The sequence below is a fragment of the Magnolia sinica genome, chromosome 13 (genome assembly GCF_029962835.1).
Source record: "Magnolia sinica isolate HGM2019 chromosome 13, MsV1, whole genome shotgun sequence".
Classification (NCBI taxonomy): domain Eukaryota; kingdom Viridiplantae; phylum Streptophyta; class Magnoliopsida; order Magnoliales; family Magnoliaceae; genus Magnolia; species Magnolia sinica.
Window position 1 is genome coordinate 34,064,747 of NC_080585.1, and position 144,179 is coordinate 34,208,925.

General features: G+C 38.8%; 3 protein-coding genes and 1 non-coding gene across 12 annotated transcripts in view; 2 read left to right on the top strand and 2 right to left on the bottom strand.

Moving 5' to 3' along the window:
• Positions 1-1,779: 1,779 nt before the first annotated feature.
• LOC131223529 (glycine-rich RNA-binding protein RZ1C-like) lies at positions 1,780-15,740 on the bottom strand. Of its 6 annotated transcripts, none has more exons than XM_058218968.1 (3): positions 15,596-15,740; positions 15,274-15,396; positions 1,780-2,738 (listed from the first exon to the last, which is right to left on the bottom strand). In XM_058218968.1, the coding sequence occupies exons 2-3, from the start codon at positions 15,382-15,384 to the stop codon at positions 1,959-1,961; spliced, it is 891 nt and encodes a 296-aa protein (XP_058074951.1). In that variant the 5' UTR covers positions 15,385-15,396; positions 15,596-15,740; the 3' UTR covers positions 1,780-1,958. The 6 variants fall into 6 exon arrangements, with proteins under 6 accessions (XP_058074951.1, XP_058074952.1, XP_058074950.1 ...); XM_058218969.1 differs by having other exon boundaries at positions 1,780-2,729; positions 15,531-15,683; XM_058218967.1 differs by having other exon boundaries at positions 15,531-15,682.
• Positions 15,741-28,859: 13,119 nt separating this feature from the next.
• LOC131224421 (U2 spliceosomal RNA) lies at positions 28,860-29,051 on the bottom strand. Its single transcript, XR_009160907.1, has one exon. It is a non-coding gene; the product is annotated as a U2 spliceosomal RNA (small nuclear RNA).
• Positions 29,052-48,882: 19,831 nt separating this feature from the next.
• LOC131223531 (mRNA export factor GLE1) lies at positions 48,883-116,196 on the top strand. Of its 4 annotated transcripts, none has more exons than XM_058218973.1 (17): positions 48,900-49,020; positions 51,416-51,480; positions 51,776-51,893; positions 52,021-52,188; positions 52,454-52,612; positions 55,358-55,481; positions 64,711-64,859; positions 67,960-68,125; positions 71,482-71,710; positions 87,282-87,391; positions 89,736-89,806; positions 90,858-90,939; positions 100,993-101,070; positions 112,146-112,229; positions 113,409-113,540; positions 114,924-115,046; positions 115,830-116,196. In XM_058218973.1, coding segments are annotated over exons 3-17 (1,893 nt in total). In that variant the 5' UTR covers positions 48,900-49,020; positions 51,416-51,480; positions 51,776-51,891; the 3' UTR covers positions 116,046-116,196. The 4 variants fall into 4 exon arrangements, with proteins under 4 accessions (XP_058074957.1, XP_058074959.1, XP_058074956.1 ...); XM_058218975.1 differs by having other exon boundaries at positions 48,901-49,020; positions 52,484-52,612; XM_058218974.1 differs by lacking the exon at positions 51,416-51,480 and having other exon boundaries at positions 48,883-49,020.
• A 20,411-nt stretch (positions 116,197-136,607) lies between these two features.
• Positions 136,608-144,179, top strand: part of LOC131223532 (polyadenylate-binding protein 7) — a 10,767-nt gene continuing 3,195 nt past the window's right edge. Inside the window, exons 1-8 of the mRNA XM_058218977.1 lie at positions 136,608-137,064; positions 138,033-138,151; positions 138,312-138,505; positions 140,973-141,232; positions 141,342-141,448; positions 141,554-141,743; positions 141,836-142,131; positions 142,229-142,369. Of these exons, the coding sequence (XP_058074960.1) occupies positions 136,857-137,064; positions 138,033-138,151; positions 138,312-138,505; positions 140,973-141,232; positions 141,342-141,448; positions 141,554-141,743; positions 141,836-142,131; positions 142,229-142,369 (1,515 nt within the window). The 5' untranslated portion in view covers positions 136,608-136,856. The remainder of the gene's footprint in view (positions 137,065-138,032; positions 138,152-138,311; positions 138,506-140,972; positions 141,233-141,341; positions 141,449-141,553; positions 141,744-141,835; positions 142,132-142,228; positions 142,370-144,179) is intronic.

Here is a 144,179-nt window from a genome sequence, read left to right on the forward strand (position 1 = left end):
AACTTAAGGTTGCAGAAAAGACAATCTCTACTCCTAAGGTATTGCAGCAGGAGCCACTGGGAAATAGTTGTAAACTAAAATATGCTCGAAAAGAAAGATAAATAAAAGATAACTTGATGTGTTTGGCATAGGGCTCCGAGCTCTTCTTTAATTGCTCCTTTTATAAATTGTCAAGGCAGTGAAGCAACTAGCTAGGGTTTTCTTGTAGCTTTTGAATCCTTCGTGCAATCATCGTCGTTCTATATACGAGAATCCCTTCGATTGCTACAGATTTGGTGACTTGGATTGCTAAGCATGACTCCGATTAGATTCGAACGCCTAACTTTTCAGATATGGACCATTGCAAGGTGTTTGTGGTCCATTAGGTACCAGGCCTACATCTGTCGAGATCCATTTGATCAGAACAACCAGATCTAAGGCTAGATCCATATCAATCTTGACCGCTAGCACCTTTGATGACATTCTACAGAATGGATTTGACCAGAGGTCACCAAGAGGTGTCAGATAGACTGGCTGAGGCCTCCTCTAACATTTGACTAGAGGTCACCAAGAGGTGTCAGATAGACTGGCTGAGGCCTCCTCTAACATTTTCACCATTCACTGCGGGGTGATTTCAGATGCTTGGAACAATGAATAGATAGGACCAGCCAATGAATAGATAGGACCAGCCAGCGCCGCCCCAAAGGTTGTTGATTGAGATACAGCTCTAAAGGAACCTGAATATTCTCTACCTTTTCGTATCTTCGAACTATTAGGCAGACTGGATCTTGTCTTCTCATCCAACTCTCCCATTGCCCTCATCCCAATTAATGGACGGCTTTGGATTATCCAATAAGAATCTCTCCCTCAAGTTAGATTAAGACCCAAACCAAGTTGGCACGGACGAGACTGCTACCGTTCTTCTGAACATTTTTTGGGGAACTCTCCCATTTTGGAAGGACTGCAAGATACGGCCTTTCCGGGGATATCATCGATAGATTTGTGATAGATCCATTCTTCAACGGGGCTTTTATAAGCATACCTGATGCATCGCCTTACAAATTAGTAGTACTTTGATTGTTACCAGGTGACCTACACGGATTCATACTTTCAGAAAAGTGCACAAGGGTTTGTGTCACCGCATTAATAGCGGAATACATAATACTAAAGGGAAACTAACTGAAGATCTCTTTACGTGCGAGTACATTTCCATTATGCACTACACACAGTGGTGCAAGTACATTTTGTGCTCTAAAGACAGTGGATTCGGGCGGATTAGGTACATCCATATTTTTCATTGCGGCGTGGCCCACCTAAATTCAGAGCAGTTAGATTTTGGCCAGGGCATGCTCACGCTGCAGCACCCAGTGGAGGATGCATTTGTAACAAGCACAATGAGAGTCCTGCAACAGATTTCGGTAAACACGGTGAACAGGCTGCCTCACAACCCAGTGAGATACTTTCCCTTGATTGGGATGGGAAGGGATCACTATGAACATAGCCGTGGTCCGAAAATTGGATGGTCCAGCACCAGGTGAGCCACCTGCACAACACATTAGGACAAGAAAGACCATCAGTCAAATTCAACCACCAGATGAGCAAGCTATGCTACCATGGGTCTTTTTCGTTAAGAGCATGTTAGGCACTACCCCCCATCCAATGAATAACAAGGGTACCACAACACACGAACACCATGTTAGCAGGTGGAGCAGGGCCCATCTCCATTGAGTCTGTTTTGCACCCATGACCACATCGTCCCTGTCAACAAGGATAGGAGAACCATTCCACAGAAACAGAGAGTGAAAATTGCAACCATCTATCCCCACTAACAACATAATTCTAGTGTTTGAGAAGTGAAAATTGCAACCATCTATCCCCACTAACAACATAATTCTAGTGTTCGAAATGGAAACTCAAAAGAAGATAGCCTAAATGGTCATTAACATTTCCAACAGTCCTGACAAAACCAGCCATCATCCTCAATAGCGTTCGTACGAAGACGGGCGTCCTCCCCTGCTGGGGCGGTCATAGGGCCCTGGCCTCTCCCTGAAGCTACCCCCATCATAACGTGCAGGCCCACCACTACCACCATACCTGTCCCCACCACCTCTTGGGCCCCCTTCCCTGTCATAACCCCTGTCCTTACCATATCCATTCTGAGGGTACCGGTCTGATGGTCCATACCGGTCACCACCACCCTGAAAGCGGTCCCCACCAGGTGGGTACCTATCACCAGCATAACGATCTCGGCCCCCGTACCCTCTGTCGCGGTTGTCAACTCGGTCTCTATCTCCATAGCGACCACCATCATACCGATCATCCGTGTAGCGATCACTGCCATAGCGGTCTCCTCCAAAGCGATCCCCTCCAAAGCGGTCCCCACCACGGCTGCCGCCACCAAACCTAGAGCGAGATGGGAATCTGCCCCCGCTGCCACCGCCGCCGCCACCAGAAGAAGGGCATTCTCGGGCCCAATGTCCTGGGCGGCCACACTTGAAGCACTCAGTGCGCCCTCCTGACCGATCTCGATCTCCTCCGCTGCTACCATAGCTCCCCCGCCCTCCTGTTGAGAAACCCCCACTGTATCCATAGCCGTGATCGTCCGAGCCATGCTTTGGCTGGGCCCTGTTCACCGAGATCATCCGACCTCCCAGCTCCCTGCCGTGCATATCACTGATGGCATTTTCCATTGCCCGTTGATCTGCAAAGGTCACAAATCCAAAACCACGAGGGCGGCCTGTGTCCCTTTCCTGCATAATCTACACAAGTAAAGGTATTAAGAAGAAAGTTTAAAAAAATAAAAACCCAATTCAATTCAACATCCAACCAGAGTCTTCATTCGACTCGACTCGGTATTTAATTGAGGATCTTTGGTTTTTGTTGGTTACATCCATGCTTGATTTTTTCAATAAATCTTTGTTATTCATCAACAAATATACTTAAAATACTCGGATTGAAATGAAAAATCAGCTGATGGTGAACTATCATCGTTTCGATTTCATAAAGGACCATAGATTGTGCTCTCAAATTGTTTCAATTTCATAAAGGAACATAGGTTGGACTCTTTAAGAACATGCATATTTTTATCAACAAAATAGTTATAACCACTAAACAGGGTGACACAGTTGGAATCGACCAACTCAGCAAGCTAACTCAATGAGTCTCATTGAGATTCTGTCAAATCAGACACATGGCGAGTCTCCAAGAGACTACGCTCAAAACAATGCTGTCTCGAGTTGACTTGTCTAAGTCTTGAGTCTAGTAAGTTATAAAACTATGGTTAAGAAAAGGTTTTTTTTTTTAAACAACATGGATGATGAAGCAAAAATAATAATAATAATAATACTCTATTGATCATTCAAATGACAATGAAACAATGAATCAAAAAATGTATGATTCATGCGCTGATATCAGTTGCTTGTTTCGACATTCTCCAGCTGGTGCGATTTACTACAGAGGACTTACATGATCCTTGACCTGTGGGTACAGTATACTTAGTTTTCAGCTTGTACAAGTGGGACCCATGGTTTAGTAATCAAGAACATTGCTCAGTAGGGCTGACCTTAGATGTGACATACCCCAAAAACCTCCCAAATTGGAAGTCCTCGCCTATTATCTCAAGCCTTTTCTGTTGAATATGGACCATCGTTGTATTTCACTTCTCAACAATCCATTTTAAGGCCACAAATTGAACCATGGAACCACTTGACTGAAAACCCAACCCCCGAGTTTCACTATTGCTGCTACAACCATACAGGAGGGCTCTATAGGCCACTGTAGCAGAAAAGAAAAGGTTGGATGAACATAGAGAAAGAAGAAATAACAAAAGAGCAGTGCATCACATGCTTTTCCACCAAAATAATTTTTTGCTTTGATACCCAATTTATTACATTAATCAGTTCTGCTGTTTGTTACCCCAAACCATATCTTTTGGGTATATCTAAGACGAGAACTTGGAAAGCTCAATGTTGACACAGCATTATCCAATTGAACTGCGGGCACGGCCCATACTGATAAGGGAGATCTCTGGGAGTCAGAAGCAGGAATAAATTTGTACACACGGAGTTCTTTGTACTTTTCTTCTCATAATAAAATAAGCTGATTATCCATCAAAAAATAAATTAATAAAAGAACTGCAGGCTCAAGGTTTTAAGACTCCTACTCATCTTAGTTGACTCAGACATCTGACAGACTCGACCCAGTTCGAAACCTTAACACTGACTGGGCAAGTCCCAACTCCACTCAGGATCAAACCAGTCAGTCCAAGTTGCTGCATTTTTTAACCATGACACTTGTACCCACCATATTATGGGATATGGTACAAAGTGCTCTCATGACAACGAATAACATCTTGTAAATACACACTTATCGAAGCAGCAATGATGAATGAGACAGAATGGGCCTTTCACTCGAGGAGATCCACAATGAAGGCCTTCAAGGAAGGTATTCCCAGCACTTGGTAAATGCATAATCATATTGAGGCGGCTCAAAATATCTAAAGAGATCACTTTGAGCTGTAGGGAATATATTCAGTGGGCCAACAACCTCAATATGGCAAAGATCCACGTAGATCTGGAGCAATCTATATGATGAGTTGTGGCTTGTAACTAATAAACATTCCAGTTGCAAACATTCAAGCACAGCACCACATTCTTATGAATATGGAAATACTTAAATATCAGTGTTTAAGAGAGATTGCAGTATAAAAGAAAATTTTCTGTCAATCAGTGATCGAATGAAATCATATGCAAGAAGCTTGTGCACCCTAGACTAGAATGAAGTCTTCAGCTCTCATTGAAATTGAAATGTTTGATGCCATTTTGAAGAGACTTGAAGACGGAAGATCCCTCAGGTATACCAATTCTCAGAATTGTCTAATGTTCACTCACCCCAGTGATTTCAGGTGCTTCCAAAACCCATCCTTGCTGGATCATTCCTAGATTTCTACACAATGAGTGAAGTTGACCCCGCAGAGGCTGATGATTAAATCATCAGGGATACAGTAAGCAACCCCCAGAGAGCTTGATGATCAAATCATCAAGGATACAGTAAGTACAATCCAACTCCCAATCTCTATTGAAATTGGAGGGGTTTGCCCCAGAAAAACAAGGCCCATAAAGAACAGTGACATTTTGTACAATCACACTGTAATAGTATTGAATAGGCAGAGGATATAAATAACTAGTATCTGTCCAAAACTGCAATTGCAACTAACAAGGGGGATCTATGAGTAAAAACTATCATAAGACTCCTCTCTAATGGTATGGTCGTGAAGCAAGTGATTCAAAATTCCCATGTCTTACTGTACGTTCCACCTGAGCTAATCAAACTATGTTCTGCCATTCTCAATGCAAATACCCGTCTTCAACACTTGACAAATTAGCAAATAAATTGTGTTTACGAATAGTTAAGGAATATAATATAGCTTACTACTTAATTGTGTTCATGTATTTATATTAGGACATATGACCTAGTCAATGTTGTCAAAATCATTACTGTATCGTAAAGTGTAATAGGGGTTGAATCGTATCGAATCGCAAATCGTATCGTAAATCGTAAGATTTTTTCTGATATATATATATATATATAGATTAAGTAAATCAGAAAAGATTAAAAACTCATCAATCATCCATTTACCATCAAAATGTACCAAAAAAGTAATACATATCATGATATTATCAATTGAGAAAATGTATATGGTATACATATAATGATAGTAAAGGATTCTAGTGTTTTTCCTTTGTTTCCTTTTATTGTTTTTCGAAAAAAAATTGCCTTAAAAGACATACGAGAGTCCTTTAAAAATTTTATTCTTTTGTAACTTTCTTGTGTAAAATCATGTTAGAAAAAATGGCATTTGATTCCATTGTGAATAAAAAGATATCTTGATTTCCTTGTTTTGGGTTTTTGAATATCAAAATCCCCAAATCTCCTCTCTCTCAAAGGAAAAAATGAGGATATTTTTAATAGGGGAGAACCTTTTTCATATTTTATGAGAAAAATGGTACAAAGAAAAAGAAAAAATTGAATAAAAAATTTAAAAAATAATAATAATTTTTAAAGCTTTTTTGGGCCCATTTACGCAGTCCATGATTATCTTACAATTCGTACGATTCGATGCGATTATTGTATGATTCGTACAATAATCGTATGATTATTTAGGATTTTACGATTTGGGTGTACGATTTAAATCATATACCCATACGATACGATATGAATCGTACGATTTTGATAACATTGGGGCTAGTAAGTACTTCAAAATTCCAAAAACTTAAATGGGTTTCCTAAAGAGCAAAACGAGCAAGTTTTTCCACTAAGGATATCTAGTCATATGGTTCACTCTATAATAAGAAGGAATTTTCCAAAAGGAACCAAGGATTACCTGCAAAAGGAGAAATGGACCGAGTGAGATTCTTAAGAAGTTCGACAATAATCATTATGAAGTTGAAAACTGACAGGGTTATGACATCTCCACCATACTCCATGTAGCAGATCTATTTGAGTTTCATAGCAATCACGAAAAGTGGAAGACAGGACCATGAAAACAACAAAAATAATTCTGAAGAAGCATAAGGGTTCATATCAAATAAAGTAATCAGCATCTAGCTGACCAAAACATACAAGGGCCTGTTTGATTTTCCATGATGCATGTAAATTCCCGGTAAATAGGTAATTATTACTTTTTCACTTGTTTGAAAATGGGTGAGTAATTCCATCAAAAAAACCGGTCCCAAAATGTTGACTTAAATCCATGGGCCCCACCGTAATGTATATGATATATATGTGCCATCCATCTGTTTTATTAGAACATTTTAGGGCATGAGCCGAAAAATGAGGCAGATCGAATGCTCAATTGGCCCACATGAAAGGAAACAATGGCCTTAATTTGTCCACCATTGAAAGTTGGTTCTTTTATTGGGCCCACATTGAGGTTTATTCACCATCTAACCCGTTCATAGGGTCACATAGACATGGATAAGGGAAAAAACATAAATATAAGCTTGATCTAAAACTTCTAAGGGCCCCGAGAAGTTTTTAATGGTAGGCATTTGATTCTCACAATTTCGTGTGGTGTGGTCCACTTGAGCTTTGGATCTGCCTCATTTTTTGGGCTCATGCCCTAAATTCAATTGGCATAATGAATGGGCGGTGTAGATAAGCCGCAAACATTATGGTGGGCCCCACATTTATTTTGCAAATTGCTCGATTTAAGTGTTTAAAAAGTAACCTGTCAAGTCAGCATTGGGAAATATGCAGTAATTACCTTGGTAAATAATGATTACTCATTTACGAGGAAATTACAGTTGAGCCAGAAAATCAAACATGCCCTAAAGGAAGCTACTTGCACTCAGTGTTGTCGGAATCGTACAATTCACATCATATCGTATATGTGTACAATTCAAATTGTAACACCCAAATAGCAAATCTTAAATAATCGTAGAATTGCATAAATGAGCCGAAAATTCCATAAAAAATAAAATAAAATTTCCATTTTTATTCATTTTTCTTCTTTCTTTTTATCATTTGGCTTAGAAAACGTGAAAAAGGCCTTCCCCTACGCTTATTCGTTTTTTCTTCATTCTTTTTATCCATTTTTCTTCTTTTTCTTTTTACTCATTTTACAGTTAAACCACTGTACACATGATATGCATACCGTACACATGTTCTCAATTGATAATATCATGATATAATATTAGTTTTCCTGGTGTATATTGATGGGAAATGGATTGATGATGATTTTATTTTTTTTTCTGGTTTATTTGTATTTTTTCAGATGTTTTCGGTTGTTTTAAGAAATCCAAAAAACAAAAAAACACTTACAATTTCAATGCAATTCGATATGATTCGTATGATTCGACCCCTAGTACAATACGTGATACAATAACGATTTTGAACTGCTGTTTACGCTATTGATCCAATGGAAAGGTGATCATCTACAGAAAGTTCATGATTTTGAAAGAAGATCCACGTAGTTGGCAAACTGTATGAAGATTTTCATGCCAGCAACTACAGAGTACATTTTCTCCAACCTAGGGATGACTACACACAAATGGGCTTGATTGACTGGACCAAGAATCACGTGAGCCATTCCCATGATGAGAAGGAAAGGAAGAATAATGAAACTAGATTCAAAAGGAAATATAGAGGCAATAAGCCTGACAGTTAGGTACGGTATTTGACAATGCATGCCACAAGATTTCAGAATTTAACCCACAAGGATGAACACATGTTGATCACCACGATTAATGCACTGAAAAAGTAGTAACAAGTGCTAGAGTATAGGCAATACATGCCAGAGGAACAAGGTTTGGGATGAGGGGGAATTGGCCCCTTTTTTTGCTTGGGGAAATCACCAGAACTTACGCTTCTCTTCTTCTTTTTAACATGTATCCACAGATTATCAGACCATTTTTTTTATATAAGAATGTTGTTTGTCAGCTTGGCCTCCAGAAAGTCAACCAAATAGGCCAAATCGAACAGAAATTTCCAAAAATGACAGTTTAATCCTTCTTCCATTTTTTCCCCAAAATGATCCATTCTGCTTCAATTCATCAATACCACCTAAATCTTGTGTTTTGATCCCCAAAATAGCCTACATCTATCCTAAACAAAGATTCTAAGCTTCGTTAATGCTTGAAATGTAGAAAGAACAGAAAATGAAAAACAACAAAATTTTGGGAAATTTTTGAAAGGGGGACCTCTATGCCCAATACCAGCCCATGGCAACTGTATCGGCCCTGATTCGACCTATATATATCAGCCGACGAGGGCAGATACACCCCTTTGCCTTTAATTAGACTGATTCGCCCCTGTATTGCCTAATATGGTTAACCGATATAGTTACAATACGAACCATGCAAAGGAGAGCAAGACATGCTGTCCACTGAAAAGTTTTCTTATTCGGTTAATTATCCATATGATACCATATGGATGGCTTTTATAACCATGAGCAACATGCATTTGCTAGATTTGCTAACTATCGGGCCTCCAAGTAAACCCTATTGGTTATTAATAAAATAAAATGAACCAAAGATTTCCTATTAGCTACTTTCCTCCATTAAAAATTAAAATTTAAAAATAAAAAAAAATAAAAAATAAAAAAATTCCAAAGAATAAGTGGTAAAGAACCATTATCCTAGAAATTCTCTATAAACCATCAAATACAATAACTTGCGGTCTCTTATATATAAGAAACTACAATTTCATCAAAAGTACAGTTAATAAAAACTTCTAAACACCAGAAATAGAAGCCAGTTTCATCCCTAACTTAGCACCTACAAGGATACTCAAAAGAAGATAAAGGGTAACCAAAAAGTCATTCATGAAATAAATGGACTTGCTGCCTTCAAACATATAATGTCATTTAGAAATGACTAAAAAATTGCACCTGCCAACATAATTAGAAGTTCATTTCATGAGATACACAAAAAAACATTGCATAAGAGAGCACAATGGAGATGATCTGAATAAAAAATGAACTGATTATTATCATTTTTTTTACAATGGCAACTGATTCATTATCATTTTCATCAATCCATAAATATAATATGAATACAAACTTGTTATTTCTTTCTTAGTACCCATTTACACTTTTATGTCATAGAGGTGCAAAAAGGAGCAGCCTCATTTAAAAGAGAAATTACCTCTGTGAATTGAATAGGGATGTCAGATACACCAACTAAATGCATGATAGTTCATTGAAATTGGTAAGAGTTCTTACTCAAAACAGGAGCATCCATGCAAGTTCCAAATCTATTCTCCTTCTAACGGAAAAGATGACCCCTGACCTCAGTCTGACAGCATCACAAGTTCATCACAGTACCATCACAACATAACCTCCCATATTACCACAGCACAGGCACTCAAACAAATTCCAAACCCCCCCAAGTCACTTCAGATGTAAACACAGCACCACGCAAAGAAACAAATCTCATATCCCCATTGTAACTTCAGAACTCAGATATTGCTACTGTATCTCATCTCCAAATCAAATCTAGCAATCATTTCCACCATGACGTGGGTTGCCACCAGTACTTTAGTGAATCTAGGAAACAAGATATTACTGAACCATTGGTTCATGTTGACCAAGCATCCATCACATAGTAGAGGTGCGATGCATGTAGACACAGTCATCTGCCTCTTACCAGTTACCAGTTCAGTCCCTCACAGCACCAAGCAAAGAAACAAATCATGTTCTACTTCAGAACTCAGATATTAATTCTGTACCTGATCCTCAAATCAAATCTACCCACATTTCCACTCACTATGGTTGTGGGTTGCTTCCGGTACTTTGTTGAATCTAGGAAACGAGTTATTGCTGTGGTTCATGTCGAGTGAGCATCCTTCACATCATAGTGCTGCGATGTAGGTAGACACGGTCATCTGCCTCTCACCAGTTCGGTCCTTCCATTTTCCAGTATGAAAATAAAAGCTACTTAGATTAACAGTTACAGGTAGAAACACTTTAAGTTGCATGGACTAACTGCTACTGCCACCTCAACTCCCATTAGAGAAGAAAGCTAAATCAACATGTTATTGCTTTCTTCATATCCCACACAGTTCAATCTGTACGGTAACCAAAACAGATAGAAAAGGCAATCATGGTGGAAGTTTCCATGAAAGAATGTAATTTCCTTCATGGAAAATGGACAGATCACAAAAATAATTTCCTCCGCTTGATAAATCAGCTAGCAGACGAACTTGAAGACTGAATCGATATCTTCTGAAGTGCAGATCATCATTCCAAGGTAGCAAACGACATCACTGACATAAGCTTCAACACCAAGGGCAAGTTCACATGGATTCCAACAGCTAAGCAGCCAATTTGGGCAATGAGATATTGAGTTGGATTCTTCTAATGATCAAAGCCCATAGACAAAAGAAAAGATAATAACTAAACATTGCAAGAAATCTGCATTCGGACTGTGCATGCAAACTGAGTTCCACTGCTTCTGATATTGAAGTGATTAATTCTGCCTCCTCAAAAACCATTTTTGAAAAAAAGAACACCCCAGGAGCAACAAAAAACATCAGGACCAACACGGTGCAACAACGGTTCTGCTACTTGGGATCACATTTTTTTGAAATTTGAACTAAGTCAATGGCTAGAAATAAACTGAGGTAAATGGACATCAACCTTCCACTGGATGTAGGAGCATGCAATGACAAGAACTAAGATCGATTCTGCACTGAAATTGTGGCATCTGCATATTCTCATCTACTGTGATGTGACATGCAATTGCACCCATCTTACATAGACGGAGCTGGAACTCTCATAGAAATGCTCTGAAATTACTGAAACCCTTTCAGGTTGCAAACAGAAAAGGCTAAAACCCTTGCATTACTGTTGACCACAATCACTCCTGCAACAACAAGTGATCATCCCCAAAACCAAGTTCGCTGGCAACATTCAGCAATGTTAGTTTATGCTTTCTCTTACACACAAGCAGCCAGAAAAATCAAAAATCTTGGATGACCACTCGGGACCATGGCACCAGCTAAAAGGGAAGTCTTCCTTTGACAGGAACATTCACAATCACAGTATAGTGAAATTGCAAAACGAAAATAATGGGAGAAAGGCCTGCAAAATGGGAATAATGGCAGACGACGCCCAAAAAAAACAACAAATTTTCCTCAACATGGGCACCAGTTGCCCAAGAAAGTTTTCCAGGGTGCATCGAACAAAGCCTAAAGCAATTACAGCAACCTACTACAGAAGTTCCCATCTCAGATGCAGCACATACCAAGCAGGAATTTTTGCATGCGTACTGAATGCAGGAACTTCAGTTGATATCAAGAACTGGTCAGGTCAGCAGATGAAGTTTCTGGGTAACTACCGGAGTGTTGCATAGCTTTAATTGCCATTCACGATCTGAGAGTTTTCCAGTTCCTCCAATGCCAGCATATTTGTGTAAACTGTAACTGAACTTTATGCTAAACTTTCAGAACATAGGCCAGATGAAATCTCTTGAAAATAACAAACATCTGACAGGAGCCTTTTATGCATGTCATGGGAACGGGCTTATCAAAGCCACACAATATCTACCATGTGATTGGATGCAACCTAAAAAACAACTCATAAGGATGTAGCAGTGACTGAGAAGAACCCCTAGACTGAGCATCAAATGCCATTTTCACAACATTCGAATGGGAACTCCTTGACTGTGAGGGAAAGAGACAGTAAGAAACATTTTCTAATCGATTCAAATCCATGGCATCAACAAACAACTGCCTATGATCAAGTAGGAGCATTTCTTTTCCATTTCGGCCAGCAGAACTCATTTTTTTTATGTTTCAGTGGGACCTAACAGCTGATCTATAACAGACGGTCATTCCAGTTTCTAGGCACAGGAAAAATGATGTCAGCAGAAGAAAGCAAGTTCCTTCCAACAATGTCAGACAAGCAGGCTTCTAACCATTGCTGCATCCTGTTTACCCAGTGCTAACCATAGCTACAAATCATCTGATTTAGCTCTTTTCAAATTCCACCCAACTTGAAAATCTCAAGAAACAAACAACTCAACAAATGTATTCGCACAAATGAAATCGAGCTTCCACAACTCGATGCACACAATCCAACTGACATCTCTCAGAAAACCTCAGCTAAGGCATCTCAAGATATCATAACCAGCATACCGGAAAGAGAATCAAAACACAGAAAGGGCAACTGATAAGATAGTGAATCAAAAGGAAAGAAATAAACAGGACAAAGGCTATAAAGAATCATAGAATAGTCTGCTAAACTAAATCGCAGTAAGAAATATGAACAGATTAGTGTAAAAGATATAGCATATACGCAACTCAAATTTGTGAATCAAACAGTACGCGCATAAATCAACAAACAGTTCATTTCAAATTTTGGATTACTCATACATTAGTCATGTTTTACTAGATTCACATTTTAGAAGGATGCCTTTTGGAGTGGTAATTGGCTCTCGGGCAATGAGACTGCCCAAGAACAAATCTGCAAAGGATGGCCAAATGAAGCACTGATGATTTTTTGCGCTTCAAAAAAATAAAAATAAATAAAATAAATACTGATGATCTTTAGGCAACCCAATAAGACAAGATTTTTCTAGTGGCATGAGAAAAGTTTATTTTTCAACATTTTAAAAATGCTTTAGGCAATGTTATTCCTTCTATGGAGCCATGTCACATCGGAATGTTGTTTTCCTCTTTCCAGCAGAGCAATTTAATGAAGCCAGAGAGATTAGTGCACCTACTTTTGTGGTTGGTTCTCACTACCCTAATCGGACATTGCAAATGCACTCAGCAGCTAAAAAGTTTCACAAGGGAGATCTACAGCTGAATGTAGCATGAAGTGAAGCAACAATAGATTCGGGTGCAAGAGCAGAGAAGCGTTTGTTTACAAAATGTAAGCAAGTACAAACACCTACAACTACAAGGCAGGAGCGCAATTAGAAGCAGAAGCAGGACCTATTCGGAAGGATCATGCGACTAAGGGAGATCTAGTCTGAAGGCAGCCAAATCCAAGGATTAAAACCAAAAGAGCACCTTTGGCTTGCTTCATGATGTGGGGTGGGACCTAAGGATGCTTCAGCATTCAAAATAAAAATTCACAAAGCTAATAATTAGGAAACCATGAAGGGAGACTTTTACAAGCATTTTACTACGATTCCCACCCCAATCAGCCAAAAAGAATAGCAAAGATCTGATATTCTTCCTTACTATCCCAATTTAAAGTCTATTGTAGGAAAAATACAAAAATTGAGCGTATTACAAAGGATTGACATTGTTGGAGTTTCAGAACAATTTAAGGGGCCTGTTTAATAAGTGGTATTCCATGGAAAAACAAAGAAATTCATAATCATTATTTCCCAAGGTACTTTTGAGGAATGAATTTCAAGTGATTCCATTTTAAATGTAATGTTTGATTTGCAACTGGAAAAAATCCACTTCATCTCACAAGGTTCACCTTGGATTTTGTTTTTGAGAATTGTAGAAATGAAAAGGTTACATTCAGAATCCGTGGTTGCCTTTGAAAATCAAACAAAAGAAAATAATAATGAATACACTTACTATATTTTTCCATTGATTCCCACTTGTCGAACAGGTGCTAAAGTCTATTGAAGGAAAAGCACAGAGGGATCTTTGGAGTTTATTTAGGAGGTTTGATGCAGTTGAAGTTTTTCACCAGTTTAAAGTATATTTTGGGGGTGGAATGGTTTTATAGAATTTAGGCCCTGTTTGGTAGACACCTAAGCATGAGTTCATCTTATTTTAGTTAACAGTTAGGTCTCTGATACATAATTACTATTAACTAAAATGAGATTAACCATTTTTAGGCATCTACCAAACCAGGCCTTAATTTAAAATGAAGCTAATTCAGATTTATAATGGAAATAGATAGTCGGGTTTTAAATAGGGTTGCGACAAGGCCAAGCCTGGCCAAAGAATTTGTTGGTCCATCCTACGAGCTAAGGACCTGCCTCCGAACAAAGCCCAGCTCACAACCTAAGGAACTTCACCAGGGCCAAGCCAATGAACTGACCAAACACTCAGCCAAATAGTATCAAACAAGCCCGTCTTGGTCAGACCCCACTTGCCAAATGTTTAGGCGGGCTCAACCGCAGCAAGGCCAACCAGTGATTGATCTAAAACTCAGGCCAGGACCAACCCACAATCCTCAATGCTCAAGCTCAAACATCACTGAAAGCATGCCCGAGCCAGCCCAGTTAGTACAGACCCTAGTTTTAAGGTTGTTTGGGCAGTCCAAGAACAAGGGGGGTTTTTCTGTGATTTACGAATTTTGATTGTTATTTTCAAACTTTTAAGCAATTCCTATATGAGTACGTACATATTTTAGTGCAACAAGCACTACAATGCCCGAGTTCTAGTCGTGGATGAGTTCATTAAGACTCTGCTCTGTCATGTTATTTTGACATTATCCTCGCCACTTTTTCAACATCCAATGGTTGGATCTACAGAAAATTGGCCGATTACTGTGATCCAACAGTCAGCTTTGTGTCAACCAAATAAAAAAGCTTCACATTCAGAGAAATCAAAACAAGACAATCCGAAATCTTAAAACTTCCAGTTTTCTGATAAACCCTAGATCTGATCCTAAAAAATGACGATCTTAGGGTTTGCAGTTTCCTTTTCACATTCTTCTTTCACCGAAATGTTCCAAATCAACAGACAGAGATCTCCACGGAAGAATAATTTATAAAAAACGATATGTTAAGGTTTTTGTTGTTTCCTTCTCACATTCTTCTTTCACCAAAATTCTACAAATCAAAAGACAGATTTCCACAGAAGAAGTAGAAACCCTACCTGAGCCTCCAGAATCTTGCCGAAGCGGCTGAAGGCGTCTTCAAGCTGTCGATCCGTAGTATCCCACGACAAACCTCCGACGAAGATACGCATCTCTTCCTTACCAGACATCTCCAGAAAAACCTTCAACAGATGGAAAAAGAAGATGGTGATGAAAATGAAAGAGCGAAACGAATAAATAAAAGGAAGAGAAAACCCTAATACAGAAATCCCTTTCTTAAAGAAACCCTAGGGAGGAGAGGTGAGATTAGGAATACTAGAAATAGCGGACGTGCTGGATTTTTGCCGCCTCAGAAACCCTAGAGAAGGAGAGAGTGCTTACTCTCTCACATACACTGCAAACGAATCGATGAGAGCAGAGGCGCGAGGGTGAGGTTTTGTGGTGCTTTTCTCTTAACCCGGCTCGTCTAACTCGGGTTAACGAGTGTAGGGTTCGCTTTGCAGGATTCCAAGTGCGTCCGGCCACTAGGACCAACATGCTGTTGTCAGGAGCTCACTCAGCGTGGTAAGGATGGAAGCGGATGGTGCACTGAGTAAACTCCGTGGGGCCCACTGTGATTTACGTATTTTATCATTCCATCCATCCATCCAGTTTACCAGATAATTTTAGGTCATAAATATAAATATTAAGAGTATACAAACAAAAAGTGGACCACACCACATGAAATAGTGTGAATTGAATGTCTACCGTTGAAAATTTCTTGGGGGCCACAGAAGTTTTGAATCAAGCTGATATTTGTGTTTTCCCTTCATCCATGTATTTGTGATCTTATGAACAGGTTGGATGACAAATAAACACCACTGTGGACCCTAGGAATGTTTTAACGGTGGAAATCATTATTCTTACTGTTTGCTGTGTTGTGGTCCAATTGAGATTTGGATGTGCTTCAATTTTGGGATCGAGCCCTAAAATGAGCTGGAAAACGGATGGATGGCATGGATAAACCACATACATTCTTGGTGGGCCCAGTAAAGTTTACTCAGTATGATAAAAGCGGAACTAGATAGGGAAAAACACAAGCATCCAAAACTTCCGTGCCTCCGGAACGTTTTTAACGGTGGCATTTAATTCCCAATGTTTTATGTCATGTGGTCTACTTAGATCTTTGTAGTTACTTCAATTTTGGGCTCATACCGTTAAATGAGGTGGAAAAACATATCAACAACGTCGATATATATATATATATCACAGTTGGCCCCGCTGATCATCCTCAGCTCCTCCACCCGTTTATCAACACCATGCTATTGCTTGCGACCGTCCAGTGGGAAGCTAGGTGGGGCTCACCGTGATGTTTGTTGAGAAATCCACCCAAGTCATCTGTTTTCATTGGCTCATGTGAGGACATGATCCCAAGAGGAGTTTTGAGGCAAATCCAGGACTCAAGTGGACCACACCACATTAAAGAGTGAGAAGGGAAATGACTGCCGTTGAAACCCATCTCAGTACATAGTGCATGTGGTGGGTGGTGAATCAATCGAGGCCATCCACCCACTCAGCCCTATCATGGATGGATTATATTTTCCAAAATAAAACCTATCACAGGGTTCTATTCATTTTTCCCGTATTTACTCAATGAATATTTGGACTTTAACTATGGGCTGCGATGAACGTGATCAAACGGCATGGATTTGTCTACCAGGAGTTATTTTTTATACACGTTGGATGCTTGTGTGTGGGGATGGAACCAATGATCCATTCATTGCAATCCATTACTGTCGTTGTATGTGGATGCAACTGATTGATACATCATGTACTGTTAAAAGAAGTGGCTGTGGTACTCAGCTATCATTCTATGTAAGTAAATTCACAGAGTAGCAATGGAAGATCCTTAAGTTTTATCCCCATATTTAAACTATAGATTAAAAAATAATAATAATAATAATAAACATAGTATAATTATAACAATATTTTAAAATTCAAACCAATTTAAAATATGGCATGGATGATATCCAATAGGAAGATAAGGTGTTGATACATTAATATGCCCCCACAAGCTAAATGAGCATTCAACAACAGAAAGTTTGGATTGTAAAAACCAAAAGTATGCAGGACTCAACCCATTGGCGAAAATATTCGTGATCTGAGCAAAAGTATCGACAAATTGAACCGAAACATCCCCACAAGTTCAAATAAACTGGTAGTCCACTTTAACATGTTTTGTGCGGGCATGATAAATAGGATTTAATGCAAGAAACATAGCACTTATATTGTTACAAAATATAATAGGAGAATCCTTGAGATACAGAGATAAGTCACGGAAAGGCATATGAACCTAAAGTAGTTTATGAAATAAGAGAACGGTACTCAAATTTTGTGCTCAATCTTGAAATTGTGGGTAGTTTCTTAGCTTGCCAAGAAATAAGATTATCATCGAGAAAATTAATAAAATCTGATGTGAATTTGCGATTATCTTGATCGCCAACCCAATCTGCATCAAAATATATAGGCCTGAAGAGTAAGGGAACATTTTCAAGATGAAGACCATGTGTTACAACGCCTTTTGAGGAAGTAAAGTATACGCTTAACTACTAACCAATGGGTTGTTCAAGGAGCATGTATGAGTTGACACACCTTATTAACAACAAATACATTATCTGGCCTAGTGATAGTTATATATTGCAAAGTTCCCACGTACAATGCTATATATTCATGAGGATCAAAAAAGGAAATCACCATCATAGCGAGAGAGCATAGACCTAGACACCATAGGAGAGCATGTGGGTTTTGCTCCATCCATCATTGAGCGGTGCAAAAGGTCCAAGATATACTTGGACTAAGTGAGGTGTAAATCAATGGACATCTTGCGTACCTCAATACTAAGAAAATAATGGAGAGGGCCCAAATCCTTCATTGCAAAAAATCGATGAATAAAAGAAAATAAAACAAAAGGCACCACATTGTGAGTGTCAGTGACGACGATGTCATCAACATAGATAAGTAAGGTGGTTAATTCCCTTTGGCAATAGCAAATAAAAAGCGATAAATCCGCACTAGAGGCAACAAAGCCAAATCCTTGGAGATATGTTGTGAGCCGAAGATGCTACGCATGAGGAGTCTACTTGAACTCATAGAGAGTTTTATGAAGCTTACAAACATGAGTTGGGTGAGAAGGATTGATAAATCTTTAGGGTGGGTCATATACACTTCTTATACAAGAACCCCATGTAAAATGGTATTTTGTACATCATGTTGCCCGAAGGACGAATCATAATGAAAGGTAATAGAGAGACTAGCCGGATCATAGCATACTTAACCACCGGACTAAAGGTTTCATCATAATCAATTCTTGGTTGTGGATAGAAACCTTTGGGCAAAAGGCGTGCTTTGTAGCATTCGATAATGCCATCGGCATATGGTTTGACTTTTTATACCCACTTGCAACCAACGAAATTCTACCCAGGCTTGGGTGGAATCAAGGACTAGGTTCCCAACGTTGAAGAGCTTTAAATTCAAAAGCCATAGTAGCTGATCATTTATAAGATTTGACAGCGTAGTTATAATAGGTAGGCTAACTCGGGACAAAAGACACATAAAGGGCCGCGAGTAAGGATATTTGGCAGCGGCCAACACTTTCAGTTTAAAAATACCATCATTTATCCTAGTATGCATACAATGAATAGAGGTAAAGGAAGGTGGAGGGGAAGGCGGTGGCAAAAGAGGCGGTGTAGGGATGGAGGTATAGGAGTAGGGGACGTGGACGATGTAGGGGAGAAACTGGTAAAAACCACAGGAGGTGACACAGGTGGAAAGTGTGAAAAGCCGACCCAAATGTACTTGATTTGGAAACAAAATCATGATTGGATCATTTTCAAGAGGTGGAGGTTGGGCTTTGTCAGTATGCGCAAATGGAAAAGTATTCTCATCAAACACCACATGGCGAGACATGTAAAATTTATTAGTGACAGGATCAAAGCATTTACACCCTTTGTGGTTTCAACCATATCTAAGAAAAACATAAGGAGTGGTGTGAAAAGCTAGCCTACTATGCAAATATGGACAAAGATAAGGATAACAAACGTAACCAAAGTTGTGAAAAATATTTGTAATATGGTGTAATATGAAACAATTTTTCATAAGAAAAATATTGTGAAGTATGTGAGTGAGTAGCTGATTAATAAAAAAAAAAATAGGACACGGATTGTTGGTCACCATGCCACTAGTTATTGGCTAATGATCATGCTCTGTGGGCCCCACCATGATATATGCATTTCATCCACGCCACCCATCCATTTTTCCAGTTCATTTTATGCCATGAGCCCAAAATGACGCAGGTCCAAATCTTAAGTGGACCACATTAGATGAAATAGTGTTGATCGAACGTACACCATTGAAAACTTATTGGTAGAGTTGTACACGAGCAGAGTGTACTCGTTAACTCGCTCGACTTGACATGGAAAAACTCGATTTGACTCGGCTCAAAATGAGTTAGAGCTGAGTACAAGCAAATTTTTTGTGCTCGAAATCATTTCGAGCCAAGCACGAGCTTGACCCTGCTCGACTCGAGTAATACTCGACTCGGTACTCGACCAGGGGTATATATATACCCAAAAAAAAAAAACCCTAAGCTACTCACCCACCCCGCCCGTCCCTTTCCCAACACCCCTACCCTCTCTTAGCCCGTTCAAAAAAAAAAAAAAAACCCAGTGCCCTTCCTTCCCAGCGCCCCTACCCTCTCTCAGCCCATCCCTGCGCTCGTTCGGCATTCATCTGGTGCTAGTCATCCCTATCGCTCGTCTCTGCCCTGCCTGTTGCCCCTGTCCGGTGCTGCTGCTTGTCCCTTCCGCTCGTCCGGTGCCGCAGTTCATCCCTACCTTGCATGCACGGTGCCAGTTGTTCCTGCCGTAGCTCACCCGGTAAGTACCTAATACCTTCGACCTTTTTTATGTGTGTGTGTGTGTGTTTTGATTATGTATTCAATGGTACATCAGTGATCAGGACATTCTTTAGTAAGGATGTTATATCGTGTGGTGTTGATTATTTTTTATATATAAATTGTTAGTATGTGTTAGAAAATAAATAAATTTATAATTGATCTTCAAATATCGTTTGATTGAACCAATCTACAAATAAGGGTAATACCCAATCTACGACTATAGTGTTTTAAGCGGGGCCCGGTTATTCAATGAGAAACCTCAAATTAATGGGCCCACCATGATGATAAAGAATTTTAAAATAGTACAGATTTAAAACAGGAGATTGTCTTGGCGTTCTGATAGATATTAGGTCCTCTATATATATATATATATATATATATATATACACACACACACACACACACACACACACACACACACACACACACACACACACACACACATATATAATAGACTTTGGTTGTTTCATTCCTTAACTTGATTTAGTAGCAATTTCATGTCACGAGCATTTTTTACGGAATGAATTTATCACAAGCATCTGAATTTTGTAAAGGAATAGTATATGGACATAAAACTGTAGAAGACTATATGCAAGACTTGCTCCTATCTATGTTGGATTTAGACAATTGTTGAGCCCATATGATTAATAGTTAAAGTCGATGTGGGCCATTCTTTAATCGATAATAATAGATGTGACCACAAAAATGGTTTGTTTAGTCTTTGTCATTGATAGTCCAATTGGTCCAATATTAAAAATCAACACCTGGACTTATGATGCAGTCAAATGGTCCGATTTGATAGATTGATTTCATTGATATCAAAGATGAATGGTCAGATCTAACCAAAATTGAAGATCGATGTTCTATTTGGGCTGATATCAAAGATGAGTAATCTGATTGTGTTGAGATTGGAGATGAATTGTTTGATTGGACAAATATCATAGATTGGTCTGACTGGACTGATGTTCAAGCCGAATTGTTCAATCAAATGATATTTGAAGATCAATTAAAATAATAAGAAAAGACCCCCTCCTAAAAAAAATAAAAATAAATAATAAATAAATAAAATTCAATAAATTAGTAGATACATAGTCTTGTTATACTCAAGCAAAATAAGAGGAATCAATAAAAAAACTAATTTAATTTTTTTCCAAATGTTCTAGAAAATACCTATATATACAAAAAATTAAAGAAAGAAAATTCCTCAAATCTTCAACAAATCAATAGATTCATAGTTTTCTAATACTCTTCAGCATAGATATTTGTTCTCATAATATAACAACTTTTCTTGATTCTACTATTCAAGTCCCACCTAATAGTCATTTTTTCTATGTTTCTTAATTTACTTTATAAACGACAGTTTACTTGTTACTTTGTTAGTGTTGAATGCTACCATTTTAAGATGCTTTTGGTTTTTCATTTTATATTTTGTTATTAGTTAGCGAGATGATGAATGTCAATTTCAGCCTGCTATTTTGTTTGCATAGATATTAATTATTTTTACTGTTCTAGTTGTAGTATAGGATAATTAGTTGCCTATTTGAGGATTTGTATGTTGTCAGACATAGATTCAATGTGTTCTTGAATGCATAGAAATCCTCAAATTGTCCATTTTTGGACAGTTTAGGGTTAGATAGATTGTAATGTCTTCATTTATTCCAATTTAAATGCATATGCCTGTTCCGGTTTCATCTCTCCTTTTTCTCTCTGGATATATTTCATATATTTATTTTCGTCGTCAAATGTATACACTCTATGTTAATGATTGACATGAGAATCAAATACATGATTAATATATTATGGAGAGATAAGGGAAGATGCTACCGGAATTTTGGCGAGCATTTAAATTGAAAAATGAAGGCATTAGAATCTATCCAACCTCGAATGGGTGACGGATTTAGACAGTTAATTAAGTACACCCGTCTAGCGGTCTAGGTATAGCCGTATAACATATCAAGAACTTTATTTTATAGATGACTAGTCAAGATGAAAGCCCATATACCTTCGGAATGGGTGCATCAGCCACATCTTCTCTAATCATAGAGGGAGACATAGACATGTCAACTGCAAGCAAAAGAAAGAAAAAGAGATCAGCAGTGTGAGATGACTTCAAAGAAGTGACAATTAACGATGTATAGAAGATAAAGTGTAATCACTATAAAGGGTTATACAGTAAGATTCTAGGAGGATCTACCACACATCTAAACAGATATTTGAAGATGTGTCCTAAGAGACCAAGACTCCCTCTTCCCCACCAACAGTTAGTGTCATTTACGAAGTCAGAAGGAGACGACTCACAAGGTGTAGTGTCCACTCATAAGTTCGACAAAAAGAAGCTGAATGAATGATATATTAGATTAGTGATTCTGAAAGAAAAACCTTTCAAAATGATAAAAAGTAAAGGCTTTAGGGCTTTCTGTCAATTCCTTAACCCTTGAGCCGAGAATGTCTCCCGCGTCACAGTGCAAAGAGAGTGCATGAAAATGTACGCAAAAGAGAAGATGAAACTAAAAGAAGTTTTGGCTTTAGTATTCAGAATAAGTTTGATATCTGATTTATGGACGACGTCCAATTAAAGAAAATGATACATTTCATTAACTGCTCACTATGTCGATAAGGATTGGAAACTCTGCAAGAGAATTTCGAACTTTCGTGACCTTCCTCCTCCACATACTGGTTTACTTATTTTAGATTGTATCTACAGTTGTCTAGAAGGTTGGGGCATTAAGAAGAAAATTTCAGCAATAACTTTAGACAATGTTTTAGCAAATGATAGTGTCATTTTATGCTTACGTAACCAGTTTAAGGCTAAAGAAAATTTATTTTTTGAAAGAAAAATATTTCAAGTCAGATGTTGTGCCCATATTGTAAATTTGATTGTACAAGAAGGGCTAAAAGAAATTAACAACACTATAGAAAACATAAGAGAGAGTGTGAAATATATAAGGGGGTCGCCATCGAGACTGAGTGTATGAAATGACATCATCCAACGATTGAATGTGTCATCTAAAAAAACGTTGAAGTTGGATGTGTGTACACGTTGGAACTCAACCTTGAAATGTTAGATATGACAATGAAATTACAGCTTGCATTTCCTAAATATGCAGCACGTGACAGAACATATTCTTAGTTGCTGAGCACAGATGATTGAGACAAAGCAAAACAAGTTCACATATTTCTCAAAGTTTTCTACGATTGCATAAAGATTTTTTATGGGAATCAGTATCCAACTGCGAATTTGTTTCTTCTGTCTCTTTAAAAAATTAAGGATGCTCTACAGAAAAATGTCAGTGCAGGTCCAGATTTCATACGCCAGATGACAGTTGGTATGAAGACGAAATTCGATAAATACTGGGACGAATGTCATCTGTTGATGTCCTTGACAGTTGTTCTTTATCATCGTTGTAATATGGGGTTAGTTAGGTTTATTTTCATGAAGCTTTATCTTATTGAAAGAGCAGCAACAGAGACGTCCAAGGTTCGTTAAGCCCTTAAAGATTTGTACAATTCGTATGTTACTACTTTACCTACAGCAGGTGTTGAAGAAAGTAGAAATACTGATATTTTTGTACCTAGTAATCTGGATGTGCTAAATGAATACATATCATGCTTAGCACAAGAACAAATGGGAGTTAAGACTAAGGAATCAGAACTAGAAATGTACCTCAATGAGCTAATCATAGTGCAATTCGAATTTGCTGTGTTGGAATGATGGAAGATGAGGATTAGTGAATCAAAATACCCTACATTATCTATGATGACACGGGATATATTATCAATACCAATTTCAATAGTGGCATCAGAATCCACATTCAACACAGGGAGCAAGGTTGTGAACAAGTATCGAAACTCACTTTTACCAAATACAGTTGAAGCATTGATTTGTACGGAAGATTGGTTGCTCCCGATATGGGGAGGAGATGATTTTTCAATTCATTTTGGTTGAAAGTTGAATGATTTATAATATTATTTCACTTGAAATATAAAAGTGTTGGAATGTGGTTTGTAAGACTTTGAATTTTTTATATTTATTTACATATATCTGTTCATTTGCTTTTATTTTTGATACATTTATATTGCTTTATTTTGTTCTTATATCAAGTTCAAATTATTTATCAATATTCTGATTTTTTTAATTAAAAATTGAGTGTAGATATGTCGTCAATTGACCCATCGACAAACATTTAGGGCAATGCTTCCCTAGTTGAATCACTACTAAGATCTAGAAAAATAAAGATTAAGTATGGTTCGTGTGGCGCAAAGTTTGTGAACAAGACTAATCGGTTTCGGTTACACTTGTCATATCGAAGTGATGATGCAAAACTATGCCCCAATGCCCCTAAGGATGTCCAAATTCTTTTTCAAGCCTTGTTAGATTCGAAAAGAAAACCTTCCACTCCATCGAAACCTTCTGCTTATGGATCTAGTACAAGAATGACATCTACAAAAGATGCAGAGGAGGAAGCTAAATTAAAAGCTTTGGAGGAAAAACAATTCCAACTCGCCTTAAAACGCAGTATGGAAGAAGTTTATAAACTTCAGCGATATTCAAGTTAAAGAGATCGAATACGACAAACAAGAAAAAAAAGAGAGTAATAAATTCAAATTTCTCACCCGTCTCGGTGAATTTTATAAGGCATTAGGTACTACATATAATTCTTCACATAAAGAAAGTTTAAAAAATCTAGTCCAAAGTGTAAAAGAGCACGAAGGAAATATCTCTCCGCCTTCTGACTCAGAGGAAGTGAACCAATATGTATATGAAAAAATAAATAGCAGTTCCGATGGATCAGATGACAATACAGGAAGGCACTCCTCTTATGGAGGTTATTAGTTGTAAATTGTCACTTTGAACAATATAAATATGTAATTATCGAAGTTTTTTAATCATAAATTATGCATTATATATATATTTTATTGCTTTGTTCAACTTCGAATTCCAATTGACAATCGAATTAAAATTCAAATGAATCTCAATTTATAACTCGAACTCGTAACTCGATACTCGGCTTAAAAACCCTGCTCGAACTCGGCTCAAAATTCGGACTCGAACTCGTCTCAAAAACTCGGACTTAACTGGACTCAATATCTGCTCGAACTCGAACTAGCAGAGCACGAGCTGGGTATCTGAGCTTGAAGCCCTAGTCGAGCCAAGTACGAGCTGGGACTCGGGCAGTGCGAGCCGAGCACGAGCTGGGCAATACTCGGCTCGACTCAGCTCGGCTCAACTCGTGTGCAGCTCTACTTATTGGGGCTTACAAAAGTTTTGGATCAAGCTGATATTCATATTTTTCCCTTCATCTAGGTCTGTATGACTTAATTAACAGGTTGGATGCCAAATAAAATTACAGTGGGTCCTACGAGGTTTTCAATTGTGGACATTCAATCACTACTGTTTTCCCGTGATATGGTCCAGCCGATCGATCACATGGTAGCGTCACTAACCAAACTCCTGTATAAGCAAGCAAAATGTGTTAGTTTTGGATACGATGTAAATTGGTGGAGATATGTTCATATCAGTAGTGGCAATGTTGGAAATATAATTTTCCATGAAAACATTAGTGGCTTTCCATGCACCCAAGAAGTATCCCGTTTCATTTCCAGTTTCCTCATAATAACAATAGTTCTTTTATAAGGTTTTAATTAAGTATTCCATGTAATTCCAGGGACCGCGGTATTAGGCTTTCATACACCCAAAATGTTATTTTTAAATATTTTATATATGACTTCGTTGTGATTATACATCCTTAAAGCAGTTTCTCTATGGTAAATATTGGATTACAGTGTCCGAACTTTTAGACAACCTGTTGTTTATTCTCATGGTATAAAATTGATAGACAATATAAATTGACATAAATGATCCATAAGTTGCCTATGCATCTTTGCTTGAAAATACGTAATTTATTCATTTGTTTATTTTTGTTTCTCATCTATTTTTTTCTATCAATTATTTGGCATTCATCATCCAACTTGTGGTAAACTTTGTTATAGGACTATGGGCTAAAGTCTTGACTTCATAGAAGTGTTTGATGTAGTAGTAGCGATAGTTGTTGCATAAATGAGAGTTTTAGGTCTAGTTCAAATTCATGATCAAGCTAATATTTTTTGTTTTCCCTTCATTTAGGTTTGTGCGACCTTGTGAACGGATTAGATGGCAAAGAAACATCATAATGGGCCCTGGGAAGGTTTCAACGGTGGGCCTCATTGTCACCACAACTTTCTGTGGTGTGGTTCACTTGAGCTATACATAAATCTTACAGCTCAGTTATTTTTCTTTCTTAAATGTTTTTTTTTTAAATTTCATTGTCTTTTTTTTTTCCTTTCTGTTTTTGAATTATAAAATGGATGCTTGTGTTTTACATTATGGATTTTGTAGGAAAGGACTTAGTTGATGGATTTGCTAACGGATGAGAAGGTGGAAGCAACTATAAAAGAAAGAGTATAAATGAAGGTGAAGACCCGTGGTCAGGAGATTGGTCTCAGTGTGGAGAAAGGTGGAGGTACAGTATACAAAATCAAGCCAAACTTAATTGTTGATCTCTATGGAGAATATGGATCATGCCATTGACAAAATAAGTTCAAATCGAATGCTTACTAAAAGAAAAGGCTAACTTAAATGTCCCCAGTCCTTGTTACATAAGGTAGTGTGACAAATATTAATAATAATTTTCACTAGATATATAAGTATTTTAAGTTTCACATATGATATAATGATGATTTGTGATCTATGATTTGGTTATATATGGCATTGAAAGATATGAGAACAATGAAATTGCTGAGAGTTAGGAGTTGTTTTTCTATTTTTTTATAAATTTAGATGGGACGACTATCAAGTGCAACTACTCGCCCTTCAAAACAGGCTGGAAAGACAAGTAAAACTCTTAAATAAAGGAAATATCATTAACTTTTATCATTCCCTAAATATTCATAATTGAATTTATTTGTGCATCCAAACCCAACCTAATGGGTTTATATTGTTGCTTAAAACTTGCTTTTGTTACAGATGTTCCAGATAAACAAAGGGCATCGTCGAAAGCTAGGAGACTATGGTCAGCCGGTGGTCGGTTTTATATACTTTTAAACATTTTCATGAGTTATAGTTCATAAAGTAAGAGAAGTTATATGGTATTTGTTTAGTTATTGGGTGGTTTCATACACTTTTAGCTCATGTATAAGATTTTGTTAGTATTTACTGCTAGTTGTTTACTCTATTTTTCTTAGCATGGATAGTATAGATTGTTCCAATAGACCGTCCAAGTAAACAGCTCCACATGATTCAGATATGCTTTCTTGCATTTGTGTTATGATTTTGATGTGTATAGATATTCTGAGTTTTTACAATCCGTGTATTTGAATGGTCATATATGCCTTCATATTATGATTTTGATGTGTATAGATATATTAACAAGTGCAACATATTTAAAAAGCAACAAATGTAAACCTTTTTTTTTGTAGAAATTTTACCAACGGACTGCCTAAGTGAACAACTATACATGATTCAGATATGCTTTCTTGCCTTTATATTATGTTTTTGATGTGTATAAATATTTTGAGTTTTTACGATTTACGCATTTGAATAGTCATATATACCTTCATATTGTGATTTTGATGTGTATAGATATGCTATCAAGTGCAATAGATTTTTGTTGGCAGAAATTTTACCAATGGACTCCCCAAGTGAACAGCTACATGTGATTCATATATGCTTTCTTGCTTTTATATTATCATTTTGATGTGTATAGATATTTCATGCATTTTTACAATCCAGACATTCAAATGGTCATATATGGCTTCATATTATAAGTTTGATGTTTATAGATATACTATAAAGTGTTAACATATTCAAAAAAACAAATGTAAAATGTGTTTTTTGTATGGAAAATTTAATGACAAATTAAATCTGTCGCTAATTTCAGAATAAAATTTGTTGTCTAGATAGTCGTAAAATTTTAGAACAACGAACACAATCTTTTACTAATAGATTTTTTCCGGAGTTTTGCACTTTTTAAGTTTTATGACGAATATGATTCATCATTTTCTTTTTCGACGGATCAATAATGTTCGACGATATTCGTTAGGATTCCTGACAACAAAGATCGACAAACCATGCGATGGAGGTCCGTCGTTAACAGAAATTTACGACGGCCCTGGTCCGTTTTTTTTTCCTGTTTTGCCTTAGTTACCAACTCAACTAAGTACATAACTACCCAATTAAGTGTCAATCTTTCACACAATAAAAATTCAAGATATTTTTTATACACTTTATACAAGATAAAATTCTACATGCATAATAAACCATAGAATGATGAATACATCAACAGCTTGTCATAGTATTCATTATAAGATCATAAAAAGGGGTTCGTTGTGTAAAATAAACACAAAGTGGTAAGTTTTAAGAAAAAGGTCGTAAAAAGTTATGGTAAAATTTTGAACAATTCTACCAACTAAGAGATGTTTGGTAAGATTAAAAGGTCGTGGGCGAAGATAGTGTGAAAAGACATATTGGCCTATATACTAATTGAAGTTATGGCCCTTGATAAAGTGGAATGGCAGAATAAGATGTGTAGTCAGCCTGAATTAGTTGGTATAAAGCTTAGATGATGATGATGATTGTGTTGTTTAGCTATATGGCTACATCACCCATTGAATGAGGATTCCATCATAGCCATCTTACCCCTAATGCAAAAATACATTAATTAGAGTTTTTCTTAGTAGGGGTGTACAAGGCCAGTCTTATAGTGCAACACATAAGCAATGCCAGAGGGCACAACAAGCTACTATGACAGGCCCTCCCTCACAAGAAATTTATTTAATATCATATGGCCCAATGGACCATATATAAGATATTATACTAATTAGAACATATACTACACTTGATCTTAGCCAAAAGGCCAAGGAAGGCATTGATGGACTTCTCATAACTAAAGCATTCAAAGTTCACGTGAAGTACTCTTTATCATCACCCTTATTACAAGTTGACCAATCAAAAGAGGGTGTTATGCATTTTTACCCACATAAAACATTTAACATGGTTTACAACAAAGAAGATAATCATCACCTACATGAATGCACACAAAAGAAAATTGAAAAGAGCATAATAGTTGCTTGTTTCATTAAATAGGTTTTTTATGGACGAAGGGTGCCGACTCCTTAAATTTTGCAAAAGAAATCTACATTATGCATGTAAACAATACTATCGCGTGGCCTCGTGTGGCCTCGTGTGCCTCTCGCATGGCCTCGCATGGCTTGGCATGGCATCGCGTGCCCCACACATGGCCATGTGTGGCCTCGTGTGCCCCGTGTGACTCTCGCATGGCCTCGTGTGGCCATGCATGGCATTGTGTGGTGGTGAGCGCCCTTTTTTGCCCCTCATATGCTCCTCCCACAGGCGTGCCTTACAATCCAACACTCTCTCACAAGCGACTTCAACTCCAGATCGCAAATCCTATTTAACGCAATACGATAAATGCGTATATTAATTGAATAGCTATTAGGTTCAATTCGTCCAACATATTGGGGAAGCTAAGGTACCCTCATTTTATCGTGATCTCAACCGGATCACTAAGATCAGAGCGACTGAAGCGAGTCCTTACCAGTGTCCCTTGATCCGTATCCAAGTTTACCACCCATACGACAACTCCCCAATTAATGTGAGATTAACACTGGCTCGACCGATCAATAAGGACTCAAATTACACAGCCCGAACGCATAGGATTAGGCGGCCCATCGACAGGTAGAGGGCACTCATAAATGATATAAGAGTCGTCACCCAAATACAAATATGGAGAGGTCGCGACATCAGTCCAGTTTGATGTATTAGTCTCATAGCTTTCTTGATTGCTCATTGGTCACGAGGAGGCTCGTCACCCCAGCATAGGCCAACGGCTTGAATACGATGTCCTATACCACATACCCGGGTCATGAGTCTTGCAGATCGTACCACTAAGAATTATAAGTAGACTCATTCAATGGGAATGAGGGTATCTCATATTATATTTGTCATTGTCATACATTGTGAACACACATGGTCAGTTAACTTTTGGGCTAATTCGATTGACTTGGAGAACTCTGACGCAGTCGCCATTAGGTGCGAGTATCCCTCGTAGTTCAGCTACTGTCGGTTGTCCGTGTTCGACCCGAAGTCAATCGAACAAACCTAGGGTAGCCAACCCAACTCGGACCATCCTTTTAGTTTGGATGGTTAGTCAACCAACCCACTATACACTAAGCACTACATTACGTAATTATATCATATGCTCTACTACACAACCACTTAGGCATTTCATTAAACATATAAGCATTCATAAAACAACACATTCAGTTAAGCATATATTATAGAAAAAATAAATTGTTAACATGTTAGCATGCACAAATTTTTCTACAAGCATCTAATCATTACCCGAGACCCCTAAAGGGTTAATAAATGATAATATATAGATAATGGTCCGCACCTCTAAGAAATAATCTTCGATTTTAAACTCCTAAGGTTAGGGATTTGGGGAAAAATCATTAATTCTTAAAATCAAAATCAAGAAAACACCATTAATGACTAAAAATCTACTTGGGTTGCTTAATTGAAGGGTAAGATATAATTCTTGCTTCCGATTCTTGGAATGGGTGGATTTGATGGATGTTTGGTAGTAGCCAAAGGTTTGGTTGAAGTACTAACCTTACAAGCATGAAGATTTCCCTCACTCACACACACATACACACACTCCCTTCTCTTTCTCTTTTTTTCTCTTCATCTCTCTCTTTTTCTCTCTTCTCCCTCACCCAAGCTAGGGCATGCAATTTAGATGGGAGAAAGGGGTGCCTAAATGAAGGCTATTTATAGTGTCAGAATGTGCACAAATAGCCCTGGTGACTCTTTCCTTAATAAAACTACCATAGGGGAGGTTGTTCTCAACTTATAGGGCCTTCCGAGGGCCCATTGGCTTATCTACACCATGGGGCGGGTGCCCCTCGATGGGATTTACATTTTATCACAACCGGGCGGCAATCAGACGCTTCAATTAGCTGTGGGGGGTCCACTTACGATTGGCGGTCATTGATCCTTGATTGGGGCTACGGCTATACGGATATGAGCAGGGAAATATATTTAACTCGCACCTCAAGTTTGGTTGCGATCTAACGACCATAAAGCCGTAACTTCACGAAAGAGTGGATGATCTATTTCACTTAAGTTTTAGGCTTCAGCATAGGGCATTTGCATATTTCAAGCACTTGGCCTCTGACCCAAGTCGAGCAGTTCTAGGCACCATCTTCATTCGCCACCCACGATGGCATCAAGCCCAGTAAGACGAATGTCTTTCTATAGCCTCGGGTTCAGTGGTCCACTAATGAGCGGTATTGAGCTTGTTTGAATAATCGGGGCATTTTTGTAATGAATTGAGTAGGGAGATTTCTTGTTCACAATGATTAGGGTCTAGATTAACCATGTTCGTAGTGTGGCCTATTCAAAATTAGCGAAAATAACAATTCGCTCAAAATCACTCCAAACCATTGGTTCTTAGGCTAAAAGGATAATTGGGTCACTTTGGCTTGTTACTTAAGATATAACTCCTAGTTGTTTCAGCTTTTTGTAGGTTTTTATTTTGTTGTAGTTGTCTTAATTAATCAATGGTAGGTTAGTTAGATTTGGGTCATAGATGAACAAATCACAAGGCTAAACTCAATGTTTAAGTGACCAGGTGGATTCATTGGCTTCTTACGGTTAAAAAATCGAAACTGTGCGGCTCTTTTTCGGAACCACTCATGCATAGGCTCACCTCAAGCATTAAGGGTCAGTTAGTGACGACGTAAGATGGTTATAGCAAAAAAATTCAAGGGTTTTTTGAAATAAAAAATAACGAAAATCCGAGACATTATAAAAACCAACCGAAGTCTCTTCCGAGAGCCTCCGGCGAGAGAATACGTATCGGATTCTTGTGTAGGACCTTAACTCTGGAAATGAGTCTAAGTTCCAGGTTCTTGTGTAGGACATTACCTCTTGTGTAGGGCTTAAAGCTTTGGGTTCGGGAGTAGGAGCCTTAACTATTGTGTAGGCATAAATTTAGGTTCTTGTGCAGTACCTTTGCTCTTGTGTAAGGCATAAATCTTAAAGTTTTTGTGTATGGCTGTAAAGGTTAGATGTGAACCTGATTTAAAACTTCTGATAGTGAAATCTGGTACACTCTTGGGTTGAGTGCGTCCGCTAGTAGTGAAATAGCCAAGTAACTGAACCACCATATATAACTGTGTTTGGAATTATAATTTTCGCACTTGTTTAATTATGCATATGCGCTTGAATGTTTAAATTATACATGCATGATAAGATGAATGCTTAGTGATTGATAGCTAGCACATTTCACATACACATACACTATTTTGATAGACTAGTTGCTTATTTACAAATCATTTATAGTCTATGTGATTGGACCCTCTACTGGCTTGGAAGCCTTAAAGTTATATTGTCTTACTTAGTTTAATTGTTAATTAATTTAAGTTAAGCAATTGTTGTTTTTAATCGGTATAAAATTTTAATTGTTCATAATCACCCCCTAGGACATAGCCTTTATTCTCTAGCTCCGCCATACTTCCGCACTTAACGCATAGTAGTCAAAAACCACAATTTCAATATGTACTCTGAATCCACATAGCTCTTTGGACTCCTCATAGAGCTTACTCGAATCTACGAGGGATAAAAGTATACATAATTTCTAATAAATTTGAAATAAATTAATTGATGATTTAAAAAAAAAACAAACAAAATTACAACCCTTTAAATAATGAGCTTAAACCTAAAATGGAGTTCTAAACTCAAACACCCTTAAAAAAATGACTTACTATAAAGAGTAAACTTACTATTTGTAGACGTCCCCTTTCCTACTAGATTTCATGGTTTTCAACTAAAAATAGTTAGTGTCTAATTTGGCCCAAAATTATACGGTCTCCATTCCTACTAGACGGTCTCTACATTATTCTCCTAAAATTTCTAAGTCATTTTCATGTTAGGCACAACTTCTACAACTCGAAAGATTAAAAGTTATACGCGAACTAAAACTGACGATTTATAGTAAAAACAAAATTAAATGGGATTTTTGACCATCAATCTAATGGAATATTGCATATACGGCATGGGCAACCCAGCATAGCAGGGTTGGTTGGATAAAGCTAGCTTCTCCCACCCTATAATTATATATGATATGTCGAAAAGCTCATCCTGATTTACAAGATATGACTGTTTTAAAGTTTTGATTGTCTGGATCGTTTCCACCTCCATTTGGGCTTTTTTTGGTATATCTTTACCATGAAAGTATCTGCTACCCACTCTACATCACTAGTCCCAAACAAGAAACAACAACCAAATGAATCATCCAAGACTTAGTTTTCTGAGCATAAGTGCAAAGGGCAAGCCACCAAAGCACCTCAGAGAATGGTAGATAAATCGGAAGACCTCTGAGGAATCTTCAATGACAAGATTTTCAATAAAGAAGGGCTGGAATTGGACAAACAACTGCTAGATGATAGTCAACCTTGAATATAAGTCAATCTCAAAATCGGTAGAAGATTACTTTAAAAGTTTAGGGCCTGTTTGGGCAGTTGCATTGAAAAGGATTAGGTGAGATGAGATTCAAAAAACATAATCATTACCCATGGCAGGGATTGTTCTTTGTCACCATTGGATAAGCTTAATTTCATGCTTTGTTTGTAATACAGTGGTACATTGAATGGATATACTCACCATCATTTGAAACTATTAAGAATAACACACATGTGTTATATCTAAACCGTTCATTTGTTTTGTAACCTCATTTTATGTCATGGGTCTAAAAATGAGGCATATCCAAAACTTATGTGGCCCCAAAGAAGTTTTCAACAATAAGTATTCAATCCCTATTGCTTTCTATGGTGGGGTCCACTTGAGCTTTAGATATACTTAAAATTTTGGCCAATGCTCTAAAATGATCTCAAAAAATGAGTGGACGGTGTGGATATAGCCCACACATCATGGCGAGACCTACCCAACTTACTAACATTGAGTGAAATTGGCAACGGACCCAATGCGATTCCATCTAATCTACTTCCCCGCTTTTCCATCCTTCCCAAACATGGAGTGGAATTGGCACAGGATCAGATGTAATTCCATCCCACCTAATCCTTTCCAATGCAACTGGCCAAACAAGCCCTTAAACTTCCATGAAATCCTGACATGAGAAGTTGCGAGACCTCAATCTATGTCAACAAGTGTCTTTCCATACAATCACAATTGTGAAAGCTCTCTTTTTGAGTATTCATGATTTTGTGCAACTACCATTACAACACACAAGGACCGGTGGGTGATGATTTGAAAACTTTCCTTTGTTAGTCCACCATTACCCTTGAATATTCCTTTGTCATCCAACGGTCAAACCCACAAAAAAATAAAATTGTCGTCCAATATATGAAGTCTTTTCAGTAAAGAGTATTCAGTTATTGGAGAAAAATCAATGTAACAATCATATTTGTATCAATCAGACAAGACTTCACATTTCTAGTACATAGAAACATGATAGTCCGAAATTTTCTTATTGATTGTAAGCAATGTTCAAATGGTTCTTGGGATTTTTTTTGATAAACCTTATATCTGATTCAAAAGGAGAATATCTTTTATGGTTTGTAATTTCTCTTACCAAAACTTTAGAACTAAAGTTACACGGTTACACTTACGCCTGATGCGGAAACGGATTGGCTACTCCCCCTGCCACCAGCCAATGGCTGGTGGTCAGTGACTTGGTGCTCCGTGGGACCCACCATGATGTATGTGTTTCATCCATGACGTCCATCTATTTTTCTAGATCATTTTATGGTATGAAATAAAAATATAAGGTATATCCCAATCTCAAGTGGACCACATTATAGGAAACATTGTTGAATGAACGTCGACCATTAAAAACTTTTTGGGGGCCATAGAAGTTTTGGATCAATCTGATCTTTGTTTTTTTTCCTTCATCTGGGTCTATATGACCTAATCAACAGATTGGATGTCAAATAAACAGTGCAGTGGGCCTTAGGAGGATTTTAATGGTGGATATCAAATCGCTATTGTTTTCCTGTGGTGTGGTCCACCTGAGACTTATATCCCTCTCATTTTTGGTATAAAGTCTTCAAATGATCTGTAAAAATGGATGAACGAAATGAATGAAACACATACATCATGGTGGGGCCCACAGAGCACTGACCATCTGCCAAGGGGATGGTGGCAAGGGAGTATCTGCCAAGGGATTAGCCAATCGGTTTCCACCTGATGCAGGCCCAAGGCCTACCATGGGTTGACTTTGTGGACTCTTTGTTGATACTGGAGCTGAATTTCTCAAGCAGCATTCACCAATTTTAGAAGATTACAGTTGTTGGCTTTGATGATTCTCTAAGGGCGTGTATGGGCAGTGGGGATTGGAAGCGATTAGGTGGGATGTAATTGCATCTGGTCGTGTGCCACTTCCACTCCATGCTTGGGAAGAATGGAAAAGCTTTAGATGGAATTGCATTGGGTCCGTGCCAATTTCTCTCAATGTTAGCAAGTTGTATAGGTCCCACCATGATGTGTGGGCTATATACACACTGTCCACTCATTTTTCGAGATTAATTTAGAACATGGGCCAAAAAATCAGGTAAATCTAAAGCTCAAGTGGACCCCACCATAGAAAGTAACGGAGATTGAAAACTTCTTTGGGGCCACATAAGTTTTGAATCTGCCTCATTTTTAGGCCCATGCCATAAAATGAGGTTACAAAACAAATGAACGGTTTAGATATAACATGTCTGTTATTTGCAGTAATTTTAAATGATGTTGGGTATATCCATTCAATCTACCATTGTATTACCAACAAAGTATGGAATTAATCTTATCCCATGACAACAAAGGGAACAATCCCATGGCAATAATTATGTTTTTTTTTGAATCCCATCCCACGTAATCTCTCCTAATCCCACCGCCCAAACACGTCGTAAATCGTTTCAGGCGTCTATATCTACATATGCTACCGACAAGTACCGAGTCCGTAAAAAACGTTGCCATCTTTTCAGGAGAGAGACTATTTGATAATCCGACACATGGTAATAGTTGATACGCATGCACTTGGAGATTTTGAACCTTTCATATGATAACCAAAAATGAACCGTCCAATTTGCGGGAAAAACTTTAGGTGGAGACTCATACCGAATTAGTTGATCAGTTGCGGTCGCTGATAAGTGGATTTATTTAATTAACTAGGACCGTTGGATGTTTTTCATTTCAACTGTATATTCGATCTTTATACAGCGGCAGTTAGATACGTAATCAAATACGTTGGCTTTTTTTATTTTGATCCATCTAAAGTAGGGCCCGCCATTTTGACAGTTCATTTTGAATTAATGGCATGCTGTATGTAAAACGTTATATTACGCGAGTATCAAGCATCGCACTACCAGAGTATCAAAGATTTTCCCGTCAGTTTTGGCGCCAAAAAGGCAGAGCGATTCAAAATTCAAATAAAAACGTGAACCTTCACGAACAGCTCTTTTGTTCCTGCCAATGTATCACGTGTGTAGAATATCAGAGCAGTGGAAAAGCTGGTCCACACCATGAAGATCACCTTGGACCAAAATCATGCCTTACTACTCTTTGGCTGGATTATTAAAGTGCACTTTACCGTACCATCAGCGTAATATCAAACAACCAGCATTTGGTGCGCCCGTTTGATATGTCGGTTCATCTTAGAGAGGCCATGGTTAAGTCTGTACATCGAGTCGAGTCGAGGTGTGCCAAGCTCGGCCCGACTCGTCCATGTTGTACTCGAGTTTGAGCTCGAGCTCAAGCTCGACCTTGAGCTTAACATTGAAGCTTGGCTTGTTTGTTAAAGTTGACAAGTCGAGTTTGATTCGAGCTAATGATTTGAGTCGAGTCAAGTTTAATTACCTCAAGTTGAGCTTGAGCTTGTTCAAAAGTTAACTTATTAAATTTTTGATTAAAAAATACAAATTAAATGTCTCATATGCCACCATTACTAAGACATAAACATCTAGATACTATGAGTATCATACCACAAAACCACATTTTGTCCTCAACAATCAACATCAATTCGAAAGAGTTAAAATATATCAAAAATTATAAATCCGTTTATGAAAATTTTTAAAGCTTACCTTCTTTCAAGCATTCTAGTCCACGTCTTCAATTCCATTGTCCTTTTCATACTCTTCAACATCGAAATTGCCACCGCCTCAAATTGTATGCAACCAATCTTACGTACATATCAGTGCTTCAACTGTATTTGAGGCGAGTAAGCTTCGATACTTGCTAACTACCCTGCTCCCGGTGCTAAAAGCTGATTCTGATGCCACAGTAGAATTTAGATTTTATAAAATGTCTCGTACCATCAATGAAAGTCTAAGGTATGTACGAGCTCGAGACTTCCATCATTACAAAACGTCAAAATCATTATCTTGTAGCCTTATAACCGACTCCTTTAGATAATTCTCCATTTTGGATTCAATTTTCTATGTCTTTGTTTCTTCTTCATTTAAAAAAGACATAAAGTCACGAAGTCGCTTGCCCTCAGTAGAAGAATTATCCGCGGTTTGAGAAGTACTTATTGCACTTGATGTTTCGGCCGGATTATCAACATATGAAGCAAACAACTTTTCAATTACAACATTAATAATGACAGTCTCCGCTGAAACTCTTTCGGAACTGGAATAAAGCGATATGAAAGTAAATATGACCATTGCCATCTTGTATCATGGATCCAGGACAACTGCAGTGGCCATTAACAAGTGGTATTCAGACCAATACTTATCAAATTCAACTGCATTCTTATAGTCATTGCTTTAAAAAATTCTGAACCATCAGCGGCACACTTTTTTAGCGCATTCATAATGAAAATAATTTTATGAAGAAATTGATTTGTCGTAGGATACTTATTTCTTGAAAAAAATTTCGTGCAATCGTAAAAAACTTTGAGAAACCGATGAACATCTTCAGCTTTATTCCAGTCTTTTTCACTTGGCACATATGCGTACATTTTATCATGCGCTGCAAGTTTAGGGAATGCAACTTTAAATTGTAAAGTCATATCCAACATTTCATAAGTGGAATTCCAGCGAGTGCAGACATCTAACTTCAACTGTTGTTTAAATTTCAAATCCAAATGTTAGATTATATCATTCCATATACTCAGTCTTGAAGATGACCCCTTTGTATATTTAACACTATCTCGTATGTTGGCAATTGTTGAATCAATTGCCTTTGGCCCTTCTTGTACAATTAAGTTGAGTATGTGAGCATAACATCTAACTTAGAATATTTTACCTTCGAAGAATAAATTTTCGACAATCTTGAACTGAGTACGTAAGAAAGAAACCAAAGTAAGTAATTGAATAAATTTTCTTTTCAATACCCCACTCAACAAGACAGTTGTAAATGCAATCAGACAGTACCACACTGATATGAGGAGGAAGAATGTGGAGAAAGTTTAAAATCCTCTTTTGTAATTTTCAATCTGCATTAACGAAGTGTGCGGTCAATGACATATATCTCTTTCTCTGATTCGAGGTCATTCACATATTCGAAGTCAAACTTATTTTAGATACAAATGCCATGATAGCTTTCAAGTTAGCTTTTTCAACCGCATACATCTTCATGCACTCTTTTTTTACAGTAATGCGAGAGTCCTTCTCACGTCTGGGATTTAGAAATTTACAAAATCTCATGAAAACCTTGCTTTCTACCATGCTGAATGACTTCTAATTGACTATCATCAACCTTGCAAACCATTCATTCAGTTTATCCGGATCATACTTATACGTTAAGAGTGCGGCTTTAGAGTCGTCATCTTCAGAAACGGTAAATGAAAGCAGTTGCTGGATTTTACCCTTCAATGTTCTTGGTCTCTTCACACATTTATCAAGATACCTCTGATAGTTAGTTGTAGAAGAACCAGAATGCTTGCCATAAAGAGTTTTACAAAATTTGCATCTAATATTAACTGAACTATCTAGTTGCGTGATTTCATCAAAACATTCTTATATCGCCGATCTTTTTTTTCCCTTTTACAAAACCTTAAGCTGTTTGAACTTTGTTTTCTAATTTTTCTTCATCCATAACAAAAGGAAATGTTATCGACGCACCAAGACCAGGAATACTTAAGTTTTCTTCAATAGTCATATAAAAATTAAAAGATAACAAATGTAGGGTAAGATCGAGGCTTTTATAGGTTGAAGTAATCAGTTAACCACATTTATATGTATATATAAATATATAATTCAAATAATATCGGGCCCCTCCATAAACTGTGAGACACAAGTGTCTTAAATAGTCCCCTAATAAATAAATCCACCGGGATACATACGTATACATAACTACAAATTGTCCATAATTGTCTCAAAATTTGTTTACTAATTGTCTCTAAATATCTTATTCTTACTTGTCTTTATCTAGATGTGCTAATTGTCTCTATTCCATTCGATAACATACCATGCACTGACCCCATACAATTTATATACAAGCGAAAATTTCAACAACACCTCCCTATATTTTACAGATATGTGTAAAATTCAATACTAATTAGTAGTCACACCACATGTAATCCATTACACATGTGGTAAAAACCAACTAGTAAAGAACCACATATCCGAAGAAAATATAGGGAAACATTACCAAAATTTTAACTACATGTAAATTGAATGATGACAACCTAAGTACATGGTATGGTACCGAACTGTCCAAAATGGGATAATTTAGGAATCCATAAAGAACAAGTATTTTCAGTGGAATGATTGTACTTATTCAATATAAATTCTTAAACCGGAGGGGGGGTATATTGTTAAACGGCTAAATAGCCTAAATATTAATCAACAACATCAGATGACAAATAATCACAAGCATCAATTTGACAATATGTAAAGAACAATTATCAAAATATATAAGAAACAATTTATCAATACAACTACAAATCTACAAGAAAAAAATTTAAGAAAAAATAAAAAGATAATGCATATGATTATTAACCATTTAACTTACAATATTTTAGTTAAGTTACAACATTTTAGTAGGAAAGTTAAGTCCATACAAGTACAAGTACAACTACTACTCTACAAGTTTATAAAATTACAACTAAAAAACTTAATACATCAAATTTAATTTTCCTACTCTACATCAGATCCATAATTTTCGTTATTCAAGTTCGGGCTGGTGGTACTGTCCTCTCCAATATGATTATTAACCTCCCCTAAATTAGAAGGTGGGGAGACTGTTTTACCATGCTCTTGTACAGATTCAACTAATTTTTTCAAAATATTTTTATGAGTTGATATATATGGAATACCCAAGTTCTTGTAGAATGAGGCGAGTTTGGAAATAAACTTTGATAGCTTCTTGCTTGTCGAGCTCGTTCCTGCTTATGTGTCATGTTGTCGATGAGCACATCGTTGATATCTTAATGCATCTGCCTCTTTCTTACTCAACTTCAAGGCTAATTGTAATTGCTATTCTTCCAGTCTTTTTCATATAGCTTCATTCTCTTCCCTACTCATTCTCTTCGCCCTCTCCACTTTATAATCTTCATTGATTAGAATGGGTCTGTTATTGTATATCTCATGGCTAGTTGTATTCGGTGTAGGGGAGGGAGTAGAAGGCTTCTTGTTGGAATCTACAAGTGCCTAGTATAAAAATTGTATATCCTCTGATGCTTTAGGACATAGTTTTACATTTCCCCCCAACCTGATAAGTGTAGTCTAAGTTGATTTGTTTTGTTAATGATTTGTTTTGTTAACAAATTTGACCTTACACAATTTACATTAGATTTTCATTCTTCCAGAAGTTGGGGAGTACACTTGGGATCCATAATCCCAAATATTGGTGGATGGATCATCTGAAGACATTGCTTGCTGCACACCATTTAGAAACAAAACATATCTAGCTTCCAAATTTTCAATTCTCTAAGGCTTATTTTAGTTAAGTAAATGACTAGATTTCCCAGATCACTATAAGTTAGAGTGTTCCCTATTACATCCACACACGCACCTTCCATTTGGTGGGCCATACTGTAAAAAATCAGGCCAGTTCATTCATCAAGTGGGCTGCAGCGCACAAGACAAATGGAGTCAGCTACCCCATTTTTTAGCCAGACAATTCATACAATCTAGCCCACACAAAGGGGATTTAAATGTTGCCCCATTTTTTAGCTAGACACTTGGCTATTTAAATGCACCTATATTGGCTATTCATACAGCCACCCCAACCTGACCCAACACCCAACCTGACTCAACCCAGCCCACCCAACCTGTCCTAAACCCTAACCCGACTTAACCTAGCACCCCCAACCCAACCCAACCACCCCAACCTGTCCCAAACCCCAACCCGACCCAACCCGTCCTAAACCCCAACCCGACCCAACCCAGCCCACCCAACCCGTTTCAAACACCAACCCGACCTAACACAGCCCCCCCAACCCGACCTGACCCAACCTAGTCCCCAATCTACAATAAATCTATAGTAAACCTACATTCATATAAATCTACAAGTTAAATAAATATATACCAAAAAAAAAAAAGCTAAATACCTTGAAGAGATTGGAACAGAGAGAGATCGGCCCAAATTGAGATTAGGCGCGGCCGCGCTAGTTCGCTCTGTGAGATCGAGTGGTGGTGGTCCGGTGGAGTGCTGGTCTTGCGGGCAGGGTGCTGGTCTTGCTGGAGAAGACCGGTGGTCGTGGTGGTCCGGTGGATTGTTGGTCGGGCAGGTGTGCGGTTGGCAGTGGCTGGGTGGGGTAGAGAAAGAGAAGAAAGGGAAAAGGAATAGAGGGGGCGGTCGGGTGGTACCTAAGGTTTGTTTAGATTTTTTTAAAATTTTTTTTTATATAAGTTAAAACTTATACACACACACACGCACATATATATATATATATAATATTTAATATACTAATTAATCGAGCTCGAGTTCGAGCTTTGAGTCAAATTGAGTTGAAATGCTCCATGCTCGAAGTTAGCTCGAACTCAACTTGAGCTTTAAAAAATTAGCTTGACTTGGTCTGAATTGGCCATTCAAGCCGAGTCAATCTGAGCTGACTCAAGCAAGTTTTTTGAGCTAGCTTGACTCATGAACAGCGCTATCCATGGTACATGATTTTCTGGCGAGTGACTTAGTTGTAGCCATCACAGGGCACATTGAGTCTATTAAGTCATCGAGTCAACTCAACGAGTCATGCCGAGTTGATGCTGAGTCACTTCGACTTTCAGGTTGCACAGTGACTCAGTTCAAAATCGAGTCTAAAATGTACTCTGCTGAGTTTCAATTTGAGTTAAGAAGTTACCCAAGACCCAAATATCATAACCTAAATATTTATCAATTGATAGGCCCACCATCTCAGCCACCCCAATTTATAAACACAGTGCATCAATCCTAGTTTCACAAAATTCAACGTTTCAAAATCCTTCACAAAAACATGCCTCAAGCTCCATGGAAAAATTATAGGCCCAATAGAAAGTAAGCATGCTGAGAATGGGTTTCACGCATGACCTCTCTTTCGGCATGATTTGGGAGAAGTGGTTAAGAGTAAAGAAGAGAACAATGCATGAATTAATATGAGTTAACATAAACCTAACTTTTTATATATAACAAAAGATGATCAATGCTCTCTCTTTCTCTCTCATTCTTATCTTTGACTAGCTAACCTAAAGTTTTTACTCTATATGTTTAAAATGTTCTTCAGAACATGAAATTTTATGGAACCTCCTAAGCTACTCTTGTTTACCTATGGACTTATAAGCTGTTTCTACAAGGTTTATTTGTCATAGAGGGATCTCTTTAAGGCAACTATTTGAGTTATTTAAGCTGCAAGCAATACCTAACCACACAAGAACTTTAAACAAGTCAAACCCGCCTAAGTTTGGACGTTTCCATATGTACATCGCATAAATGTGCGTGATTGTAATACCTCACAAATTTAGGGGTGTAAAAGTTTTTTGGAGGAATGTAGTGGGACCGATCATCAGATGAACAATTAAACCCATATGTAATGATGTTATCATTGGATTTTCGATCAGGACCATCTATCTTATATTTGTGTGTAGACACCCCGCCCTAAGCTGATAAGTTAACTGAGTTTGAACCAATGGATGATCAACATAAACCCTAAACTCAACCCAATCAACTCATCCTGTCAAGCCCAACCTTGAATCAGGCCTAAGCTAAAGCCCAAAAATTAGCCTAAGCAGAATCGAAGGTGGGACAATGGTTTGTTAAACCAGAAGGCAGAGGCTCCACACACTTGAGGGAGGACTCCTGCTAAAACAAGAGGTCCCATGAGGAGGTGGTGGCACCCTAGTCTCCGCCACCCACGTGGCAAGCATCCTCCTTTAGCCAGACACCCTTTAAGCATGGGAAAATCCCATTTGCGAACCCTGAGCGTGCGACAATTGTATTTTTACTCTGATGCCCATTTCCTTATCTAATATTATCATTTTACTAACTCATTCAACCACTGAGATGATGTCATGTGGCAATCTCAAATCCAAACCACCCAGCCATACTTTACCATTGGACTTTGTAGGAATTTTAAGAAAACTGGGTTTGAAGGCTATAAATAGTCATCTCCCCTTCTCATTTCAAGCATTCGCTCTCATTTCAACCCTCCCTTTTTATCCAGAAGTCCTTGGGGGGGGAGGACGAGAGAGAGAGAGAGAGAGAGAGAGAGAGAACGTCCCTGGTTTAGTCTAGCCTAGCCAGAGTCTGAATCTTTCGAGCCTCCTAAGTCCTAATCCAAGCCACCTGATCTAGCATTTGCAACACTACCACTCATTCAACCGTTTAAACTTCAATCAGTTGCATATACTTCTGAGCAACTGTCATTGCATTGCATTTCATTGTTTTCTCGTATTTAATTGGGAGGCACATGCTCTATGGCTTGCCGATGCAATCAGAGCCTGCCCACCAAAAACCCAACGAATTAGCCATCATTTTGTCCTAAGCATCAACACAACATCGAGCATCACATAAATCACATTTCCACATAAATTGCATGCGTCATTCGATCAACTTGAACATATGCTCTACAGCTTACTGATACAATCAGACCATACTTTTCAAAAATTAAACTGATTGGCCATCATTATCATTGCATTACATTTCAATCTTTTGTGTGTGAGAATTAATCATATTCCCAAAAAAATAAAATTAATCAGATCTTATGAAGTAAAGACCGTAGATCTGTATGGGAAGAGTGAATGCCTAACACCTCTCATCTATGTAACTATGGTCCCTTACTCAGAATCTCTGGAACTTAAGCTCAAGAATCATCTTAGGGCGAATGATTTTCGGATCATTAGTCATAAGCATTTTTACAGGGTTTAATCAACTATAGATTCGAAGTAAATAATTAGTGACAACTCTAGTCAAACATAATACTCTCTTAACCTCAAAAGCTCTCTCGAGAGGCAACCCAGGGAAAACTAGTCGATTCCCCCGCCTAGGATCCAATGTCCACATTGTGATGATTTGACTGTTAGATCTTCAAACCAAACCATTTGTGTTAATTTTGAGACATTTAGACAGTTGGATCTTTGATCCACACCTTGGATCTTCAATCCGAACCATTTATACTCAATATTTGCCATCATATCTTTGGATGAGATGTTGAAAACAAAATCCGATTGACATATCTTCTATATCATGGAAGATGAGTATTTGATCCTTCGATCCGATCATTAATCTTTGTTTATTTTGTTAACTTATCATGAATTTGGTATATGATCATGTATATTTGTTGGTTAGAGTATTTATTGCTTGTTATAGGTTATGACCCAATCTTGATATATGATATGAACCTTCTAGAATGCACGACAGGGGACTTTCATGTGAACGGGTGAGATTACCACTAGAACCCTTGAGTGGTCACAATTGATGCTGTGTATGGATACATCCTCAATTATTATCTAATTGTATAAATGGTGCATACGCCCCATTTAGCGTGCTCCACATGCCCAGGCTGTGAGAGAGAGAGAGTAGGCGGGACATTTGATTTCTAACCGTTGATTTCACTGACCACATATTAATAACTCTTGTCCTCTGTTTTCCCTTTTTTCCTTGGTTATTTTCTTCTTCTTTTGTACATTGGTAATACAACAATGCTAGAATGAAAAAGCAAGAAGTGGACCACATTATGCAAACAGAAGCGAATGATTGTACATCAAGGTGAACCGCACATAGTTGACCACTAGACAAGTTGTGTGGGCCCCACGTACTGCCCCTATGGACTGCCATGTGAGCCCCATGTGCCGCCCATGTGGGACAAAGTGGTGGGCCCCACACCCTAGGTTGTCCACGTGAGACAACTAGGTGGGTCCCACATGCTATCCATGATGGATAGATAGGTGGGCCCCACATTTGGATGGTTTGAATTTGCTTTGTAGAGAGAAAAATGTGATTTGGGCGGGCCACTGTTATGTAATGTGATTGTTAATTTTTGCTTCTTATATAAACATTGAAATATCGCCTCGCTATTAATGAAAGTTTATGCACTTGCATGGGCCACGTTTTAAAGGCTCGAATCCTAAATTTGACTGCCTAGTTGTGAAATGTATGACTAATGCACATATATGTATGAGAATGGTGGAATTAAATGGTGTAACAAATATTAATCAGAATAAATTGGAAGGAAGTTACTTTTTGGCCTTGTTGTAAACACATATGTACGTTAGTTATGATTAAATTGCTTAATTGGAAATTTGGTTGATCGTTTCATGCTATTTTCTAATAAATAAGGTCAATAAGAAAAAACATGGATTTTGGCCTGAATTTTTAAAAATACAATCTGTTAGAACTTTAAAAGTGGCCAATTACCATGTACTCTGATATAATACTTCATTTAATGAAAATAAGTAAGATTTAGTCTTTAGATTTCTAAATTAGGTTCTAGTCTATATGATTAACAAGTTAATCTAGTTAGACCATTTAAAGCCAAATTGCAATTAGGAGCCCAATATAGAAATGAGTTGAAGGCTAAGTAATGAAATTGAATTATAACTCTGTGTTCCTTGTATAAGAGTCAAAATCCCTAGAAATTCTGACATTGCCAAAAGACATGCTCACTCGACTAACAACTTGTTTGCAGAGGCATTGCTTAGACGACATCAATATAATATAAAGAATACCCAATTGACTCATGTTAGTTACAGTATTCAGGTAAGTAAAGTAAAATAAATTCTAGTGAGGTATTCTTGGTTTGCATTTTATTACTTATATTTGTTGCAATTATTATATCCATATGAAATTAATTGCATTATTGTGTATGGAACTGAGAAATGAGTGAGGGATGGAAGTAACAATTCTTAAATTTGAACACCAGACAACTCGGGAGACGAAATATCCCTTAAATAGATGGGAAGAGAGGTCCTATGGTGCAAATCCAAAACCTTATTTAGTACCAGTAGGGCTTCCATCACGGTCTGTAGGTTAGCCAGGGAAGGAGTCTAACCTATTTGTAATGGTTATCCATTGAGTGAGGACGGGTGATCACCTATGGAGATGGCGTTGGTTAATACTACGTGAGGCTTTTATGCCTGATATATAGACCTTCACTCTAGTAGAGGTCAGCCTATTAGGGAAGGTAGGTGTTAGTAGGCGTAAGTTGAAATAGACTGGGCCTCAGTGGTTTAATTGTATAACAGTGTGATATTGCGGTGAAAAGTCGGGCAAATGGCCTGAATGAATTTTGCTATATGTTTTGCAAAATGCTTGCAAAATAATACATGCAATATATATGAGTAAGAAGCCTGCAATATTATAGCTTACGGAGCTTAAATAAGCTCACTTTATTTAGAAATGACCATCCAAGATAAGAAGTATGTGCGTCATTAGTGTTAGTTACCCAATGATGTTAATGACATACCACTAGAGGAAGTGGAACGAGTTCGAATTATCATGAAGGACTATGAACATCGAAAGCAACGAGAGAATGAACGATTGATTGATTTTTATTTGAATAAATCCAATTATTAGAGAACAATCTCGTTATTTTCCTTCCCCATAATACTTCTTGATTTAAGTTATATTTTATTTATTGTTGAATAATGGATGTATAGAGAGGCAACATATCGATTTAGTTAATAATTCTTTAATTTAGTTGATATTTTGGTAAATGATATGAATTGTGTGATGGCAGGGATGTTGTTACCTATTTTTCTCCCAAATCACACTCTTGGATAGGTGATTGAGACGAGCGGGATCAATTTTTAGGATCAATCTCTAAAATGATATAGAAAAATGGATGGATGGCGTTCCTTTCGAGCGAAGTTTGAGTTTAGATTGTACGAATTTTTTAATTTTTAATTTTTGGGTTAGTTTGTTAGTACACGCCACCGACAGTGGCACACTCCAGTGTTAGCCACCCCCATCAGGGAATCGATACCAAGACCTTAGTGTTGAAACGAGGTATCTTCACTCAGTCTAACACTTGAGATATGGATCAGGGTGTAGATTTTACGAATATATATATGGATCAGGGTGTATAAATAATATAATTTATTTAAATATAAATATTTACAAAATATTTATATTAAGCGAGTCAAGTTTTGAGTTTGAGTTGAGCTAAAAGTCGCCTCAAAATTTTTTCAAGCTAAAAAAATCAGCTTGATTAAGCTCCAACCCAATTTCTAGCCAAGTCGAATTTAACTTTTATAAATCGAGTCAAGTGAGTTAACCGAGTGAACTCGGTTCATGTCTAGCTCTAGCCAAACCTCATTTGTGTAATGAGCACACTTTGTGGGGCCCACTGTGGATATATGTTTTTTATCCACGCCATCCATCCGTTTTCCAAGATAATTTCGGGGCATGATCCCAAGATTGAAGTGTATCAAAAGCTAAAGTAGACCACACAACTGGAAACAATGGGGATAATGACATCCACCGTTGATACCTTCCTAGGGCCGGCAATGACTTTTATTTGTCATCCAACCTATTCTAACATCACACACGTATATATCCATGGGAAACGTAAGGGCCTGTTTGGGAGTGTGGATTTGAAACCCCTTAGATTCGGAACCCCCTGGATTTGAAATCCTGTTGTTATGCTTGGCACCCTGGATCGAGAATCAGTTTTAATTTAAAAGTAGTTATTCATAGTATATTTGCGGGGGTTTGAATTTAATTGCTAAATCAACTTTAATATCTCTAATTAGTGAACTTATGTAATTTTTGATACAATGATTGTTATAAGCCCGCTGAAATATATACTTTGCCAAAGAATGATAAAATTTCAAGTTTTGGATAGGCCACAAGCATAAGATTATGTCCGAGTGACTAACCAATGATTTTTAATCGTTGATTTACATGAATAACGTTTGGACAGTGCTGACCATAATATCAAAATAATTACAGTGATGCAATTGATAATCTAAATATTTTAGGATATTATTAGTGGGCCATGTGTCCAATAGATTAATAGTCTAATGATACACATGGTACACGTGCAACTATGGGAATGATTTTAGCTGAATCCAGTCTCACCTTGGATTTGAAACCCCTGGTTTGAAACGCCCAGTTATTTTATGGTGCCAGACAAGCGGAGAATTTTAAATCCCTTCAAATCCCCAAATCCATGGTGCCAAACGACAAGTACGACGTATCCATGGGAAATAGAAATATCAGTTTCATAAATTTTCAACAGTAGGCGTTTAATTCACTCTTTTTCCCGTGGTGTGGTCCACTTGAGCTTTGGATATGCTTAAATTTTTGGCCTCAACAGTACCGGTACCACTGGAGCGCTTTCCATAGGAAATTGCCCCCCTCCAACCTCCCCGCATCTCTCTCAAACCCTAGAAGCGCGGGGAAGAACGTTGAAGTCGACAGCGATTGCAGAATTGCTTCAAGCCAACAAAATCTGAGGTTTGTCCGTCAAATTCGAGTTTCTCCTCTCATTTTCGTTTGTAGCATTTTTAGCTCTTACAAGTGGGGCCCACACCGTTCATTTGGTGGTCCACGAGCCATCATCTCCTGCATGGGGAAATCCCAACGCTTCGATGGTAGCAAATCAGGCTGCTGTGTTCAAATATTTTCCAAGATCACCATCTCATATAACGCATGACAGTAATACAAAAATGAGAAAAAAAAACGATCACATACCTATTCGTACGGTTAGGATTGAGTGAGGCGCTGATCAACTAAAAACCACTAGCTTGGACGTTCTAAATTCACAATTCGAAGCTGGAATGGGCGCCATTCCAGATGATTTGGGAGCGATGGGATCTCTCTTCCTCTCTATTGAAAAGAAATTGGTTAACAACCAATGTTAGATCGATTCCACTATTGTGGCCCAGGTGCACATCCGATCGATGTGATTTTTGATGCGGCATGGACGTCGGATGCCGCAACTGATTTTCAGATTGGACTATGCACACGTGTGATGAAATCACAGGTGTGCAGCAGGCCCAAAATGATTTTCTGCCAAAATGCCCAAGGATTGTTCTTACCACCATGACAGTCATTTTGCATCATGGTTTTAAGAATCTGACCAGGGTGATGTGACTCGGCCGAGTTGACTTGGAGTCGGCAGTGGCCCATCTGGACAAGTCACCCCTGGCTAGGGCGAGGCAGGCCTATTCAGTCCTGACTAGGGTGAGTCTCAACTTGATTCATGACTGAACGACTTGGTCCTTGGTCCGAGTCTTTTAACCATGTTTTGCATAAAAAGAAAAAGAATTGGATGAAATTGGGGCCCTCCAAAACAAGGTATTTTGTAATGGTAACAGTGGCCATAAGCCCCGTAACGGTTGCCACCATTACTGTTGCAATATGGGCCGTAACATTACGTCATTTTAAAAAAACTGCATCAGCCATTACGGGTCGTTTTTTCTGTAACGGTTGTTACAACTCTGTAACAATGCGTAATGGTTGCCACTGTTATTGTTATGTAATGGCCGTTATGGCTCACCATGAACACTTTTTGGCATATTGGAGAAAAAGCAGCAGCAAGAGAATGAACTGTTTTGCAGACTTAACTGCAATGCTAGATTTGAAATTTGGGACCCCAAAACGTGTAGCCGGTAACCCTTTAGCACGTGTTTAGAGTGTCAACAAACAGGTGCTAGACCCACATGGGGTTTGGGCAAATGGCTAGTGCCAGGGGTTTGCTCCCCACATATGTGAGTTTGATTCCCCTCCTTGGGATTGCTTAATGCACGTGGTTTGCAGGTGATTGCGTGCATCCACAGGGATTAGTCTCGCCTTAAAAAGGGGCGGTGACACCCTGTTGTCATTAAAAAAAAAAAAACAGGTGATAGTGAAATGGCCTGGTTCTCAATCTTCTCATTATTATATAACCATCACTGGAAGAAGTAAAATATACAACATCCATCATCCATCACATGTCCCAAGCCACAACAGTAGGGCATCATGGACACTCTGAAAATCTTAACCACTGATCAAATGGTCCATGTAACGATCATGGCAAAACTAGTTCAAAGTTTCGATATTAACCACATGATGGTCCCGATCCTAGAGTCGATTAATAACCATCTAATAGATGGTTAATAAAGACTTGTAGTGACAGTCTACAGTTAATGGAGTAAAGGCCAGTGATTTGATGGCACTGCAAACCCAAAATTCTGGATCGCTTAACATTAGATCTATGAAAAAGTTACTCCAAACAAAATAGATGACCAATCTAGATTTAACTAAACTGAGATTAGATGATTGTAACCTTTGCTTCCTTTGAGTTTGAAAATCATGGATTCATGTCAGAAAAAGAAGAAGTTTGTACCCATGATTTGATGGAGATGATTGAGATGATGAAGTTGAAAGCTGTAGATGTCCTTGTTTGAGTGGACAAGATCCACTGTAGATGGCCTCCCTCTTCTTATGTGGGGATTCTTTTTATAAAAGTAGGTTAGAAACTGTGGCACTTTTGATTCCCCTCTTGATTAGGTTTTTGGGCTAAAATTAAACTTTAGCCTATCTTCTCTCTTCTTATGAACATGCTGTATAGGCATGAATCAAGGGTTAAAAATAGCTTTATGACACCATGACAGCCTACTGGCATTACTGTTCTTAAATGGAAGTGGCTGTTATGAAATGAAAGAAACGTGAAAAATGGAAAACAGAATGTTTAGGCCATGGGAAATAACAGCATCCTTTCTACACACACAAAAAAGAAAGAAAGAAAAACATGGTAAATTGGTAACTCATAGCAGCTCTATATTTGAAAAAATGGTTAGTGCAAATAATGGTCACTATCGAGAAAACAATGGCCAACAGTTTTAAAATAACACCCGTTATTTAACAGGTGTTTCCATTGCAAAGTGCAACGTGCAGTGAGCGTTCTTGCTGTGACAGCTGTTACATCTGGTGGTATGACTCCCCCCCCCCCACTAAAACTGGTGCTCATGCAAGGGCTTGGTAATCTTCCCTTTGCTTCTTGCAAATATCATGTTGTTTCTCATCTGTAATATTACATTGATTTTCATCCGTTCGAAAACAAAAAATTCTACATTTACCACTCCCTTTCTATCTACTAGATATGTGGGTTTATTTGTACGTCTCTATTGTTATTTTTTTTTTACATTCTCATCGAGTGTATGTTATATTATGTGCAATTTTATATGGCAATTGTTTAATGTGCTGAATCTCTCTGGGATTTGTTCAGGATATGTTTCTTTGCACCATTATGCCTTTCGATAAACAATGAATCTTCAGGAAAGGAGACAAGTCTGAAGCTAACCTAAAAACACATCCCTTGTTGCAGTGGTGGATTACTTGAAGATGTAAGCTATTATTTTTCTTCATTCCATTCCTTCATCTCTGTTCTGAAATATCCTTGAGTATGTTTGAAAGTTATCATATTTTCATCATCCTCATTTTCAGTTGCTTGGGTACTTTTCCTTGTTGCAGGGGTATTATTAACTTGGCACTCCGTTGTCCCAAGAGTTTTCATGGGCTAACAACAGATCCTCAGCCAGACTGGGGTTGGGATGATATCATCTCAGAGCTAAATGTATTAGAACAAAAGCTCAGTGATTCTTCGGGCGGTCGCCCACTGTCAACAAGGATGGAGTTTCCGTAAGAAATTTTACTTCTGTCTCATTATTGTTTGTGCTTGACATAGAGTTTTTTAACCTTGAAAGAAAGCATTCTAAAGATGGAACTTCCTTGATGTGCTTGCTTCAAAATACCCTTATGACTTAGAATTCTGAGTGTTGGTAACATGTTATGAAAGCATGATCTATATTTTCAGTTTCTAACACTTCCATCATCATTTTGAATAAGATATTTGCTTCTTGCAAATGGTTTCTATTGTAAATTCTCTTTGTGGCTTCTGGCTTAGTGCAATTTTGAATCCTGTGGATGGTCATAGGAGTCACAAGGCTTTTGTAATGCGTGTCTCGGATGATGAGATGGAGGATACTGAGAGCAGTGATGAAGATAGCCATAATCAAAGTTCAATGACTGGCAGACGATTTGCATGTGGTGAACTTGATTTGAGGTAGATAATTCCGTCATACTTTTCTTTGTATGTACACATGTATAAGAAACACAGAATCTATGGAGCTTACTAGTATTTGATGCAAATAAACATCTGGTACATTTTTATTTATTTTAAAAAGGGGAATCCACGTGCTTTATGCGTTGGATGAGCATTTCTTGTTTATACCTATTTGAGATCTTCTGTTGTATCTATTATTTTTCCTTCTGTTTGATCAAGTGATCCCTGGGTTCATGTAGTTGTTTGTATTATCACATGTTTGTACAGTTTGTTGCTTGTTTCTCCAGCTCATAAACAACAGCATGTCTGGTGCGCAATTTGTTAAGTGCAGAATTGGTATGGTATGGATAGTCCAAATGTATTTTTTTTGGGCCAAATGACATTATTTCTTTGAAAACTTCCAGGCTTTGCTTTTGCCCCTCTTAGTGCTCTAGATTCTTTGCGAAGTAAAAGAGGGTCGGCTTTTGGACAATTACTAATTAGTTGATGTAAGAGCTGGATATAGAGCACACCATATAAATAACTTGTATTACCGTCTAATCAAATTAATCCCAACACACCTGAATGGTAGTGATCATCATCATCTAAACCTTATCCCAACTAATTTAGGTCAGCTACATGAATCCTTTTCTGCCATTCCACTCTATCATTCAAAGGGCCTTTATAGTGTCATATTGTCCGGATTCATAAAGATACGGCAAAAGTTTGATGCTGGCTGAAATGACGCAACTCTTCTTCTTCATCCGGGCTTTGGACTGGCAATGAGAGCACAAAACTCCCACGGGCTCTATGTAATAGGCTATTATGTAGGTTGATTACTATTAAATGCTATCTAATGTTATATTACATAGCTTGATTACAATCAATGAGTTAAAGGTAGTAATAACGTGTTTTTTTTTTTTTTCTCTAACAGGAACTAAAAAGCAATGTGGTATTATACAATGCTCATGCCAAAAGCTAGTACACTACTGCTGGGTTTCAGTTTGTTCAACTGGGCCCAATGATTTAGTGCTCCTAACTGTTGATATTATGGGCTCCACTGTGGATGGACCAAACCCCAAAATATCAACCCACTGTTCCACATCATGAATTCTATTGGTTGAAAAAGCCTCCCTTCTTTCGCACCCACGAGTTTTTGTAGATTCATCTAGGAAAACTTGGATGACTTTAAACTTTGTTGAAGGACGCCCCAAAGATTTGAGCTGATGCAATCAATGCAGTAAACAAACGGATGTTCTGCTCAGATTGTGCACCCCCCAGCGTGCACTCTGCAACACTGTTCAAACATGTACACTTTTCAGGCATATAGACACATTGGTTAGCACAATTATGATATCCTATTTTACTGCTGTCAGTTGCTGGTTTCCTTTGATTTAATTTCCCTTTGTTTAACAAACTTGGTTAGAAGTGGCCCATACACAGCTTATATCTACAGGCCATATGTGTGGTTCTGGAGTAAAGTAGAGAAGAGGCCTGTACACAGCTTATATATTCAGGCCATACATGTGGTTCTGGACATGTTACTTTCAATAAAATCAAGAGTTTTGCTTCTAGCAATTCAAGTGTTTCTTAAGATGAGCAATTCTTCTTTTTATTCCTTGTGCTATGATGCCCTAGGTGGCTGTTTGGAGGTCACTTCAACAGTCCCTTTTATCTAGTGCTAATTTTTTTCTTTTTAATTTTTGTAATCTAGTGTTAACTTCTGCATATGCATTGGATTTTTTGTTGTTGTTGTTGTTTTGAGTTCTTTTCTGTTACTTTGGCTACTCTCCTGGTACTTTCTCTACTTAAGCTGCTTCCTATTAAGTTGGAGTTGATATCTGCTTGGTGCTGGATCATGGGTGCCACTGTTCTTAAACTGATGCCAGTGCATAGAAATTGATGCACAACTACACAACTACACACTTGATTCTATAAATTGATGTTACTGAGGGGCATCATTTTCACATAGCATCCATTATTGAGCTATCCGTTGGCTATATACGAATGCTGGCTACTCTCTAACCAAAGAGATTGAGTTTCAGTTTCTTTATTGAGGCAGTGTTTATTCTGAAAGGACGATACCCTATGAATTTATCTCTAATAAGAACCTTTAGACCTGTCATATGGAATTTTATGTGAGGTAAATAGTAGGAGCCATTTGGTCATATTTTTGTTTCCATTTTTGTTCAAATGTTTTTATTTGAAGATTCTTTTGGTCAGTGCAAAAATTGTATTTCATGCACCCATAGTTATTTCCTGGGAAACGATTTGTGTGTAGCAATCATATATCCATATTGAGGCAGTGTTTTTTCTGAAAGGATGATACCCTACGAATGTATCTCTAACAAGAACCTCTAGACTTGTCAGTTGTCATATGGAATTTTATGTGTAGTAAATAGTAAGTGCCATTGGTAATATTTTTGTTTTCATTTTTGTTCAAATGTATTTATTTGAAGATTTTTTTGGTCAGTGCATATATTGTATTTCACGCACCCATAGTTATTTCCTGGGAAACCTTTAGAGCTGGCTTGTTTGCTCTGGATTTGTATGTAGCAATCATATGTCCATATAATTTCCTGGATAAATTTTTTCAAGGTCTTACTGTAGGTTTTTTTTAATACAATAGCTGCCTTGTAATAGTCGTAAATAGCTTTCTTCCCAGTGAGTCTTACTAGTGTGATGAGCATCTGATTGTAAATTGCTCAATCGATTTGATATATTGCAACTCTTCCATGCTAAGTCTTACTGATCCCTTGCTTTCAGTGATACTGATGGTTCTGAGGATGAGTTAGACCTTGAAACAACTGGAAATCGTTTAATGGATAAAACAGGGCTAGAAGAAGGCATTTTGATTGAATTAGAACGTGAACACCAGCTACGAGTTAAGGTGTGTAATGTGTTATTAAATTTGATTTTTGTTATTGTTTCTCTTCCCATTAATTTCTTGGTTGATGGTTAGCATTTCATGGAGTTGATTGTATTTTCTCGATGACATCGAATAATATGCCTAATGTGGAACAATTGTTAAACTTAACCTTATAGCTGAATTTTTTATTGTTATATGTTTACGAACAGATTATGCATTCACTTGAAAAGTAGAAGAAGAAGAAGTACAATATACTAATAACAACCACAGGTTTGCATTTGTATTCAGATGTTTATGGTGGAGGTAGGATGAAGGTCAAGCATGTGTGTGGTCACTGGTCAGTGGTGTGCACCTATTTGGGGGTTTGGCTGGTGGTATAGCAAACAGGCATTGCTCATTTTATTGGTAGGAAGAGAAGGTAACTGTTGTGGTACGAAGAGTCGGTTGATCATCTCTTCATCAATTGTTTCTTTTCTAAAGGGGTACGGGACAGCTTCTTGCAAAATTTTGGAGTGGCCTGGGTGATGCCAAAATTCCTTATAGAAATTTTCAGGTCGCGTCAAGGCGGGGGGGATCAGGAAGAGGGCTAAAAAGGTTTGGAGAATGCAATGCTTGCCAGTTTATGGCCTTGCTTGCAAATTTATGAACCTCGAGATAGTTGTGACTGGTTAGCCTTGACCCAATGAGCCACATGACAAGATCACTGTTTTCTATCTCTCCCCCAGTACAGAGTATCTATGATATCATTAGCACGAGATAAGCATGCTTTGAGCTGTGGCAAGAATACACATTTTGCACATTGAACTGTGAGGCAGGGAGCGTAGAGCTGTGTCTTTGAAGAGGAAATAAAAGTGAGTAACAGTAGGCTATCATGTCATGAACTGGATGTTTGGCTTATGGTGCTATCAAACAGTTGCCTGAGCATCATAGATACTGTGCTGGAATAGGAAGTGTATAATAGGGTAAGAAAGGTATTGGCACTCCAATGATAGAGTCATGGTGAACATGAGCAAACACAGGGCGTGGACTACATGAGGAACGTCACCCATGAAATGGGAATCCTTAGGATCTCTTCATCGAACAAGGCAAACAACTACACAAATTGATAGAGGATTGATGGGGAATGATGTGTTGCAACCTTAGCGCAGCCCTCAAAGCATATTGTGCGTTCGAGGTGATTGGTGCGCCAAGCCAACCTTGGTGATTGGTGCGGACACATTAAGCAGATCCTCAAAATACTTAAGTGATTGTGTAGCAAGCTCCCACCTCAGCGTGGACACGTCAACAAGGAGATTGGGAAGGAAAATAATAGGATCAGAGTAAGGCTTTCGTGGATCTCAGAAGGAGAACTACAAAAATCAAAGATGCAAAGTATTGAATGAGAACCCCCTCACTGTATTTATAGGCGAGATTTGAGGGTTTAATGGACACATGTCACCTTCGGATTGGTCTAACGGACACGACGTGACAGCTGTCATGCTCTAAGATAAAAATGAACACGTATCAGAAGTTTACTTCACAATAACAATAGCGCGTCCGCACCAATGGCCTAGAAGCCCTTGGGTGTAGTGCGTTCACACTAGTGGCCTAGTAGTCCTCGGACGTAGTGTGTTGCTCTAGCAGCCACCAAATGTTTGCGCATCCGCACCTTAGCTTTCATTCATTGCAAAGCAAAGCAAGCACCGGGGCATCCGTGCTGACCTTACGTAAATTATGGGATTATATATATATATATATATATATATATATATATATATATATATATATATATATATATATATATATATATATAAATCATGTCAATAGTGTGGTGTCTCGATTGGGCAATAGATGGTCAGTGGAGAGATATGGGAGGCATGGGTTACACGTGGCTTGACAGTTATAGGCAATGGTGAGGAGAGAGAGGCCATTAATACCAATAGTCTGAGAGGTGTCATGGAGGGTGCTTGAATGAATCGTGGTATGATACGTCCTATATGGTGGTAGCTTTGAGATAGGTATGGCTTTTCTTGCATCAGTTCGGAATAGGTGGGACAAGTGGGGAGGTTCGAGAGACATTTGGCGAGTTCGTGGGAAGGAATGAGATGGTAGTGTTTGTGACTAGAGCCACGTGGGAATGTCAGTGTGGTTTGGAGCTGCATGGGGGAGAGGAAGCATTAGGATCACTACATGTGCCCCTTGGAGGTGACAACAATGTGTGTCTAGCATGTGCAAGCATGACAACTTGTGAGTCTTTTGATGGCCTTATTGTAAGTGTGAATCTTATTAATAAGTTTGACTTGTGTGAGAAAGGGTGGTTTTTATCTGTTGAGGAAGGGGTTTGTTGTGCCTCTGGAAGGTTGGAATTAGAGGATGCGAGTTCATGGGAGCTCAGTATGGAATGTGCCGGGCTGCCTTCTCTGGCAAGTCTCGACGCTACAATGGCTGGCCTAGGGGGGAGTTTGGTCAACAACTTGTCATCTCCAACTAATCCTTGTTATTGCTTGGGAAATTTATTGACTTATATTACGATGGGAGGCAATGATTGGTCAGTGTGGGCTATTGTTCCACTATCCAACAAGGAGGTGAGCGGTCAAGAAGGTTCGAGGAGGGTTCAGGAGGATAGTTGTTAGTTATCAGAGGCTTTGGACATTCCCCCATTTTGTTGCTGTAGGAGGTAGCAACGATGAGGTAAATTGTAGAACCATTTGGATCGTGCATGTGCTTGTTTGTTGGGATAGGGAGGGGGAACATGTTTCTATGGCAAGAGGGATGAGGTGGATAAAAGATGCTATGGGGGACATGTTGGGAGAATGGTCATGGTAACTTCTGACGATTGCAATGAGGACTACATGCACTCTTCCAATTTGTGGAGAAGTGAGGGATGCAAAAGTCTAGAAATGGTTGGCAAGGGAAGATCTAGAAGTCTCAAAATGTAGGAGAGTATTGATGAGCCTTGAATCCTCTACGAACTACCACAATGATGCAGCTTCCAGAGGTGAGGGGAAAGGAAGAGAGGTAAGAAAGGTGATCCAATGAAGTCACTAAGTTGGAATATTAGGGGGATGGGGTGTAAGTAGAAAAGAATGCAGATCAAAGATGTTTGTTATCATTCCAAGGCGTAGTTTAGTGGCTTTGAAGGAGACTAAGCTTGAGTCATATGATGAGAAGATGCTTGATTCAGTTTAGGGAAGGAAAAAGAGGGATTGGGTAGCCCTCGGTGCTATTGGTTTTATGGGGGGCATTGTGATTATTTGATATTTGAATGTGTGGGCTAAAGAGGACTGGTGGAGGGGAGATTTTTTAATCTCGATGGTTTTAAGGGATGTGCCATTGGGTTTCAAGTGGGTATTTACTCTAGTTTATGGGCCGAACCAACTGATGCAACAACCTATGATGTGGGTTGAATGAGTGGGGTTCGAGAAAAAATGGAAGTTGTTGTGGTGTCTGGGTGGAGATTTCAATGTTGTCAGATACACTTTTGAAAAATCTAATGGAGGGCGAATTACCTGTAGTATGAGGAGCTTTTCTAATTGGGTGGATAGGCATAAGTTGGTGGATTTGCCTCTAGGTGGTGCAAAATTCATGTGGTCAAATGGGCAGGATAGAGCTATAATATTGGGCTCCATAGATTTATGGTCTCCTCAGAGTGGGTGGAGAGGTTCCCCTCAGTGCAATGCAAGAGCCTTCCGAAGTTGGTATCCGATCATGTTCATTGCCCAATATGCTTGGAGGTTGACAAAGAGAATTGGGGGCCACAACCGTTTTGTTTTGAACTTTCATGGCTTGAAGTGGAAGGTTTTTCTTTGCTTGTGAATGCTTATTGGAAGACTTTCGAGGTGGAGGGATTTGTGGGGTTCATTTTGAGTTGAAATAAAAAATTTCTAAAAGAAAAGATCATTATTTGATAGTGGGAAGTGAGAGGTTGAGGTGGACAATATGCTAATGAATATTCAAGATCTTGATTTGAAGGAGGAAGGTGGTGAGCTCTTAGCAGCCGACAACGCATTGAGGGTCAAGCTTTCTTTGAGTACACAAACTGGCGACGAGGAGATTATGTAGAGGTAGAGGTCAAGAGCCATTTGACTGAAAGAACGGGACAAAAATACAAAATTCTTTCATTGTATCGCTAGCGCCCGAGCTAGGCATAATAAAATTCAAAGTGTGGTAGTTGATGGAAGAAGGGTAGAAGAAAAAAGCTAGGTATGTGAGTATGTTGTTCAGTTCTACAAGAATTTGTTAATGGACGAAGGATGGGTGAGGTTGTGTTTGTATAGTCTTCATTTCAACCAAATCTAGTATGTGGAAGCCTTGTCTCTAGTGAAACCTTGGAGGTGAAAGCGGCGGTCCAGTCCTTAGGTAGGACAGATTCCTAGGTCTAGACTGATTCCCTTTGGCATTTTTTTTGGTTTTGTTTTGAAAGATAACGATTTTTGTATTAAGAAACAAGAAACAAAATACAAAAATGGAGGGAGGATCCGCTGAGAAAGTAGACTCTACTAGACTCCAAGAAAAAGAAGGTCATAGCCCTTTAACAAATCTACATGAACAACCCATTCTATCATTAAACGCTTTGCCTTAGAAGCAACAACCTCTACGGAATTCGTAGTGTCCCTAAAACATCTCCCATTTCTTTCTTCCCAAACAGACCACCAAACTGCAATAATAGCCACACTCCATAGCCGAGTCCTTTTCTTTCCTATGTTGACCCCATGCCATGCTTTTAGAAGTTTAGCCGCCGAACCAGGGAGACACCAATTGATTTCCTTTGGCATTTTTTCAGGTGTTCTGGTAAGATTTAAGAGCAGTCTAATGATTTTTTTTTATCGGAGTTTTTCAAAAGGGGCAGATTATTGGCAGCTATTGGTGCATCATTCATTGCCCTTATTCCGAAAGTGGAAGGTGTGGAGAATCTGGGTGTTTGCAGGCCTATTAGTATGGTGGGTAGGCCCATATAAGATATTGGAAGGTTTTTTGGCTTCAAGGCTGCTGGTGGTTCTTGCGAGTGTCATTGCAAAGGTCTAAGGTACATTTGTAGCAGGTAGATAGATCTTGGACATTGAGCTTGGCCCATGTGTTTATTGACTCAAGACATAGGGAAGGGAAGAAATGCATAGTGTGCAACTTGGATATCGAGAAAGCCTACGATAATGTTGATTGGGGTTTCCTCGACTGTATTGGGGTGCATGGGATGTGGTTCAAAGTGGAGGATGTGGGTTAAGGAGTGTGTCAATTCAACTAGGTTTTCGGTCCTTGTCAATGGCTCCACAAAAGTTTTTTGAAGGCATCAAGGGGTCTTTGGGAGGGTGACCTGATCTCTCCCTATTAGTTTGTTGTAATGGTAGAAATGCTAAGCAGAATGTTGGACAGAGGCTAGAGGTTGGTTTCCTCGAAGGGTTTAAAGTTGGGAGTGGGGGAATCCAGTGCTCTCATCTTTAGTTTGCTGATGATACTTCGTTATTGTGCAACGCTAAAGAGGAAGTGATGGATATGATGAGGAAAATCGTGAGATGTTTCAAAGTTGTTTTGGGTATGAAGGCTAACATTCGGAAAAAAACAATATTTTGGGATTCAAACGGCTAGAGACGAGGTGGAGAGGGTGGTTGAGGTGTTTGGATGTGGGGTGGGCTCATTTTTTTCAACATATCTTGGTCTTCCCCTTTGTATTGGGAAACTGGTCAGGCGCCTTTGGGATAAAGTAATTGAAAGGTTGGTGAGGAAGTTGTCAAAATGGAAGACCAGGCATCTTTATTTGGTTGGGAAATCTACTCTTATCAAAGTGGCCTTGGCCAATCTCTCCTTCTAGTTTATGTCTGTCTTCAAGTGCCCGAAAGCTGTTTTAAATAGAGGCCGAGAAGAAAATTTTTTTGGCAAGGTACTATGGAAAATCACAAGTTCCATCTTCTTGAAACGGGACAAGGTTTGTAGGCCGTACATTGAAGGAGGAATTGGAATTAGAGATTTGGAGACTATGTACCTCGCTCTCCTAGGGAAGTGGTTGTGGAGGTTTGGAGTGGAATAATAGAATTTTTGGAGAGGTGGTTGCTAAAAAATATGGGGTTTAAGAAGGTGGATGGTTGTTTAGATACTAGGGGATGTGGAATGCGATTGGGATGTTGTAATCTAGATTCATGGAGCAGGTTGCCTTTGCTATTGGAGATGGTTCAAGGATTCGGTTTTGGGAGGACATATGGCTTAGGGAGATTGTGTTGCAGAGTGATTTCCTGATGTTAGCCAAGCTTGCTCTGAGTAAGAAGATTTTCATTGCACGTTGCTTTTCCATTTTGGGAGGTCATGTGGTGTGGACTCTATGTTGTAGTTTTTTGTTGGATGTGGAAGTAGATGATGTTGCTAGGCTTCTTGAGTGTTTGCAATTTTGTCTGTCTGTCTATGGGAGAGAGGGATTCGATGGTTTGGAGAGAGGATAAATCGGGTCAATTTACCGTGCAATCTTTCTTCAAACTGCTTTCAAGTAGCCAATTGGGATAATAACATGATCACACCGTTCACTTATGGTTCTATGGGGCCTCTCCCAAGATTTTGGCGTTTGCTTGGTCGGTGGAAAGAAAAAGGGTTCTAACAATAGATAATTTGCAAAAAAGGGTAGCTCTCATTCCCAATATTTGTTTTTGTGTATGCAGACTGTGGACTCAGTGGACCATTAGTTTATTTATTGTTCCTTTGCTTTGGGGCTATGGGTGAGGTTTTTGATTCTTCTTCAAGTACCTTGGGTCATGCAGGGATCTATTGAGGTGCTTCTTTTGGCTTGGCATGGAGGAGTGGTTGGGAAAGAAGGAAAGGCGGTTTGGAGATTTGTCTTGTTAGCAGTCTTGTCGGCTATATAAGGGCATGGTATTCCAAATCGGTTACGTAACGGCCGTTACATAATGGTAACGGTCATAACCGTTACGCGTTACGGGGTCGAAACGGCCGTAACGGCCGTTACAGAAAAATGTGCCGTAACGACCCCGTAACGGTCCAGGAAGTGTATTTTTCAAAAAATAAAAAATGGCCATAACGACCGATACAGGGGGCTGTAACGGCCGTTACGGCCCGTATCATAACGGTAACGGTGGTGGCCGTTACCGTTACGGAACACCTTGTATAAGGGGGAAAGAAATAGTTGATGTTTTCAGAATATTTGTGGTTTAGAGTTGGAGGTGTTCAGAAAGGCATAGCTAGATTTTGGTGGGATGGGCCTCATGCCTTGACCAATGTCTCTGTCTTCCTTGATTAGGTTGTAATTGGTCCTTTGTGCTTGGGTTCTAGTTGTAGCCATTTGGCATTTTGGTGATTAAAATCTCGCAACTTTTCAAAAAAGAAGAAGAAGCGGAATGGAAATATCAGAAGGGTCAAAACATCACCCCTTTTTTCATTTTTTTCAAATTTCCATCTTCCTTTAGTTGTATTTATATATAAAGGGCCCTAATCCACCAACTCATCCTTTTTGTGTTTGATTAGCACCAAATTGGTCGACGTTTAGCAAGTCACCCCCCCAAGTAAAAAAGAAAAAGAAAAAAAAGAATACACATTTGGGATTCTCTTTGCCACTAATTTTCAAGACATTTTTCCAAAAAAAGGCCACTACAGGCCCTTACCGACCAATAGGGCTTGTATCGATATGCTGGCTGATATTGTTATGTTATACCTTCATAGACTTCTTCGTCTCCATTACCTTCTTATCCTGTCTTTGGCTTCCTTAGCAACCTCAGTTGCCGTATTTTTCATTTTCTGACTGGTCTTCTTCGGTAGGTTCATCATGGTAGATGGGGTTCTTGGTAGGACACATTCATGTGAGATGTCCTTTATACTCACACTTGTAGTAAGGAAAAAAATTCCCACGATCTCTTTTCAAGGTTTCCCCTGTTTCATGAGTGCTCTTAGTGCTAGTAATGCATATAGCCCTGTGGCAGTCACCACTCACCATTGGTGGCAATAGGGCATTGTTGGGATTCTTGTAAATGCGGTGCAACAGTTGGGTTTGTCATCATGCTTTTGCTATTTTTCACTTTTCTCATCGTTTGATATGCTTTACTCGCACCATTCGAGAATAGGATGTGGCATCCTATTAATCATATTGGCTGCAATGAGTGCTTCTTCATCTCAATAGATTTTAGCAACCAACATTCCTATCATGATGGATCTAGTAACCTCTAAAAGGTGATATCTTTTAGCTCAACGACACTATTTTGATGTGGTGTATATGGACAAGTGGTTGTGATTCTGTAGTTATGACGTAGATATTCCTTGTCATTTTTTGAATCGATTTTTTTTGGTAGTGCCAAATTGAGTGATGGCTATCGTACGGAATATTTTGATAACGGAACCTCTTCTCTACTTTTCATTAGATAGACCCATGTAAATTTAGAGTAATTATCAAGAAATGAAATGAAATATTTGTAAGAAAAAGAAAAGAAGATGTAATTTGGGTCGGCCCCGAAACATCAGAATGAACTAGATCAAAGTACAAAGAAGTTTGTTTTTGTTTAAACATAGGGGAAGGCTGAGTTTGTCCTTTCTAGAGTGCCTCCCTTTAGAGGGTTGGGATCCACAACAAAAGCTGTTTCTCTGAAATAGTGGAGCCATAGCTACTAGTGGTAGCTCATGTCTGAAATAGTCGAGCCATATCCACTAGAGTACAATGAATTTTGTCTCTGTTGTTAAACATGGGGGAAGGATGAGTTTGTCCTTTTCCATGATACCTCCCTATAGAGGGTTGGGATCCACAAGAAAAGCAGTCTCTCTGAAATTTTAGAGCTTTATTCACTAAGTCATAACAAGACTTCATATCTTGATTCAACCATTTATAAAAGTCTTGAGTCTTTTACATGCACGCATACTTTGCTGAAGAAAGTCTCTAGTCTTTAATCTAATTGTAAGAACTCATTAATCCTAATTCCAGACTTATATTTCAATCAAATATTTACAACGACTAGAATACTTGCAAATCCCATTCCAACCATATATCCCTTGTAAAGCAGCCATAACACATTTAACATCGAAATTGCATAATCTTGAGCTCATTTGAAATCTAACGCAGTACTCCTACAAATGGGATCAACTTCATGTCATGATAAAGTTGTTGCTACCTAAAACGTAGCCAAAAAGAAGAAGAAGAAGAAGAAGAAGAAAGCGGAGGGAATAAGGGTACCACAAGTTGGCACTTTTGCTCTCTTCTTACTCCACTTTCCCTCTTAAATGCTTATGCTTTATGTTGTTTTCCTTGTTTTGTTTTTATTACATCTCATAACTCTTTTCTTTTGATTAGCAGGAGGAAATTAGGAACAGATTATATGCATTGGAGGCAGATATGAAGAATGAAAATGAGAGATCCGTGGCAGTGCGTGGTCGTGTTGAGAAGTACATTGAAGAAAAGCGGGAGACGGATAGAAGGCTAGATAAGCAGTATCAACGCAAAATGTGAGGTCGCTTTCATGATATCTTTCTTATAATACTTTTGGTTATTATTAGATAAAGCCAGTGGATGTGGACCCTTCTAGAGTAGACGCGTTAGCTGCAAATGTACCCCTCTGACAATTGTATCTGGGTTGTCAACCTACAATTTCCCAGCAATGCTTTCTATTCATGCCTGGTCTTTCCACAGTGTGTGCACTTCCAAATCATTCTTCTCCTGTAGGCTTCTTATCACCTCCCTTATTTGCCCTACGGAAACCAACACTCGATGCAAGGGCTGATTTCTCCATAGTCACATTATTATACTGTTGTGTTGAGGCCAACCTACTCTCCGTACTCTCGACGTGTGCATATGCTTGACTCAAAGAAGGCAACTCATCTCGTCCAAGTAACTGTGCTCTGATCAACTCGAATTCTGGATTCAGACCAGCCAGAAAATCAATAATGCCATTCCTCTCTACCTCCTTATACATCATAGCATGGTCAGTGCACATTGGTTTATATGGATCATAGAAATCCAACTCTACCCAATATGATTTAGAGTTGTAAAGTAGGCTGCCAAAGTTTTGTCCACCTGTCGAAGATGAGCAATGTCCTATCATTGTTTATAAATCTGAGCAAAGTTCTACAGATGAAAATAAGTTTGGGCTCTAGTATCACAAATATCTTTGGCAGTCTTCAGAAACATAAACCCATCACTCACATTTGGCTCCATAAAATTGACCAAAAAAGGCCATAATTGACAAATTCTCTACTTCCCAATTATCATGAGAGGGATCAGTGATTGCTGGTTCCTTTGTTTTTCCTATCAGATATCCAAGTTTACCTCGTCCTCCAATAAACATCTTCATGGCCTGTGACCATTGCAAATAATTGAGGCCACACAACTTCACCGTCATCATTTGTATTCCCAAATTATCTATGGATGAACCTCCAGTGGAATGTGAGTTAACCTCGCTATTACTACTGTTCGACATCCCTGCAGATGAACAATGCCAATTCCAATTGACAAAAAAGGTTTCTTTATCTCAAATGATGCTTCTAGGCTCTTCTCAGTTCTCAGTCTTATGTACACAACACAACCATCAGTCCCCACAAATTACTCCGGAAGACAACTAAGGGGTGTTCACACAGCTAGATACTTCAAAAAACTGTCAAATTAATGTGAAGGTAGAGTAGACATGAATCTAATCAGTTCCATTCACCTCGAACAAAAAAAGCCCAAAAAATCCTAGGTGACGTCACTCCTTAGGGTAGAGAAATTGTGATTTCTCTCTCCATGTTGATCCGATTAACATGGGACCACTTCTAATCAATTCTAATAAAAAAATCTATCCAAACGGTACTAAACTTGAATATGAAAATCACCTTGTACGATTGCAACCATCTGATTGGTTATGAAATCCATGTTTTTTTTTTTTTTTTTTTTTAAAAGTTAGTTAGTTAGTTAGTTTGTTTGTGTGGACTGCCTTGAAACACACAATCTGGCTTACAAAAAATCATGATAAATCAAAACGATCCAGGCGGTGGTGGTTTTGTTACGATCTTACCACCCTGACCGTATGCTATCGACATTAGCCGTACGGTTAGATGACGTGAACACCTACATAGAGCGCTTCGAATTGCCTTTGATCCTCCTCTGTTAAACTCCTATGAAGATCTTGATTCTCTGATACCAAGATGAAAGATCAGAATCTTTGAAGGAATGAATGGAAAGATAAGAAGAAAAAAGTATATGGAAAGGGGAAATGGGAGAACGTGAATATTCTCTCACTTCTCCCCCTTATTTTATTAGAAAGTCTTATCATAAGAAAATAATAGAAATACCATCACACACGTGTACACATACTAATTTAAACAAATGCAGCAAAAATTACCCTTACAACTCAATAGTGGGGTTTGTCATTCTCTTAATACCAGATTCAATGTAGGGTTTAGATTTATTTAAGATAGGGTTTTCTATAAATAGATCTTCTAGACCTTTGTGCGGGGATTTTGCTTTTTGTTTCTTTGTTCATTAAGTTTTAGATATCCTATTCTTGATGTTTTTAGAACCCTGACCCCCAAATTGTTCTAGTTGGTTAATATCAAGATTCTCTCTCTCTCTCTCTCTCTCTCACACACACACACACACACACACACACACACATCCCCGCCCCCCCCCCCCCCCGGTCAACAAGCCGGTCTTGAGCTTCGAAAAGAGCTCATAGGTATGAGCTCATGGATAGGTGGTGTAGACCATACTCCAAGGATGTGATCGACCAAAGGGGTCAAGGCAAAAAACCCCGCTCAAACCACACTCAAACCACATCAGAAAACCGATACAAGCAAAAAGATGGAAAAACCATAATTCAATATATCCCCAAGTAGTTATACCTAGCCAGTATTGCTTTCAATACTGTTAGGTTGAAAAGTTTCAAGGTTATGGTTGAGGCAATAGGTCAATTTGGACCTGGGCTTAAGCCTCCTTCATATCACGAAATGAGGAAGACATGCCTCAAAACTGAGGTTGACTATGCACGAAGTTTCATAGCTGAATATACAGAATCGTGAAAAACCTATGATTGTACACTCATGGCCGATGGATAGACTGATAAAGCCAGTTGGACTCTTAACTTTTTAGTGAATTGCCCAGCTGGGACAATATTCATGAAGTCCGTGGATGCATCTGGCCATCCTTATATGGCAGCTTATTTGTTTAAATTATTAGATAGTGTAGCTGAGGAAGTGTACATGCAGGAGGGATTTTGAGGTGTCAGTCTAGTGTTTAGTCAGTTTGTACTGTCTATGCGGGTGGCTGTTTTGGTGTTTTGTTTTTCAGTTTGCCTCTTGTCTCTTGATTAAATATTTTGTTTAGTCCTGAGATGAGAGTTCTCGTGTGTTTTCTTTTTTTGCTTTTGCTGTGTTCGTAGGTCGTGGTCTGTCGTTGACTAGTGATTGCAGTTCCTTTTCTAGCATTTAGTTCTATTATTATGTATTTTTTTGGTTTTAGTTTGGGTGTTTTACATTTCCAATCATCATTGCGTTCAAAGCTTTGGTAGTTTAAAATATCCTTTTATTTGTAAATCTTTTTGTGATTTTTTCTTTTCTTTTGGTGCCATTGTAGTGCAGAAGCACTCGAGAGTCACTTATCCGCTGTCCAAAGGGATCATCAACAGATATCCCTAATAGAAGAACGGAGAATAAGATCTGATGCGGAAGAGGCTAAAAGAAAGGAGACTGCTCTTCTTGAGGAAAAGGCACGCCAAGAACGGGCTAAAGCAGAAGCAGAGGTTCGTCATCTTGTAGTTACTGTTTTTCAATCAGTAATCTTTGTAGCTATTGTTTCCTTGATGTGTCTTATTCTTAACTTTGCAACTCATTTTTTCTTTGGATATAGTGTCTTTTTGGGTGCAGAGATAAAAGGCCTTAGGTTTAGTCAACTGGAATATTCTCACGGCATTTGATATCATTTTACAATCACATTGAAAAGCAAATGACCTATTAAACTTTGTTTCTGATTTGGCAATCACTGCATTCTATTTAAACCTTGAACTTTCAGTGACAGTCTGCTCTTGTTTCTTTTTTAAAGGTTAATGTTGTAAATTGTTCCATGCTACCCAAAGAGCTGGGACAAAGCTGTGAATTGTGATGATGATAATATGCCATAAGTTGTTCCAGGAGGGTGTACTTGGTATTGCATTTAATTTAAGGAATTAATTTGTGTCCTCAACCAATCCAAGAAAAAAAAAGAAATATCATGGAATCTTGCATCTGTCATTTTGTGAGTGTTATTCTGTGGCCTACCACCTACATATCATTCTTTGTATGGACTCCTCTTTGCTTTTTAGCAATTTTATCTTTTTCTAGCATGTTCTATCAGTTACTGTTTTGGGGCCTACAAAATTTCAATGTGCTCAGGAGGGGATCATCATGGTTTGTAACAATTCAAATATGACCATGTCCACTATACCTTACAAAGACTATCATCTTGCATGGACACCTATTTCTTATGGTCAAACATTTAGGTTTTAAAACATTTATTCCAGATCTCCTTCAGATAAATTGCTCAGCTAGCATCAGGGTGTTATCCTAGCAATTTATCTCAAGGAGAAGCATGAACTAGCGCTACTTATAGGAGCAGTTGCTGGACTTATCAGACTCGCTTAAGATATGTGGGGCTTCAAAGCAAATTTCAAGATATATGTCTTAGTGGACATATGATCAACCTCACATAAGTATGGGCTTTGAATTCAAGCCACCTATTAGCTCTACCTCCCTCCCTCTTCGCCTAACTATTTTCTATAAGTATTAGTTGACGATGGAGAAGTTTTAGGAATCTTGGGCTGGTTTGGTACAGGTTTTATTAGTTAATTAGGTTGTCTTTAATTTTCGGATTCTTGGCTTAAATTAAATATTTTATATGACTACAATTAAGCATGCCTTTCAGCATCTAACAAAAAATGAAAAGTAAATAAATAAAAGAATATAGATTAAAGCATGTTTGGTTTTGTCTTTAAACTATTTAACAGACTTATTTATTAGGGAAAAAAAACTACTGGTATGCTTTCTTGTTATGGACATGGGGATGGAGTTTTATAGTTGTTTGAAACCCTGAGTTGCAAGTTTATACTTCTGTAATGTATCTTGAATTACAGAGGACAAATTTTGGGTTTTGTAATGAGTTCTTTATTGCCGGAAATCTTTTTTTTTTTTCCTTTTCCATTGAGGTAACGAAGATTTTATTAAAAGAGAGAAAACAAGACAGATCCACACAAAAAAAATGGTGATGAGAAATAGCCTTTTAGGGTAATGCCAAGCCTAATCTCCTCAATTGCATTGTGCTTCAGCTATGAAAGTCAGTGAGCCTCTATGCCCAACTATCTATATGACCTTTGGCCATTCAAATTTGAGTGAAACTTGCTCAGCTCAGCTCTGTTAGATTCCACACAATGTCTGATGTTCCACACCTTCCAAATCGACCGTAAACTCATAACCAAAGCAAGACACCCCAAAGGACCTCCTGCTTTCCAACTGGATCCAGTGTTCGAAGTATTGGTATTGCTACAAGTTTCGCTGGCCAGGGATATGGAAACAATATCGATATCGCCAATAATATCGCTTATAACCGGAAATGCGGGGAAACATGGGAAAAATGGTGGAATTTTTGGCAAAATTTCAGGAGATGTTAAAATGTACATATTTGTATATTTAGAAATAAAAAAATTTGTAAAAAGAATGCATACATAACAAGTTTCCATTTAATTCGTGCCTTAAAAGCATGTTTTTTTGTAAGAAATTAGTCCAACCATCCCATCCCGTCTATTTAACCATCCAACCTTCCATCCAAACATCCATCGATGTTGTAAAATATCAACAACACATGATATTTCACCAAGAAATCATCAACAATTGGAAAGGAAATGGAAGATTGTGGTCTCAATATCATGCATGTTACGATATCGATACTACCGAGATACTATCAATATCATCAATGACAAATTGAACACTAAATACAACCATGTGCCCATGAAAAAAAATTGAAATAAATTTTTTTTATAACAAACAAAATTTTAATGATATCAATTCGTTGGCGATAATATTGAAATATCGTTGATACACTTATGATACAAGCATTACCTAGAATTTACATAGTTGAAAATATTGGTGATACATTGGCGATATTGATGCATTGGTAATACGAGCGACACCTAGAATTTACATAGTTGAGAATATTGGTGATTACATTAGTGATACTGATACGTTGGCGATACTTAGCAATACATTGCTAATACCTGGAATTTTTTATACTACCACCGTTATCGGTATCACTACCAGTGCTATAAGTAATGTTGAGCTGGAGATAAAGATGATATCGGAGATAATTCGAACACTGAGTGGATCCCAAATAAATAAAAGAATCTCTGCCAGTTTGCACTTGAGAACTTACAGTGCAAGAAAAAGTGGTCCGCTGACATCTCATTCTGGGCACCTAATGTACAAACCTTAGGGCTTGTGTTTTAATTTCTCTGGTGGTTAATTATTAGAACTTTATCCCTCCTATCAAGACAAGCTGAAGTAATCACCTTTGGAGATCTGGAATGCTTCTAAATATGTCGGAAATTGATATATGGTTGTTTATTTTTATTGTTTCTTTTGCAGTGCCTGAACTTGTGGAATTTTTTAAATACTGTTTTGGCTCTTAATTTACAGCAGTTTATTAGCCCCAAATTCACCTTTACACATGTCACACTTGCCAATATGGCTACATTGTGGGACATCTGTGACCTGAGCATAAGGTGGTCCTCATTGGGCACAAGCTGGTTCACTCATTCAGTGGGCTGCTCCTATACAAAAACAATGGACAGCTTAGAAAATAATGCCAATGGTCCATGTTCGATGTGTGACCTGCTGATTCATGTTGTGGCCTTATGGGCCACCTTATGCACTGGTGAGATCTCCCACACATTCGCCAGGTTGGTACATTTTGTGTGGGAGGAGAGGTATGTGCTAGCATACATACCTCTAATTTACATGATCATTTGTATCATTATTGGTTGAGTATAATGACTGCTCGAGGTTTTTTTTTTTTTTTTTTAAAACCCTTCTACAGAGTACATCAGTAAGATATTGTGATTGTTTGATTCAGGCTAAACTAAAGGCTGCGAAGGTAGCTGAAGAAATGCAGAAGGCAGCATTGGATGCTGAGAGGAGAGCCAAAGAAGCTGCAGAAAAGGTTGCCAATGAAAAATCGAAAACAGTTGCTGCTGAAGAGGTACAGAGGGATGCAAATATAAAATCTCTAAGTGGAGTGAGGGGTGGAGATGGACACTCTAAGGAATTGGGATCTGATGCACCTGATAAAGTGCGGTCAGCAGGTACTGGATGTATTTTTCAAAGGAAGCGTAATTTGTGTTCTAAGATAAATGCATCCAATTTTTTTTAACATTGATCGCCGAAGCTGGAATTATACAAAATACAAAACAAAAGAATTTAGAACCCCCCAACAATCCGGAAAATGAGCAATTACCTTTGATGCTAGTGCTCATTCCATTACAAAAGATTTAGCCCTACCAAATACCTCAGAAACCTGACTCTTGCAATTTCTAAAGCATCCATCTTTTCTCTCCAGCCATGTAACCCAAATGCCCACTAACAAACTTAAATGCCAGATTTTTCTCCCAGTTTTCCCAATACCCCTACCGTGTCACATTAAAAGAAAACGATCAACAGATTTTGGTTAAGACCCAAGAAAATCCAAACGGATTGAAAAAATTATTTCACAACCCTTTTGCAAACATGCAGTGCATGAAGAGATGATCCACCATTTCCTCATTTTGAAGGCATAGCAGACATGCATTCGGAAGAATAAAACTTCTTCTGCAAAGATTATCTATTGTTAACACCTTCCTCCCCACTAACTGTGCGAGCGCCACCACCTTTGGAGGAGCACCATAGCGCCAAACAAAGCTGTTGGATGAATCTCGCCACTACAAGCAACTCCGCTAATACACATATAGAAGGTTTTAACTAAAAACCTTCATGTGTTGATCCAAATGCAGCATCTTCAACTTGGGTCCATATTAGCTCCTCGCCAGTAAAGATAGGTCCTCCATCTTTACGAGCCACTCTTCTCTAAAAGAAGGCGAATAGTGGCTATGTATGAGGTTGTGTTGTCTATGTTTACCTGGACTCTCCTACTTCCTCAGCTACACAATCTAATAATTTAAACAAATAATCCGCCTTATAAGGATAGCCAGATGCATCCACGGAGTTCAAGAATATTGTCCCAGCTGGACAATTCACTAAAAAGTTTATTAGAGTCCAACTGGATTTATTGGTCTATTCGTCGACCATGATTGTACAATCATAGGTTTTTCATGATTCTTTATATTCGGCAATGAAACTTCGTGTATAGTCAACCTCGGTTTTGAGGCATGTCTTCCTCATTTCGTGATATGAAGGAAGCTTAAGCCCAGGTCCAAATTAACCTATTGCCTCAACCATAACCTTGAAGCTTTTCAACCTAACAGTGTTGAAAGCAATATTGGCTTGTTATAACTATTTAGGAATATATTGAACTGTGGTTTTTCTATATTTTTGCTTGTATCGGCTTTCTAATGTGGTTCGAGCAGGTTTTTTTGCTTCGACCCTTTTGGTCGATCACATCCTTGGAGTGTGGTCTACACCACCTATCCATGGGCTCATACCTATGAGCTCTTTTCGAAGCTTGAGACCGGCTTGTTGACCCCACGCGGGGGGGGGCAATCACCTCTATATTCTCATATATTTCTTGTTCCATAAATTCCTCTCGAAATACGACACTGTTATTTTTTTCTTGTTTGTTTATCCATGTACTCATTTTCCTTCGGATTTCTGGAGTAATATTGGGACATGCTCCAACATTTGATTCCGGCATATGTGCAAGGTATTGCTTATGTGGTGCGATGCCACCGGCTACAAACTCGTATAGGTCACACACCATGTGAGTCTTTTTGGTATCACGATGATAGCGCCCATACTTGCAACCCGAGTCATTCAACTTGGGTTTTAAAGAAGAAGATTAGGAAGAAGAAGACATGATTCTTTCTTCTTGTTAGTTGTACAGTTGTAAACATTAGAGAGAGAGAGAGAGAGAGAGAGAGAGAGAGAGAGAGAGAGAGAGAGTTACGCAAGTACAAATTCTTGATGCTTGTCTTGAGACTTGCTCGACTCTTGAGTCTTGAGTCTTGTTTCTTTAAGCCTACACTTGTAGATTTTTGAAGTTGAATATTGAATCTTGTAGTTGACATTTGGTTTGTACATTTGTACACTTGAGTTAAAAAGAACACACTTGAAAAGAGAAGGTAAGTGATAAATAATGTAGAGATTAGAGAATTAAATAGAAAGAGAGAAATGTAGGGAATGTATTTAGAGATTAGAGAATGTATGTAGATTGTAGAGATTAGAGAATGAATGTAGAGAATGTAGAGAGAAAAAGAGAAGAATGTAGAGAATGAGAGGATGAGAGATTAGAGAACTAGAATGTAAAAGAAAGAGAGAGAAATGTGGAGAATGCATGTAGAGAATGAATGAAATGGAGAGAGAGAGAGAGAGAGAGAGAGAGAGAGAGAGAGAGAGAGAGAGAGAGAGAGAGAGTTTAGAATGAAAAATATTGAAAATTGGGGGGTGGGTACCTTTTTAGAGCCAAAAAGTGACAGTCAGAAAATGTGACCGTTAGCCAATATACGATCGCATATGCATGTGGATTGCATATGCCACCATGGCATATGAGATTTCCACATGCATATGTGATCAGACTTGAGAACATGGGCTGAAATCCCCGCCAAGCATGGAACAAACTCAGTTAGCTTTTGACCCCCCATCTACCTATCCTTCCGAAATATGATGTTCTTTCCATCCCATAATAAGAAGCCCACCCCTTCCCATACTCTATGTTTTATTGATGCGGCAAACTTTTATAAATATGAGGCATTGTACAATGATGACTCCCTAGTCCACCATCCCATTTCCTCAACGCCATATTTCCAAATGATTACCTCTCCCCATTGAGACCCTACGTCTACCCCGAACCTCCAAATCCATTTTCCTAACAAAGCTATATTCATATCCTCCAACTTCCTAAAGGCCACTCCTCCTTGAGCCCAAGGCTTGTATACCTCCTCCTACTTCATAAGGTGGGAGTTCATGTTTGTCTTCCGCTCCCACACAAAATCCTGCCTAAGCTTATCCAGTTCTATAATGTGAGGGTGTTGAGATGGTGCAGTTATGGAATAATTTATTCATTCGATGAGTGTAGTCGAAATAAGGATGTTAAAATGGATGAGTGGCAAGGCAAGGAAGGGTAAAATTAGACATGTGTGCATCCTGGGGAAATAAGTAGCACCAATAGGGTAATAAGATGAGGAAAGTAGACGAGCAAGAGAAAGGTGTGAGAGAAGAAAGAGTATTGTGAGAAGCTTCTTTTGTGTGTTAGGGCAACAAAGCCCCCACACCTTTTTATTATAAGGCTAAGAATATAGAAAACTTACTCCGCAGGAGCAATCAACACTATATATACACACTCACCCAAAAAGGGCCAAATATACACACCTCTTTTTATTCTCCCTCTCAAGTTGGAGCATATATATTGATCATGCCCAACTTGCTAGTGATACGAAGAAGAGCATCCCGACTAAGAGACTTGCTAAGAACATCGGCCAGCTGGTCTCCATTCCTAACAAGTGGATTCGCAATTTCCTTGTTAGCCACTTTCTCCCGAATGAAGTGACAATCAATCTCAATGTACTTCGCGTGCTCACGGAACACTAGATTGATAGCAATATAAATGACAGCTTGATTATCGCAATGCAAAGGAATGAGACTTGGGGGATTATAACCGAGTTCTTGTAAGAGGGTTTGAAGCCAAATAAGTTCACATGTTGCATGAACCATCGCCTGATACTCAGCCTCAACAAAAGATTGTGCCATGACAGATTGCGTCTTACTCTTTTAGGTGACAAGATTGCCATCGACAAATGTGCAATACCTAGATGTAGATCACCGATCATGTAAACATCCAACACAATCAACATCAAAGTAACCAGATAGATGAAGGTGGCCTTGTTGTTGAAATAGTAAACCTTTGCTTAGGGAAGATTTAAGAAACCAAAGAATATGATATACTGTTGTCAGATGTGTGGTACGTGGAGCATGCATGAATTGACTTATAACACCCACAACATACGAAAGATTCAGCCGAGTAATAGTGAGATAAGTCATCCAACTAGTTGTTGATACGTCCCAGTGTGAGAGACGAGCTCACTGTCATCAAGATTAATTTTATGAATAACATCCATAGGTGTGGTAGGAGGCTTACATCCAAGCATCCTAGTTTCTGAGAGAAGATCAAGAGTATATTTCCATTGGGAAAGCACAATTCTAGACTTAGATTGGGGCAACTTCAATGCTTAAGAAATACCGAAGGGCCCCAAGATCTTTGATTTTAAATCGAATCTTGAGAAAGGATTTAATGGGCACAATTCCCGCAGTGTCATCTCCTAACAAAACAATGTCATCCGCATAAACAATCAACACTATGATCCCCGTGGACTGATGACAAATGAATAGGGAATGATCAACTTGATTGCAAACAAATCTAAAGTCCAAAAGAGCCTGACTGAATTTATCGAACCAGGTGCATGGGGACTGTTTAAGAATGTAGATAAGCTTCTTAAGGTGGCACATAAGAGGAGAGTTAGAAGGCATAGAAAAACCAGGGGGTTGATCCATATAAACCTCCTTAGCAAGATCACCATGTAAAATGACATTCTTCACATTGAGTTGAAACAGGGGCCAATACAAGTTTACCGCCAAAGAGACGACCACGCGAACATAATTGATCTTGGCCATAGGGGAGAATGTCTCAAAGCAGTCCACATGATGCGGACATCAGTGGTGCGCCCTTTAGAGTGTACCAGAGGTGGAGGCGTCGCCGATAGAGTATGGGAGCGGAAGAGTTGATGTGGATGGACGTTGGGTCCATCGGACCCATTTTCTGACGCGTTACGAGTGCAGGAGCGGCATGACTGCACCTTGACCATAGATTCATGGGTCGGATTTTACACCCTACTACACAGGTGTTTTAGTTTTAGCTATTTTTGTTCTCTTTTCTTGTTTCAGGGGCTTTATTGCACTTTCTTTATTTTTTTCGTCTTTTTATTATTGTTCTTTTTTTTAGGGGCTTTAGTGCACTTTTACTTTTTTCATAACTTATATATACGTTGTGAGAAATCCTATTTTCATTATTATTGAGTGAATAGAAATTCGTATATTTTCTTCCTCTTTATTCAAGAGATTAGAGTTTCAGGGTTGGCCCTTGGGTGTTGAGGATTCCAATTCGATTTTAGGTTCCATTCTTTCTAGATCTTCGAGGTGCAGGAAAAGGTAAGAATCATCTCCCTTCTTTTCTTTTGACGACAAAAGGACCTCTACTTTCTTCATTTTGAACCCTTCGTTCTTTACCCATTTCGTTCCTCTTTGGATATCCCCTTTTTAGTTTGAACGGAGAAGAGAGATGGTTAGTCAGTAGAATCAGATCCAAACTTGGCCTTGGACTGACTTATGCTAGATCTGAGATATCCTCATATCCCTAGGTCTTCCCTTTTTACTGTTTACGTGATTTTATGCTAAGGGGCATGATCCTGACGGAATGACCTCATCTCTGTGTTGAGATTTTCCTAATCCCTTTGATTGGAAACGGTTAGTTAATTGGTGTATTTATTTTAACATTCTTTAACCTGATTTTACATGCATCTAAGGTTAGGTCATCACATGTCCCTGCATCACCACACCATATGTTGGAGTATAGCCCTTTGCAACTAACTGTGCTTTATGGCGATCAATTGAACCATTTGGAAGATATTTGATGGTATAAACCCATCGACATCCAACTGTTTGTTTGCCTGCAAGTAAGGGAACTAATTCCCACGTACTATTCTTCTCCAACGCCTGCATCTCTTCCATCATAGCCTTAGTCTAGTCAAGATTACTTATAGCTTCAAATTACGAGGGGTAATGAGGAGAATAAGAAAGTTGCAAAAGACTGGAAAGAAGGTGAAAGATGGTAATAAGAAACAAAATTGCTAATGGGATGGGATGCTTTGTGCATGAACATGGAGGTTTACGCAACGTAATGGGAAGATCATCAGGAGAGAATTTATACCTGAACCGCTAGCTGGAGCATATGAAATGATGGACTGTTGATCGGTGGAGGATTTAGTTTGTCGATGATACACAAGGATAGGCTTTGAGACAAGCGGAGTGGAAGTATCATCTAGGTTAGATATTGGAAGGGGTATCAAGTTAGACTAAACAAGCTCCCCTTGACTAGTAAGACGATTATATAGAGATTACCCTTTATTAGAAAAATATAGAATGTATTCAAAGAAGGTCACATCAATGGATATATATCCCTTACTAGTTAGAGGATCATAACATTTATACTCCTTTTGTGATCGAGAGTAACCTGAGAATTTGAACAACTTGTTATTACTACCATAAGAAACTGAACAAAACATGTACATCCAAAAATCTTAGGGGTAAAGGAAAGGGTTTATCATGTGGATGCAAATTTTTGAATGAAGACTTGTGTGATAATATTTGAGAGGGAATGCGGTTAATTAGAAACACAACAGTAAGCAATGCATCATCCCAAAAGTGTTTATGAAGATTCATATTGAGTAAGAGAGTGCGGTTGACTTGAAAAGAAGGTGATGGTTCTTTTGCCCAGCTACATCGTTTTGTTAAGGAGTTCATGGACTTAAAAGTACGGGATAAAATCCCGTAGTCCTGCAAAAGGATAGAAAGGCATGCGACATGTACTCGCCCCCATTGTCAGAGTGTAAAATTTTGACGGGACATTGAAATTGGGTAACCACCTCATTATAAAATACATTAAACATATCAAACACTTCATGCTTCGATTTTAGAAGATAAATCCATGTCATCTGATTGTAATCATCAATAAAGGTTACAAAACATTTGTATCCAAAAGTAGAGATAACAGGAGCAGGTCCCCAAACATCAGAGTGGACTAAATCAAACGTATGGGTCTCCTCTTAGATAAACTAGGAGGAAAGACAGATCAGTGATGTTTGGAGAACTCACAAGTGGCACAACATAAAGTTTAGGATATAGAAATTGAAGAAAACAAACGTTTTAACCTAAACAAGGATGGGTACTCTAAGCGGCAATGACATCGAGACATAGACTCCCTGTCTAAGGACAAGGCAATAGAGTCTATCGTAGGTGCAACATCAAAGAAGTAAATTCCATCACGCTCATGGCCTCCACCAATCATCTGCTTCGTTTGGAGGTCTTGAAACACACAATGATAGGGAAAGAAGGTTACTGAACAATTCAAGGTTTTTGTAAGAGAACTAACAGATAATAGATTGAGGGGAAAACAAGGAACATGTAAAACAGATGACAACTGTTGGAAGGAGAAAGCTTGACGGAACCAGTTCTAGATACCGGAGTTTGATTTTCATCAACAAACTGTAACAAAATGTGACTGACTGGAAGAAAGATAACAACGAAACAGGTGAGACTTACCAGTCATGTGGGAAGCAACTCCGGAGTCAATGATCCAAGGAGAAGATGAAGACGACATGTGGAGAGCAGTACTTGATTGGGCTACAATGGCTTTGGAAGGCTTAGGAACCTCTCGAACATGAAGTCACACCAATGCATTGTAAGCCTCATGGGACAAAAAAACAAACTCACCTATGGAAGACTTCTCTATTGCAGTCGTTTGTGGAGTCTGCTTGGAACTGGTGGAGGTACTGCTAATGACAGACATGCCGACCTAAGATGGACGACCAACGAGATCCCAACATCTCTCAACGTAGTGATTTGTGCCTCCACAATGTGTACAAGTATAGGTCCGACATGTCCACCACGGCCACGACAACAAACCCCCCCACACCTTTTATTATAAAGCTAAAAATACAAAAAAACATACGCCGTAGGAGCATACAACACTATACACCCACCCAAAAAGGGACAAATATACACCAAGGTGTCCCGTATCGGTATCGGTTGGCGTAACGGTGACCTCCAAAACCGATACGGATACGGGGGCGTAACGGTGATACGGGGGCGTAACGGCCTGTAACGGTGCAAAATTTTTTTTTTGTCAAAAAAATATGAAAAAATATGGATTAAATCCGGAATATTCTAAGCATTCCAAATATGCATTCATTTATAAATTGGAACATGTTTATGGTGGTGTAACGGTCCACTCTTTGGTGAGAAGTTGTATCGGACTATCTGATGAATTTATGAACCAGATAACCTGAATTTGACTACAAAATTCATATATTTAATTTTCTAACTATCTACTATCAATGATAGATATATTAGAATGAATGTAATATGAAAATATCTTACATTTAGGTGTTTGCAATTATTTTTGAGGGCCAAAATTCATGCGTAAATAGAAAAAAATATAAAAAAAAAATATAAAATGGCACCCCAAATATGTAAAATGCACATTAACATGTTCTACTATGATTAACACATCATATGACATCATTAAAACAGCAAAAGAATCATTAAAAAATGATTTTTCGAATTTTCAAAAAAATGCAGAAATAAATGCGTAAATAGAAAAAAATATAAAAAAATATAAAATGGCACCCCAAATATGTAAATTGCACATTAACATGTTTTACTATTATTAACACATCATATATAATAATTAAAACAACAAAAGAATCATTAATAAATGATTTTTCGAATTTTCAAAAAATGTAAAAAATAAATTCCTAATTAGAAAAAAATATAAAAAAATATAAAATGGCACCTCAAATCTGTAAAATGCACATTAACATGTTCTACTATGATTAACACATCATATGATGTCATTAAAACAGCAAAAGAATCATTAAAAATGATTTTTCGAATTTTCAAAAAAAGGGCCAAAATAAATGCGTAAATAGAAAAAAATATTAAAAAATATAAAATGGCACCCCAAATCTGTAAAATGCACATTAACATGTTCTACTATGATTAACACATCATATGATGTCATTAAAACAGCAAAAGAATCATTAAAAATGATTTTTCGAATTTTCAAAAAAAGGGCCAAAATAAATGCGTAAATAGAAAAAAATATTAAAAAATATAAAATGGCACCCCAAATCTGTAAAATGCACATTAACATGTTCTACTATGATTAACACATCATATGATGTCATTAAAACAGCAAAAGAATCATTAAAAAATGATTTTCGAATTTTCAAAAAAAGGGCCAAAATAAATGCGTAAATAGAAAAAAATATTAAAAATATAAAATGGCACCCCAAATCTGTAAAATGCACATTAACATGTTCTACTATGATTAACACATCAAATGGCATGATTAAAACAGCAAAACAACCATTAAAATTTGAATTTTCGAATTTTAAAAAAAGGGGCCAAAATTCATGCGTAAATAGAAAAAAATATTAGAAAATTATTAAATGGCACCCCAAATCTGTAAAATGTACATTAACATGTTCTACTATGATTAACACATCATATGACATGATTTAAACAGCAAAACATAATAAAAAAAGTATAAATACCTATTTTTGACGACTTTCTGAAAAATGGCCCACTGAGCTTTGATTCAAAAAAATCTGTAATATAATGTGTTTTTATCTCAAATACCTAGCCAAGGTTGGTCGAAATTAGTAGTAGAAGGAGTGAGAAACAGTTTGGAAGCAAGATGTTTCAAAAAAACAGCAAAAAATGAGCTAAAAATGAAAAAAAAAAAAGTTACCGTTATGGGCCTGTAACGGCCCGTTACGGCTGTTACACCCCGTAACGGGCTTGTATCGGCCGATACGACCCCGAAACGCGTAACGGTTCCCACCGTTACCATTACGTATCGGCCGTTACGGCCGATACGTAACCGTTTTGGCACACCCTGATATACACACCACTCTTTTTATAGTTCAATGGTGACCAAGAACTGTGCCGGTTAGAGGGAGTGAGTTGGTACAAGTTGAAGTCTCTAAAAACATGAGGGAAGGTCCAAAAGGAAGTGGATGTAGTAAGAAAAGACTTGATGACTTATGGTCTACTGAATACTTGATGACTCGTGGTCTGACTGAAGTTATGGACCTTGATAGAGTAGGAACATGATTTGTGTAGCCGACCCCAATTAATTGGGATACAGCTTAGATGATGACAACGAGTTCTATGTTGTCAATAACTATCTTGCTCTTGACCAATCCAGGTGTACTTGATGTTTATGACTTAGAAGGAAGACACTGGCGTTCTTCTTTTATGTGGTTTCTTTTAAGATCTTAAATTCCCGGTGGAATTGTTGTTTCGGAAACCCATGACCGAAATATCCTGCGCTTCTAAAGTTGATAACAAAAATATCCTTCCCTTCTAAAGTAAAAGTTTCTGCAGAGGTTGCATAAATTTGTCTGCCTTTGATGATTGACTACTCTTTTATGTAGGCCGAGGTGGTTGTTGATCTGTTTGAGGGCACAAGCCTGAGAAGAGGAAAAAGCTAATGGATCCCTCTTGTGCTATTAGGACTTGAAAGACTTATACTCATGGATGTGGAACCCTACATGCTAGTTCTGGTCCTCTGTCATGTCATTCTATTTGTCTACTGCTTTCCCTCATTCTAGAGTCGTAGATCCCATCATCATATTTTGGAGTCACGGGGGAACCCCTTCACATTATGCATTATAAGCCTCACGAGACAAAAGAACAAACTCAGCAATGGCAGACTTCTCTACTTCAATCAATTATGGAGTCTTCTCAAAGCTAGTGGAGGTACTGCTAATGACAGACACACAACCTAAGATGGACGACCAATGAGATCCCAACATCTCTCAACGAAGTGATTTGTGCCTCCACAATCTGTACAAGTACAGGTCTAGTATCTCCACATTCACGCCCACCACAACAAACCCCCCCACACCTTTTATTATAAAGCTAAAAATACAAAAAAACATACGCCGTAGGAGCATACAACACTATACACCCACCCAAAAAGGGACAAATATACACCAAGGTGTCCCGTATCGGTATCGGTTGGCGTAACGGTGACCTCCAAAACCGATACGGATACGGGGGCGTAACGGCCCGTAACGGTGCAAAATTTTTTTTTTGTCAAAAAAATATGAAAAAATATGGATTAAATCCGGAATATTCTAAGCATTCCAAATATGCATTCATTTATAAATTGGAACATGTTTATGGTGGTGTAACGGTCCACTCTTTGGTGAGAAGTTGTATCGGACTATCTGATGAATATGAACCCGATAACCTGAATTTGACTACAAAATTCATATATTTAATTTTCTAACTATCTACTATCAATGATAGATATATTAGAATGAATGTAATATGAAAATATCTTACATTTAGGTGTTTGCAATTATTTTTGAGGGCCAAAATTCATGCGTAAATAGAAAAAAATATAAAAAAAAAATATAAAATGGCACCCCAAATATGTAAAATGCACATTAACATGTTCTACTATGATTAACACATCATATGACATCATTAAAACAGCAAAAGAATCATTAAAAATGATTTTTTGAATTTTCAAAAAACGGGCCAAATAAATGCGTAAATAGAAAAAAATATAAAAAAATATAAAATGGCACCCCAAATATGTAAATTGCACATTAACATGTTCTACTATGATTAACACATCATATGACATCATTAAAACAACAAAAGAATCATTAAAAATGATTTTTCGAATTTTCAAAAAAAGGGCGAAATAAATGCGTAAATAGAAAAATATAAAAAAAAATATAAAATGGCACCCCAAATCTGTAAAATGCACATTAACATGTTCTACTATGATTAACACATCATATGATGTCATTAAAACAGCAAAAGAATCATTAAAAAATGATTTTTCGAATTTTCAAAAAAAGGGCCAAAATAAATGCGTAAATAGAAAAAAATATTAAAAATATAAAATGGCACCCCAAATCTGTAAAATGCACATTAACATGTTCTACTATGATTAACACATCATATGATGTCATTAAAACAGCAAAAGAATCATTAAAAATGATTTTTCGAATTTTCAAAAAAAGAGACAAAATAAATGCGTAAATAGAAAAAAATATTAAAAAAATATAAAATGGCACCCCAAATCTGTAAAATGCACATTAACATGTTCTACTATGATTAACACATCATATGATGTCATTAAAACAGCAAAAGAATCATTAAAAAATGATTTTTCGAATTTTCAAAAAAAGGGCCAAAATAAATGCGTAAATAGAAAAAAATATTAAAAAAATATAAAATGGCACCCCAAATCTGTAAAATGCACATTAACATGTTCTACTATGATTAACACATCAAATGGCATGATTAAAACAGCAAAACAACCATTAAAATTTGAATTTTCGAATTTTAAAAAAAGGGGCCAAAATTCATGCGTAAATAGAAAAAAATATTAGAAAATTATTAAATGGCACCCCAAATCTGTAAAATGTACATTAACATGTTCTACTATGATTAACACATCATATGACATGATTAAAACAGCAAAACATATTAAAAAAAGTATAAATACCTATTTTTGACGAATTTCTGAAAAATGGCCCACCGAGCTTTGATTCAAAAAAATTTGTGATATAATGTGTTTTTATCTCAAATACCTAGCTAAGGTTGGTCGAAATTAGTAGTAGAAGGAGTGAAAAACAGTTTGGAAGCAAAAGGTTTCAAAAAAACAGCAAAAAATGAGCTAAAAATGAAAAAAAAAAAAGTTACCGTTACGGGCCCGTAACGGCCCGTTACGGCCGTTACACCCCGTAACGGGCCCGTATTGGCCGATACGGGTACAAAAAATCGTATCGGCCGATACGGCCCCGAAACGGGTAACGGTTCGCACCGTTACCGTTACGTATCGGCCGATACGGCCGATACGTAACCGATTCGGCACACCCTGATATACACACCACTCTTTTTATAGTTCAATGGTGACCAAGAACTGTGCCGGTTAGAGGGAGTGAGTTGGTACAAGTTGAAGTCTCTAAAAACATGAGGGAAGGTCCAAAAGGAAGTGGATGTAGTAAGAAAAGACTTGATGACTTATGGTCTACTGAATACTTGATGACTCGTGGTCTGACTGAAGTTATGGACCTTGATAGAGTAGGAACATGATTTGTGTAGCCGACCCCAATTAATTGGGATACAGCTTAGATGATGACAACGAGTTCTATGTTGTCAATAACTATCTTGCTCTTGACCAATCCAGGTGTACTTGATGTTTATGACTTAGAAGGAAGACACTGGCGTTCTTCTTTTATGTGGTTTCTTTTAAGATCTTAAATTCCCGGTGGAATTGTTGTTTCGGAAACCCATGACCGAAATATCCTGCGCTTCTAAAGTTGATAACAAAAATATCCTTCCCTTCTAAAGTAAAAGTTTCTGCAGAGGTTGCATAAATTTGTCTGCCTTTGATGATTGACTACTCTTTTATGTAGGCCGAGGTGGTTGTTGATCTGTTTGAGGGCACAAGCCTGAGAAGAGGAAAAAGCTAATGGATCCCTCTTGTGCTATTAGGACTTGAAAGACTTATACTCATGGATGTGGAACCCTACATGCTAGTTCTGGTCCTCTGTCATGTCATTCTATTTGTCTACTGCTTTCCCTCATTCTAGAGTCGTAGATCCCATCATCATATTTTGGAGTCACGGGGGAACCCCTTCACATTATGGTGTTCACATGGATTTTTGGCAAAAATAAGGTGCTCATGGTAGATCATTTGAGTGGGACGATGATAATTATTAATGGGTGCATCTTATGTCTCAGAGGTGCGGAGATTGTGGATCATCTATTCATGCATGATTCCTTTGCTCAGCATATGTGGTGGGATTTCATATTCCTATTCGAGTAAGAATGGTTATTGCAGAGACTGATCGGAGATTTATATTGGGGCCGCATGGGGAAAGGAAGGGGATTAAAAGGGATCCTGTTTATAGCAACTTGCTCTACTTGATTCTATTTGGTTGATATGGCTTGAGCATGATAGTAGAATCTTCTAGGACAAGTAGCCAGGTGAGGTCTTCTAAAAGGCTAGATGGGTTGTACTTGAAGGGCTAGAGCCTCTAAGGATTTTGTTGATAGGCCCATGAAGTCATTTGGGTCTATCATCCTCTGTATTCCTTATGTTGCTCTGTATTCCTTTTTCTTTCTGTTTAATGAAATTTGGGTTATCCCTCAAAGACAAGAAAGGCTTATATTCATGCATTCGTAAGTTTCTTGCATTTCATGGTGTTTTGGGGCTTTTTTTTGTTGTTGGTGATGATGCATCATAGGGCCCCACATGGGTATTCAGGAAATGATATGATAGACTTGGCTTCAATCATAATATAATAGAGATCCACTCTAGCATACACATGGCAATAGAGATGATGGATTGGGACTATTTTGCAAAGTGGAACCCACCATAGGTGGCCTATGGTTAGTAAATAACAGAAATTGGGTGACTGTACACATCCAACTGGTCAAGTGGACTAGGATAAACAAAGTTAGGTAATGGTTGGATAAGTGATATGTAGGATTTTCCCGTCCCTATGGTTTTAGAATCATTGGGTACCTTTGGTAGAGCCCACTGATGGTTCTGATCAGAACCAATGTTATGAAGTTCAGATTTGGGATTAATTTGGCAAGGCAATTAATTGTGATTTGGGAAATTTGAGAAGTATACAATGAATTGTGGTATAAATAAAATATCCTTTTATTGGGTTTCTTTGGATTTTCTTTAAATTATTGAATAATTCAAGTATCATTCACATATAAGTTGTGAATAATTTGTGAATTATTAAATCATTTATGAATCGGTGGGGAATTTTTCCTTTTCCTCAAAAAATTGCGAATACCAAGTGATTTCTTTTCTGCAGAAAGTAGGAGAATTTTGTAACTGAGATCATAACATTCCCTTTTTCTTAAGCCTAATAAGACTTGTTGCTCATGCATCATAGAATTTAAAGTGTAAGGGGCCTTTACGCAAGCTGTTTTGTGGGGTTCCACTTATGCTTTGGTGTTATAAAATGCTGAGTTTGATATGGGAAAAAAGGATCGTCTTAGGGGTGGGAATTTCCAATTTAGAGACTGTAAGGTGTCTTAAAGATGGAGAATCCATTGATGAGATGAGTCTGTTGTTGATAGAAGGCAGTCATTGATTCGTGTAGGAACCTGTTGTTTCTCAATAGATTTTAGCTTTCTAGGACATGCTATAGTTGGAAACCTACAGAACAGGGATGGAGTGACAGTCTGTCAGAAGTTTGGGCCTTTACCCATTTGTGCAAGGTTAGTTTTCCTTTTCTTTGTGCTGGTGTCTTCTAATATAAAAGGTTAGTATGTGCAGATGAGGGTGTGAGACATTGTTTCATTATAAATAAACACTGTGTTTTGTTTTCTTATTTATCCCTGCACTAAGTCCTAATGAATCCGAAAGATGTGTTGGATTATTTAGAATTTAAAAATGCTGAATGTGTGAACTCTCCTCTCTCCATCTCCATTGTTCGTATTTCATCTTCTTCATCATATTTCCCGCCATATTACATTTTGTTTGGTGCTGTCCTACTCGTGTTAACTTCATACCGATTTACCTAACGTTGCTAGGTTATTCCCTCTCACACTTGTAATCTTTAGATTAGTAGGAACCCTTTGGCTACTGTATCTAATTCAGTTCAGGCCACATACTTTATTGTGCCCTGTCATCTGCACGGTTATTTGGTTAATGCATGGTTGCTTTTGCATATTCTTATATCGTCTTTCTAAGTTAAGATGGAAGTAATGCCAGACCTTGGCTGATGCTTAATGCAATTCTCTGGCATCTTTGTACATGGAAACATGGTGTTTCATGCTCTGTATGATATCATGTATTGGGATACAAGTTAGATTGCCTCAAATTGTACATGGCAGGGATCAACATTAAGGCTGCAGAAACTGCACTTAGACTGGAGGAAGAGAGACTTGGGAAGTACAAGGAAGTTGCTGAAATGAACAATAGGTTGAGATTGGGCTCTAATAAGGTAATCTTGGCACTTTATAAGATCAGATAACTGTTGTTTCTCAATGCTTTGTTTTTGCATATTGACTTGCATATGTATTGTTTCTATAATACTTGTTTTGTGTGTTTGTTTTGCCTCCAAACTGAATAATGGATATATTATTTTGTAAATGTTAACAGACCCCAACTAATTGGCAAATGCTTATATGATGATATGATGATGTTTTCTATATGTTAGGTTTGTTAAAAATCCATCGTAGAATGAGAAGAAAAGAGAAGGCGAAGAGAAGTAGAGAGATGGGAGAAGAAAATAAAGTACTATTCCACCTCTTTAGCCATCTTATTCATATTCCCTTAACCCGGCACAAAATACTGACGGTATGGCATACTGCATGAGTATAGAAATGAAGTATAACACAATACAACCTAGTATAGAAATAACGTATAACACAATACAATGTCTTACTCCCCACAACATGGAGCATAGATATCACACATGCTCATCTTGCCCATGGTATTGTGGAGATGAAAACAATTGGAAGCTTTGGTGAGTTGTCTTCTAATTGGTTGTCAGAAAAGACAATGGCATAGTAAACAATTTTGCTGTCAATATCTCCTTATGATACTAAACTTCAATGTGCTTTGTTCTCTCATGGAAGACTGGATTACTCGCAATGTGAATAGTTTCCTGATTATCACTGTGAAGGGGAATGGGAGTACCAAAATCATATTCCATTTCCTATTGGAGAGATTTAAACCACATGAGCTCACGTGTAGCATTCGCCGTTGCTTGATATTCGGGTACAATGGAGGACCAAGTAACGACACTTTATTTTTAGAAGGTCAAGTAACAATTTTCTTGCTCTCCCACATCACCAACCACTTATTTACAATAACAACTGCTAGATCTCCTGTCATTAGATGATCCAGCCTAATCAACATCACAATACTTGTTCAAGTTGGGGCAAACAATTCCTAGGGAAGACTTAAGATAGTGAAGCCTGTGATAAACAAGTTCAAGATGACAAGAGCATGGAGCATGCATTAAATGGCTAACCATTCTAAGCATATGCGATATCAGGCTGAGTAATTGTCAAGTTAATTAGCATGCTCATCAGACGTTGATAGGATCCCAAATCCCTAAGAGCTTCAGATTATCAGTCATGGAGACGATGATTGATTTTAGTGGGAGGGTCTGCCAATCTTGCATGTTACATGTTGGTGTCAATAAGAAGATCAATGGTATGCTTCCTTTAGAATACAAAAATCCCTTGTTTTCACCTCGCCACTTCAATTCCAAGGACGTATTGGGGCGTCTAAGATCTTTAATCTTGAAGGTCTTTTTAGACATGATATTTTGAATTTCCTCATCACCGTTCTTCCTAGTAAGAGGAATATAATTGGCATATACCACCTGTAGTAATAGTTCTACAACTCCTTTTTGATGAAAACAAGATCTAACATACTTCTTTGTGAAAACTTCGATAAAAAGAGAGAGGAGGAAGAAAGAAGGGTGTTGCACGATTTCACATTTTATGTGTATGCAAGTTTGTGTATACTAGAGGTGTAGTGCCTCAGGTGTACATAAATTTGTGTGCACTAGCACTCCCTCTCAAGCTAGCAAATGGATATCATTCATGTCGAGTTTGATACTGATGGTTTTGAGGCGTACTTTTGACGTAGCTTTGGTGAAGACATATGCCAACTGATCTTTTGAACGAACAAATGGCGTATATAGAAGCTTGGCGGCTAATTTTTCCCGAATGAAGTGGTAGTTAACTTCAATGTGCTTTATGCATTCGTGGAAGACTAGGTTGGATGCAATATGGGTGACCACTTCATTATCGCAATGAATTAGAATTGGGATGTTGTGGATCCCATATCTTGAAGAATGGCTTTCACCCATAGTAGTTCAGAAGCTGCATGGGCCATTGCACGGTGCTCGGCCTCGGTAGAGGAGCGAGCGACAACTGATTGCTTCTTACTTTTTGAAGTAATTAAATTTCCTCCTACGAATGTGCAATACCTTGTAGTTGAGTGTCGATCAGAGGAGCCAGCCCAATCAGCATCACAGAAACTGCTGATATTTTTGTACATGATTTGAGAGGTATGAGCCGGTGACTCAAGTGGTACTGGTAGACAGGTCATGTTTCAACATTGGAGTGTCGGGTTCGAGCGCGGCTTACATATAGAAAAGCAATAGTAAATAAATAATTTGATTTTTGGATTTTCATTTATAGAATGTTATCTGTGCGGTTTTTTTGCACCGTTTGATGAATCATATTCTGGGATGCTCGATTATGGTTCTCTGTTTTGCAGAAATTACTTTCAATGATCTTTCAGTAATGTGGTTACATTGTTGACAGAATATTCAAAGTTATGAGCGGCAGATTGCTAGGAGGGTGAAACAAATATCTGGGACCCAAGAGAATTTTAGGTGAGATCAATGCTTTTGGTAATCCAGACAATGTCTCAGTTGAATACGCTATTTGAATGTTCACTTGTTGTCTGTGGCCTGCGTGCTTGTCTATCATATCATTACTCTGAAATTTCTGCCACTTGCTTTTGAACATGCCAATTAAATGATAGCTGCTTCTTTTATCAAGTGAATTAATTCTGTTTAGAAATAGAAGAATACATGAGAGACCAAAAGTTGCCATATCATGCCTTCGCTTTAAGTAATTACGATGCACCCCAAAGTTTACCAGCTTACCAGTCTTCAAAATTTTAAGATATGAAATATGATGATGGGATTGGGATTTAAATGGAAGATGTGCATCAAGAATGTTTTTATTTTAAGAAAGTTCTTATTGTGGAGGTCATTCATCAATGGGATTGATTCTTCAGGTTTAGCAATTTAAATGGGTCATTGGGTTCAGGAATTACCCATTGTGAACTGCTTCATGCCAACTATCCATTAAGAAGAGGCTTTTAGACCATCGACTTAGAAGTTATGTAAAATGGGCTTTTTTTTCTTTTTTTTTTTTTTCCATTCAAAGGTTGGAATTTTGATGGTGGATTAATAAGCAATTTTTTTCTTACATTCAACTGGCTAACACTCAAGGATGGGCAATTGGACAGAAGCTTGCTTTTCTAAATTGTTCTGATATGATTGATTATTATCTTTCTTGAGTTTAAATTGAGTTTTCTTAAATAAGATGCGAAAGTGTGGGAAACGAAATCTTGTGTCCGAGGGGAGAGGGTGGGAATTTTTTGGGAAAATATTGCGGGAAATATTAGCACGTCACAAACCCAATTTCCCATTATTTCCAGCGATTTTGGCATTAAAAAAAAAATGACGGGAAAGAGGGTTCGCGAGAAACCCCCTTTCCTTTCCAAGACTTTTGATGAATCCAACCAGGGCCTTAAAGCTTTAGGTTAGATTACTCATGCCTTATTGGACATTGTAGATGTGATGGTGCTATTTTGCTTGCACTAAGTTGATTTATTTGCATGCTCTTCATAATCATCTGTTGTTTTTGGCTCAGAGAAAAAGCAAGTGATCTGGTTAAAATTGTCAATGATCCCCTTTGCCCTCAGTCCATCTCGATTGCAATGTTCGCAAAGCAGGTAATGTGCTTTTTCTGGTCAGTGGACATATTTTGCTCTTTGACAACACTGCTTTCTGATTCTTGATGAGTAGGTTGATGTATTTTCTCTTGATTTTCTTTGTACTTGTGTTGAAATATGTTTCTAAGTTCTCTCAAAAAAAAAGTTACCAAGTTAAACATGTTTTAAAATCAAAGTTCTATTAACTGTACACCATGAGAATAAAATGGGTTCAACAAATTTGAGAATGATTCCCTTTGTATGAAGTCCCATGCAGATTCTTTCCATTTATTTTGCTGTAGCAAAATACTTCCATCATGGTGAAGTTCTCTTTGTTATGTTTCTTATCATGCAGTGTATTCTGAGATATTTTACTCCACCAGTGAAACTGTTGAAAGAAAGTCTGTAGTACTGATTAGAATATTCATATGAGATACTTCTGTGCAGATTTTCTTTCCATGCAGAATATTCATATGAGATACTTCCATGAAAGAAAAGTTTGTAGCAGTGATTAGAATATCTATATGAGCTTGTAATCAGCCATCTGCAACAGCCGTAAATAGTTGCTGGGTATTTACTTGCACGATCCTTCTAACTGGGTGCCACATCTGCTTTTATTCGAGTTTTAGACTCGTGCTCCCACTCCCTCTTCCCATCTGTTTATACTTGAAAACATTTTGAAACATAGACTTCCCCACTCTCACACCTGAATTTGTCGCCACTTCTTTCATGCTTCGTGCAACTATATATTGGAGGACATGTTGTTAACATCGCACGTGCATAGAAGTATATGAATTAGCGATAACAATAAGTAGCATCTATAAGATAAACATGACATATGCACATACTTCTTATGTCAAGATACATTAGTCTGATGTGTTATACATGCTGTTTCCCACATTATGCATCTGTAAATCCTAGACATGTCATGTTAGGCAATGTCTCAGTTTATGGCATGCATAAAATCATGTTTGGAACCTTGAGATTGGAAAGAAACTAGTTGAGTAAAGGTTAGTAAACAATAGCTGTAATCAATGTTTGTAGTATTGGTATCAATGCATGTATCCTTCTCACCCTTTGGATATGGAAACATATAGGTTCAGCAAGGGAATATTTGCATGTACTTGAGAATGTATCATTGTCTGAGTGAAACATTGGCAAAATGATGTAATTTTTTAATGAAACTTACGGAGATGTTAAAAGAGACATGATTACTCACTTCGAACTCAGAACATCACAGAAAACTAGTGTACATAAGAAGCTTCCTTTGTGTAGGATCCTAAACAGTGTGTTGTCTGATAGATGTCTAACATAGAACTGATGCAATTATATGCAATTGAAAAGAAGCCAAAATACATTTGTGCCCATTTTCCACTACATCTTTGCCTCAGACCCACATAAATTACAAGGTGGCTTGAAGCCATCACCTCCCTATCCACTAGGGTGGTCATAATACTTTGTTCTATGTATCAGCAATATTGTGGCTAGGGCATGGTATAATGGTGTACCAACTCACGAGTTGTTACAAACTGGGTTTGTATGTGGCTCCTGGATATGTCTATGTAGTCATATCATGGACGTCCCTGCCCCAACCATCCGTATCCATGTGGAGCATAACCATATTCGTTTAATAGAGTCGCTTGGTCTCATATCTATGAGTGTAACCATATCCATACAATCCTTATACATTTCCATATTGTGGCGTGGAACTAGAGCTTCGAAGCCCACCATTGGTTTCCGTGGACCCAATGCTGCTTGCTGGAGACTCCTTAATGCAGCTCAGCTGCTTCTTCTTGCGACGTTCATACTTATTTTTTGACTGAGAAGCTCTGTTATAGGACAATAACCAGTCTTTGTCCTGGGTGGCATGATCAAACTCCTACCCAGTGAATGGGCTAAGAAGCTTCTGACCTTGACTTGGATCATCGCTATCGCTTTGCCGCCTCTATTGTCGCCATTGCCATTGCCACCAATACTGTTACCTCAGTCTTTGTGTCGGACATGTGTCATTAAGAGTTTGACCACCATGTGTGCCATGCAATCCTGATGACTGGATGTCTACCCTCGTCAATGAGTCAAAAGAATCACAATCCTGGGGTTATGCCTTTCTTTAAAATGGCATTTACATCGATGCTTTTTGATGTTGCTTTTATTAGCTATCCTCGGATCAGGACCTCCATCGGCATCATCTAGGTCAAATGACTTAACCCACTCATAAAGTGGGTCCTCTAGCTGCTCCCCATCAAGATGTGTGTGGTTGCAGATCATTATCAAGTTGAGCAGGTCCCTATGTGCAACTCCCTCATTATAGCACATAGCTGCCTCTCTTGCAGCTTCATGCTGTTGTAGCTGAAAATTATGTTGTGGAGCCTCTCATTCCCAAGCTTATTCAGCCTATTATGTGAATAAGCAAGAACATGCTCCTGTTCCACTGAAATGGTGATAATGACACCTTCTGTACAAGTACGTAGACCGCTAAGCATTGCAGGGTTGGGCAGTCACTCTTGTAAAAGGACCACCAGTCACTTGCAAATAGATTGTGAGTCTGTGACTGTCTATTAGCTCCATAGAAATGTGATGTGCCTCCTAGATAGTTTAAAAACATGAAAACTAATCACACACTACAACTTGTCGTCCTGAACCTGATTGTAGGTCAAAAACAAAATCATTTAGGAAATGTTCTTCTGGGAAAAGTGTTCAGATTGCCCTTTCTTCCATAGCTCTTACACCAAAATATTCCATCAGGGATGTTGTTTTAATTGCCTACAAGTGATTTCCTTGACCCTAGCTCTACTAGATGACAATGTGACTCTAATTCCAAAATTTTCCCCTTAGAAAGGTGTTTGGATTGTCCTTATAACCATGACACTTGCATATTTACTTTTTGGGAGGTCTTTTGATTGCTGCAAACCCCTTTTGAGGTTCTTCTACCTCATGCTCCCTCCACGAGAGGTATTTAGATTACCACACACACACACACACACACAAATCCCTCTACTGAAGGGTAAGTAGTTGCAAAAGTTTGTAATCCTTCAGGATTTGCTACGTTAGGGAGCTCCTTGGTGAGTTGGAGGAGTTCTTTTTCAATGTACATGTGCAAGATGTAATTAACGGCTACATTACATTGGAAGTGTATGCCGCTAGAAAATAAATAAAACACCTTTTGAAGGGAAATTTGATTCCCATGAATTTTGTGTGTGCTTCCAATCATGTACCCAAAATTTTGTTGTTGACAAAGCTCTTCTTTTTGCGAATTTTAGTCGAATTTGAACCTTCTGTATTCAATTGTTGAAAATTTGAGGTTATCTAGGTGTAAGTTTTTTTTTTTGTGAATCAAATGGTATTAACGAACAATTGTATGTCACTATACGAAACATACTACAATATTAAAGGACTTGGAAGGGCTGGAAAATGGTCTGGAAAAAGACTTCTCAAGTTGAAAATTTTCTCTCGTAGGACTCTCGTGTTTGTGACGGGGAGAGAGGGAGGGAGGGAGGGAGGGAGAGCTCTGTCCTTTTATAGAGCACCAGTGATAGGGAGGGAGGGAGAGCTTTGTCCTTTTATAGAGCACCAGTGATAGGGAGGGAGGGAGGGAGGGAGGGAGAGCTTTGTCCTTTCATAGACCACCGGTGATATTCCAACACCATCTCTGATGGGGACATCATGCCCACATGTACGCCCCCTACCCTACGCACATACTTAAGGAGGAGGAAAGCCCCACTATCGATCTGGATCGACGACGACATCTACGGAGGACCTCTTAGCTAGGAGGCTGTGCTATGGATCATTGGAGTGTACCCGATCATCATGTGGATCCCACCATTAGATCTCATGATTGGGGCTCACTACCCTAGATGATCTAGGATTTTGAGTTTTGGTTATTATTGCTATTAGAAACATCATGAATGGTTTTGATTGCGTTGATTAGTTGTTATTTTGTTACTTCGTCTCTAAGTCTTAGTATACGCACATGGCGTGGCTTTTGGGGTTTAAGGTTTTCCTATAAATAGGCAACCCCTTGTAGGTTTTTTTTAATTGAAGCTTATGAATAAAATTCTGTATTTTTTCTTCTTTATCCCTCTGAGTTGAAGAAGCTAATTGGGTGCGAAACCCTCCCTTCCTCGAAGGGCTAACTACCGTGGTGCGAAGCCACAACCATCCCAAATCATCCCTATCTCTTCCACCCCACATCCACCATCTTCCACAGCCCTTCCATCTTCAGATTTATCCTTTTTTTAATTTTTTAATTTTTTTTTAAAATTTTGTGCTCAAGTTCTCCACTATAGCAGATTTTTAGATTTTGGCCCACTAGAGGGGCTGAAACTTCGGCGGAGCACCACTCACACACCGGAAGGCTCGCGAAACTTGGTGTGAGAGTGGGTCTGTCCTGCCCGACCAAGCCCTAGCTGGCATTTTTCAGTTTCGTGGGCCCCACACACGTGCGGCTAGACAGCCACGCATGTGCGCCCAGGTAGGCCTGCCGTCCACACGCAAAATCCTTCTCTAGTTCTTTTCTCTCCTTTATTTCTCTCCTCTCTCGCCTTAAATCCCAAACCCTAACCCTAGAAAATCCCAGATTCTAAGTATTTCCAACTTTTGCAAACCCTAGGTTTTTTCCTATTTGAAACATGGTGAATCTCTTGAACTGGGGAACAGTCCTTTGCAGGATTGGATGAATCTACACTCCATTGGGTATTGTTTGGTTTATAATTTTACTTGATCCAGCCCTAAACATATGTAGGCTTGGACCCTCGTAGATTCCCCTTGTTGAATGTTTGAACATATGTAGGACGTGATTATTTTATTTTTATTTTTTGTGATTGTTTAGAAATTGGTATGATCTAAAGCTTGAAATCTTGCACCTCATATTTAATTTCATGTTCTGTATTAAATTTGGTATCAGAGCCTAAGTTTTTCATAGGGGAATGCATTGCATGTTTAGGGTTTAGTCTACTCATGTCTATTTTGCATCAAGTCTCATCATATACGGCTGTTTAAGACCCATCATTCACAACATGGACTACTGAGTTTTCTGTTGTCAGAAAATTTTCAATTTTCATGGCCGAATTTTCTGTTAACAAACTATTTGTGCAGTTATGTTACTGGAATTTTAGTAGCATTGTGTAGTTTCCCTCATATAGAGTCCTATAGGATCATTTAGTTCCATTTAGATGCATATGGTTGCATTAGAGGGTTTTTGAGTTGAGTCAGTGGTTGTATGTCCACACGTATTGGTCGTGGTTTTGGTTTGCACCCCACGCTAAACATGGAGCAATTACAAGAGTTAATGGACAACATAATCTGACAGTTTGAGTCTTTGGGTAAGCGCTTGGAACAATGTATTGACCAACGCTTGGATCAGATCAATGTACGCATTACCCAACTAGAGACCTCCGCTCGGGCAAACCCCGCCATGGGAGAAGATGCCCAATCTCAGGCAGGTGGTCAGGAGGACCGACAAAGGAATGGAGGTGGCCAAAGAAATGGTCATGCGCGAACACCCGTGCACCCACACCGCGAGGGGCATCATGATCATTATGACCAGAATGCGCAACTCCTCAAGGGAGTTAGAGTAGAGGCCCCTACGTTTGATTGTCACTTGGACCCTAAAGCTTTTCTAGATTGGTTGGTGGATATGGACCACTGTTTTGAGTGATATGACATGTCGGATGCTCATCGAGTCCGATTTGCCAAGATGAAGCTTGTGGGCCAAGCAAAGAGGTTTTGGGCTACTGTGGAGCGAAATAAAGAAAAGTTGAGGGAGCCCCCCAATAGTCTATTGGGGAGAAATGAAAGAAACTTTTAAGGAAAAGTACCTCCCTTTCTCTTATCACTTGAGGTTGATTGAAGAATGACAGTCTCTTTGACAAGGTTGCATGAGTGTGACTAAATACATTGAGAAGTTCGAAGAGTACTTGTCCCGATGTGAAGTTGAAGAGGATCCCGTACTCACTCTTGCTCGATTTAAGATGGGCCTTTGTTTTGACATTAGGAGAAAATTGCTCGCCAAGGACAGACACTCTTGAGCAGATGTATCAAGTAGTGTTGGAGGTCGAGCAATACCTCAAAGCATTTGTGGGAAGGCAGTTTGAGTCTCGTGATTCTGGCGCTAAGGCCAACCCTTCTGGGGATAAACTTGGCACTGGATATCAGTACAATCCTTCTAGTAGTTCTCAGTCTAGGCCCAAGGATGATAAGGGTAAAGAAACTATCGGATCTAACTCGTGTAGAAGTGATGCGACTAGGTGTTTTAGATGTCAGGGGTTTGGTTACTTTGCCCACCAGTGTGGCACGAAAGAGGGCACCAAGGTGTTCCTTATTGAGGGGTAAGTAGAAGTAGTGCTCCCAGAAAGTGACGGTGAGGAGGAAGAATATAAGCCAGCAGGAAGCCCTAGTGATGAGGAAGAGGGAGTGCAAGAGTCCGCGACCCTTGCAGTTGTGTGTTGCGCCTTTCCACAAGCAAAGAATACTGACGATTGTCACCACAACACGATCTCTGATACTTATACAAAATGTAGTGATAAGAGCTGCAAGATGATCGTGAATAGCGATAGTTGTGCCAATGTGGCATCAACTGACACTGTGAGCCGTCTGGGCTTGAAGCCCATCCTCAACCCTATAGAGTGTCTTGGGTTGATGAAACTTCCATTCCAGGCTCGCATCGTTGTCTTGTTCCTATTTAGTTTGGATCATATAAAGACACTTTGGTGTGATGTTGTTCCTATTCAGTTTGCAACATATAAAACTAGGAAGCCTATTGATCTTGTCCCTATGTCTCTATCCCATAGGTCATCAGAGTCTGCAGAGTCCTTTGCACATCACATTCATTCATTGCATCAAGAAATCAGGTAAAAGATCAATACTAGTAATGAACATTACAAAATTTCTGCAGACCAATATAAATGATTCAATGAATTCAATGTAGGGGGCTTTGTGATTGTCCGTATCAGACCAGAGCGGTACCCTCAGGGAGCCGTTCGTAAATTACATGTGCGTAGCACTGGACCATTCAAAATTATAAAACGAAACGGTCTCAATACGTATGTGGTAGATCTTCTACATTTCATGGGAATTAGTTCCACATTCAATGTGGATGATCTATTTACATTTCAAGGGACCATTGATACATTGTCCAGCCTTTCACCGAACCAACCTGATTCCCCAGACATTTCCTTTGATCCATGGCCTCTTCCCGACCCATCTTCCCAGCCTCTACCTCCCATGCCTACCCTTCCCACACCCAGAGAGGAGATAAATGATATTCTGGACCATCAGATAGTATTGACGTTGGACGGCGGGTTTCAAAAGTTCCTGGTCAAGTGGAAGTTACGCCCAGCTTCAGACAGTACGTGGCTCATTGAGGAGGAGTTTTAAAGACTTGATCTTGACATTTTGGAGTGGTTCAGGAGTTTTGTTTTGTCAGTCATGAAACTTTCGCAGCCGGGGAGAGTTGATGAGGACATCATGCGCACACGCACGCCCCTCACCTTACGCACGTACTCAAGGAGGAGGAAGGCCCCACTATCGATCTGCATCGACAACGACATCTATGGAGGACCTCTTAGCTAGGAGGCTGTGCTATGGATTATTAGAGTGGACCCGATCATCGTGTGGATCCCACCATTGGATCTCATGATCGGGGCCCACTACCTTAGATGATTTAGGATTTTGAGTTTTGGTTATTATTGCTATTAGAAACATCATGAACGGTTTTGATTGCGTTGATTAGTTGTTATTTTTGTTACTTCGTCTCTAAGTCTTAGTGTGCGCACATAGCGCGGCTTTTGGGGTTTAAGGTTTTCTTAGAAATAGGCAACCCCATGTCGGTTTTTTTTTTAAATATTATTGAAGCTTATGAATAAAATTCTACGTTTTTTCCTCTCTATCCCTTTGAATTGAAGAAGCTAATTGAGTGCGAAAGCCTTCCTTCCTCGAAAGACTAACTACCGTGGTGCGAAGCCACAATTATCTCAAATCATTCCCATCTCTTCCACCTCACATCCACCATCTTCCACAGCCCTCTCATCTTCAGATTTATCATTTTTTTTTTTTTTTTTGTGCTCAAGTTCTCCACTACAGCAGATTTCCAAATTCTGGCCCACTAGAGGGGCTGAAACTTTGGCGAAGCACCACGCACACACTGGAAGGTGGATTGCCATGAAACTTGGTGTGAGAGTGGGCCTCTCCTGGCCGACCAAGCCCTAGCTGGCCTTTTTCAGTTTCATGGGCCCCACACACGTGCGGCTAGACAGCCATGCACATGCGCCCAGGTGGGCCTGCTGTCCACACACAGAATCCTTCTTTGGTTCTTCTCTCTCCTCTATCTCTCCTCTCTCGCCTTAAATCCCAAACCCTAACCCTAGAAAATCCCAGATTCTAAGTATTTCCAACTTTTGCAAACCCTAGGTTTTCTCCTATTTGAAACATGGTGAATCTCTTGAATTAGGGAATAGTCCTTTGCATGATTGGATGAATCTACACTCCATTGGGTATTGTTTGGTTTATAATTTTACTTGATCCAGCCCTAAACGTGTGTAGGCTTGGACCCCCGTAGATTCCCCTTGTTGAATGTTTGAACGTATGTGGGACGTGATTTTTTTTTGTGATTATTTAGAAATTGGTATGATCTAAAGCTTGAAATATTGCACCTCATATTTAATTTCATGTTTTGCATCAATCTCCCACCCCACTTTTAATTGGAATTGCTCATGTGGAATCTGATGTATCCATGATGGTTCAAGTTGCAAAGCCATGCACCAAACAAAGAGAGAAAACAAGAAAATTCAAGTTTCCATCTATCCAAAATAAATCTGCATAGTTTGCTCTACAAAACATTTCCTAAATGCTAACCTCAATTGCATGTAAATGAATGTTTGACACACATGCATGGATTCCTACCCCACCAAAAATGACTTGGAAAATCCAAATGAAGAAACTTCAAAATACCCCCAATTACAAAAAGCCCTTACCATGAGAAAAACTAAAGCATGCAAAATGAAAACAAATTGAGAAACAAGTATGTTTTAACCTTTAACATGTGGGGTCAATTTGAGCCTCTGCCATGGCCAGTTTTAATAGCATGGAGAAAAGAAGATCGACCAGGTTTTGAATAACAATATCCACAGGCGTATCATCCAGGCCTGAAAACGATACGATACAGGGCACAGCTGACTGTAACGGACAATACAGGCCCCTCTTAGCCAAATTGTTTCGACCCAAAAAATCTTGAAAAATTATTGAGCAAATAGGAAAAAATGTAATAAATAAATAAATAAAAATCCTGGAATCATCTTTTTGTAATTTTAACCTTCATTCAATTGTGAATCAGACCACTATTTGATAAGAATGTTGTCTATTGGCTGGACCTACTGAAAGTCAACCAGTCAGGCCCTAATCAAACAACAATCAAGCATGATTTAGTCGGTTATGGCCCATTTCATTGAAAAACAACAAAAAGAATATGAAAAACGTAAAAGCTAATGGTTTATCCCTTTCCCATTGCCCAAAATGGTTCATTCCACTTTATTCATCTTCCTCTAGGTCTTCCTCTAGGGTTGTAACAATGAAAAAAGTTAAAAAAAGAAGAAGATAGAGACAAAAAAGAACAAAAGAGGGCCCTCGTGGCTATATCGGCCCCATATACTTGTGGATATGGCCCATATTAGACGTATCGGCTGATAAGGCCCCTTTTTTCCAAGAAGTCAATGCACCCCTATATTGTGTATTGGAGGAGACTGATACAGTTAGAATACAGTTGATAAGGTCATATCATAACCGGTTTTTTTTTTTTTTTTTTCTTTATAAACAATGAAGGTTGATGTTGGTGGGCTGCCTTGATATGGTTTGACATTTCTTGTTTCTTTGGGTATGATCCTGAACAAACATGATTCTCTATTTGCATCATGTATCAGTCGTGAAAGGTTTCGATGGATGAATTAATCTAGTTTCTTATATGTTTTTATTTGTTGAATATTGATTGTACACAAATAATGCATATCATTTGTTACTCACAAACTTTCCTCTCTATATAAGATACAGCGTCAGCCATTCTCATTCCTCATTTTGATATTTTAGGTTGTCTCCCTATGCGAAGTAAGCATTGGTGCTACTGCTTTTGCTTGTGCCCGTATCATCGTCATCGTCACTTCACAGGTTTTTTTTGTATTCATTCCTCAAGTGGATCAAGTTTCCAATAATATGTATCTTTTTCATTTATTTTATTTGGAGGAATTATTTCTGCATAACAGCTGATATTATCATTTCCCAGTTTGCGAGGTGTTATTTTTGCATAACAGCTAATATTATCATTTCCCAGATTGTGAGGTATTATTTCTGCATAACAGCTGATATTATCATTTTGAAGATTGGTTTAAAATCCAGATATTCCTTTGCTTCCATAGATCAATTAAATATGCCCTTTTAACTTTCATTAAACAGGCATATTTTGTTGGGCCATGAGGAAGAAACTTACTGTCATTATTGGATATCTATCTATTTTTCACACTAATTTTTCTTTTGACTTGGTTTTTTACTTCCCAGCAACACACAATTATAATTGGATTGTTGCAAGTACTTGAATATTTTTTTTGGATAATGATAGGATTTCCCTTGAGATTGAACTCTGCATCTACCTATGTGTTGAACTGTATGACTGCTTATTTTGGATTTAGAGTGAACTGCTCCTATTGGTTAATAAGGGAATTCGTGCTTGTATATGCTAGGAATTTGTATTTTAGTGGCATACTCAGCACTTGTATCAGTGTACTGGTAGCATTGGCTACCCCCAGCCAATTGGCCCTCACTTGGACTACTTTGACAAACACCACTATTTTAGCATTGTGCCCCTCCCCCAAACCCAACAGCCACCGCCATCTAGGAGCTGGCTCATTGATTGGCCCCGTAAATTCAAGTGTCTTTGCTTTTTTGCACACTTGCACTATGTCATACGTATGCAATCATGCTGGTATATGCATCTGGCTGCTCCCAAAAGTGTATTCTTCTTAATTGGGAATAGATTTGTTCCTGCAATCTTAATAAGAGAACCCAACCTTTTGGGGTTCCCTTCAGGGAGTTTGAATACCCTTTTTTTTTTTTTTTTTGTTTCTTTGAGGGGCTGGGGAGTGCCTTCATTGCTTCCTAATGTGCATAATCTTAGGCTGTCTACTCCAGTTGTAATTGTTTGTACCTGAGACCATGAACTTACTGCAAAATGTGTCTATAATTAACCAGAAATTACTTGATGCTGAGGAAGTTATTGCCGTGGCATTTTTCTTCCTACGCATTGCCTACCCACACACTTCTTCCCTTATGTTGCAAGATTTTCATATGGTCAGTGATTACTGCCGAACATGTCACAAGAATGGAGACATGGAGGCAAGTGATATGGCTAGTTAAAACGTTCATTTAGTTACTCTAGCCAACCTTCAAAAAAGGGATTGGGCCCTGGCAAACATGTGTATCATGTACTGAAAGAAAGCATAATCCATGGATAATAATTTTATACACCGGTTTGGAATATATGGTCAGCATTCTTTAGCCTCTTTGAAGTGTAATGGGTCCATGGTTCTGAATATCGATTTCAGGGGCCATATCCCCTCCAAAAACCAAAATGATACAGGCTGTGACAGCCTGTTATGTCATTGGCCCCAATTTTTTATTTGCTTAAAATGTTGTATTTGGTTTATCAAACTATTCTTTGCTAATAATATTCCCTGTTAGTATGACCTGCTGATAGTCAACCAAATAGGCCCTAGTTGCACAAGTGAAGCAATGATTTGGTTGATTATGGCCCATTACATCGAAGTATGAAAAAAGAAAAAAATGGTCTATTATGCTATGATTCGTCGAATTCCATTCAGAGCCTTGTGTTTCGGTCCCCAAAATAGGTCTAGATCCAGTCTAAATGAATTTCTAAGGGTCATAGGGTTGAAATGAAGAAAGGGGTGGAGAAAATGAGAGAAAAGAAAACTAAAAGGGGACCTCTATAGTTGTATCAGCGAATACATCCTTATGTGTGCACTTCTTTTTCTTCTTCTTTAAAAATTTAAAAAAAACAAAAAAAAAAAAACACCATGAATGGATCTTGTCCATAGAAAAACATCAAACAAAAAAAAAAGTACAGGGTAGTAGTTGTTGGAGCCTAGCGAGCGAGAGGAGAGCGTATTTTCGGGCATACTGCGCTACGAGCTGAAGCCATGCGCTCAAGCTGTGACTCCTCTACAATAGATTCAGATAGGCGGGATTCACGGATCGTCCGTGTTGACAGAGCATAGAAGCCAGAGCCAATGTTAAGCTGTTGCCACCCGTCGACATTGCTTGTTTACTTCAAAACTAAAGCATGCTAGTGCGTTTTACTAATAGTCTTTTAAGTCGTTGCTTGCTTGCTGGGACCTTTAGATGAGCAGACACTGCCGGAAGGAAGACTCGCGCTAAATTCCAGCCTTTGTACATTCTGCACTCCCGCAAGGGAGGAAATCAACAGGTGTACCTCGGGTTTCTCGGGTGTTTACGACTGATCCGATCAGTCTCGTGATGAATAAAAGTCTTATCCGATCTTCCACTGACGAGAGGTAGCCTCTGCATAATCCCATTTAGGGCTGGGATACTGGGTGAAGTACCGGCTCTGGACTGGTTCTTCGTCACTACGAGTCACTCATTGATTGAAGGAAGAAGAGGCAGAGCGAGCTACGGGTAGAATCATTAGTTGGGCCAATGAGATCCAATTTCTCTGTCGGTGCCTCGACTTTCTCCACCCCTGCTATTGGCGGGCTAAACATAGCCCTATTACTCGATTTCTATTATTGGGTTTCAATCTCCACTCCGGATCAATCGGAATTTTCGGGACAACGAGTGAGTTGCGCCCTGTCAAGGCGGAAGTTGCGGGTTCGAGCCCCATCAGGTTGATTTGGTCTCTATCATAAACAAAGAAAAAAGAAAAAGAACTACGGTAAAAAGGGTAAAAAAATAGAAATGCCAAAAATTTAGAGAATGAAAAGGTCATTTTTAATACAGTTTGGACTAAAAATACAGAGTGAGAGAAACGACTATATACGTTCATATTATATATGAATAAGGTTAAGATAGAAAATTTTAATCATAATTGTTGATGTAGAAATCTAGTCGTGCCTGTTAGACTTGTTTGGTACCTGCAAGAACCAATCAATGGGGGACCCTTCGATGCTGAAGATAGAAGAGCGGATCAGGGTCTAGTCGAGTTAGGGTTTTTTTTTTTTACCTCTCACTATAGATGGGGTCTCTATTTATAGTTTTAATTGCATAGATGGGAAACGTTCCTACATAGTAGGTGTGTATCATAGAACAGATTTTCTCCTTGGTATGTCGCCACTTTCCCCGAGTCCTTAGGCGAGGATCTTGGGGAAATCTTATCTTATCACTCCCAAGTGGTTGGCCTCCGAGGAGTTCAAGATTGATGACCGAGTCCGACCTCATTGGTAGGGTAGTCGGGATTCTTGGTCAATATATGTAGTCGGTCTTCTGTGGCTAAGGGTGCCCTTGCAGTTGAGTCGATAGTCGTTCGTTGGTCGCAGCTGGACACCCCCTCACGATTGGTCCTTGAGTTCATGGAGGTAATGTTCGACATCAGAGACTGGGCTGATCTCTTCCATGCTTTACGTTTCTTTCATCTTGACTGATGCTCGACTCGGATAAGAGTTTAGTCTGTGGCAGGGGGCCGAGCTCTCACGCGACCTCCATCACTTGCGCTATGCACTCTTTTACTTTGTACATTTTGGTCTATCCATCTTTACCCATAACAGTAGCCCCCTTACTTCCAAGCGCTCGTTAGAGGCTCGGAAAGTATATGTTGCAAGTCGCTTGAGTGTAGGAGTTCGTGCGCAAGTGGTCGGAGGTTGGAAGGTTTCGCCATCATGGTAGATGATGGAGAGGTGGTAGGCGCGGGAATCTAAGCAGATCCACTAATGATAGTGGAGTAGCTCGAGGCGGCGCATATGGCGGCGTCCTTTCTTCTCCGAGCGTGTAATGAGGTGACACCTGTCTTTGCCTCAGTGCTCGGACCCGCCCATGAATTGGAGGTTGCCACATGGCCCGCAGGCTGCGCTGGTGTGCGTCGCATCACCTCTTCCGGTCCTATCATTGATTGATAGTCATTAATGCCTCGACCAGAATATCGGTTTAAAAAAAGGGTGGGGCGCCCTTACCTCATTTGCTCCCTTCCTTCCCTTGTTGCTTTGCCTCTTCACCGAACCCGACGATTTCCGGTAAGTCGGAAATCCCTCTGCCCTAATCTTTCCTGTTTGTTCTTCTTCTTTTCCGGCTTGTTCTTCTTCTTTTTTGGCTAGTTCTTCTTGTTCGTATTCTGCTCGGGATGTCGGATCTCTCAGACAGGTGGTCGATGTCGGGAGCATTTCATGGTGAATCCATTCCCACCACTGACTCTCAACCGAATATACCCTCCCCTCCTTCCTACAGTATCGGAGGGTGAGGAGGCGGAAGTTCCTCTCCCGCCAACTAGACTAGACATCCCGCCAGTTGTAGGGCCCCAAGGAGTTTGGACCTTTGGGTCGATCTTAAGGGATGCCGACTTGATTAGGGTCAGGTCGGACTATCGTATCCCCGAATCGGTGGTGCTTTGGGCACCCGATCTAGGGGAACTTTCAGGTAATCCTCGCGAGTGTGTGTGGTCTCTGGCTCCCTCTACATCCCATAGTATAGGGAGTCACCACTACTCTGAAGTTGGCCCCAAGCCAGTTGATTCCAAATGCTTGGAGGGCATTATTTGGGACATATGTCCTCTAGCCACAGCTCGGACATCCCAAGCTATCCGTGGACGAGTTCCTGTACTTGTACAGGGCGAAGGCCAGCCCTACAGATTTAGGTTGGTATTACTTTTCAGCTTGGGCAAATCAAGGCCAGGCTCTCGTCATCGACAACCCTTCTTTCAATAAAGGGTGGAAGAATAAGTGGTTCTTTGCATCGGGGGAGTGGGCAGCCCTAGTGAGCAGTGTGGGTAGGCCGCGTCCTCAAACCCCCACTAGGTTTGCGAATCCAGGTCGAGAGTTGTCGAGTTTTACAAGATTAGTCGTAACATGTGTTTTTATTCGCTGATCGGCGTTTATCTACATGCAGGCCTTCCTCGCTCACAGCCTGGGCTTTCTTCGCGTCAACTCCATCAGATTGCATGTGCGAGGCTACAAAGCGCTGTTGAGAGGAGTTGGAAGAGACTGATCACTCCTCAGTCTCTTTATTAGACCGGCCTTTCTCCAATTGCTTCTCGATTAGCTAGTATAATGTGCTTGGCTGGGCCTATTACTTTCATATTTGGAAGTTTCATCATGTATCTGACCTGTCCCCCCCCCCCGAGTCGTAGATCTGTCTAATCGTCTTCGCCCCGCGAAGAAGGTGAGGCTCCTTTCCCTAGCCAAGATGGAACGTCTGAAGAATACCATAAAGAATGGGGGTACCTTCTCTGTCCGCCAAGGGGGGACTTTGGTGGTGCGATGGGTAGGGCCGTGCTTATTGGAATCCCAACCACCGACGAACAATTTGTGGCGGCTATTGATGAGGCGGTGCTCGAGGCCTTTGTACGCGTTCTCCCCTCCACCAGCAGCGACTAAGGAGGTGGTTGACCTGGAGTGTTCCTTGGTCTGGGGCGAGGCTCCAGCGAAAGGGGTCCCTACTGCCCCTACCGCTTCTACTCTGGGTGCCGCTCATGAGACGGAGGAAAAGGCCCAGAATGTCCAAAGTAGAAGAGTGCACAACGCAAGTGATGGAGGATGGGTGAGAGCTAGGCCCCCTGCCACAGACTGAACTCTTATCTGAGTCGAGCATCGACCAAGATGAAAGAAACGTAAAGCAGGGAAGAAATCAGCTCGGTCTTTGATGCCGAGCATTACCTCCATGATTGACCCAAGGACCAACCGTGAGGGGCGTCCAGCTGACACCCTGCTAACGCGACCAACGAACAACTATCGACTCGACTGCAAGAGCACCCTTGGCCACTGAAGAACGACTAAATATATCGACCAAGGACCCTAACCATCCTGCCTATGAGGTCGGACTCGGTCATCAATCTTGAACTCCTCGGAGGCTGACCACTTGGGGGTGATAAGATAAGATTTCTCCGATATCCTCACCTAAGGACTTGAGGAAAGTGGCGACATACCAGGGAGAATCCGTTCTATGATACGCACCTACTAAGTAGGAACATTCCCCATCTACGCAATTGAAACTTTAAATAGAGACCTCATCTACAGTGAGAGGTACGCAAAAAAAGAAAAAAAAAAACCTAACTCGACTAGACCCTGATCCGCTCCTCTAACTTTAGTGTCGGAGGGTCCCCCTGCCATAGTCAGGGTCCCCCATTGATTGGTTCTTGTAGGCAGTGTTCGAATTATCTCCGATATTATTGAAATATCTCCGATATTATCTTTATCTCCAGCTCAGCGATACCGATAACGTTAGTAGTATCAGAAATTCTAGGTATTAGCAATGTATCGCTAAGTATCGCCAATGTATCAATGTCGTTAATATAATTGCCAATATTTTCAACTATGTAAATTCTAGATGTCGCTTGTATTATCAATGCATCAAAATAGCCAATGTATCACCAATATTTTCGACTGTAAATTCTAGGTAATGCTTGTATCATAAGTGTATCGACGATATTTCAATAATAACGCAACAAATTGATATCATCAAATTTTTGTTTAATAGAAAAAAATTTATTACATTTTTTTTTTCTTTCATGGGCACATGGTTGTATTTAGTGTTTAATTTGTCATTGATAATATTGATAATATCTCGATATTATTGATATTGCAACGTGCACGATATTGAAACCACAATCTTCCGTTTCCTTTCCAATTGTTGATGATTTCTTGGTGAAATATCATGTGTTGTTGATATTTTGCAATATCGCTGGATGTTTGGATGGTAGGTTGGATAGTTAAATAGGCCGAATGGGATGGTTGGACTAATTTCTTACAACAAAACATGCTTTTAAGGCCCCCATTAAATGGAAACTTGTTATGTATGCATTCTTTTTGCAATTTTTTTTTTTTATAAAAACCTCTAAATAAACAAATATGTATATTTTAACATCTCCTGAAGTTTTGCTAAAAATTCCACTGTTTTCCCCATGTTTCCCCGCATTTCCGGTTATTAGCGATATTATCGGCGATATTGATATTGTTTTCGTATCCTTGGCTACCGAAACTTGTAGCGATACCGATACTTCGAACACTGTAGTGTTCAAATTATCTCAGATATTATCCAAATATCTCCGATATTATCTTTATTTCTAGCTTAGCGATACTGATAACACTGGTAGCGATACTGATAACGCTGGTAGTATAAGAAATTCTAGGTATTTGCAATGTATCGCCAATGTATCAATATCACTAATGTAATCGTCAATATTTTCAACTATGTAAATTTTAAGTATCGCTTGTATTGCCAATACATCAATATCGCCAATGTATCGCCAATATTTTTTACTATGTAAATTCTAGGTAATGCTTGTATCATAAGTGTATCGACGATTTATCAATAATATCGCCAATGTATTGATATCATCATTTTTTATTTTATTTTTTCTCATGGGCACATGGTTGTATGTAGTGTTTAATTTGTCATTGATAATATTGATAATATTGATAATATCGATATCGCAACATGCGAGATATTAAGACCACAATCTTTCATTTTCTTTCCAATTGTTGATGATTTCTTGGTAAAATATCATGCGTTGTTGACATTTTACAGTATCGATGGATGTTTGGATGGAAAGTTGGATGGTTAAATAGGCCGGAGGGGATGGTTGGACTGATTTCTTATAACAACACATGCTTTTAAGGCCCCATTAAATGGAAACTTGTTATGTATGCATTCATTTTGCATTTTTTTTAAAAAAATAATTCTGAATGTGCTAATATGTACATTTTAACATCTCCCGAAGTTTCGCCGAAAATTCTACCGTTTTTCTCATGTTTCTCCGCATATTCGGTTATTGGTGATATTGATATTGTTTCCATATCCCTGACCAACGAAACTTGTAGCGATATCGATACTTCGAACACTGCTAGCACCAATATCAGGCTCATGTTCCTCTACATCGCAATTGCCCTCGACATCCTCATCTGTCTCATCTATCATAAGAGTTGCCTTATCTATTATAAGAGCTTTACCTTTTTCTTTGTTTGGGTATTCGTTTGCGAGGTGACCATTACCATTGCAACGGAAACATTGCATGTGCTCACTTTCATTCGAACTAGTGTTAGCTAGACTTTACCTTTAACATCTCTGTTATAGGTGGGAGCATCAGTTGGGGCTTTAGTCTGTCTCTCAGGGTTAGGTTTGACTCCCTGAGGAGTAACCCTGCCACCGGAATCATGAGACCTAAACTACTTCATGGTCGATTGCACTAGGTATCATTCGAGCTCATCTACCTTATGGTAGGCCTCCTTTAGTGTACCAACATCAAGAGGGATGAGCTCATGCCTAATCTTAGGGCGCAGGCTCGCCCTAAAATGAGGCAGGGTCACAGCAGGGGACATGTCGACATCACATCACATCATATACTCCTCAAATCTATCGATGTAATCTGATACAGGCATTGACCCTTGCCTCAAGGACTGTTGCTGATCCAAAAGGCGATCACAGTAGGAGAGCAGGACGTATTTTTCTCTAAGAAGTTCTTTCATTTCAACCCATGATGTAATGGATTCATCTCCACGCCGCTCTGTCTTTCGCTCTTTATTGGTTCAAAATAGCTTGGCTTGACCCATCAACTTTATCTCATCGAACCTCGCTCAAAAGCGATCTGACATGTTATGCCACTCTAAGAAGTGGTCCATGTCAGTTAGCCAAACAAGGACATGCTTCGAGTTCAAGTGACCATCAAAATTGGGAGCATCGACTTTGACACTCTTCATAACCCATTCCTCAAGGTCACAATGATCTCATGACTCTCTATGGGCATGTGGGCGCGTAGTCCTACATGACCCACTCACTGACCAAAGTTCCTTTCACCATTCCTAATGGGTTTTACTAGGATTGGACCCTGTTCAATTGGATCCTCATCCCCTGGCTCTCCTGCCCGAGATCGGTGGTCTTTCCTGGTGATGGGGGTACCATGAGAGGTAGCCTCTAGCCGCTTGATACACTGGTTGCTGGCAGTTAATTGTGCGGCAGTGGTCCTATTATGCCTCTCAATGTGCGTCAGGCGGCGATTAATATTTTCGAGAGCCTTAGCAATTTGATTTAGGTTCATGGTGGGGAATAGACCAAAACCACGACCTGTTCACGTTTGCATGCACCAAACGACCCTAATGAAAGGTAACCTAGTTGTATGTGTACTATATGATGAATACGATGCAAAATTCAGATTTGATGATATTTAATGTAATACTATATGATGCACCTGTACTTTATGTATGATGACCCTAAGTACCTTAAATCTTATGGATAGTCCTCAAATGATTCTAATAAGGCCAAAACAAAAAATTCAACAATTAGGTCTCTTAAAATCAGTTAGTTTGAAATTTTCAATAATATAAGACTTTTAAAATACCCAGGCAGAAAATTCAGCAAGCCAAATCAGAAATTCAGCAAGTTATATGCGATTTATATGCTCTACTATTGGTTTAGGAATTTCGTAGAACACCTACCCTATGCTAGACCTAGGCTCTGATACCAAATTCGATGTAAGATGAGTGAAACTAACCTAGGATGTAAGATATGAGATCAAATACACATCAATGTCAATAATTTTCAACATATAAAATCAAACGCATCCACATTACAAATTCAGATTAGCAACGCAAAGGGCCTAGGCTATCACATACGCGGTACACGAAGATATAAAATATTACGAGACTAGCCCACTTGGAAGTATGGACTTCCAATCTAGCGTGGGTAGTGCAGCATCCACGTGAGAAAACAAAGACACTAATAAAATCATATTTGGGGAATGGGTTTATTTTATTTTTTAAAAAATCAGATTTTCGTTAGGGGTTTTGAGGTTAAGAGATTGAGGTTTGGGGATTAAGGGAATTAGGGATTAGGGCTCCGTTATATATAGGGTTTGGAGGGGACTCAAGGAAGGAAAAGTACCAAAAGGGGGGCCCACAAGTGGCAGCCCGTATGGACGTGTGCGCATGTTCACGTGTGGATGGGTAGTGGGAAAGAGAAAGGACATGGATTGTGGGTTGGGTTTTGATGGGTTTAGAGGAGTTGGAAGGGAAGGTGAGGAAGAAAAGTGAAGAAATGGTGTACCTTATTGGAGAAGAGAGAGGAAGAAAGACACCTTGGAGGAATCCACTACCAAGCAATCTTCTACCATTCTACGGTTCAATTGGAATGGAGGGTTTTCTCTCAAACCCTAAAGGAAGAGGAAGCCCCCGCGCCCGGCTTTAATGTTAAACCTTAAAAAAAAAATTACAAACATGCCAGTCACTTAAGTGACATGGCCTATAATCCAAAATAAGCAAACTAAAACACTCACCATCAATCTTAACCATCAAATAAATCCTAAAAATAACCAAAAACATAAATTAAATAAGATCAGGGTCCAAGGGCCCATATTTGAAAGATCTGGTGCCCCGATGGTCTGATCGACAAGATCCAACGGTCAGATCGACAAAATAAATAAATCCTATTAGTAAAATTGTCTCCTAAGCAGCCCACATGCATCATCCCCACGTGGGTTATCCACAAAAAGAGTTGCGCTGATGTTGGTGATCGCCTCCATCTCTGGTACACCCGAGTAAGTCCTCTGATGTCCCCATCATTTATAGGAAAACTTTTCTTGTGTTGCTGATAAAACATGTTTATTCAATTACTATTCTCATTAAGGACATTGGTGCAATATTTTATGGTTAGATTGTTACAGATGGTAGTGTAAACATGAACAATTATATGGTGCTCTATTGCAAACTGAACAATTTAGCAATTGAAAAATTATCAACCGTGATAAAACTGGCTTAGGCTTTGGAAGGGACTGGGAATCATAAAGCTTTTATATGAATGATGTCACCTGATTTCCATTTTCAGGTCGACTGTGGCTATTGATTTTGTTTTCCATGTTACATAAATGGATTTTGGTTACTGCATTGTAATGTCCTCCTTTCCCATTACTAGTCTGTTATGTTAGCATGTGTTTGAACTTTTAACTGATAGTCTGATACTGATAAGGTATTACTGATACTGCTTGATTCAATGGTTTTATGTAATTGTTTTTTGCAATTTAGGTCCCAGTTGCAATGGATATTGTTCTTGCTGAATTCCATAAAGCTTGCATCTACACTGTTCCGAAACATATACGATACTCAGAAGTGAGTTATCATTTTCATCACTTGGCCCGGGGACATTATTTCTCTAGTACTTATGGTGATGGACTGTCCTTGATTGAAAGAATAGAGATTCATATGGAAGAGATCCAACAAATGTGCCGACATACCTAACAACTGCTGACAGACCTGCCACATAAGAAGAGATTCATCTCTTCTTGTGCATTCCCCTAATTATTGCTGGGGGGAAATTATTATCTCGTAGCTGAATATTTTTCTCATGCGATAATGCTGGAAAAAGAACACGTGACAACAAGAACTTCCCTACGTTGGTCTCAGTAGATGTTCCCATGTAGGGACACTTGAAGCAATGTTTTGGAATTTCTTTCCTAGTTTGAATCTGTTAATGTCAACCTTTACATTGTATTTAGAAAATTAGGCAAACACTCTCTTGAGCTGCAAGTTGTTGCCTAAAAGCACACAGTATAGGAAATGCAATTTTCATTAAGACTGCTTCTAGCTTAAAAGGAAAAATAAAAATAAAAATAAATCTTGGTCTTGTGTTCTCACATAAGAAGAGAGCGAGAGTTGATGCAAAACAGAAAATCAGAATTCTTTAAATCATGGAAGGGGTGCACTCAAGCGGTACCGGTACCACGATAAGCTACAGTGGTACTGGTCAAATGTGGGGCTCAAATGATGCATGCATAGAATCCAACACGTCCATCGTATGCATCAGCACATGTTACCCCCAGAGTCCTAAAGTCAGGCTGATCTGAGAATCAGGTGGACCACACCATGGACAATTTGGGAGGGAACATCCACCCTTGATTTGTGTGGAGGGCCCAATGTATTGTATATATGAAATCCAGGCCACTCAGACGATTAATCAGGTCTGGATCAAGGGTCAGCCCGAAAATCACGCTGTTTCAAATTTCAGGTGGGCCCACCTATCAGATTATTCCCTATGCTGTGGCCCAGTTGAGAGTTGGATTAGGCTGATTTCCATTACTTGGGAGTAATATGAGGTGATGTGTTGAATGGAAGGTTGGATGGCTGTAATATATCACGTGGGCTCCACACAAGCTTACAGTGATACCGGTACTACCACTCAAGCATGCCTCATCATGAAAATCTAGCAGAAAGTCAAGTTGCGTCTACACTTGCTCATTTGCTAGTGACATGGATTCTAAAACAAGCTTGATTAATTGAAATTTGTTTCAGTCAGCGTTTAAAACCAAAGAAGCGTACTACAAAGCGATTGGCTATCAGGAAAAGGAAGGGAAGATTGAAAGCACAACCTCTTATTTGCAAAGGGTGGAGGCCTATATGACACTTTATGCTGCACTGGTCCAGGTTCATTGTCATCATCCTATAGATCCGAGTGCTCTACTTTTTTCTGTTACCAATTGAAGAATCTCAAGACCAGTTTTTTGAGACTTTCTAAATCTCTATCTATTGGACTGAGTTTTGATGCACTATTCAATTGTTCAATAAATTGACAATTTTGCAGTTTGCTTATTTACTCTCTGTTGCTGCAATTGGATTTTTAAGTGCATCCAAATTCCAAAAGCAACCTTGAAACTGAGAAGTTCGGTGTTCTGAAAAAAACTCTATACATTTGAAGTTCTTCATTAATAGAGACAAATGGACGGTTTACTTCTGGGGGATTTTCAGCTTTCCTGCCCATAAATAGCCACCCATGAGTCACATGAGAATTCAATGTATTCTACTGTATCTATCGAAGAAAAGTAGCATAATTCAATCTAGTGGAAAGAACGATGGTATATCTTAATAGTTTTGATTATCCCGTGATTTTTTAAAGTGGAATTATATTGTCCTTGAGCTGAGGATATGCATGGGATACTTGTGTTTTCAATTTGTAGATGATGCCCATGGTTCAGTGGTCCAGAGGGTGTGCTAGTGCCAATTTATCCTTGGCCGGTTACGTAATGGTAATGGTGGGACCCATTACACAATGCAGGGTTGTAATGCCTGATCTGGAAAAAAGGCCTGCAATGTGCCTGTAATGCCTGCAACAGGCTGATATGGGGCCCATACGTTTTCTCCTTTAAAAAACCCTAAACCTTATAATGACCCATAACAGCTGTTATAGCCCGTATCATACATTCATATGGCTGTCCATTAGATGGGTCGTTACTGTTATCGAATACCTTGAATATGCCCCAAATATCTCCTTGACAGAGCAATCGTAACCTTTCAATTTGTAGCCTGCAAATAGACAGTTAAGAAGAACAATAACACGGGTGGAGTGTGTGTACTGACACGGGTGGAGATACCTCGTTTCAACATTTGAGGTCTTGGTATCGATCCCTAGTGGGGGTGGCTAACAGTGGAGTGTGTGTACTGACATGGGTGTATACTAACAAGCTAACCCCCCCAAAAAAAAAATGTAAAAAAGAAAAAGAAAAAAAGAAGAACAATAACACGGGTTTCTGTATCCTGTGAAAAACAGTCCAAGACCAGTGGCTAGGATCTTCTTGTCTGAGATTTTCAGGGCATGGTCCATCCACAGCAGGCAATGGTCTGGATAATTGAGCCATGGGCGCCACTTTTACAAACTGCAAACCCCTAGTGCATATTCTCGGGTGGAGGATCATTTAATACCTCATTCTGAAAGTACTGTTCCAGGAATTTCAGTGGCTTTTTCTAACTGCTTATTTCATTGTCCATATCTTATAATCGTACATGTAATACGCTGTTCGTTTATGCCCGCAGACAGAGATCAATGGTTTCAGAAACCTTCATGGACTGAAAGAAGGTTGGGCATGGCTTGCCAGATTTTTGAACACTCTCCCAGTTGAGCCATCCACCGCGGTCGCACTGCTCGCCTTCCTCAGGGTACAATCTATATGCATTCCTTTTTTACTTCACTAGGGGGTGTGGCACGTGTAATGCACGTGGAGGGAGGTCAGGGATAGGGAGGGTCGGCACTAGAGTTTTGGTATAGGAAAGAGGAATTACATGATACTCTAGCTACACATAATGCTTGATATGCAGGCACTCAAATTAAACCGACTAAATTGTGGAACCAACTGTAGCTAAGTTAAAAGAGTCCGAGAATCATATTGTTTGGAAAATCCTAATTCTTGGATGTTTGGTTTTTTGAAGTAAGACAGTTGGATATTTTCATTTGACCGTCCAATAAATGTCCAGCAATCTAATAATTAAATTACCAAATAAAAGTAGATTTTGGTTCATGATATGTCTAAAAGCTGGTAACCATAGTTTGGATGGTTTATTTTGAACTACTTGTATGCTGCATATGCAAATTTTCAGTAATTTCTAGCTGCCTGTGTATCATCTATAACACTCCGTATGAAAGTATTTCTTGACAGAAAAAGTAGGCATTTGAGAGATTTTTTGCAGGTAAATGCAACCCATTGCCTGGCTTTTGCAAGTGAAATCTTAGCCGTCAGAGGGATGCAAGCCACAATTTTAAAAGTTCCTAAAGTACTCATAAATTTAGTTAAAAGGTGTTCATATGCTTTGAATTTTCAATGTTTGGCACTCTCCAAAACTGTTTTGTGAGGAAAAAAATGTCCAAACGCTATTCTCATTATATATAGTGTAGATGAGTAGAGGCTTCCAGAGTAATTTTCATTCATTTATTATCTCTCACAGGTGGCGGGTTTCATGCTGTTCCGGAGATACAAATCCCAGTTTAGGAAGATCTTGAACATTGTATCCCGTGAGTTCCTGGCCTCGCTGAAAAATCTACGAGATCCGCAGGCGAATCAAGTCATAGAACAGATTGAGTGTTATATTGAATCCAACCAGTATCTCCAAGAACCACAAGGTTGGCAGCTCCAGACGTCTTTGCAATCAAAGGCATATTGAAAGTGCCCGGATCACTGTCCTGTTTGAATTTGTCAGTGATATATGTTTGGCTCTGATCTAAATGGGTCTTGTAACAACTAATGTACAGCATTAGTATTCATAGCTCAAATATTCAATTGGCTCTGCTTGATGTTCGGCCAGGTTGGGTTTACATGAAGACTTGCACGGAGCCTTAGAGGCGTCACCCCTTAGTGTCTCAGATTCAAACCCGAGTCATGCTTCTTTCTTTCTATAAAGACACGCTTTTGACTAGGTTTGAGTTGCATCTAGTTGACTCTATGACTCAGGCTGACTAGAGACCAGGTGACTCACACAGTCAAGTTTCATGGTGACTCAGCTAAAAAAGTAATTGATTTGGGTTGACTCATCTGAGTTCCGAGTCGAGTCACTGAGTTTTAGAACTGTTGATATCATGATTGTATTTAGTTGAATGAGTTGTTGAGTTGACAAAATGACTCATGCCAAGTCAAGACCAGGTCGCTCTTGTAATCTAGTTGCGTAATGACTTGGCTCAGACTCTCGTCCAGTTGAATTGACTCAGATGGGTTCCAAGTCGACGAAGAGTTAACTCAGCCAAGTTGCATCTGGACATGATCCTCGTGAATCTTTGGAAAGGGTTTGCCTGCATCTAATGCATGGAGAGATGGTAGTATGTAATTCAATTTCAGGCTCCAATTTGAACAGTGATTCAATATCTGAATTTCATCGCATTCAATATGCTGGTGGTGGGCTAGATCGAGCTTTGAGTGGTCATTTGGGCCCAAATGTAGAGCCCAGGTTGAGTCTATTTGTTCATTTCGGCATTAAGGGACCTACTTCTACCTTGGGCTCCATCTAAGCTTTAATAGAAATTTTGCCTAAACTTGGCTATCCCCCTATCTGTTTCTGACCGGATTCGGCAAATCAGTGACCTAATTGATAGGCCGAAGCTCGAGCCAAACTTGTGTCTGGGCTAGACCCAAGTGCTTCCCTGTCGTGGGACTGTGCCTCATCTACCATCAATGGACTTTTACCATTTTGGCCAATGATTCTAAGTATGTCAACCATACAAGAGATCAGCTCGATTACAACAGTCTTAATTGGGTGGGCTCAGCTAGGCCGAGATTGCATGGGCCTGCTGTAAGGGCTAACTACCCGTCCAACACATTGTTTAAGCAGCTAGACACGAGCCTCAGCCGACCAACTTGTACCCAGCCCAATATCGTTAACTAAATTCAGCAGAACACCACTTAGCTGCGACCTTGACAGTGGGACGCCCACCTCGTTGTTTGCATGGTATAGCCACCGTCCATCTGTTTTGCCAGTTTATTTTAGGGCATGGTCCCAAAAATGAAGCAGATACAAGTGACCATTGAAAACTTCTTGAGGGCCACAAAAGTTTTGGGTCAAACTGATATTTGTGCTTTCCCTTCCTCCAGGTCTCTCGTGACCTTATCAACAAGTTGGATGACAAATAAACATTACGGTGGACCCAAAGAAGTTTTTAATGGTGGGAATTCAATGAGCACTGTTTCCTGTGGTGTGGTCCACCTGAGATTTGTACCTGCTTCATTTTTGTGACAATGCCCTAAAATAAGCTGGCAAAACGAATGGACGGTGTGGATATTCAATGCATACAACAAGATGGGCCCCACCCACATTGCTGGTTACGGTCGCAGCTAAGGAGCTTCCCATAAAGGGACTCCTGTGGGACCCTTATACATGGTTAAGCCAAGATCTTTCCGAAATTGTTACTGGGCCCAAAATCTCAACGCGGATTTGTGGATCCATTGAAGATGACAAGCCCGTAGTGTTGATGAGAATACGATGGGGGAAGGGACTGACTCATCCGTACAAATTGCTGATCCTATTGTGGATGGAGCACAGCCAAACGATCGCATTGAAGACCTTATTAACCATTTGATTTTCCTCTTTTGATATGGACCACTCGATATTTTCTTTTAACCATCTATTTTGATAGCCACTAAATGGTTGATTAGATTACTTGATCAGTATGATTTTAAAGACATGTTCCATCAACAATGGGACCCACGATTTGGACGGTCTGGATAGATTTACATCTGTGACACATTTGAGAATAAGCCACCACCATTTTCAATATGCTAACACGGTAGTGGAAGCGGATTTCCTGCAAAAGCCCTGCGCTGGGATGCTAGGTGGGCCCACCGGGATGTTTGTGAGAAATCTACCCCGTCCCCATCGCCTTTGAGATATCATTTTAGGACATGCGGCGGAAAATGAGTCGGATACAAAACCCAAGTGGGCCATATGAGAGGAAAAACTGGGGAAAGAGTTTCGTACCGTTGAAACCTTCCTGGGCTCCACTTTGATGTTTATATTCCATCTAAACCGTTTATAAAGTCATTCCCACTGGGATGAAGTGAAAACACGAAAAAGTAAATCTCATACGAAACTTTTGTGACCATAAAAATGTTTCAACGATCCACTTGAGCTCTGGATCTACATCATTTTTTGGCTCATGCCCTCAAATGAGGTGGAAAAAATAAATGGACAGCGTGGATGAAACAAATACATCATGGTAGGCCCCACAGAGCCTGAGCCACGTCGTGCCACATGATATCCCTGTGGCGGGCGCTGCACGCAATCCGCTTCCATTTTTATGGTAATATAGATTTTCTAAAACGCTACACAGCTTTGGTCCTTTGGACGGAGATTACGGTTTTTGCATTGAGAATATAATATTAACTTTCTGATTTTCTCCCTTCAAATTTGAACCATTCATTATTTGACTCTTAAAGAACCATTTGATAGCCATTAATTAAATGGTTAGGATTCATTCCTCATTATAATTTTAGAGATATGCTCCATCCACAATGTGACCTTGGAAGATGATTGCGTCGTAACTCAGTACACTAACAGTAATGAGTAAACTCTGTTGGGTCCACCGTCATTCATGCATTTTATCCACTCCGTCCATCCATTTTATAAGATAATTTTAGTGTTCTGATTAAAACTGAACTATAGCCAAAGCTGAAGCGAACCACACCAAAGGAAACAGTATGAATTGAACGTCATTGAAAAGTTTTTAGAGGCCACGGAAGTTTTAGATCAAGCTGATATTTGTATTTTCCCTTCATCCATGTTTGTGTGATCTTATGAACCGGTTGGATGACAAATAAACATCATTGTGGGGCCTAGCAAGGTTTAAGGTTTTGATGGTGGAAATCATTATATTCCCATTTTTTCTTGTGATACGGTCCACTTGAGCTTTGTATATGCTTCGATTTTGGTATCTACCCCTTAAATGAGTTCAAACACAGATGAACGGCGTGGATAAACTACATTCATTCACAGTAGGCCCAACAGATTTTACTCAGTACGATAAGAGCGTCCTGACCGATTTCCACAGTTTGGATGGTCTGGATAGATGTACATCAGTGCCATATGCAAAAAAGGGTAAGTTGTGTAAACTAACATAGGAATATGTTGGCTCCCTCCTTTAGTCCTTCCCCTTGAAGTTATATTCATTCGCCTATTGAAGGGCTAAAATACAATTTTGAGAGCCAATTAGCTAATAATTCTAGTGACTCATCACGTGATCCAAACCATTCATTTGATCCGCTGCATGTAAATTACTGATCCTCGCCATCCATCAGATGACCATGCCATTAGATCTTCCGGATGAAAAATAGACAAGTTAACACTTCAGATGGGCTGGGGTACGCAACAAATGGACAGCTAGAACATTTTTTTTTATTTAAAGAATTGTTCATTTGTTTTGTACGTTGTGGTCCATCTTACAAGTGAACTGACCTCATTTTTGGACCATGGGATTTAAACAGCGTGTCCCATCTGATGAAAAGCTCAGATATTTCACGTGTGCTTTTATCAGCACTTGTGGTGGCATGTAGATGGGAAGAGCTATAGAGGTACGTGGACTTAGGGGCCATTTGAATGCACGTAAAGAAACTTTTCATAGCATCATCGGATGGCTACGATCATCCAATCAAAGTGATTTTTTGAGAGGGATTGTCATTCAAAGGTGAGCAGACATGACCGACAATCCAGATTAATGATTTAACCTCCTCTATTACAAACAATATGGACCAGCTAGTCTCCAGTTGCTGATCAGATGGTTAGGATTATTAGATTAGAGTGTTCTTTGAAAGGGATGGACAACCAAAGGTGGCCCCACTTGATGGAGCATCCTAATCATTGATTAAACATTCTTTATTGTAATGAATATGGACTATCCATTTTTAGCCACTGAACAGATGGTAAGTTCAAGTGTCTTCTTTTAAGAGGGATGGATAAGCAAAGATGGTAAGTTCAAGTGTCTTCTTCTAAGAGGGATGGATAAGCAAAGATCGTCCCACATGATCCATGGTCTAGATCATTGGTGTACCTTCTTTATTCACCAGTAAGGATTATCTAATTTCTTAACCATTGATTTGATTATTACGATTATAATATTAGAGTTTCTTTAAAGAGGGGATGGAAAATCGAAAATGGGCCCCGCATGATGGACGGTCCATATCACTAACCAAACCTTCTTTACTATTATCAATGTAAGCTGTCCATTTAAATAGTCATTAAGGGATGGTTTGGAGCATCTTATCAAAGTTATTTTTATAAGCGGTGATTAAAGGTGAGTACTACTCATAGATGGTGTATATCATTTATATGACCTTCTATATTAAGGTGAGCTTCTACTTATGGATGGTGTATATCATTTATATGACCTTCTATATTATAATCAATATAGACCATTTGTTTTCCATTATTGTTTAGATAGTTAGAATTGTTGAGGTCAAAATTTGGACCACCCTCCACTCAATGCTGTGAACCTCGAACAGACCCTGGTCCTGCACAGAAAGGTGAGCAAAGGAAACCCTGACTTAAACAGGAGACCCTCTGATGCCTAAGTCAGGCTAGGGAATTTAGGTTTAAGTCGCGTAATGTAGAGAGAGGATGTGAGATATTGTGTACCTGTTGCAATGGGATCCCTTAGTGTTTATACTTGTGGGTTGAGTGGATCGTGTCCGTCTATCTCGACATGATCTACTTAATCAACCGGATATTGCAATTGTGGAGATACTCTACAATCTTTAGATCGTATAGCGCATCGTGTCTTAATGGAGCGTATCTACAGGCGTGATCTTCGGCCATGCCCACATTCGGACTGGTTTCCCATCTCGGTACTTGGAGTATCTTCATCTGGGCTCGGACCTAGTCCTATCTGAGTCTGCGGCTGAGTATCTATAGTTGGAATTCATAATTGAGTCATCGTGGTCAAAGTCTACTAGGCGTGCTTATTCAGGGTTTAGCTCTCGGCCTCTAGGTCGAGGATGACTCGGTCGATCTGGGACCGTAGCTTTTTGGATGAAGACGAGGATGAGGACAAGGACGAGAGCTCGACTCGGCCAACCTTCTTCGAGAACGAGGATGAGAGCTCGGCTCGGCCAACCTTCTTCGGATGAGGATGAGGATGAGAACGAGGACGAGAGCTCGTCTTGCCTGGCCTAGGGTCGTAGTCTAAACGTCCGCTCGCGCCTGACATGATGTTCTCCTTCCGAGGCCCTATTAATTAGTTCAGATGGCTCGGGTTGACCCTGTTTGACCCTGTCCAGATTTCCCCATAACAGGAATCATCATATCAAAATAAATTTTATGGGTGATGGTAATCAAAGGCAGGTCTTATTTGAAAGTGACGATAAACCAATAAATAAAGTGAAATTATATCTTAAATGGTGGATGTATGAACATATGATGGACATTGGCCTTTATTTCATTCAAAAAAATATATTTATCAAACTATGTTCATTATATATATATATATATATATATATATATATATATATATATATATATATATATATTCATTCATTAGTTTTTAACGAAGGTAAAATTATACTTATATCTAAGCGGTTGTTATATTGGTGTATTTTTTTTTATGAAAATCATTTTTCTACATTTATTCATGCCATGATGTATAAGTATAAAAATTCTTTCATTCTAATTTTTGACATGACAACCTTTTTAGCACACATCATATAGAGATAGGATTCACTATATGTATCCTGCCACGTGTAAGTGAACCTCACAACATGTTATAACATGCATAGGATTCCTTGTATGTGTTTAAAAATGAGCATGAAGGGGTGATGAATGACAATGAAAATGGATGATCCATATTTATTATACTTGAAGAGGTTAAATCAATGGATCATCCATCATACGGAGCACAACATTAATGGCACATCCATCTTAAATCACTTAAATCAAATGATCTTAAGTATCTAATTAATGGCTATAGAAATTGATGCTCCCTATTGATAAAACTAGAAAAGATGTGATCATCATATGGACCGTCCATTGCTTTGTTAATGGATGTCTTAAATATGTAATTCAATAATCTGTAAATGACAGGTTCGATGTCATCGAGCAGGCTTCGATGCCATCAATTTTTTTTGAAATTCCTTCAGTTGGTTGATGGACATATTGGGTGCCTTTTCGATGACATCGAAAATCAAAGTTCGATGCCATCAATGATGGTTCGATGCAATCGAGAAAATCTGATTTTCATGTTTGGTTGCTAGAACGTTTTGGTATTAGTTCGAACCCATCGAAGTGGCTTCAATGTCATCGAAGGTTAAGTTTTGATGTCATCGAAGTGTGTTCGATGTCATCAAATAGTTTCGCGCAGATTTACACAAAGTTGTGAATTTGCAAGATTTGTTTTCTATTTTGATTGTAATTCCTCCAAAGGCTATATATTTGGGTGTAATCGGGATTGAGAGGTATCTAAGGCTTTCTAATTCATTCCTAGGGTTTCAAGAGCTTGTAAGGGAGATTCGAAACTTGTTCGAATCGAGTATTCTCTCTATCTCTTATAATTTTATGCTTTCATAGTGTTTACTGTTGCTTTGTGCCATTGTTTTTTCTCGATTTTTCCACGTTAAATTCGGTGCATTTGCGTTGTGCTTACTTGGTGCGATTGGATTACTCCACTTGATTCATCTTTGTGAGCTTTCACGATCCCCCAACAAGTGTTATTAGAGATAATGTTGGGGCGCAGGCTTGAATCTGAAAGTGAGTAACAATGATTGTCAATCTTAAGTTTGATGTTGAGAAATACTTTGGGAAAAATAATTTTGAATTATGGAAGGTTAAGATGATTGACCTATTGGTTCAACAAGGATTGAATGAGGTCTTTAGAAGTGACCTGAATCTATGGATGATGACGAATAAAAGAAATTGGATAAGAAAGAAAAATCTTCAATCCAATTGTGTTTAATGGATAAGGTTCTCTACAATGTCATGATGGAGAAAAACGCAACAGATTTGTGAGCGAAGTTAGAGGACATCTATGTAAAGAAGTCCCTTGAAAATCATCCACACTTAAAGCTATAGCTGTTCAACTTCAAGATGGCAGAGGGAAGAGATGTTGAGAGCCACATCAACAATTTTAACAAGATGATATGCAAATTGCTGGATATGGAGGAAGTGATTAAGGATGAAGATCAGGCTTGTATCTTATTGAATTCTCTCCCAGCTTCATATGAGTCTTTTAAAGACATGTTGTGCACTGGTAACCTGTCCCTTAGTATCGATACCGTCATCTCAGCCCTTCAAGGAAAGACAATGAGAAAGAAAAACAGAAGCATTGGGGCCTCCACCGATGCATTGTTTACGAGGGGTCGAAATTCTGAGCGAGACACATGATCTTCTCGATAAAGATCCAATCCAAGGGCAAGGGTAATGGAAAGTCAAAGTCCTAAAATTGTGGGATGTCATGTCACATGAAGAAAGATTGCACAAATCCTAAAGTGAAGAAAGAGAAAATAGAAGCTTCTTCCAGGGAGGCCAATATCGCCACATCTGATGAAGAAACAAACAGAAGTAATGTGTTGTGAAGTGTCTATGATCAGGCACTTATACAATGATTATAGAGACAAGTAGATTCTGGACACATGGGCTTCATATCACATGACTCTTCATCGGAGTTGATTCACTAGCTACATGGAGTGTGATAGTGGGCAATGATAATGCCTGTAATGTTATAGTTATTGGATCGGTGTGCATAAAAATATTTGATGGGATAGACCGTACTTTGATTGAGGTGATGCATGTTCTTAACATGAAGAAGAGTTTGATATCTCTAGGTGCACTCAAGGCTATTAGGTGCAGATTCACCAGTTTCAATGGTGTTCTTAAGGTTTCAAAAGGGGCACTCGTGGTCATGAAAGCATAGAAGAGTGGGAACCTTTACAGGTTGATCTGGAGCACTTCAATAGGTGGAGCTACAACAGCTGTAGCAGATTTCATATCTGCACGTATGTGGCATGCACGTCTGGGCTACATAAGCGAGCAGGGTATGAAGGTACTTTCTGATCAATGTTTAATTCCAGTCTTTAAAAGCATTGATTTTAATATATGTGAGCATTATATATATGGTAAACATTCAAGGTTATCTTTTAAGTCTGATAAATATGTATGTAAAAGAGTGCTTGATTATGTGCATTCTGACATATGGGGGCCGTCGCTCGTGGTTTTCCCTGGAGGGTCATCATGGGTTGTCACATTCATTGAGGACTACTCCCAGAAAGTTTAGGTTTTTTTCATGAAACATAAATCTAAGGTTTTCACCAATTTCAAACAATGGAAAGACATAGTGGAAAAATAAATAGGGTGAAAGGTAAAAGTTTTAAGGACTGATAACGGTCGTGAATTTACTTCTACTGAATTTAATCAACTTAATAAGGATGAATGAATGATAAGGCACAACATAATGTGCCACATGCCTGAGCAAAACAGTGTAACTGAATGGATGAATCGAACTCTCTTGAAGAGGGCCCGATGTATGATTGGTAATGCTGGATTGGGCAAAGACCTATGGACTGAGGCCGTTAAAATAACTTGCTATTTGGTGAATCGGTCCCATTCTACGACTATCAAATGTAAAATTCCATAGGAAGTATGGAGTGGTAAAAAAGTAGACTACTTAGGATTGCGTATATTTAGTTGTGAGGCATACTCTCATGTATCAACAGTTGAGAGAGATAAGCTAGACCGAAAAGCAAAAAAGTACATCTTTATTGGCTATAGTGGTGGCGTGAAGGGCTACAGGTTAAATGATCAGGTCACACAAAGGATCATCAATAGCAGGGACGTTAGATTTGACGAAGGCTCCCTATTATATAAGAATGATAAGGACGAGCAAAAGGAACCGAAAATGTTAGTTGTGGACATTCAGGTTGACATAGGTGACACTCAGGTTGAGACAGATACGCAGACGGAGGTACAAGAGCAGGTGGAGCAACCACCTGTGAGAAAGAATCCACCGAGGGATCGCCGGTTATCGGCAAGATACAGGGACGACTCTAATATTGCATATGCCCTTGTTACAGATGAAAGGGATCCGTCTACTCTTCAAGATGCTCTTGATGAGCCTGATGTAGAAAAGTGGAATGTGATAATGGATGATGAGATGGAATCCTTATACAAGAACAACACATGAGAGTTAGTGAAGTTTCCAGTGGGCCGAAAAGCGATCGGGTGCAAGTGGATATTTAAGAAGAAACAAGATAGATACAAGGCATGGTTGGTAGTAAAGGGTTATAATTAAAGAGGAGGAATTGACTTCATAGAGATATTCACGCTGGTTGTAAGCAAGTATCTATTATATTCGTGTTGACACTGGTTGCTCAATACAATATCGAGCGATAAAAGAGATGGACGTGAAGACTGCATTAATGCACAAGGAATTGAAAGAGCATATCTACATAAAACAACCAGATGGCTACGAAGTTAAAAGGGGCAGAGAACAAAATTTGTAGGTTAATGATGTTGTTATACGGCTTGAAACAGTCGCTTAGGCAATAATATAAAAAGTTTGATTATTTCATGATGAGTTAAAAAATCACTACGAGTAAATACGATCACTGTGTTTATTATAAGATACTAAGTGATGAAAAATTCATCATCCTAGTATTGTATGTTGATGATATGTTAATCCCTAGTCATTACATGTCTGAAATCGATGTACTGAAGACTCAGTTATTAGGGACATTTAAAATAAAAAATCTGGAGGCTGCAAAGAGGGTTCTCAGCACATATATTCATAAAGATAGGAAGAGGAATAGGCTCTGGTTATCTCAGGAAGAATACTTTGAGAAGGTGTTGATCAAATATGGGATGGACAAGGCAAAGTCGGTTAGTGTTCCCCACGCGGATTACTTTAAGCTTTCGTAAGAACAATGTCTTAAATCAAATGAGGAAAAACAGAATATGTTTCGTGAGCCTTATTCGAATGTTGTGGGCAGTTTAATGTATGTCATAATTTATATGAGGTCGATAGTTCACAGGCAGTTGGTATTGGGGGCAGATACGTGTCAAACCCCGACAAACAACATTGGGAAGCGATGAAATTGCTGCTTTGATACATTCGAGGTATGAAAGACCACATCTTAACTTTTGAGAAGACAAGGGCCAAGTTAGTTGTAAATGTGGATTCAGATTACACAGGGAGTGTGGATTCCAGAAAGTCGACTTCACGTTACTCGTTTGTACTAGCGGGTGGAGTAATCAATTGGATGTCAAAGCTTCAGTCTGTGGTGGCTCTTTCCACAATAAAAAAGTGTATATAATAGTGACAGAAGCATTTAAAGAAAGTGTTTGGTTGAGAGGAATGATAAATTGGTTGAGGCTTCAGCAAGAGGCCATGCCAGTTAATTGCGACAACGAAAATATTATTAATCTAGCTAAGAATTTTGTTTATCACTCTCGTACTAAACACATTGATGTTCATCACCATTTTATTTGACAAGTGCTTAAGGAATGAGTTATAACTTTAGAAAAGATTCATATGAACGTGAATCCCAATTATTACTTGGATTTATGAACATGATAATGTTTAATGTTTTATTTTAATCATGTTTGTGTTGCAAGGTAAATTTAAGAACTTGGATTAAAAAGGATATTAAAAACATAGAATTAATGCTCAAAAATCACCAAAGATAAGAGTGGATCTGATGAAACCAAGAATGAAGAACGCACGTACTGAAGATCCAAGAAAACCAAGTCAAGAATGAAGAAATTTTAAAGTGAAATTTGGTGATCCTCGACTAGTCCTGGCTCTGGCTCGACCACTCCTGCGTACGCTCGACCACTCCTGGACTTTGCTCGACCAGTCGAGGCTCGACTGGTCGAAGGTGTCTCGACTCGAACTCTAGTAACTAAATACTCAAAAATCCATTCATCCTCGACCAGTCAAAGGAAACCCTCGACCGGTTGAAGGTGACTTTCGACCAGTCGAAGGATGTCCTCGACCAGTCCTGGGTTACGCAGCCAGCCACAAAGTGTGAAAATTTGAAGCGGTTTCTGAAAATTTCCAACTCGATGCGAAAGTCTAAGGCTTGAAACTATAAATGGGGTCCTTAGGGCATCCCTAAGCATCTTTTAAGGTTTGAGAAGTTGAGCAAAAGGGTGGAGCCATCGTCTATGATTTCTTCTTCTTACTTTTTACTTGGTCCTTTTGTTTTGTTTAAGAGTTTTTAGTTCAATCATATCTATGGTTGACTAAACCTCTTAACTAGGGCTAAAAGGTGAAGCTTGTAGTGTGATTGGGATGTTTGCTTTGTTTTGATTCATGTTTTGTTGAACTCTCTTGGATTCTAGTTTGATTATGAAGGAATATTTTTAGTTTTTAATGGTTTGTTGTGACTCAAATTACAATAGATCTGTGATAGCTTGAGATATCTTCTTTTCTCTAAATTGAGATTGCGAAATTAGGAAATCTTGTTGTTCACCATCGTCCCATGAGCATGGTAGGGTGATGGAATCCTCCCTAACTTTCACAATTCTCTTATGATTGGTTGTGAGTTAGGTAAATTGTTGTTGTTTGCCTTGTCTCATGGGCATGGTTTTGTGACGGAATCACTTCCAAAATCTTCACCACTCATCCATTGATGATTAGATCCATGCGAAGTTCAGAGATCTGACAAATTTCTTCTTACCAACTAGATAAGATAAGACTCTGATTCCAATTGTATCCTTGAATCATGCAAGGTAGCTTCTCAATTGCTACAAGTGGATCCTTGGCACCCTAGTTCCTACCTTTAATTTCATTAGTTTCATTTACTTTAATCACAATTACTCTCTCAAATCTTTCAGATTTATGCTTTCATCTTTTTCTAGTTATACTTCTAGTTCCTTTTAGAAGACACACAAGTTCAGTCCCTGCGGATTCGACCTTGGTCTCACCGAGATTATTACTACATCGCAGCCTTACACTTGGGGTTATGAACAGCGGACATGCTCACTAAGGTGCTAGAGGTTCGAGTTTTATGCAACTTCTCTCGACTTGGCGAAGCCGTAAAAGAAGGACGAAGTATGCATGAGAAGCGAGATGAAATTATGACATAATACAGAATTAGAGAAAGAGGAAAATAAGCTTTGAAGGACAATGATTGAATATATGGTGGAGATTGTTGATGGATGTCTTAAATTTATAATTCAACAATCTGTCGATGACAGGCTTGATGCCATCGAGATTTTTTAAAATTCCTTCAGTTGGTTGCTAGACATATTTTGTGTTTTTCCAATGACATCGAGGAGGGTTCGATACCATCAACGATGGTTCGATGCAATTAAGAAAATTCAATTTTCATGTTTGGTCACTGGAATATTTTCGTATTAGTTCAATGCCATCGAAGTGGCTTTAATTGATTCATTTTTATGTGATTCCATGGTCCCCCAACATACTTGTGACCCACATGTTCATCCCTCTCAAATCACTTTTGGTTAGATGATTCTAAGCACCAGATGTTGGCTACAAAAATAGTTGATTTATATTAATTATACTAGAAAAGGTCTAAGTAGATATGGACCATCCATAGTGTAGGGCAAACCTCACTTTTATTGGATGATCTTAATCATATTACCAACTTGTTGATTGTAATTAGTCTATGTATTAGACTATTAAATAGCAATTGATTGTAATTAACCTATATAATGGTCTAGTACATTGAATTTTGGGCTCTCATTGTCAGTCTCTAATTCAAGTAAAGAAGGGTTGCATCAAGTTGGCAGCTAGTAACAAATTTTTGCCAAAACTTCCAAGATGAATCTGAACAATAAGAGGACACATTAGCATAAAGATATTTATTAGGGAGCTGCAACAAACATGAAGACTACTAGTGAGTTTTCAATTACCATAAGCCTATACTGGGAGTTCGCTTTAAGCTGATGCCTTTTCGCATTAGTTGGGGGCAACTTAACAGCGCATTTGTAGGAAGAGAAACCATTGTGTGTGGGTTTTTTTTTTTTTTTTTTTCCAAATAACATAATATTAATTGATCAAACAAGGGAGGGAGGTAAACACAAAGCTACATTTATGAAGAAGTATTTTAGAATTTAAAGGTTTTAAAATTAGTTGGACTAAAATAGAGTAGTGCAATTTTAGTAACAAGGGAAATGAGAACAAGAAACTAGTAAAAATTGCTGACTAAGAAGTTTCTAAAATAATCATTTTTGATATTTCGGGTTGATAAATTATGAAAGTTAAGAGATTGAGAAGGATATTGCTCATAAAATTTGAATAATAGACGAAATAGAGACAAGCCTCAAGAGTTTTATGCAATCATCATGTACCATTCAAATAAAAAAAGAAAATTTTGTATGAATACTATAAGACCAACCATGCTTTATTAGACAAAATATTAGTCAATTAATGAACAACATGTTTATGGAATGAGGCTATTGATATGGAGGAGTGGAAAGATAAGGAATGAAAGAATTAAAAATGAACGCATGCAAGGGACTTTAGTAGTAAAACCAATTGATAACAAGATGGGAGACATTAAACTTAGATGATTTAACCATGTGCAATGAAGATGAAGAAATTATGCTCCTTAGAAGTTTGTACAAGTTGAAGGCTCTAAAAGGGTAAGGGAAGACCTAAAATAATATGACTGGAGCTAGTAAGAAAATACTTAATAACCTATAGTACAACTGAAGTATATAACTTTGACAAATGACCGAAAAGGATTCACGTATCTAACCCTAATTAGTTAGGATAATGCTTAAATGATGATGATGTTTATCCTAATCATATGATCAATGGATGATCTATATCCATATGGACCCTCCATTGGCTGGGTCACAACATAAATGGCACATCCTTTTCAAGTCAGTATGATCCTAACCATCCAGTAATAGCTAGGAAAATGGACAATCCATATAGATTACACTCAGAAAGATTTAATCATTGACATGTATTGTATATCATGTGGGGTCCACATTGAATTGATAAATGATCTCAAAATATTTGGATAAGATGATTTCAAGTATTCAACTAGTGGTTAAGAAGTTTGATGGTCTATATTGAGTATACTAGAGAAATTTTAGCATTGATACCAACCATTTATCATGTGGGCCCACCTTTGGTTGCCATCCATATTAAATCACTGTGATTGGACGATCCAAACCAAATCATTTGAACAGTGAGTTGGGAAACAAATAGAGCATATATAATACAATGGAGAGCTCCAAGCATTGATGTGGACTGTCCATCATGTAGCTTGACCTTGATTTCTTACTCCCCTAAAATCACTTTAGTTTGATGATCATAACAATCCAATTTATGGTTTGGAAAATGAATGGTCCATATTAATTATACCATAGAGGTCTAAGCATTGATATGGTCCGTCTATCATGTATGGCCCGCTTTGGTTGTCATCATTTCAAATCAATTAAACTAGATGATCTTGACCATCCGTTTGGTAGTTTAGAAAATGGATAGTCTATATTGAGTATGCTAAGCAAGATGTGGCATGCCTTTGATTATCCATCCCTCTTAAACCACTTTAATTAGATGACCTTAACCATATAATTAGTGGTTTTGGAAATGGACAATCAATATTAAATGTGCTAAAGATGTGTAAGTATTAATGTGGACTATCCATCACATGAGACCCATCTCTGATTGCCCATCCCTCTCAAATAACTTTAGTGAGATGGTCCTAACCATACAAGTAGTTTGTTTGGGAATGGACGGTTTGCAGTGAATATATTAAAAATGTCTTAGCATTCATGTCAGTCGCTCATCTTGTGGGCCTTGCCATTAATTACCTATCCCTTCAAAATTACTTGGATGAGTCACAAATACTGAAGTCATGCATATCTAGATGGAGGGCCTTCACATGATGGTACAATTAATAAAATCATTTTGCTTTTATATATATATATATATATATGTTAATGGGGATGTAGAAATAAAGGATTTGTATGGTAAATTTGACCAGTGAAAACTTCCCGGTCTCTCTGCATCCAACTTATTATATAGTCACCTAACCCTTAATGAAAACACAAATATCAATTTAACCCAAAGCTTCAATCTCCCATAGAGTTTACAATGGTAGCCATTTGCCCCTCACTATTTCCCACGATGTGGTCCACTTGAGCTTTGAATCTGCCTCATTGGGCTCATACTATGAAATACGTGGGAAAGATGGATAAATGACTTGAGTAAAACACATACATCATGATGGAGGATCCATTGAGCTTTGACACTAGATGGCGGGTGTTGGAATCACTGGCCAAATCCGGACCCTTGTGATCAAGAAATAACTAGGGCTTGTTTGGGAGCATGGATTTGGAACCCCTTGGATTTGAAATCCTCCCAATGTATTTGGCACCCTGAAATGTAAATCAACTTTAATCCAAAAGTATCTATGCATGGTATATTTACAAGGGTTTGAATTTATTTACTAAATCAACTTTAATATCTCTAATTAGTGAGATATGTAATTTTTGACACAATGGTTGTGATAATCCAAAAATGTTGAAATTTCGAGTCTCTGATGGACCACAAGCATAAGATCATATCCGAGTGACTAACCAACAATTTTTAATCATCCATTTACATTTACATGGACATTCGTTGAAACTCTGAACCCCCAATTACTCGAATTGACGGTACCGAACTACCCCTAATAACTAGGAAATGATACTCTGATGGGGTGTGATGGTTCATCAACCATTCACATTCACTTGTGAATAATACAACGTGGCATTGGGAAATTCAAATTAAACGGTCAAAATCATGGGATTCAATTGAAATGGGTCATGAGCCAAAAAAAAAAAAACACACTGAACTGATGTCCTGATTGGCCCATTGGTGGCATCCGGAATTTGACAAAGCAATGTCCATTAATCAGAGATTGGAAATGTCCAAATAACCTTACTACAGGCTATATAATATATCTAGAACGGGCTCCATGATTTGGACAGTCTAATTTGATTTACATGTATTTCACAAGTAAAGCCGTTGGGTGCACGCGTATGAAGCATCGACACACAGCCAGAGTATCAAACAACTCCCCCAAAATAAAACACGCCCAAACAAGACATGATCCGAATTGACACCCACAAGATATGGTTGTCACCGTCACTCATTCAATCACCCCAAATCTCATCCAATCCCAACCCAACCCAATCCAAAGAAGAAAGAGGACATGGAACCAATCCAAGAGAGGAAATATGTGTAATGGTCGATTAATGACCGTTCGACACTGAGCCCCACAGCTGGACGGTTTGGATGGGCATATAGATGAACTTTATGATACACAGCACAGTATATTCGTGTTTTGAGTTCTGATAAATGGGGTCCATGGTTCAGACCATTGGTCTAAGTTGAATGATCACAGCGACCCAAATCAGGACTTTTTAAAAAAAAAATAATAATAATAATTTGTTACGTTGAATGTGGACCGTTGGTGTGTTCTCTTGAACTGTCTATCTTAGGCCGCAAGGCCAATGGTTAGGATTGTACTATCGAGGAGACTCTTTGGAATGCTGTCCATCAACTGTGGGACACAACAGACCAATTGTCTGGATTACCAATCCAAGGACCCACTTTTCAAATTTAAAGACACGTGTATACCGTGTGAAGACGTGGGCGATAGTATCACATATCTTCTCTTGATACGCAGAGTATGCGGATTGCCTGTGCTCCAATCACAGCAACTTCATGTAGTTGGAAGCTGTATGGGCCCACAGACATTGCCGTGATAAATCCACTCCATCCATCAATTTTTCAAGATCACAATAGTAAATATGTATAAAAATAAGGAATATCCATAACTCATGTGGGCCACACCCCACGAAACAGTGGGAACAGAAACATCCACCGTTGAAACCTACTTCGAGTCTGCCATGATGTTTATATGATATCCAAACCGTTCATAGGGTTATAACCACTCAGATAAACTGTAGGCACAAATATCATCAGGATACAAAACTTCTTCAGCCTCCACAAAGTTTCCAATGGTGGATGTTCAACCCCTACTGTTTTGTGTGGTATGGCCCACATTAGTTTTAGATATGCCTGATTTTCTAAAATTCTGTCCTATTGTGGTCTTCCAAAACTTATGGACGGAATCGATTTGTCACGGGTATCTTTGTGGGCCCCACACAGCTTCCGACTACAAACTTTCTGTGCCCGTGGCACAGGCAATCCGCGTTCGTATGCAGAGCGGATATACGTATCAAATATAACTACTCCAGGCGGAAACGGATTGGCTACTCCCCCTGCCACCAGCCAATGGCTGATGGTCGGTGCTCTGTGGGCCCCACAATGATGTATGTGTTACATCCATGCGACCCATCTATTTTTTTTAGATCATTTTATAAAATATGAACAAAAATGAGGTATATTCCATTCTTAAGTGGACCACATTACAGGAAACAGTGTTGAATGAACTTCAACCATTAAAAAATTTTTGGGGGCCATAAAAGTTTGGATCAAGCTGATATTTTTTTTTACCTTAATCTGGGTCTGTATGACCCAATCAACAGATTGGATGTAAAATAAAAATTACAGTCATCCTTAAGAAGATTTTAATGGTGGATATCCAATCATATTGTTTTCCTGTGGTGTGTTCCACCTGAGACTTATATTCCTATTATTTTGGTATCAATCATAAAATGACATGTAAAAATGGATTAACGGAATGGATGAATCACAGGGCACCGACCACCAGCCACGGGGCTGGTGGCAGGGAAGTAGCCAATCCGTTACCCCTCCAGGCTCCAGCGACTGCGAGGGAAGAAGGCGAAAACACTGATACTCCGGTTGAGCGACTATCTATACACATGCACACATCTAATTTACACGTGGCACAAATGTAGCTCAATCTAGACTTTCCAAATAGTGGGAACAAATGTATGTGGTGAATGCGCAAGAAATCAGATTCTTTCAGTATAATCTAACTTCCAATTAATAGACCTTTATTTTTTGAATTTAGACCGTTGACTCTCTCATTTCAGAAGTTGTTTTAATGGCCATAAAGTGGGCTTGTAATGTCATATTAATTTTTTTTTTTTGGTATGTAATCCATCCAAGGTGGAACCCACCATTTGGACGGTTTTGATTGGAGTACTTCCATGCGGTTTCTGGTTGTATTTATGCTTTATCAATCATCTTCCAATTTCTAGCGTATGAAAGAACTATTCGAGTTGGGACGCGGATTGCGTCCTACCCACGCCCGGTAGGGATGAAAGTCCGGCGGGTTGGGCCAGGTTGGTACTCAAGCCTAACCCAACCCAAGACTCCTATGCCGCAACCCAAACCCAACCCAACCCAATCTCGGGTTGAAAATTCTCAACCCAAGTCCAACCCAAGCGGACTCGGTTGGGTTGGTCGGGTATATACATGCTAATATTTTTATTATTACATAAGTTTATTATGTTTCAATATGGGACTTATTTTTTGTATCTATAATTTTATTAATTATATATGTGATTATTCATTATAAATAATTTCATTTTTTTTTTTAAAAAACAAGCTAAAATATAACACAACTACTCCTTTAAAATTCATGTAGCATAGCACGAAGTCTATTTGAGAGAGAGAAATCTGACATATCTTGTTAGCTTGAGTCCTTGGAAATGACGTAGACAAATGAGACTCGATGTCACTAGTGTGCCTTCAATACAAATGATCCACACTCAATTATAATTTATAAGTAACTTATATATTAATCGGGTTCGGGTTGGGTCGGGCAACCCAAGACCTTAACCCGAGCCCAACCCAAGTTTTATCGGATTGGTGTTTGTATAACTCAAGCTTAAGATCGAACCCGAAATATCCTGTCCGAGCCCAACCCAATGTCGGGTTGGTCACGGGTCGGTCGGGTTGAACCTGCCCAACTTTCAGCCCTATCGCCTGGACAGTAATCCGTCCGGGCAGGGCTCTGTGGGACCCACCGTAATGTAAGTGTTTCATTCACTCCGTTCATCTTTTTTCTCAGATCATTTTAAGATATGAGTCAAAAAACTGAAGTAGCTTAAAAGCTCCAGTGGACCACACCAAAGGAAGTTGCGGTGATAATAACACTCACCATTGAAACGTTTCTAAGGGCCATCATGTTGTTTTTTTTTACCATCCAACCTATTAATAAGGTCATATAGACGTGGATGAAGCGAAAAACTAAATATCATATTGATCCTAAACTACTCCAGCTCCCAAGAAGTTTCGAACGGTGGACGTTCAATTGTGGTCAACTTAAGCCTTTTTCCTCCCTTGTTTTTTGGTTGATACCTTAAAATGATCTGATAAAACCTATGAACAGCGTGGATAAAATACTACATCAAGGTGGGCCCCACAGAGCCCGCGGGGTAGGACGCAATCCGCGTCCTTCAAGTTGGAATCACAAGTCCTGCACACGTGTCACGAACGAGGGCCTCGCACATATGCGAGCATGTGGACCAGTCACCGTAAAATCACCCTGTTCAAAAACAAATCAAGCCAATGTATTCATCAGGTGGGCCTCAGATGTATGAGAAATAAGGACAAGAACCAATGGTCCACATTCAAATCACACTTCCCAATGAATAACCTAACGGCCTAATTTTCGGTCACGAACACGTTCAAGATAGACTCCAGTTTTGAACACGGTCTGGATCTCTCACACATTTTCCACGTCAGTACGTGTGTGAAGTATCCCATCCATCTCACTCGCGCGAATGCTGTCTATTTATCTCCAGAAATGGAAAACCGCAGCGTTGGACGCCAGGAGGGTCAGTGGTCCGTGGCAAGAGGCGTCCATCGTGGTTGAGATTTCGCTGCAGAAGAAACAGAGAAATCCCATAAGTAATATGGTACATTCATTTCTCCACAGCATATAGGGAAATCCAATGCACAAATCTGAACCGTTCATCTAGTTTTCAGAAACACAGGTCATTCATATTTCAAAATCAAACCAATCAAATATTCCTATCCATCAGTTTACTTAAATTTCCCACACCAACAGTTATTTTAAACCGTTACATTGCATCCCAAGAATCAGACAGCTAAAATCATCCAATGTACATATAATTCAAAAATATATCTTATCTATACTAAATAAAACTAGATCAACGGTCAGAAATGATAATTAAGTATGCACGCGGAAAATAGGAGTATGAAAATTAGTTTCTACATATTCTACCGTATAAGCCGCAGAGAAGGAGAGAGAGAGTCCGGTAGAGAGAGAGGGGTGACGTGGCAGGGGACTGGGTCACCCTTTTCCCAACCATATGATGATACGCCCTTCCAAAACTCCCGCTCCTCTTCCACCCAAATCCTCTCTCTCTCTCTACCCTCTCTCTGCTCTCTCTCCCCAATCCAAACCCTAGAAATACAGCAGCTCTCTCTCCTTCTTTCCTTCCTTTTCAGCAGCTGCAGCAGCATATCTCTGCTTCTTTCTTCTTTCTTCTTATCTATTTCATACATAGTCGCTCTGTATATATATATCTTTCTAGTTTTTTTATTTTATTTTTCTGTAAGGATATCGTACGGTAACAGTAATGGCGGTCCCACCACCACCACCACCACCGACGGTCCCCGCCCACGCTTCGCTCTACGTGGGAGACCTCCACCCGGACGTGACGGAGGGTAATCTGGTGGACGCCTTCTCCGGGACCGGGAATCTTGCATCAGTCCGCGTTTGCCGCGACTCCATCACCGGACGTTCGCTTGGCTATGGCTACGTCAACTACATTACACCTGAGGACGGTATATTGCCTATCTTCCTTCTTTCTGCATTATGTTCTTTCGATATACGGTGGATTGGAAATCTCGTTCTGGTGCTCTGTTTTCCAGTTTATTTTATTTGTTTGAATTCTCGAGTTCGTTTTATTGAATAATCTCCTTTTACGTGGAATTATATGATTCTTGAGCCGACCTTGATTGTTGAGTTTACACAAGTGGGGCCCCGATTGGATGATCCAGGACGTTGATATGATTGGTTGCAGTGTGGATATGAGATTCCTAAAAAATCTCCGTGAGGGAACTAGCCTAATCTTAAGGACGGCAGCATCCAATGGGAGTCGTTAAGAAGGAAGTACAGGAAGTGTTCTTATTATATGAGAGAAGGCCAGAGATTCGATTTCTATGACATTCGAATCTGGATGATTTTTAGGAAATTCACCATCCACGTAGGGGTAGAACAAGTTGATGGCTGGATTACCTGGCCAACTACCCCACTTGCATGAAGTCAAAGGTCAAGGATACTGTGCATATCCATCACTGGAGGATCATACAATTTCTTTTGTATCAGGTTTATTTGTCGAGAACAGTGTCCTTAGGCACTGTGTTTGTCTGAGTGGGCCCATGTTTTCCTATCTGTACTGTTTTTTTATTGATCTGGTGAGCCGACCATCCCTGATCAGATGATCCTATCCTTTTAATCAGTGGGGGCTGCAGATAGCAATAGATGGAAAAAAAAAACTTGAGATATTGGATGGCTCATTTAATCAATGATCATGAATATTGATCCAATAGGCCCCACTTTTACAGACTTGGTTTCCTTAGATATTTTACACGTCCTTTGATTGCATAATGCATCTTTGATTGTTGGATTCAGTTGATTGTTGTGATGCAATGAAATCCCTTTCTGGGTTTCTTAATTATTGAATCTCTCCCTCTCTCTAACTTTCTTTGTTCTCTCTTTTTTTTCTTTTTTCTTTTTTCCATTCAAATAGCAACCCGTGCTATGGAAAAGTTGAATCACACTCCATTGAATGGGCAACTGATAAGAATCATGTGGTCTCATCGAGATCCGGATGCAAGAAAGAGTGGGATCGGGAATCTGTTTGTGAAGGTATACTCATAACAAAACAACAATGGAGATATTTAGGAGTTATTGTACCATTGGTTTTCATTTTCTTCTTCTATAGTGTGGGATGTTCCATTGAAAAGAAAACAAAAGTTTGGGATGTTTCCGTCTAAATGGTGATATGCGTTTTGGGTATTTTGTGCAGAATTTGAATGAATCAATAAATAACGTAAAGCTTCACGATATGTTTTCCAAGTTTGGAAAAATTTTGTCTTGCAAAGTCGTTATGACTCAGGATGGGAAGAGTAGAGGGTATGGATTTGTCCAGTTTGAATCTGACGAATCCGCAAATGCCGCCATTGAGAATGTTAATGGCTCCATGGTTGAAGGCAAGCAAATGTATGTGTAGTTACTTCTTGCGCCAACCCACCCCCCCCCCCCCCCCCCAATTTCCTTTCTGTTTTCTGCTTTTTGTTCTGTGATTTGTTTTTCTTGTTTCTATAGCTATCATGAATGCATATTCTTTACCCGTTTCCTCCAATTAGTTACTTGTCTGAAGTGTTTGTCTTGATTGGTCAACCTAGTAGCTCTTTGATACTTTGTGAGTGGTTCAATTATTCTTGAAACTTGAAAGAGGCCACACCTATGGCACTCCTGGTGGCATTTAGTAAATGGCGTGCCCCTATTAGTAAATAATTGACACTTATGGATCAATGTGGACCGACCAGTTGATACGCCCCCTCATGGATGGCCAATGTCCAAAAATTGCAATGATCAAGAATTCTCACTAATTTTGCCAATAGACTTTCTTCTAGATTGTTACTATAAAACGTTTGATCTGATGGTTAAAATTCCAATCAGCGCAATTCGAGCCATGGCTCATCCAAGAGGTAGCCCACTGATTTTGCAGTCCAGATCCATTGCCATGCGCACCATTTAATGGTTTTTAAGAATGATATCATCTAATCTATAGTACTGTAAAGAGGTAAGTATTCTCTGTGTGTGTGTGTGTGTGTGTGTGTGTGTGTGTGTGTGTGTGTGTGTCATATTTTACATGACAAGTCTACTACCTGTAGACTATAGTAAGGTATCTCAAAATGGTTATGTAATGGACGTAATGTAATGGTAACAGTGGACACCGAAGTGTTACGTGTTACAGATTTGTAATGGCCAAGGTATTCCATAACTGTTAAGTCATGTTTTTCTAATTAAATTATTTTATCATAATTACCAAATTACTTATATAATTCATGATTCACATTTGGTTTCTATTTGGATATGATTTGAGCTTTTTAAGAATAAATTATACATTTTTTATAAGATTTAATCACAAAGAGTAGAGCAACCCATGCATACCAATGTGTGCAAGATTTGGGATGTTTATCAAGTGGAACTCTTGCAAACCGTCCTTTTCTAAAAAACTAGTTGAGTCCATAACCATTCATAGGTCCTTTTCGATTGTTGAGTCAATGGTTGTGCATCGTTTCTCATTCGATTGCTTGAATTGAGACTGTAGTCATCACTGGAGTTGTGAGCCCCTATTTGAGAAAAAGATAGTATGAGAAATGAAAATGATAGAAGAATTCTAACTAAAGAAGCATTTTTTGTCCTCTTAAAATATTATATGATCTTTATATTTTAATAGTTATAACAGAATATTGATATCGTAGCATCATGCGTGTTAGGTAAATTCCATGCACCTTTTTAACGACCAACACAGCACAACATGAGTTGGGGAGTTTATTTTAACTCAGCTGAGTCACCTAGTCATGAAAAAACTTGGAAAAACTTGTCAGTCACATCGATATTGTATCCTTACCAAGTCTACACTTTTTCTTCTTTTTGCTCGGTATCAAAACAGAGTTTACTCAGGCAAGTCAGGGGTTGACTCTCTGACTTGGCTAACCTTGATGCTGATTCCATGGTTGCTTAGATGTCAGCCCCACGCATACGAACAGGGCACAGACACAAAACCCCAGACCGTCCATCAGTTGTGCCCCATCCATCAGTAGGTGCGATCATATGCATTAATTCGTGGGTCAACTTTCTTTTGACCACAGGATGATTTTAACCATTTGTTATCACCAATTCACCATTAAACATCCATTTCAGGGCCACCAAATGGATGATTAGGATCATTCAATTATTTTCATTTTATGTATATGTTGCATCCATCATGTGGACCATAGTTTGAACGGAATGCAGGCAGTGGAGGGCATAAATTGGACTTTATGGATTAACTAAGTTTCTTAATGTATGTGTTTGCTGATACGTTTTTCAGTGAGGATGTTTTCAACTTTTCCCTGTTTGCCTATTAGGTGCCTTGCCGTCAATAATTTTGTTCTATTTGATTATTATTGGTTGGATCATCCGATCATAGCCTTATTGTGCATGGGGCATAACTCAAAAATCGCATTCATTGGACAATCCTAATCATTCGATGTTGCTCATTGAATCTAGACTGTTTAAGGTTTTCTTTTTTGCCATCCATCTTGATGGCCACCAATTGGATGGTCTAGATCATTTATTTAGTCAAGTTTGGTGATATGCTCTAGCCATTGCGGAGCACCTTAATTTGGATGATGTGGATTCAATGGTTGAAAATGTGCATGGTAATCTAGCATCATCATTTGTTATTTGTTTATTTCTTACTTTGTCTTTAACACTAATTAATTTTCAGATAATCAATAGTTTATTAGTTTCTTTATGTCCTACATTGAATGTGCATTTTTACTACTAAATCAAAAGTGTTCCACCTCCCAAACCTCCTCAAAATTAGACCCTTTCACACTTACCTTGCATGTTTGTCCTGCTTCTTTTGTAATCATTTATCCCTTTGTATTTACTTTACTCTTGTATGGTGTAGTTATGTAGGTCACTTTGTCAAAAAGAGTGAACGCATGTTACCCAGCCCTGATGCTAAATATACCAATTTGTATATGAAGAATCTTGATCTAGATATTACAGAAGAACTTCTCCGAGAGAAGTTCTCCGAATTTGGGAAAATTACTAATCTTGTTATAGCAAAGGACAATAGTGGAAACTCAAGGGGATTTGGATTTGTAAATTTTGATGGCCCTGATGATGCCAAACGGGCAATGGAGACGATGAATGGAGTGCAGCTTGGTAAGCCTCGGTGTTGCAAAACGACCTTCTTGTTTTCCTTTGTTTTGCAAAATACTATGATGGTCCTCAAAACCTGAGTTTGTATTTCTCTGTGGCTTGCACCAAATAGGTACTAAGACTATATATGTAGCAAGGGCCCAAAAAAAAGCAGAGCGGGAGCAAATTCTCCGTCGTCAATTTGAGGAAAAGCGCAATGAGCAGATGCTCAAATATAAGGTAGTGTTTTTTAGTACTGTGACTCTTGGATTTTGATATTCTCTTCTCTTACATTATCTACTTCTGCTGTGTAATGATCATTTACTAGTTTTTGCCCATTTCCAGGGCTCAAATGTCTATGTAAAGAACATAGATGATGACGTTGATGATGATGAACTGCGAGAACATTTCAGTCAGTGTGGCACAATCACTTCCGCCAAACTAATGCGCAATGATAAGGGAATAAGTAAGGGGTTTGGATTTGTGTGCTTTTCTACTCCTGAAGAAGCTGGCAAAGCTGTGAACACTTTTCATGGTAACTCCAATTCCATTTGCAGATTACTAAAATGTGTAATCATGTTTAGCCCTTCAACTTGAAAGCTTATCCTATGCTTGGATGTCTCACAGGATACATGTTCCATGGAAAACCTTTATATGTGGCAATCGCCCAACGGAAAGAGGATAGGCGTGCTCAGTTGCAGCTGCAGTATGTGCAGCGTATGGCAGCATTAGCAGGACCCTCAGCTGCTGTCATCCCTGCCGGGTATCCTCCTCTTTACTATACTCCACCTCCTGGTGTTGTTCCGCAAATTCCACCAAGGCAGGGGATTATGTATCAACACTTGGGTCTGAGACCTGAATGGAGGGCCAGTGGATTTTCACCATCAACAAGACCGCCTTTCCAACCCATGCCACTTCCTGCGGTAAGGTTCTTGTTTCTGTCATAAATAATAATGAAATTCATTGACAATAATGCAATTCCCCATTTTATTCTGCTTGTATTTTAAAACTTCTCCACAGATTCCAAACACTCCAAGACAGCATAGACAAAATAGGGGCCGGATGAATGGACATATGCTTCCCCAGGCTGGTCAATCTATACAATTTATTCCACAAACAACTCAGTCAATGAATATTTTGAAAGATGCAGGCAATCAGCAGGTATGGCCTTGTCATTCTACACAGTTCAAGCTTTCTCTTGGATCTTTTATAGATCTCCCTCCTAGATTCTTGTGCTATTTGTATTATGCAGTGCTAAACAGTATCTATTATATGCATGCATTATGTAACATATACGATTTCCAGCATTCTCGTAAAGCATTAGTGACATTGCAGTATTTTGATACAAAGATGCGTTTTTATGAAAAGCCGACAACTTGGAGTGTAAAATTGGATAAAGATAAAAGGGTACACCTCACATCTAGAGAGAGGTGCTTCTGATTTTGATGTCAAAGCTGTTGAAATTATGCAGCTTATGAGGATATTGTTTAAACATGCCGGGTTGTTTGGTGCATAGATCGCGGAAAGCCAAGATGTACCCTAAAAACAAGATTTCACTTAAGGGTAGAGCTAGATTTTTCTACAAAGCCAATAGGCTGTGTAGACAAAGTGAAGTCTGAAACTTGTATGTGGTTGTAACTCTAAGCTAGAATGGTTATATATATATATATAATTATTAATAAGGTCTTAAAACTTGTTAAATGGCATCATTGCACAACTCGACTAAGTTGTATCAGATGACCTTATGAGGAAAATTCCGAAACAATCTAGAATAATATGCAAGAATGGTAAATCAATTGAAATAGAAAGACATGCTATCCACCCTTTATGTACCTGAATTTGAATAGATTCAGCCAAACGTTATGATTGTTGATGTATCATGTTATTACATATATTTACAAAGTATAAATTCGCGTAATGAATTTCAAGAAATTCAATTAATGAAGATGTTGCGGGGGGCATCTTGATGCGACTCCAAGGATGCACTGTATTTATACAATGGGGTGGGGTGGCCTGCAAGGTGGGGCCTATGAGATGCAGGATGGCCACAAGATGGGACCTATTGTGGGACCGTGTGATTTGGGGACCCGTGCGATGCGGGAGTTGCTCACAAGGAAGACTCGCCTGGGTTTGTTTGGGAGAGCCAGAATATAGGGGTAAATCAATGCTCCCCCAACAACTCTGGAGCTTTTGGTGCGTTAGCTAGTTGTCCGTTATCAAAGTGGTATCGGAGTGGGAGCTCAGGGATCGAGTCTCCTCACCAATGTAGGTGGATGATGCGAGGGCATCTTGGTGCGGCTCCAAGGATGCACTGTATCTCCACACTAGGGGTGGGGTTGTCCATGAGGTGGGGCCTGTGAGATGTAGGATGGCCATGAGGTGGGACCCATTGTGGGACCATGTGATTTGGGGACCCGTGCACAGGATGGTCGCGAGGTGGGACCCATTGTGGGACCATGCACTTCGGGGACCCATTTGATGCGGGGGTTGCCCACGGGGAGGACTCGCCCGGGTTTGCCTGGGAGAGCCAGAATATAGGGATAAATCGGTGCTACCCCAACAGCTCTAGAGCTTTTGGTGAGTTGGCTGGTTGTCCGCTATCAAAAGTACCTATAGACTATCATTTGCCCAACATCTCCATAGCTTGATTTACTTGCTCTTTTTAATGTATTCTTAATTTCTTATTTTATAAAAAAATAGAATCATGTACGCATTAATGTAACTTGGACACAAATTTGTGATGTCAACATGGAGTGCATAGGAGAGGGACCCTGAACCAACACTGCAGCACGTCCATTCATGTATAATGAATTTGAAAGTGTATTATATAAATTTTAGTTGACAAAAGCATTAGATATAGAAAAATGTACTCGCGTGACTACAAATTCGATATAGGAAAATGTACTTGCATCACTACAAATTCGTTAGAAGCATATAAATATGGTATTATGCTAAAATACTAGAATAAAAT

Coding starts and splice junctions, on each gene's coding strand:
- LOC131223531 (XM_058218974.1), top strand. Junction 68,126..71,481: donor GGGCTAAAGCAGAAGCAGAG/GTTCGTCATCTT, acceptor TGTTTGATTCAG/GCTAAACTAAAGGCTGCGAA. Junction 115,047..115,829: donor CACTGCTCGCCTTCCTCAGG/GTACAATCTATA, acceptor TATCTCTCACAG/GTGGCGGGTTTCATGCTGTT.
- LOC131223529 (XM_058218968.1), bottom strand. CDS start 15,384: ATGTCTGGTAAGGAAGAGATGCGTATCTTCGTCGGAGGTTTGTCGTGG. Junction 2,739..15,273: donor GCAAGATTCTGGAGGCTCAG/GTAGGGTTTCTA, acceptor TTACTTGTGTAG/ATTATGCAGGAAAGGGACAC.